This window comes from Astatotilapia calliptera, chromosome 13 (assembly GCF_900246225.1).
Source record: "Astatotilapia calliptera chromosome 13, fAstCal1.2, whole genome shotgun sequence".
NCBI lineage: Eukaryota > Metazoa > Chordata > Actinopteri > Cichliformes > Cichlidae > Astatotilapia > Astatotilapia calliptera.
In genome coordinates, this window is record NC_039314.1 from 18,641,498 (window position 1) to 18,784,400 (window position 142,903).

At 40.4% G+C, this 142,903-nt stretch overlaps 7 protein-coding genes, 2 long non-coding RNA genes and 1 pseudogene across 16 annotated transcripts; 5 read left to right on the forward strand and 5 right to left on the reverse strand.

Annotated features, from left to right (window-relative positions):
• Positions 1-4,683: 4,683 nt before the first annotated feature.
• Positions 4,684-9,067, reverse strand: LOC113035537 (uncharacterized protein K02A2.6-like; annotated as a pseudogene).
• Positions 9,068-28,342: 19,275 nt separating this feature from the next.
• On the reverse strand, positions 28,343-37,120 carry klf5a (Kruppel like factor 5a). 2 transcript variants are annotated; one of them, XM_026190704.1, is made up of 4 exons: positions 36,669-37,120; positions 34,457-35,582; positions 33,215-33,274; positions 28,343-30,580 (listed from the first exon to the last, which is right to left on the reverse strand). In XM_026190704.1, exons 1-4 carry the CDS (start codon positions 36,831-36,833, stop codon positions 30,402-30,404), a joined length of 1,530 nt encoding a protein of 509 aa, XP_026046489.1. In that variant the 5' UTR covers positions 36,834-37,120; the 3' UTR covers positions 28,343-30,401. The 2 variants fall into 2 exon arrangements, with proteins under 2 accessions (XP_026046489.1, XP_026046490.1); XM_026190705.1 differs by lacking the exon at positions 36,669-37,120 and adding an exon at positions 36,034-36,146.
• A 1,891-nt stretch (positions 37,121-39,011) lies between these two features.
• Positions 39,012-58,961, reverse strand: pibf1 (progesterone immunomodulatory binding factor 1). Its single transcript, XM_026189737.1, has 18 exons — positions 58,415-58,961; positions 58,163-58,263; positions 57,243-57,441; positions 57,028-57,147; positions 55,598-55,731; positions 54,878-54,986; positions 54,649-54,768; positions 54,497-54,558; positions 54,125-54,250; positions 53,323-53,421; positions 49,555-49,720; positions 45,819-45,969; positions 45,402-45,492; positions 44,765-44,867; positions 42,306-42,436; positions 41,367-41,451; positions 39,452-39,634; positions 39,012-39,193 (listed from the first exon to the last, which is right to left on the reverse strand). The coding sequence occupies exons 1-18, from the start codon at positions 58,679-58,681 to the stop codon at positions 39,140-39,142; spliced, it is 2,301 nt and encodes a 766-aa protein (XP_026045522.1). The 5' UTR covers positions 58,682-58,961; the 3' UTR covers positions 39,012-39,139.
• Positions 58,962-59,085: 124 nt separating this feature from the next.
• Positions 59,086-66,625, forward strand: dis3 (DIS3 exosome endoribonuclease and 3'-5' exoribonuclease). The gene is made up of 21 exons (XM_026189736.1): positions 59,086-59,594; positions 60,413-60,570; positions 60,777-60,973; positions 61,097-61,170; positions 61,305-61,472; positions 61,625-61,786; positions 61,970-62,083; positions 62,236-62,373; positions 62,552-62,698; positions 62,833-62,949; positions 63,039-63,140; positions 63,934-63,998; positions 64,105-64,189; positions 64,347-64,474; positions 64,573-64,659; positions 64,793-64,949; positions 65,220-65,434; positions 65,579-65,747; positions 65,823-65,981; positions 66,080-66,202; positions 66,344-66,625. The coding sequence occupies exons 1-21, from the start codon at positions 59,376-59,378 to the stop codon at positions 66,410-66,412; spliced, it is 2,853 nt and encodes a 950-aa protein (XP_026045521.1). The 5' UTR covers positions 59,086-59,375; the 3' UTR covers positions 66,413-66,625.
• A 275-nt stretch (positions 66,626-66,900) lies between these two features.
• On the reverse strand, positions 66,901-71,282 carry bora (bora aurora kinase A activator). Of its 3 annotated transcripts, XM_026189740.1 has the most exons (13): positions 71,198-71,282; positions 70,772-70,926; positions 70,569-70,675; positions 70,370-70,415; positions 70,193-70,271; positions 70,020-70,064; positions 69,869-69,925; positions 69,494-69,762; positions 69,020-69,182; positions 68,135-68,572; positions 68,010-68,044; positions 67,782-67,913; positions 66,918-67,475 (listed from the first exon to the last, which is right to left on the reverse strand). In XM_026189740.1, exons 2-13 carry the CDS (start codon positions 70,919-70,921, stop codon positions 67,455-67,457), a joined length of 1,542 nt encoding a protein of 513 aa, XP_026045525.1. In that variant the 5' UTR covers positions 70,922-70,926; positions 71,198-71,282; the 3' UTR covers positions 66,918-67,454. The 3 variants fall into 3 exon arrangements, with proteins under 3 accessions (XP_026045524.1, XP_026045525.1, XP_026045523.1); XM_026189739.1 differs by lacking the exon at positions 71,198-71,282 and adding an exon at positions 71,026-71,179 and having other exon boundaries at positions 66,901-67,475; positions 68,010-68,572; XM_026189738.1 differs by having other exon boundaries at positions 68,010-68,572.
• An 85-nt stretch (positions 71,283-71,367) lies between these two features.
• On the forward strand, positions 71,368-76,328 carry mzt1 (mitotic spindle organizing protein 1). Its single transcript, XM_026189741.1, has 3 exons — positions 71,368-71,640; positions 71,898-72,043; positions 75,871-76,328. The coding sequence occupies exons 1-3, from the start codon at positions 71,589-71,591 to the stop codon at positions 75,892-75,894; spliced, it is 222 nt and encodes a 73-aa protein (XP_026045526.1). The 5' UTR covers positions 71,368-71,588; the 3' UTR covers positions 75,895-76,328.
• A 7,116-nt stretch (positions 76,329-83,444) lies between these two features.
• On the forward strand, positions 83,445-106,853 carry dachc (dachshund c). 3 transcript variants are annotated; one of them, XM_026190558.1, is made up of 11 exons: positions 83,445-84,497; positions 91,599-91,708; positions 94,697-94,807; positions 97,863-98,041; positions 98,703-98,823; positions 98,977-99,111; positions 102,215-102,411; positions 104,370-104,520; positions 105,279-105,407; positions 105,600-105,671; positions 106,768-106,853. In XM_026190558.1, exons 1-11 carry the CDS (start codon positions 83,914-83,916, stop codon positions 106,803-106,805), a joined length of 1,827 nt encoding a protein of 608 aa, XP_026046343.1. In that variant the 5' UTR covers positions 83,445-83,913; the 3' UTR covers positions 106,806-106,853. The 3 variants fall into 3 exon arrangements, with proteins under 3 accessions (XP_026046343.1, XP_026046341.1, XP_026046342.1); XM_026190556.1 differs by having other exon boundaries at positions 83,448-84,497; positions 105,561-105,671; XM_026190557.1 differs by having other exon boundaries at positions 83,449-84,497; positions 104,373-104,520; positions 105,561-105,671.
• On the reverse strand, positions 98,050-102,378 carry LOC113035199 (uncharacterized). 2 transcript variants are annotated; one of them, XR_003274321.1, is made up of 5 exons: positions 102,316-102,378; positions 99,481-99,530; positions 98,949-99,027; positions 98,836-98,867; positions 98,050-98,110 (listed from the first exon to the last, which is right to left on the reverse strand). It is a non-coding gene; the product is annotated as an uncharacterized LOC113035199 (long non-coding RNA). The 2 variants fall into 2 exon arrangements; XR_003274322.1 differs by lacking the exon at positions 98,836-98,867.
• Positions 106,854-110,487: 3,634 nt separating the features above from the next.
• On the forward strand, positions 110,488-120,693 carry ubac2 (UBA domain containing 2). 2 transcript variants are annotated; one of them, XM_026190757.1, is made up of 10 exons: positions 110,488-110,745; positions 111,135-111,259; positions 112,275-112,394; positions 113,155-113,261; positions 114,503-114,626; positions 114,719-114,766; positions 117,329-117,437; positions 118,197-118,339; positions 118,813-118,959; positions 119,039-120,693. In XM_026190757.1, exons 1-10 carry the CDS (start codon positions 110,715-110,717, stop codon positions 119,144-119,146), a joined length of 1,062 nt encoding a protein of 353 aa, XP_026046542.1. In that variant the 5' UTR covers positions 110,488-110,714; the 3' UTR covers positions 119,147-120,693. The 2 variants fall into 2 exon arrangements, with proteins under 2 accessions (XP_026046542.1, XP_026046543.1); XM_026190758.1 differs by lacking the exon at positions 110,488-110,745 and adding an exon at positions 110,771-111,045.
• A 15,128-nt stretch (positions 120,694-135,821) lies between these two features.
• LOC113035123 (uncharacterized) lies at positions 135,822-137,973 on the forward strand. Its single transcript, XR_003274289.1, has 3 exons — positions 135,822-136,437; positions 136,979-137,050; positions 137,726-137,973. It is a non-coding gene; the product is annotated as an uncharacterized LOC113035123 (long non-coding RNA).
• The last annotated feature ends 4,930 nt before the right edge of the window (positions 137,974-142,903 follow it).

Below are 142,903 nucleotides of genomic sequence, written 5' to 3' on the forward strand. Positions count from 1 at the left end.
AGCTCCACACGAAATATGTAATAAATGTTTCTGGTTTGGCAAACATGTCCTGTCAGGAGACTTGTTTTTATGGAAGGTATGTGATGGGAACTGTTTTTACATAATTACATACAACATGGGAATAACTAATGGGTCTCATATGTCATAGAAATGGTTTCGTATCTGCTGTGATTTAGTAGTATTTAGTTATTGAAATTAAATGCCATGACAATGTAATAAGATTTTGAAAGAAGAGCCATGGTAAAGAGGATTACTTAAAGGCAAACTGTGATAATCTCATCCGGTCTTACTCAGTCGTGTAAAAAATGAAATATTCCTGTTTTCCCTCCAAAAATAATGATTTTGTTAAGTCATTTGAAACACAATAAATTCACCTTCAGCCCTCAGGCTTTCAAAAACATTTGAGCAGACTCAGACTCATTTCCCATTCCTGCTTTTCTCTGCAGATTAGGTGGCAAAACCTGACACGAATTCTTCCATAAAGTACTCAGAGGAGGTTTGCAGAGTGCTAAAGCCCCCACAGCAACATTTCACATATTAAGTGCTGATTGGATTGACAAGGCGAAAGTGAAGAAACTGGGAGGGAAGAGTGTATGGAAAAACTGCCCTTGCACCAGATTTAAATGCAAGACTTCCATCCCTACATCAATCTGAGGCACTTTTAAGAGTTTGGCCATGATGTCAATAAAAAAGAATTTTCATTGTGCAGAGCATGACATGAAGAATACGAAAGCAAAGGGTTGATGTCTGAAAAGAGGTTTGAGTGCACTGCAGTTCCACAATACCAGCAAAACAGAACTCGGTGTGACAAAAGAGCAGCTACATCAATCAAAAAGAAACTAAATTCAATTCAATTTTATATTCTGTTTTATGCATTTAGCACCAATTCACAACAACAGATGACACAAAGTGCTTTAGAATTGCAAGGTTAAAGAGCCTAAAAGTAGTTGAGGGATGAGAGGAACGAGAAGGGGACCAAACATTCACTATAGGAGAGTGGATAAGAAGTGCTCAGTGTATCATGGGTTGTCCCCCTGCACCCTGAGCCTATAAGTAGCATAACTAACACAGGGTTCAGGGTCACCTGATTCATCCCTACTTATAAGCTCAAGGGAGGCTGATTACTTAAGATTTTGGGACCCAGTGAAGAGAAGCTTGCATGGGAGAAATATGATCTGTCTTTCTAATTGCTGTTAGTACTCTAATTGCAGCCTTTTTTGGATCAACTGAAAGCTTTTCAGGGAGTCTTGAGAATAGCCTGATAATAAAGAATTGCAATATTTCAGCATTAACATAATGCATGGTTGGATTAGCTGTGGCTCAGGTGGTAGAGCAGGTGTACCAGTCTGAAGGTTGGGGGATTGATGTCAGAGTATGCTTGGGCAAAGTACTGAAACCTCAGTTGGCTGCATTGTCACTGTCGGAGTTTGAATGTGAGTGTAAATGTCTTCATCTGAGTAGAAAAGTACTACCGGTATGTAAGTACCAGTTTATTTACCATTTTTACTTAATGTGCACATTGAAGGATATATCCTTGTCAGAAATGTTTTCTCACAGTTTTACTGGAGGTCAGGGCAATGCCATCGAGAGTACATCACATTTATAACATTTTTAGGACCAAGTACAATAACCTCAGTGTTGCTGGAATTAAGGAGAGGAAAATAGGACATGCCTGACAAGCAGCATTAATATTATAGACACTGTGGTTTGAATTGTAAGACATTTTATAATAGAAGCTTTTCTTTTCTTTTAACAAGATATAAACGTAAAGTTTATGAATTTTACTTTTCAAACTTTTCAAAGTTGCCAGAAAATAATGGTCCTTGTAAATATATATTCATCTTCATCTTTTCACATCGTTGTTGAGACCACATAAAATAATATGAGTTAGGAAAGTCACTACTAGAGGCCAGGCCGATTTGAAGGTTCAAATGCAAAGCTGAATACCCTGCACGAGAACTGTGCTGTTACAGTTTTTCACAGTTCCTTTGGTGCTTTTCTCAGATCAGAATGAAAATTCTCAAAACCATTAGTGCAACCTCCGCAACATTTAGTCATTTGTGCACATCATAGTAGCAATTTCTCCTTCCTCTGAACAAATTGCAAATGCTCCTGGACATGTATCAGTTGCTTTCATACAATTCTCTGCCATTTTATAACATTATCATTTGCTTATGTCATGTCAGTCAAAATGAACTATACTTTTGGATGCTGAATAGTCGTTCCTAATCAAACTAATAGTCTTCATTTGATTGCTTGAGTCATTACATACAAAATTGTTGAATTAGTTATCAAATTCTGTCAAGCAAATTTTATACCTTTTGTTATTATTTTTTCCTGGAAATGTCTCCTAAATTGAACAATTTCTCTCAGGTGAACTTCAGCTTTCACTGACGAGGAGGTGTGTGAAGTATTAGTTGTAACCAATGACAAGCCACTTGCTCACAGTCACTCATGGATCAATCCCATGAACCCTCAACACAGAAATGGAAGGTCATCGTGGAAGAGGGGTGAGGATGCGGTGGGGACAAAACAGGGGAAGAAGGAAAAGACGCCAAATACACAGGCAGATTCCTAATGAACTTAGGGCAACACTTGTTGGCCATGTTGTCAATCACGGCCTCACAATGGATGAGGCTGGTCGGAGGGTGCAACCAAATGTTGGAAGAACCACTGTGAATTCAATCATTCAAACATTTCGTAGGGAGAACAGGTATCTATAGTATTGGACAGTAATCCAACATCTCATAATATCTTATGTTTAGTGTACATCACTGTAATTTTTACTGTAATCTGCACCACAAAGGATTGAAAGACAACCTCGCAGAGGTGGAAGAGGGCCCCTTTTTACCCCGCAGCAAGAGGAAGCCATTTGTGCAATGGTGATTGCAAAGAATGCAATAAAGTTGAAAGATATCCAAAGTGCTGTCTTAGAGGATAACGGTGACAATAATGGATCTGCGTCAATTGCAACAATTGACAGAGTGCTCCAGAGGAAAGAAATGTGCATGAAACAATTGTACAAAGTGCCATTTGAACGGTACAGTGAAAGAGTGGAGGAGATCCATCACCAGTATGTACAGGTAAAACATGTCTTCTATGTATACTTTAATGTACAGCACTGTAAACTGTTTTACTTTGTGTAGTTTTATGTAGTAGACTAGCAATTCTGTATATATATTCACAGAACATACAGAACGCATTATGCTACACATCTCTCTCTCTCTCTCTCTCTCTCTCTCTCTCTCTAAAGCGTGTACTGGAGCTGGAAGCCAGGGAACCACTGCACACGTTCATATACGTTGATGAGGTGGGTTTCAATCTTGCCAAAGGCAGAAGGCGTGGAAGAAATGGCATTGGACAGAGAGACAATGGCATTCTCACCCATATTCCCCTTCTTGGTCCATACAATACACAACGGCTCCTGACGTTTTTAGACACTCTTTACAGGGACATAGTCCCTGAGAATGAGAGGGGTGGAGGCCAACTCAACAAGTATGTTGTTGTGTGGGACAATGTCCGTTTTCACCGCTCACATCTGGTCAGACATTGGTTTGCAGCACACGACACAATGCTGGTTGAATATCTCCCTCCCTACTTCCCGTTCCTTAATCCAATAGAGGATTTTTTTTCTCTGCCTGGAGGTGGAAGCTTTATGACCGGCATTCACATGCGCAAATGGCCCTGCTAGCAGCCATGGATGCAGCATGTGACGACATCACAGCAGAGTCATGCAGTGATGTCGTCTCCAAGAGATACTTTCCTCACTGCATTGCAAGGGATGTAGATGAAAATATGTGGCAAGACAGACAGGAACGTCTGGATGTGCCAGAATGATTTACGTATATTCAGTTACAATATGTACTGTTATATTGTTCACATTTGTGCACAGCTCCACCAAAAGAGTGTTTCTTATGTTTATTCTAAATAAGTGGCTGTAGGGTATTTTTCTTTTACACAATGTTGTAGAATTACAAACAGCCTAAACAGTAAAAATATGAAACATACGTATTCAGTGTCTTGTACTCCCTTACTTGCCTAACTACAGGAATGTCCAACTTTACTGTAGATTTTACTGTAAATGGCTGTACAAAAAGTGTATAGTGCTGCCTTGAGCATTTTCAGGTAGTGTCGAGTTCTGACCTTTTTTTTGCATTGGGAAACACTGAGAGAATACTGTAAACTGTAATAATGAAAACATGACTGTTGCATCTTCAAAAAATAAAAATACAATAACTGAGCCTTACACCGGGGTATCGTTGCACTGGTTTACTGAACCTTACTTTCAGGGCATGTACAGAACATGAGCATCCATTTTCTACTGCCTCCTACAGGACACACTCTTCTTCCACTTCCTTACACATTAATGTAACACAGAACTAATACTGCCTCTCCTGGCATTACCATTGTAACAACACATTCATTCTGTTTCTTTCAGAAGATTAACAGGAACTTAGGATGTAGGTATCTATGAATAATAACTATTATGTATACTCATATATTTATATAACCACTTATTTCTTGCGATACCACATCTCCTCCCCCCTTAAGTCAACAACTCCCTTGACTTACAAAATAACTGTTTATCTAAAGAATGCTTAACAAACAATCAACATGTAATTAAGGTAACCATACAACCATACAACTGTACATAGGTTTCCATGTTTCTCTTTTTTTTTTTTTTCTAACTAGGAAGGTACGTCCTTCCTGTGAGATCAGAGCGCATTGTTGCTCTATTTCTGGAAGATCTCACACTACCTAACAAAGTCCTTTAAAGTCTCTGGTGGACGTCTCTCTCTCTGGGAACGTCGCAACACGGGTGTCCCTGAGGAGTCTCCGGGAGCTGGAGTCTCCGGAGCATAAGGCAACTCCATTGCCGGAGGTTGTGGCGATGTGTCCAACTCTGATGGCAAGCAGCACTCAGGCACTGATTCTTTGTCAAGCAATGGCTCCACCTCCCTGTCTAGTGTACTGGGAACAGTGTCAGCCACTCTTGCTCTCACCTGATCCACATGCCGCTTCACAGTTTGACCTGATCCAATGGTAACAATGTAAGACACTGGACCCGATGCTCTCACAATGACTGCGGGAATCCACTTCGGGCCATAGGAGTAGTTTCTGATGAAGACCTTGTCTCCTGGTGTGAAACTTCTCAGTCTTTTCTTGGTGTCATGATTTTCTTTCTGTTTCGATTGTTTGTGCTGCACTTTTGTTTTCACATCAGGCATGAGCAAGTCCAAAACTGATCTGAGTCTCCGTGACATCATCAACTCTGCAGGTGATAAACCAGTAGTGGCATGCGGTGTGATGCGATAACTGAACAGAAATCGGGACAGTCTGGTTTGCAAGGTATCACCTTTGACTTTCTTCATCCCCTCCTTAAAGGTCTGGACCGCCCTCTCAGCCAGCCCATTTGAAGAAGGGTGGAAAGGTGCTGATCTTACATGGTCAATTCCATTCTGCTTCATGAATGACTCAAATTCAGCACTTGTGAAACATGTTCCGTTGTCTGAAACTAACATTTTAGGTAGTCCAAACACACTGAAACTCTGGCGCAGTTTCTCTATAGTTACCTGTGATGTAGAGGATTTCACAGGGTAAATGTCCATCCACTTGGAATGAGCATCCACAATGATTAGAAACATCTCCCCGAGGAAAGGCCCTGCATAGTCCACATGGATTCTGGACCATGGTGACTCCGGCCACTCCCAAGGGTGTAATGGTGCAGTAGGTGGTGACTTGGAGTGTTTCTGACACTCCTCACATGCCTGCACTTCTCTTTCAATGTTCTCATCCATCCCTGGCCACCATACATACGACCTTGCCAAGCCTTTCATCTTCGACATGCCTGTATGAGTCTGGTGCAGGAGTTTCAATATTTTGTCTCGGCCTTTGGTGGGAATAATTACTCGGGCTCCCCAGAGCACGCAACCATCCCTCACACTCAGTTCCAGCTTTCTCTGTCGATACGGCTTTAAACAGGTGTCGGTCTCAGTTGGCCAGCCTTTTAAGGTGTACTCGTGGACTTGCGACAACAAGACATCCTTAGCTGTCCATCGTTTGATCTGTGCAGTGTCCACTAATGTGTCATCCAGTACATCCATCATCAAAACCTGCTCAGCCATCTCTCGCTCAGGTGCTGAGTCTGGTACCGGCAACCGGCTGAGCGCATCCGCGTTTTCATGATGTTTTCCTGGCTTGTACCTGATGTTGTACTCGTAAGCACTCAATGTCACGGCCCATCTTTGCACTCTTGGTGAGCCCATCTGAGGTATAGGCTTCTTTTCATTGAACAGTGAGATTAGGGGTTTATGATCTGTGTAAATCGTGAAAACTCGGCCATACAAGTATTTGTGAAATTTCTTGATGCCAAATATAACAGCTAGACCTTCTTTGTCAAGCTGAGAATACTTTTTCTCAGCAGGAGAGAGTGTGCGTGACATGAACCCCAAAGGTCTCTCGCTTCCATCCTCCATCTTATGTGACAATACGGCGCCTACGCCATATGGGGATGCATCACATGAGAGAACCAACTCACGGTCAGCAGAATAATGAACTAACACCTCTGCTGAGTTCAACAGGTTCTTAGATTTCTGGAATGCTTCCTCTTGTCTCTTTTGCCATGTCCACCGTACCTCGTGTCTCAAAAGTTCATGTAAGGGTGCCAACCGGGTTGCCAGGTTTGGAAGGAATTTGTTTTAGTAATTTAGCAAACCTAAGTATGCTTTCAGTTTAGTGACATTTGTGGGGGTAGGTGCGTCCATGATTGCTTTAACTTTCTTTTCCACTGGGTGGAGCCCCTGGGCGTCCACTATGTGCCCCAAGTACTCCACTTTCTCTTGCATGAAGGCACACTTGCACCTCTTTAACCTCAACCCAGCTTCCTCCAACCGACCCCCTCATCCAGGTTCTGTAGATGGCTTACTTCATCCACTCCAGTCACTAAGATGTCATCTAAATACACTGCTACATGAGGTATCCCCTTCAAAAGACTTTCCATGGTCCTCTGGAATATTGCTGGAGCAGAGGCCACTCCAAAAGGCAATCTGTTATACGTGAACAGCCCCCGAGATGTGTTTACTGTCACGTACTTTTTCGATTCGTCATCCAAGAGGATTTGCTGGTAAGCGTGGCTCATGTCTAATTTTGAGAACTGCTTACCCCCGGACAGTGTGGCAAACAAGTCCTCCATTCTGGGTATGGGGTACTGCTCCAGTGAAGCCACGGTATTTACAGTAAGCTTGTAATCCCCACACAGTCTTATTGTCCCTGTGGGCTTCAGGAGTGGCACTACTGGTGCCGCCCATTCAGCATATTTCACTGGCGAGATGATGCCTTCTTTCAACAGTCGGTCTATTTCCTCGTCGACTTTTGCTCGCATAGCAAAGGGGACAGAACGCGGACGGAAGAAGCGTGGGGTGGCATCACTTTTCACATGAATAGCAGCTTTCATTCCTTTCAGGGTGCCCAACTCCTCTTTGAACACATTTTCATGTTTACTTAACACTTGCTGAAGTGTTTTCTCTGTTGTTTTGACTTGGTGCAGCTTTCTGTTGTTAGGACTGTTTTTCACTTCACCCCAGTCCAATTTAATTTCCTCGAGCCAAGCTCGACCTAGCAAGCTGGGGCCGTCGCCTTCGACCACCACCAGGGGCAGATGTTTTTTCTGCTGCTTGTATTTGACGCTGACTCGTGTTGCACCAATCACCTTAACAGGATCCCCTGTATAAGTTTCGAGCTTGATTTTGATGGGCTGCAGGCTGGGGGGCTTGCTGTCTTTCCCTGTTTCTCTGAATGTTGCTTCGTTCATGACTGTTAGGCAACATCCAGTGTCTATTTCAAAGTTCACCTTTTTTCCATCAATTTGCATATCCACAGTGTAGGGGTCTACTCTTCTTAAGTGTACCGCACTGCCACGCCCTAACTTGAACAGTTTTCTTTTGTGCCCTTGACTGCACTTGACACAGTTCAACATAAAAGAGTCATCTTCAGAGCTATCAGTTTTGTTGTTATCTGCTTTCTCGCCCACATTGTGAGTACTGTAGTGTGAACTCTGCTTTTTTTCTTTCTTTACATATGTCGATCCATACTTTTTCTGGTTCAGTTTAGTCTTGCTTTTACAAGCTCTAGCTATGTGTCCCATTTTACCACAAGCATGACATTTTTCTTGTTTGTACTTACAGTCTGCTGCTGTGTGCTTGGTTCCTTTGCAACGATAACACTCTTTATTTTCTGCTTTAAAGGTACGACTCTCCTGTTGTCCTCTAGCGAGACTGAAACATTTTGCTGACGCCCCTGAGGTCTGCAGATCCTGTGCATTTTTATTTGCAGTCTCCATGGCTACTGCAATTGACAGAGCCTTGTCAAAAGTGAGATCTATTTCTGACAAGAGACGTCTCTGAATTCGGTCATCCTTAATTCCGCAGACGATCCTATCTCTCAACATCTGTTGTAACGTGTTGCCATAGTTACAATCCTGTGCCAGGCGACGCAGCTCCGCTACATATTCCATGACGGTTTCATTCGGCTTGCGGGAGCGAGAGTCGAACTTATACCTTTGCACAATTTCACTGGGCTTCGGATCGAAGTGATTTTTCATCAGAAGCACCAGCTCTTGGAAGGTTTTGTCTTTGGGCTTGGCCGGGCTGAGAAGGTTTCGCATCAAGCTGTACGTCGCTGCTCCGACGACACTTATTAATATCGCTCTTTGTTTCTCTGCATCGTCGATCCCGTTAGCTGCGAAAAACTGCTCGAGTATTTCCGTGTACTTATCCCAAGTCTGATTCTTTGGATCGAACGCTACTAGCGTACCAATTGTAGCCATTTCCGCTTCGAGGTCACTGCCTTCTATTTCCAGCCGAAAACTTTTGCATTCTTTGAAAAGCTAGCCAAACCTGTAGCCAACTCCATCACTTTATTTTCTTCTCTTTTCTTTCAGTCCGATCGCCCAAACTCCTTCCCCCTAAACGTCCTCGTCGCCAAAAAGATGTTGCATCTTCAAAAAATAAAAATACAATAACTGAGCCTTACACCGGGGTATCGTTGCACTGGTTTACTGAACCTTACTTTCAGGTAGAGCTGGGCGATATGAGATTTTTTCATATCACGATATGTTTTTTTCATTTCAGGCAATAACGATATCTATCACGATATAAGCCAAATAACTATATTTGTAAGATTTAAATGTGCCGTTGCTCACAAGTAAAATGTGAAATAATCAGCAGCTTGTTTTTATTTAAATATTTATTTCCCATAATAAGTTCAACAGGGTAGATGTACTTAAGGAACATGAGACTTTTTCAGATAAATAAAGGCAAATATTGCAAACTACACAAAAGGCAGCCGCTAAAGCGTTTAAGTTTCAAAATAGAACAAACGAAACAGACTAAATTGTCAATTCCACTTAGAAACAAAATATTAATTCTAAAAATAAATCTTAGTTTGTTTTACAGAAGAACAGACAAAACTGACTAACCTTTGTCAATATCAAATAAACTGAGAACTAAAAGGAAATTCTCAATCTCTCCTTGTTGTATAGCTGAGCTTTTCAAACAGTTTTAACAGTTACTTTAGTCTGACAAAAGCCGAATGACGAATTAGCGCTTCCAGTCAGAGACTGAGGCTACGTACACGGGTATTTTTGAAAACGGAGATTTTCCGTTTTCGTTTTAAAAAATAATCCCGTCCACACATAAAGGCAGAAATGAAGGAAAACGCTGCTATGAACATGCCAAAGCAGCAGGTGGCGCTAGATTCCTAACCGTGCAGAAATGTTGGCCAATCAGAAGTCTAGAAGCCTCGGTGGGAAAAAGTAAACAAAGCTGGGGCATAGAAGCAGAACAGAGTCGTATGTGTGGAGGGACAGTAACTGTGTGTATATGTAAGCATTTAACCACTGCAGAGAGTAGAATTAACAGTAACAGTATTGTAGAAATTCATTTCACCGAAACAATAACGTGGCGCACAGTGTGACGCATGCACCAGTTTATTGTATTTCCAGACTTGCTTTCGGCACAATTTGCAGTGCACGCTACTCTGTTTTTGTCAGACTTGAAATAGCCGAAATACCTTCACACTACGGAACTTCTATGGCTCTTCCGTTCGACAATCTCTCCGGCATTGGAACCATCATCTGTTTTCTCTTCGGTCACGCTCGGTTGATTTTTCTAGTCGGCACACTCATTTCCTCCATTACGCGCTGGCTCCATTACCCGCTGGCTGTTTCCCAAACAAACACACGTGCGGCTTGGCACTTGTGCTGTACGTAACAAGTCACGCGACGTGACGCTGCGGCTGTGATTGGTTCGGCTCTGCGCTGCTTAATTTGGATTGGCTGACCTTTTTTTTTTTTTTAAGAGGACAAGAGCGGCGAGGTCTATCGCGATAGCTTAATTTCTCTATCGAGTAAAAGTTATATCGCGATACATATCGTTATCGTTCTATCGCCCAGCTCTACTTTCAGGGCATGTACAGAACATGAGCATCCATTTTCTACTGCCTCCTACAGGACACACTCTTCTTCCACTTCCTTACACATTAATGTAACACAGAACTAATACTGCCTCTCCTGGCATTACCATTGTAACAACACATTCATTCTGTTTCTTTCAGAAGATTAACAGGAACTTAGGATGTAGGTATCTATGAATAATAACTATTATGTATACTCATATATTTATATAACCACTTATTTCTTGCGATACCACAATGACAAAGCCATTTGACTATCCTGTTCATAAAGATGGTGTCAGGACTTCTCATTTTGATGACATTAGCAGTTTCATTGACATGAATACTTGCTTTTGAGGACTGGATTATCGATTTTGAGCGAGTGACCTCCTTTTGCAGGTTATCCACTAGGTTTTGCAGTTTGCGCCAATTGTTTTGAGAAATACTCTAACTGCTGTGCAAATGTTAATAGTGATGTGAGGAAAGCACCAAAGCGACTGAGAAAAACGGGAACAACAAAATATATAAATGACGGTGTGATGTGAGACAAATCCAGTAGAGGGCAGCAGATCTCAATTTCCATAGCGACTCTCACCATCGGCCTATTGATCAGCACTGAAGTTAAATGCATTATAACTGGACTGAGAACCAAAGTGAGACTATATAATTGAATTATTTTTGCGCCTTATTGATGACATGCTCAATAACAGACTGTCTGGCTGACCTCCTGAGGCTGGAGGTAACTTAACCTTCAGGAAGAAACAGTTTGGCAAAAATAGTGTAATGTTTTCTCATCTGCTGAGATCAAGAAGTTTTCAAGAAAAATATTATTTCTACCCCTTACTGTGAGTATGAGTGTGTATGAGGGGAAACAGAGAGAGAGAAAGTGGAAATAACATACAGTTTGGTGGAGAATGAATCAGGCATGACTTTCTCCCATGCCTGAAGGAATGAATCATAATAATTTATACAGACTGAGAAGCCTGTGGGGAAGCAGTTACACAATAGGGAGATCAATTGAGTTGAGCGCTGAGCAGCAGCTTGTCTCTGGGGGTTCACACAACCGCGAACAGCTCCCAGGGGTGGACAAACACAGGAGAGAGCTGTGAAGACGCAAACAGATAAAGGGTCACACAATGGGGAAAAATAGCAGCAATGCCTGCTAAATCTTTATCTCCATACTGTTAGCAGAATTTAGAGTTTGCTTAAAGTCTATAATTCTTTTCCAGAAAACAGTCGGTAATGATGTCTCTTATTAACAATGGCAATAAATAGCAGTGGAAGTCTTTTATTACAGTAAATGTACCAAAACCATAATTTAGAAGAACTGGATATAAATTAAAGTCCTGAATTCATGTTTTAGTTACTATAGATTACAAAATACATCAATAAAACCAAAAGTACACATTCTCACTATTCAGAATCACACATTTGGAACTGTATCTGTTTATGATGTGTTAGTTTGTTCTAAATTACTCAAATCTAAGACTAGAGTCAACACTGACATTAAATTTGAAGATATATTTGTTTGCCATTGTTTGTGTGTACTTCTTTTTTTAAATCTTTTTCAAAGCTCCATGAGTTTAAAGCTAATCTTGTAGATTTTACTGTTCTCCGTGTAGCACTACAGTTATTTTCAGTTTTCTTATCCATGTTATTGTTTGCATTCTCGAAATTACTCTGATTATTCCTGTGTATAAAATATCCCAGAGTATCTACATTACTGTGCAAAAGTCGTGACACAGCCTTCATTTCAATTTTTTATTTTGCAAGGAAAATTGGAACGAAAAATGTGGGGATTTACTGAAACATCTGCAAGCATATATGAACAAACAGAATATGAGGCCAAAACTCATTTTTTACAATTCTAACGTGAAAGTTAAAACTTTGACCTCCTTTGTTCTTCAATGCAGCCTGAAATCTCTTAGACAAGCTTTCTTGTAAATTCTTTAGGAAGTCTACAGGAACAGTCCTTAAAGGGACAATCAAAGCTTTTTTTTGGATGCTGGCTAACTTCTTTTTCATTCTCTGTCAAGATGATCTCACACTGCTTCAGTAGTGTGGTGGTCCAGGCTCTGGGGAGACCAATCCATGACTCATACTGTGCATGCTCTTCTGCCCATATATGCTCCAACTGCATCCGCATGTTTGGGATCATTGACGTGCTAAAAAATGAAGCAACTACCAACAGATGTTTTCCACATGGTATTGCATCGTGAAATAAAATGTGACAGTATTTTTCTGTGTTCATGATTCCATCAATTGTGACAAGATCCCCAGCACCACTGGCTGAAATGCGCCAAACCACGATCACACTGACTGTTGCACCTCTCTCGTGACCTCCCGTGACCCTTCAATGGCTTAACCCTAATATTATGTCATATTAATAACAAGAATCTGCAGATTAACCTGTCACTGAAGCTTCAAGATAAATGATGTGGTCTAAATATGCACAATGTTTGCTTTCAAAAAATAGATAACCACAGAGAACCATCTCAAGATGGTCCTTAACACCACTTGAGTGCATGTAATTAGGGTATAGGTGTCATTTTAAATGTTTCTACAGCAAATGTTATAATGTAAATATGAATTATTGGCAGTGATGTCTGGAAAAAATCCCAAAAGAATATTTACTTTGATTTGTAAAGCACAGTTTATGTATAAACACGTGCTTTTCATATTTAATGTGTATTCAAATGGAAGGCAGGCAGATCAATTCAAATATCATTATTTGATATTTGATAATGATAATGATTGATCTCATATGATATGCTGATCTCCCCCATACAAGCAGTCTTTATAGGTTAGTCTATTTAAGTATTGGTAATGCTGGCCCTGTGTTTACCTGGTATCAGATCAAAACTAAATTTGCACAATACTAATAAAAATGTTCTACTAATTTTCATTAAGAAATAAGTGATATATTAATATAAAGGTTGGTATTTTCCAACTACCAAGGTATTAGAAATGAAACTAGGCTCAGTATCCAGAATCAAAATTTCAGCTAACTTGTAAAGAACACTTTCAGTGTCTTATGAGACCAGCTCGTGGCCTCAGTAAAGCTCATCTGTTTAACCTGCACAAAGACAGGAGAAAAATATAACTTAAAAAAAAACTATAAAAATCAGATAAGATATAAAAAAAAGAGGAAAAACACAACACTTCAGGATTAAAAATTTGTTTTAAATGTGTTTTAAATGTATTTTAAATGTTTTGTAGTCTCTTGTGTCCTTGCATAAATATCACCTATAAGAACATCTCTTCCTACACTACAGTGTAAACAGACCTATGGTTTTCAGAAATGTTGTTAAACATTACACAACTAAAATATAAAAGCAGGCACACAATGGAGTTTCACAAGAGACTGCTCTACCAAGTATATAACCTCTGTCTCCACAATGTCTGCAGTCTCCACCCACCCTGTGTGTGCAAAGTTATGACATTCTCAATCCACCCTCTTTTAATCAAGCTCTTAACCCTGCACACACTCACCCACACCTTTAATGTATGTCATTATGTTGTAATCAGTGCTCTAATGGTTATATTTATGGTTTTCAATTCATATCCTGCTTCGTGAGGTCTCACCTGTCGATGGACGCACCATCGTTGTGCAGCTATTTTTGGATAGAGTAACTGCACGCAGAGACACTGTCATCAGAAAGCTTTTTGTTTTTCTTTTGGTCGGTTGGTTATATAGTTATTTGTCAAAGAAAGAAGCTGATTCTGGGTGATACACAATGATTAACCACACTCTTTTTATACTCCAGCTGCTGGCCTATTGCAACACTCTTACATGTGCCTGGAAGAGAACTGTTTGGTAAATGTCATGGTCTTATTTTGACATGAAAAATGATTTCGCACACACAGCCTTTGGGTTTCAAGGAGCCTGGGTAGATAAGGCTGCTGGTGGACTTTTGACACAGGCAGGGATGATGCGAATTAGGAGTACTTCATAATATTGTGTTCTTCTTTGCACAAAGGTGTGGAGAAACTCTCTGCAAGTTGCATGTATTCTTTTTCCAGAAGGGTGGAGGAGTGTGTGAAAGGGGATCTAACACTTATCTGCCATATTTCCTTGTGGTTGCTCCTTCATGAATCACTACTCACTTCGTGAGTTAGGTTTCTACATAACTAGTTTGTTTAGTTAGTTAGTTAGTTAGTTAGATAGATAGATAGATAGATAGATAGATAGATAGATAGATAGATAGATAGATAGATAGATAGATAGATAGATAGATAGATAGATAGATAGATAGATAGATAGATAGATAGATAGATAGATGGATAGAATTCAGACCAACTCTTTTCTCATGGAAACAATGGCTCCCAGCTGTATGTCTCCGAGCTGAGGGAGCCTCTTTTCTCCCACTCAGGTCACAGCTAAACAACAGGACAGGGTCAGGACCATACAGATTAACTGTTACCATTATAATGTTTGTAGTACTCAAGGGTGGAATCATGACCAGCAGTTATGAATACCAGTTTTCATAGAAAATAGTTTAAATGACACACAGCTGCCAAAGAAGAAAGAAGGGAGAAGGGGGGGTTGAGAGGTAGGGGATGTGTGATTCTATGTGTGTGTGTGCCTGAGCCATGTGTTCAGTGACTGTGTGTAGGTGTTTGGGGATATTTTGGCAGCAGCAGGGGGATTCAGGCATGATAGAGGCCTTCATCGTATAATAGGATAATGTTTTATCTCATCGGAAGACAGGGGGAGGAAAGAGGGGTAATGAGAAGCAGTGGAAGGGGTTGATTATTTTCATACAGCAGATGTCATGGTTGTCCTCCTACGAATCTTTATAACCTGCCTGATGCATCCATCGCTCACGTGCACAAACACACACATTAAGAATATGTGCACGGGGTAGTCAGACAAGTTAGGACAGGTTCTAGGAACATCTTTTCATTATGTAACATCTATTCAAACAGAATTATGTGCTTATCCTTTAGATACAAGAGTCTGCATGTTTGTGAGTGTACTTGCTGCCAGTTAGAGAGTTCTTCCCATAGCTTTCTTCCTTTTTAATGGAAACCAGTAAAAATAGCTTGTTTAACTGCCTTTTTAAATCACTTAGTTGAATATCAACTACCAGTGTATATCAATATAACATCTTACTGGTTGAATGACCTCAGTGGTATACTGGACTCTGCCTCCCACTGCAAATACACCTCCAGGTCAGAGCTAAATATAAGCTAAACTTAAAAGTATGAGGTTGGTGTGATGGGAATTTATTCGTTTCTGACCTCTTCGTCTATTCACTGGATGAACGTTTTCCTAACATTTCTGGTCACACTGGACTCCCACACTAGCTGTCAAACCAACACAAGATTACTCACAGATTTTAGTCAGTTTGTGACATGTAATATGTCAGTGCTCCATCTATCCATCCATGTTTTGCCACTTATCCAATTCAGGGTCGGGGAGGCTGGAACAGCTGCCATGGGGTGAGAAGCAGGAAACACCCTGGACAGTCTGCCAGTCTGCCGCAGGGCTAACACAAAGAGACATATAATCATTTGCACTATCATTTACACCTATGGGCAATTTAGATTTACCAGTTAATCTAACACCACCCCACCTAACATCTTACAAAAAGACAAATATGGAAAATATTTTAGTTATGAAAGAAATAATGTGTAATCTTAATTTTGATCATAATTACTGAACATGTGTGGTTTCAGTAAGGTTACCAAACCGCTTTTTATACGGGCTTAAGTATTCTATGTCATAGATAAATGAATGAACAACTGATAATTAGTCTGAAAATGACTTCATTGGAGTATCAGTACAGTTTCATCTGCATACATGTTCAGCAGCAGGCACTATTTTCAGACAGCTTATCCCAGAGCTTATTTAAGCATATAAATGACAGAACCTCCTACAGGTGATGATGTTTCTGTTTCTCATAAACATTCTTCCTGAAACTGGGAGAATGTACTCAAACCTCACATGATTTCTCAGGCTTAACATGATGTCATATTTTCTTTTCAATTCGGTGATTTATGCATTTGCAGTAATGCATGACTGAAAAGAGGTTAAACTTTGAATCATAGACCATAAACCAGAGTAACATGTTAAGTAAACTGAAAAGCAACTCAGGTATGTCGTTTTCTGTTTAATGCAATCAATTTTGTTAGTCAGTGAACAAATCAATCACTTTACTTTTATATATCAGATTTCATGTCGGTTAGTGCAGTTTAAAGAGTTTCAAAGATGACTGACAAACTTAAAATAACACAAAACAAGGAGTAAACAAAAAAAAACCCAAATAAATTAAAGTCTACAAAGTTTCTTTAATATAAAAAATGATTGTAATCATAAATATACATTGTTTACTACATATTACATCTTTCAATAAAGTGATATATCACATAAGCGTAGAATTGATGGATTAAAAATACACAGAAGCATGCACCTGATTGTGGAAGCTGCCATGTTGCCTCACCGGGCATTACCGTTCTGTGTAATCACATTTTATGCATATAGCTAGGGACTGGTCACATATGTAGTACACTAAAGGTGGAGGACCAGGCATTCATGTTCAATGGGGGTAAATTTTAATTCATGCCTGCACCTTCAGAATCAAGATACGAAGAGTCATACCTCATCTGAAGAGTCCCTTCACTAAAGAAGCCTAAACGCAAAAGAAAGAGACAACACAACACCATCCTATTAAATAGCCATCCTCTTCCTCCTCACCTTAAGCCTCATCTCCTGAACTGAGGTCAAGGCTTTAAAAATGTTTATTTATTCCAATTATTGTCGCGATTAATTATTATTAGCAGATTAGATATGCAACCCTCCCATCCTCAGATAGCTGACAAGCCAGTTAATAAACAACAACAGGCTAACAGAGGCTAACAACGAGCCTAACAGCTCACAGAGGCTAACAGCAGCTAACAGAGCCTAACAGTTCACAGAGGCAAACAACTCACAGAGCCTAACAGCTCACAGAGGCTAACAGCAGCTAACAGAGGCTAACAGCTCACAGAGGTTAACAGCAGCTAACAGAGGCTAACAGCTCACAGAGGCTAACAGACGCTAACAACTCACAGAGCCTAACAGCTCACAGAGGCTAACAGCAGCTAACAGAGCCGGCTCGGACGTCGCCCGGATCAACAAGGTCTGCGTCAGGTGTTGAGGAACCAGGGCACCCTGAAGAAAAGTGGGCTACTGGAACAAGAAGGCATCAGTGGGCAAGAGACGAAAACAGGGCGTTGTTGGAATGCTACTACGCAAGTAACCCCGGCGGAAGGGGCTACATGAATAGGATGAGGGACCTATGGATTCTTCGATACCCAACATCCACAATGACGGCGAAACAACTAGTAGCTCAGTGTTCCAACATTCGAAAGAAGGGACTGCTCTCACAGCTAGAGATTGACGAGGTACAACACAAATGCTACGGCAAGGAGGAGTCAGGACGCCAGGTCAGGGGGGAGATATCATCACCCCCACCCGAGATTGGGTACATAGCCCCAAGTGCGATTGGAGAAGGATCGTTGAGTGCGAGAGGAACTGACCTGAAAAATAGGATCATGGCCAAGCTTGAAACCTGGATCCCCCATAGCCGGTTACCAAGATTACGTGAAGTACCCTCAGAAGGTCTGCTAGATGATGTTAATGCAGCATTACGGGCAATACCTACAACCACGATTACCGACACTAACAAGCTGATCTACAATACGGCAGCAGTGATCAGTGAGATGCTTGGCTACAAGTTGAACAGCGACAAGGGGCAGTACCCTCCATGGAGAAGGAGGCTAGAGGGCAAGATCAAAGTAGCACGGAGGGAGGTTAGCCAACTAACGGAGTTGCAGAAAGGTGCGACGAATAAGGTGCCTAAGAAATACAGCAAGCTGTCCATACATGAGGCCTTGGAAACTGCCAAGCAAAGACTCACAGCCTTGGCCAGCCGCTTGAGGAGGTACACCAGAGAGATAGAAGGCAGGAGAATAAACCATCTGTTCTCCACAGAACCAGCAAAGGTGTACTCTCAGTGGCAAGGGAACAATAAGAGAACAGCACCACCAAGGCTGGAGACGGAGCAATACTGGAAGAGCATATGGGAGAAGGACGCAACCCATAACGGCAATGCTCAGTGGCTAGTGGATCTGAGGGCAGACCACAGCGACCTCCCTGAACAGGGTCCAGTAACCATCACAGTGGCAGATATCCAAGAAAGGGTCTCCATTATGAAGAGTTGGACAGCACCAGGGCCCGACATGGTTCACGCCTACTGGCTGAAGAAGCTGACTGCACTCCACGAGCGTCTGGCAGCACAAATGAACCAGCTGCTAGTTAACGAGAGACACCCGGAATGGCTAACCGAAGGCCGGACGGTCCTGATCCCTAAGGACCCCAAGAAGGGACCGGTCCCCTCCAACTACTGACCAATAACCTGCCTCAGTACTACATGGAAGCTCCTGTCAGGCATCATATCGGCTAAGATGAACAGGCACATGGGTCAATACATGAGCGGGACACAGAAAGGAATTGGCAAGAATACCAGAAGCGCAAAACACCAGCTACTGGTAGACAGAACAGTCAGCCGAGACTGCAAGACCAGACTGACCAACCTGTGCACTGCCTGGATTGATTACAAGAAGGCCTATGACTCAATGCCCCACAGCTGGATACTGGAATGCCTAGAATTGTACAAGATCAATGGGACCCTAAGAGCCTTCATCAGGAACTCAATGGGGATGTGGCGTACAACACTAGAGGCCAACTCCAAGCCCATAGCACAAGTCACCATCAAGTGCGGGATCTACCAAGGAGATGCTCTGTCCCCACTGCTGTTCTGCATAGGCCTGAACCCCCTCAGTGAGATCATTAACAAGACTGGCTACGGATACCGACTACAGAACGGAGCAGTTGTCAGCCACCTCCTGTACATGGATGACATCAAGCTGTATGCCAAGAGTGAACGAGACATCGATTCACTGATCCACCGATTCACTGATCCACACTACCAGGCAATACAGCAATGACATTGGAATGTCGTTCGGACTGGAGAAGTGTAGTCGGATGGTAACAAAGAGAGGGAAGGTAGTCAGAACTGAGGGGATTGAACTACCAGAAGGCAACATTGCAGACATAGAGGACAGTTACAAGTACCTGGGGATCCCGCAGGCGAATGGGAACCATGAAGAGGCCGCTAGAAAAGCTGCAACCACCAAGTACCTGCAGAGGGTCAGGCAAGTCCTGAGGAGTCAGCTGAATGGTAAGAACAAGATCCGGGCCATCAACACGTACGCCCTGCCCGTGATCAGGTACCCTGCTGGGGTAATAGGCTGGCCAAAGGAGGAGATAGAAGCCACTGACATAAAGACAAGAAAGCTCCTTACCATGCATGGAGGGTTTCACCACAAGTCCAGCACCCTGAGGCTGTACGCTAAGCGGAAGGAAGGGGGCCGGGGACTGGTGAGTGTCAGCACCACAGTCCAGGATGAGACAACGAACATCCAAGAATACATTGGGAAGATGGCCCCAACTGACCGAGTGCTCAGTGAATACCTCAGGCAGCAGAAACCCAAGAAAGAGGAGGGAGACGAGGAACCATCATGGAAGGACAGGCCCCTGCACGGTATGTACCACCGGCAGATAGAGGAGGTGGCTGATATCCAGAAATCCTACCAGTGGCTGGACAAAGCTGGACTGAAAGACAGCACAGAGGCACTAATCATGGCAGCACAAGAACAAGCTCTGAGCACAAGATCCATAGAGGCTGGGGTCTATCACACCAGGCAAGACCCCAGGTGCAGGCTGTGTAAAGATGCCCCAGAGACAATCCAGCACATAACAGCAGGGTGCAAGATGCTAGCAGGCAAGGCATACATGGAACGCCATAACCAAGTGGCCGGCATAGTGTACAGGAACATCTGTGCCGAGTATAACCTGGAAGTCCCGAGGTCAAAATGGGAGATGCCCCCAAGGGTGGTGGAGAATGACCGAGCTAAGATCCTGTGGGACTTCCAGATACAGACGGACAAAATGGTGGTGGCTAACCAACTGGACATAGTGGTGGTAGACAAACAGAAGAAGACGGCCGTAGTGATCAATGTAGCGGTTCCGAATGACAGCAATATCAGGAAGAAGGAACACGAGAAGCTGGAGAAATACCAAGGGCTCAGAGAAGAGCTCGAGAGGATGTGGAGGGTGAAGGTAACGGTGGTCCCCGTGGTAATCGGAGCACTAGGTGCGGTGACTCCCAAGCTAGGCGAGTGGCTCCAGCAGATCCCGGGAACAACATCGGAGATCTCTGTCCAGAAGAGCGCAGTCCTGGGAACAGCTAAGATACTGCGCAGGACCCTCAAGCTCCCAGGCCTCTGGTAGAGGACCCGAGCTTGAAGGATAAACCGCCCGCAGGGGCGTGCTGGGTGTTGTTATATATAGAATAGAATAGAATAGAATAGAATAGAATAGAATAGAATAGAATAGCTTTTATTGTCATTGTACAGAGTACAACGAAATTGGAGTGCCACTCCCTTGGTGCAAGTTTCAATAATAAATATAAATGTAAAATATAAAAAGTACAAAAAACAATAGTATGTACAATATATACAGGATAGCAGCATTAATATAATGACAGTATGAATAGCAGCACAATATAATGGTAAATGGCCTGCATTTGTATAGCGCTTTTCTAGTCCATAGGACCCCAAAGCGCTTTACACTACATTCAGTCATCCACCCATTCACACACAGGCGATAGCAAGCTACATTGTAGCCACAGCTGCCCTGGGGCGCACTGACAGAGGCGAGGCTGCCGGACACAGGCGCCACCGGGCCCTCTGACCACCACCAGTAGGCAAACACGGGGTTAGTATCTTGCCCAAGGATATTTGGCATGCAGCCAGGATGCAGCCTGGGATCGAACCACCGACCTTCTGATTAGTGGCTGACCTGCTCTGCCACCTGAGCTACAGCCACCCAATGACAGTGACGGTATGGAATAGGTTCAATTGTTTTTGTGCTTATTTACTACGGTGGTAGCTCTGGGAAAGAAGCTATCCCTGAATCTGTTTGTCCTGGTTTTATGTGACCTGTACCGTCGGCCTGACGGTAATAGTTCAAACAGTTGGTTGCTGGGGTGAGAGTGGTCCTTGATGATATTGCCAGCTCTGCTGAGGTACCGAGCAGAGATGGGCAGTAACGCGTTACTTGTAACACGTTACTGTAATCTGATTACTTTTTCCAAGTAACGAGTAAAGTAAGGGATTACTATTGCAAAAACGGTAATTAGATTACCGTTACTTCCCGTAGGAACGCTGCGTTACTGCGTTACTAAAACCATGATTTTTTGCGAGAATGTCTCACGACAGTGACGTAAGCGAGTGCGCCGTTAGTGACAACAGCTGTGTGCAGATCAACAATGGATCACATATCGATTGTGGGAGAGAGTATGAGCGTGCAGCGTTTAAAGCGTGGAAGTACTGACCTTACTTTGAGTTTGATTCCATAAAAAGTGACAAAAACATTAGTGTCCGCTGTGCGTGGGAAGAAAACTTCTTTTTACAGCGAAAAAAAACCCCTAAACTTCCAAGCAAGCACCGAGTGCGCAACGACGTAATGCGCAACTGACTGCGGCACACCTGCACCAAGGTAAACCTCCGCCTACCGCAGTCCTGCTTTACAGGTGAAAATAGAGCAAAAGGACCGCTTAGTCTTTGACTTTATTTATTTTCTGCTGTGTTTTACTTGCATCTATTTGAAAGAGTGAGTGTAAACACAAAAAATATTTTATTTTATGTGCTGGAATGTGTAGAAAATAGGTTTAAATGTTAAACTAATTTATTCAAGTCAGAGAATGTTGCATATAATTAAATTTTTGCTTGATGCATAAAGTTAAAAGATTAAAACTGATAAAACAAGTTTTAAAAAGAGACTTTTCCATTTGATTACATTTTGTATGATGGATTATGCAGAAAAAGTAGAATTGGGCTGAAAGCTCTATCGCTTTATCACCTCTTCAGGTTGTAAATCGTGTTTTTAAAAAGTAACTAAGTAACTAAGTAATTAATTACTTTTGAAAATAAGTAATCAGTAAAGTAACGGGATTACTTTTTGGGGGAAGTAATCAGTAATTAGTTACTGATTACTTTTTTCAAGTAACTTGACCAATACTGGTACCGAGAGTTTGCAGTGACCTCCAGGCTGGGCAGAGAGCAGCCAGTGATCTTCTGGGCTGTGTTGATGACCCTCTGCAGTACTTTCCTGTCCGCAGCTGAGCACCCTGCATACCATGTTGTTATGCCGTACATAACAACATGGTATGCAACATAGGATGCTCTCTATGGTGGCTCTGTAAAATGTCACCAGCAGCCTCTCCTCCAGGTTGTTCCTCCTGAGCACTCTCAGAAAGTGTAGACGCTGCTGGGCCTTTTTAACCACCGCCATAATAACGGTAATATATATATATATATATATATATATATATATATATATATATGTGTGTGTGTAAACAGATGAAATTATGTTAACAAAAAAAATTGAAATAAAAATAAGTTGAGGTTGAAAATACAGGCATGGTATTGTAAAAAAGAAAAGAAGAAGAAGAATTAAATATGCTATAAAATATGTCATGCTAATGGTTCTCAGAATTGTCATACTTTTACACTTTCTAAAAAACATACATTTATTTAATTATAAACCCTTTCAAAAAATTTTTTTATTTCTGTGTACGTTGTATATGAAAATGCATTGGATGATTTCCACATTTATTTTATTTTCTTCTCTTTATTTATTTATTTTTTAATCCCTCCTAGAAATTACCTTGGTTTTCTTACTGGTAGGGCTTTGCTTGTAAATAATCTCATTTGCACTCTTCCTGAGCGTATATTTCAACTAAAACCAGAAGATATGAATGTTAGGTTGTCTCCTGCTTCACTGGGAGGTCACATTTTGCAATGAGTTTGCCTACCAAAGATGAGTGTTTGCCATTCAAAACAAAAGACTCAACAATGGTACTTTTTTCTCTTTTTTAAAGAATCCTGTTTGGTTTTTTTGCGATGACAAGACCTCAGAGTTCCCCAACTGATTCCTCTCAAACAGAATAAATCAGTTCCTCAAACAGAAACAGTAACAACAAAAGCACAAAACATTCTTAAGCCACAGGTTCAAGTCATTGTCTACTGTACACTCATATGAAAGGCCACTGACCAACTGCTGCGTATCATTTCCCTCACGCCCTTCCATTTATGGATATTTGAAGCTTTACACGTGTAATTACACGTTTCTGATTAGTCACATGCTTAAAGCTGAAGTTGGTATTGTGTTTCGCAGCCACTCGTGTCAAAAAGTTGGAGATGAGTTTGGCTTACTAACTGGTAACACAATGCAGTGTGCACAGAAGTGGAGATTAATATGTTAAACAATGACTGTGTCCAACATTTTTTATTTATGAGGGGTAGGATTTTTTTTTTTTAACTCACTATTGTGATTGGGAATAACACATTTTCAAGAAGGCATGCAAGAAAACATTGTTTTAAAATAGAAATACATCATAGCTGTTTTGTTTTGATCAGTTTCACAACAAGAAGGGACATATAAGATACTTTAAAGAATGTTGACTGTGTGGTATTTTTTACAAAATGTTGTAATCCAGTTATTTTAGTCTGTCTGTTGATTGTTTCCATTATAGGAAGAGCCAAAAACAACAAAGTGAAACACATTTACTTCTATTTGTGTCATGTATTGCTTTTGTTTGACTGAGGAGTTCACACAAACACCTCAAAAGTGTCAAGAAAATTACATTAATTACATTTACCGAATTTCCCGGAGGAACCCACCTAAGGGATTTATAAAGTTTCATCTAATCTTTTATCTAATCTAATTTAATGAAGCGTAGGAGCATTACAGTGTAGAAAAACTGGGCATTCCAAATTACAATACAGTAAAATGACAAAAGTATTAAAATATTAGAATCAAGATAAAGGTTAAAGTAGCAATTTTAAAATCTATTTTATATATATTGTATTTTGTTTTATTTTTCATTCTTCATAGTAACTAGGTAAACTCAAAGTAGTAGGATCACTACATAATATTTCCTCTCAAATGTATTGGAGAAGAAGTATAATAAAGCAGCAACTGAAAATACTCAGGTAAAGTGCAGCAAAGTGCATATTTAAGTATTGCACTTGTGTAAATGTCGTTAGGTACATTTCACCTCTGCAGCTGACTGACATGTTGGACTGAACCGTGAGGTTCCAGTTATACGAGTAAGACTGTACAAGTAACCAAATGGTGACCACATGTGCTCATCACCTCTAATCTGAACCTATAAAGCGATAAAGATTGCGAGAAAACGTGGAGAAACGATTAGCTGTTTGGTCAGCGAGGCCTTCAGTCCAATCCAACAGCCTAGGAGTTTTCAGTAAGCAAACAGCTATGATTAAGAGCACGTATGTGGATGATATATAACCTGTGGAGTGTTTCTTTAAAAAAAAAAAACATGATAAGAACCACTCAGAGTCACACCTCAAATGTGAAGGGAAAAGGGTTTTGTTGTATCCCCACTTAAAGTGTGACTCTGAGTGGGCCCTGAGTGTTCAGTAGGTGGAAAGATATTTGTCTGATATGCAGGGAAACGTCACAGGTTTAAACTCTGAGCTTATTTTACATTCAATGGAAGCATGAGAATAAAGTTATTTAACCTAAGATGACTCATAGCTGTTGCAACAGATTTCTGACCATCAATTATTACTAGAAAATGCTCCTTCAACAGGAACTATGACTGTTATTTGGGTTTACAATGTCATGGTTTTCTCATTTATCATTTGTCAAGTCGTGTTGAAACTCCTTGACAACCGATTGTTTGAAACACTGCTATGTTTCAGTGAGGCGGTGACAAAAGCGTGAACTTGAAAAATGAAGTCAATAAAAGACAAAATAACACAAGACTTCAACCTTCAGAACAGCGGCTAAAACTTCATAATAGTATTTTTGTGGTCCACTTATTTCATTCTCAGAACGTAAGGTCACTAAATTTCAACAACTATGTGTGTATTTCAGTCATGCTTCTGTTTGCCAATCTCTTGTATCTGTTGTTTGATTGTCGAAGGGTTAGAAATTCATTGTTGATCATCAGCCATCCAATGGGATAATGAGCTTTTTTCAATTTAAAATTTTAGGGTTGCTATTTTCTCTTAATCAATCAGTAGTTCTGGTGTCAGTCCTAGCAATGACACCATTTGCTCTCAGTTGCGAGTAGCAGTTTGTGAATTTTTCATCCATGCTTGTCACCCAGTTGCGGCTATTTTATTTTTTTTAAACTAGGGACGCAATTGTCACTCAGCATTAGAAGAAACTGAATCCCTGAAACTCCCTCAAGATATGTGAAAGGTTGCAACATAGAGGTCCAGTCCTTTCTCATTTGCTATAATGTGTTTCCAGAGAGCACTGTCTGAAAAAATAACAATGAGAACATTTAGTCCAAAAATGTCTGAAGCCTCAGATAAGGTTCATATCTTCGCTGTGAATTTTGTCCTCCCCCATATTGAAAATTTCTTCACTCTTCATTGCCTTGCTGTGACTGTATGTGCTTTAAGCCCATGACTCAAACTTGAATTTCTGTGCAACTGAATGATCACTTCATTATGTGCAAGATTGGGAACTGTCTTGCACATAAGAAATCTCAAAAAGCATAATCTCATTTCAATTCAAACATTAACCCATTGCCATTTTTTATTACATTTTTTGTTTTTAATCCCAGTAGGTAGTAACCAAAGTTATCAACCAAAAGCAGTTGTAATGACTGATCAGTATGCAATTGTATTTATTTTGAGTAAAATCAGATTTAGACACAAAGGCCCTCTCAAAATTTAGGTAAAAATGTAAGAGACACCTTTGAGGCCTTGTCCTGTTGGTATATTTCAACCATAAGTGCTGTTTGCTTATCAAGATCATGCAAAAACTACCAAAACCAAAAATTCAGGGGAACGGCCAGAGAAAATGCCATTTTCCCCAGTTAATAATTCCTCTTTACTTGAGGCCAATCTTGGCTTAACTTAAATGCTAAAGCTATAATAGTGACACAGAGATAAACACTGATTGTCACACAAAGTGTCATCTAAACTACCAGGAGCAATTTGGGTCTTGACTCAGGATGCACCTGTAGATTGAGAAGTGTTCTGGTACTTTTGGAATTTCTTTTGCCTACAGTGCTCGGCTGCACGGCCCACGAAGTCCCCCGTGGCGGTTGTCATATAGAGAACCATCTATCAGCAGGCATGATGAGGCTCTGGTATCTGATTTCAGCCTTCTAATATTTTCTAACTGCTGAGCGGTTCACCTCAGGCAACATTTTTAAAAATGAACGTAACGTCGTGATATGAAAACCTCCTCAATTTCTGATATTATCTTTAGCTTTGTGTCAGCGTGTCAGTTGTTGCGGTATCTCTTCAATCTTTGATAACAACGTGTTCTATTCTGAGAATATTGGGAAGGGTTGATTTTGGAGGGAGCTGCATATGTGTGTGTGTGTGCGTAGATGTTTGTGTCTAGCTGGGCTCCCTGTGGTCATTCTATTGGTCTTCTGGGTGGGTGGTCTGTTCCAAGAGAGGAGTACTGGAAACATTATACCAGCGTACACACACGCACACTTTTACACATGCACAAAGGGAAACTGGGAATCACACCAACGCAGCACAGCAGAGGGTGGAGCCGGCAGGAGTCTTCTTCCAGATGTGTGATATTAATTTAGTTGATCCAAAACATGAACCGGTAGCTCCCACTCAGTCATCACCGTTTAGCATGTGTGTGTGTGTGTGTGTCTGCTGCTGGTGGTGTCGCAGCACTCGACCTAATTTTTTAATATTTTCAGACCCATAAAACACCTGTAAGTTTTTATTGGGATAAAGTCTATTAATTTGAACCCTAAGTAAGAGATAGAAATCAAGACTGACTCAAATTCATGAGTTTCAGGTGGAGGAAACTACAGAGCAGAGCGGGCTAGAGAGAGGAGAGGTACATGATTAAAAAGGGGGGAAAGATTAGGAGTGGAGCAGGTTATGAGAACAGCCTCCACTCTGACCTGTGGAGCAGCGCCCCTGGACTTTCATACAATACATTCCACCGGGGAGGAGAGGGGGATACGGTGCATGGAAAGACAAAGAGACAGAAAATGAAATTAAATAGGAAGAGCGGAGGAGGAGAAGGAGACAAGATGTAGGAGGACGGAAGTGGTTGATTGGGTTCCCCCAGAGATTCTTTTGTTTAGATTGTTCTGCATTTCACTTCTTTCACTCTCTCCCCTCCACCTCCCACTTTTTGACATCTGAGGTAGATTACAACAGAGACCCTGGGTCACATTTATGACTTAAACCAAGAACATATGGTGTGTATGCGTGTTTGAACATCCATTTCAGTACAGTGGGATTCCCCTACGGTCCTTGAGTGGTGGTCAGATTTATTTTCTTGTCCATTGTCTCTTGCTGGGATATCAAAGGACTATTGTTTGTTGATCAGCAAGGGTTCCTCAGGTTACTTGCAGGTCCTGGACAAAAGTGCTTTGCCTTTCTTCCACATCTTCCCTTCTTATCTCCTTCTATTTTTACTTTTTAAGTATGCTGGCCCTACCGCAGAAAAGCCAAGAAACAAAGGATCAGCACTTCCACAGAAATGTTGTTAAGATTATGAAAGATTAAGCGCGGTTATGTCTTGTTTGTCTTGTTTGGTCAGGCATGTTTATTGTTCCAAAGGTACCTGACTTTCTATTTGTACTGCAACGGATTTGATTTTATACGAAGTTCACAGACAGATTACCAACTCCACCACTGCAGCATGTTGTTAGCAAGAAGAAAGAAGAAATATTCCCATTAACTTCAGCACAACAAGCACATCTGTAAAAGTGTCAGTTGACTTTATTAGCATCAGCTTCACTCAGTTGAAGAAAAACAACTTTTGTCTTTGGAACGTTTAACCATGGAAGAAAAAAAAAAAAAAAGCATCTATAAAATAAGTTGCTGGAAGGACAATATATAAAACAATGGCATCAAAATAGGTTTGACAAGAAGAAAAAAACAAAGAAAAAAGGCTCAAATATTTTTGGATGTGGGGCATTTTTCCTCTGTTTGCCCTGTTGTTTACAAAAAATAACAAAAGAGGAAAACAAACAAAAAAAATGTATTTACAGTGCATATATTTACATTAAGGCATTTTTGCTGGGGGAAAAAAGACGGTTGATCAGATACAACCCCTGCTTCTACACAATCAAATAAATAGTCAGATTTACCATTATACATTACAGTGCTATATTATCGATATGCTACCTGCAGTGAATGAACAAATACAGTTATAAGTGCAGGCTAAATCTCCCCATCAAATGGACATTCAGGCGTACATTAAAGGATAGGTTCACACTTTTTTGTTATGCTTTTTTTGTTTTAAACAATACTCCATATCCATATGTACATTAAAAGAGTTGGTGATTGACGAGATCCGTTTGGGGAGCGATTTCAATGCAAGCAATTGGGCAAATTCAATATTCTGTGGGGGGGGGGGGGGGGGGCAAACTAATCTTCAACTTTAGAAGCTGAACCAAAGTTTCAACAAGTTAATAATAAATTTTAAAAAACAAAAAAACAAAGTGAACCCGTCCTTTAACAAAACGTGTCCAGGAGTAGTTAGAGCCAAGATAGCTCCGTAGAGCCAGAGCATCCCAGGATGTCCGCGAAGTGGCCAGAGCTGTGCTGTTACATTACCACAAGGGTGGCTACCTTATAATTCAAGAGATTTACCTTTTCAAAGCTAAACCTAGAGATTTAACAGATTTAGTTTTTCTTTTCTTAAAAAGCACCATGTTTTTAAAACGATTGACTACACTCGTCACAGCTCTGCTACTAGAGAACAAAAACACATAAATGAGAGAAAGAGGCACTTAATAAGGTGTTGGCGATGTGTTGAACATGATGCTTTGGTTAAAACAATTAACAGAAGTAAAACGCTGGGTGAGACTGATCTACACTAATAGCATGCTGCATTTTGAAGACACTTCAGTGCACATTCAAGTTTGTGCATCAAATACTGTCGATTCTGTATTAACTGAATGAGTCCTAGAACACGTCTATGGGTTCTGCTTACATTTCTCTGGATGGAAATCCATCAAAAGACGACCTGAATAATTCATCATCTAATTGCTGCTCTTTAGCATCCATCCACCTCCCTCTGTTTCTCAATCGTCTTCCAATCTCCTCTCTCTAAAATCAAAAATTTCTCCCTCTCGGTCTTTCTCTCCATCTCCATCTCCACCCCCACACTCTCACTTTTTCCCTGCTCTCTCTTCCCTCTCTCCAGAGTACAAATGCCTTCAATTTTTAATATCTGAACAGCAATGATTTGTGTGGTGCACACAGAGATGTAGTCCAGTAGTGATAATGATCGTTCCAGTGGTGAATGAGATACTTGGGCCAAAAAGGCTGAGGCTTAGATTACCAATTCTAGTGCAAATCTAAGGATTTGGTAAAGAATAAAAACCTGGACATTCCAGTTCTAGAGAGAAACTAACAAATCAATGAGTAAACAAAGATTTGGCTTGACTAGTTTTGCAAACAAAAGCTTCTCTTTTATAAAAGAAAATTAAGCCAGTTCTATGTTACAATAAAGACAAAAAAGATGCTGTTTTAATTCAATCCAGTCACACCCCATCTCATCTTTTCATTTGCCCAAACACATCTATAATATGTGTATCTGGTGGTTAAGGGACCAGAAGATCATCTGGCCACCATCTTCCTACTTTAAAACCTCCAAATTGTTCCACTTGGCGTTAAGAGCAACATGTTTGTTAGGCTATCGAAGTGTTTTAGCCCACGACAGCAGCACCAGGAAGAGCTGTGATGTCACTGAAAGTCACTCTGCATCAGGCAGCTCGTGTAGCTGCGGGACACGGAGTGAATGCTTTATGTTTTGTCAAGATAGTGCTTGTATTTTTGAGCATGTGTGCAAAACGTTGCTAGTTCTGGTGTCTCTTCATGTGCAGGGCAAGGTGATCCGATCGGGAGAAGGAGCGTGAGCAGACGCCACACTGGAAGGGTTTGGCGCCCGTGTGTTTCCTGTAGTGACGCGTCAGCTCATCCGAACGAGCAAAACGCCAGTCGCAGCTGTCCCACGTACACCTGTACGGCTTCTCGCCTGCAGGACAGGAGAAAGAGTTTGAGTGAGTGCAAACCGCCGTGCCGTCTGGTGATCTATTCTGAGCTATCGCTTGATCACACGATACGAACCAGAGCAGGACTGTCAATATTCAGGTACTAAGAACAACAATTATTGTGACACAAACCAATTCTCTAACTAAAGCGATTCATACAGTTGGGTGGAGGAACTGGGAAAACAGGTTTCACCGAAAACGCCAGTTGTCTAACTAGATATACAGTCATAACACTGTCACTCAAAAGCATTCATCAAGCATTCACACGCCAATGCAGCAACCAGTGCTTCATAATTTTCCCACAGTGCCTGGTCTGTATTGTCAACTTTTCCCTCCAGGTATTTTTCTTTAATGACTGCAGCACATATGTCTTTCTGTCAGTCATTCCAGCAAAATTCACCTGCAGCTTCAGGCACTTTCTGAAAAACCAGTCTGCTCTGCTCGTTGTCCCTCTGGGAGAGTTTTGTCTTAGGCCCACAAGTTGACCAGTGTATACTCAGGTCTACTAAATGTAAAGCACTTGCTAAATATTTAGTATGCAAGTATAATTCATTTTTCTGCAACTTAAATTCAACCTGACAAACCTACAGTAACTACAGTACATGCAAAAGACCAGAACAGAAAAACTTAGAATTATAACTTGTACATGTTGACGCATCTACTGCTTCTTTGTATTTAGCGTGTGTCTGATAACAGTGGATGCTTAAAAAATATGAAAGGATTGGAAGGAACTTGATTTTTGCTGAGCTATATTCCTCCCTTTTCCTTCTTTTTGTACCCTTTCATCCAGATTTTGAAGGTTAAGTGGAATAGCATCTCATTTCAGCAAACACATTTTTTGGCTTTTTAAGATTCATGAATATGAGCCACTGTGGTGCAAAATCAAATGGAATAAATCAAGCTGTGTGGTTGTTTTCCTTCTTCCACTCCTCATCGCTTTTAACCTCTATTTACATATCAAAAACAGAGTCCAGAATCAGTGTCCCCATTACTCTAAATACCCCCCATTCCATTGTAATGAGAAAACAGCGAAAATGTTTTGAGCCTTTTCTGTGGCTTATTCAGGCCACCAAGGCTAAAGTTAATAATAATAATAATGATGATAGTGGAAAAAACAACTATTTGAGAATCATTTTTCAAAGCTCTTTGCACTATAAACATAATCCCATTAAACTGAAGTGGCAGCATAAATCACAGAGATGGCTTGTTTTATAATCTGGACAAATAAAAACAGAACTATTTCCGCATGATAAACGCCGCTGGGGACATCCAAGAATTTTTTTCCCCCCTTTTGTCATTTAGGTGACCAACTCTTCAAACAAGCACATCAAGCTCTGCAGCATTGCTTTTTTAAAAAAAAAAAAAAAACCCAGAGTAAACCTGTTAGAACCACAGTGTCACCAAACTTAAAGACACACACCTTAAACCGAACACAAGGAAGAGAGACCATGAGAAGGCGCTGTTTAAGGGGGAAAAATCAGAAATGATTTCCAATACAGAAAGAGGATATTTCTCACAATACACCCACCCACACATGCACACACACAGACACACTAACAATCAGGGTAATGGATGTTGATGGAGATTAGAGTGGGAACTCCCAGTGGGACCCAAACGCATTAGGAATCATCTCATAGAGATTACTGACAGGTGTGTGTGGAAGTGTCCGTGTGTGGGTGTGCACGTGTGTGTACGAGTACATAAGTGTGCATTCGAGCAGCTAAATAAGAGACGGAGAACGAGTTATAGACGAAGATAGAAGTAAAGGAGGAGGGCAGGGTTGAAGATGAAAGTATGAGAGCACAAAAACAGAGGAGAACAGGATTGGAGAGGGGGAAAAAAAAGGGGGGGGAGAAAATAACTAAGCGAGGCCGACAGAGGCATAAAGGACATGTAGTTGCTGCTAGATAACATTTACGTGTCTAGTTCTCATCTTGCGGTCTGTAATAAGTGCAATCACCACAATCAGCCTGCAGCATGAGTGACGCCATATATAATTGTCGCGTCATGTTCCTGATACGAAAATGCAAAGCACGCGCACCCGCAACGATGTTCCGAACAAGTAGTTTAGATCCATAATTAGGACACATTCTGGCTTTTGTGTGTGTATCCAGATGAGCGAGGAATGTGTAGATATCAACAGAAGCTTTGTTTTGTTAGCTGGAGTGAGGTGGGGCCCAACACCTAAGCATTTGTTTATTGACTTTGCTTGTCCAAATCCAAGCTCAAATCTAAACCTGACAGGAAGAAAGGGAATAAAATGAAATGCAGAGAGAACGGAATCAAAGTGGAAAAGTGCATTAAAGCATTTGAACAATTCCTGAACGGGCGATGGGATTCAAAAAAAAAACATGGCACCACACGTTTAGCACTGACCACATAGTCTGAGAGTCATCCCCTGGCAGAAGTGTGTCACTTCCACCTGTTTTGATGGAATAGTATATTGGGCAGAGGATGGGGAATGGGCTAGGATACATTTACACACACATGCCAAGAACACAACACTCTGCCTAGCAACATAGTGCCAGTGCAGATACTGAAATACGAGTCCTGTGGTCAGCGTCATTTTTTTTGATGGGTCTTTTTAAAAAGCTGCATTAATTAGAGGAATCTCTTACCAGTGTGAGTCCTGAGGTGTGCTTTCAAATGGGACGACTTGGTGTAGACCTTCTTGCAGCCTGACGACAGACATGGAGATAAACACAAACAGACGGCTTAATCCAAGTAATTCACACGTGGCAAATATGCATTTACCCAATAAACTGAGCTGTGGAATTCAAAAAATCCAAACTAATGAAGAACAGAAGCCGTTTTGGAATCAAATATAGTAAAGTGTGTTTCGTAGAGCCTCAAATCCTGCTCCATCTCATCTGCTGCTTTCCAAAATGAACAAAACAGGCTCTGTTAAAAGCAGCCCTCATAGCCTCATTTGGTATTAAAAGGCATTTGATTACAAGCCTCGAATCACCAACAATGCGACCTGAAAACCTCTGTTTTCTCCTTCTGCGCACGCTACAGTTTGTTTCTACAATGTCAGAAAGGTCATTAAGGATTTTGAACGATTTAGAAAGATATTCGTCAGATATCTTATGACTTTAAGTTAGGAAACGATAGAATTTCGTGTATTGCTATGATTAAACTGTGAGCAGCTGCAACAGTGTGACTAATATACATACACTTGGATGAAGTGTGGCTCTGTGAATATGATGGATCTGCTTCATCTGGCTTTTTAAGAAGTAAGACGTGTGCTAACGTGCTGCGGTAGGCTCTGCTTAAGCCTATTTTACATGCCGCCACAGGCTAGCTGACATTACATGTCCTACAAGTAGCTACATATCATACAGTCTGTATGTGTGTGTGTGTATGTGTCTGTGCGCCAGCTAAAGAAAATAAATACTTTAATCTCAGCATGCAATCTCAAGTGTAACAGTATGAAGATATGTGTGTGGGAAAAAAGATCAAATGATTCAAGGAGAACATCTTTTTAATTAACACAGCCCCTGCATACAAAAACGTGCACTCTCTCTCACACACACAAAAACAGGTTCATTCCACAATCATACCAGTGATTACTCTAAAGCCACCACACTGTTTGAGAGCTCATAGCTGAAAGTGCCACAGTCATTTGAGGTGTGCTAATATATGCAAAGCAGTGTTTGAACCAGATAGTTGACTGAAAGGTAGTAACAGTCTGGCTGGCAGGACAGAGTGTACTCTGCCTCCACGACCCAAAGGCATAGGCAAATCATTCAAAACATGAACAGAAACATTCACTACAATGCAGTGATAAACTAAACACACAACGGTGATTACATTCACAGTGCACATTCAGTGGTGTGTGTGTGTGTCGTTCTTCTAACCTGGGTAATCACAGTGGTGGATCCGTCGCTTCTCTAAGTCGGGGTTGTTCCTTCGGTTGTAGCGGACAGCCACTGCGTTCTGTGCTGGATTTGGGGTTGGTGCTGTCGTGTGGGCTTGAGGAAGGACTGTGGCTGGGCCTGGGACTGGTGTGGGGCCTGTAGGGTGGGGCAGAGCTAAGCCACCTGGTCCCGGGCCAGGTCCAAGTCCAGGTGTGCTACCTGCAAGCTTGGAGGCAATGGTGGCAGCATACGACGGAGGTGGTGACATGTTGTGGAGCAGCTCCTTCTGCCTGTCAGGGCTGCCGGGCTCTGAGTTTGGCGGAGAGGGTGGCAGGTAGGGCACCTGCTGCTGGAGGAATTGGGGATGTGCCTGAGAATGAGGATGTGTGTATACCCCACCACCTAGACAGCGGTAGGCAGGCTTGACAGTTTGCTCTTGTTGAGAAGCAGAAGTAGCTACTGGCAAATCATGAAAAGGTGTGTGCATCGTGGTAGTGTGTTGGATCGGTTGCTGCTGCTGATGGTGATGATGATGCTGAGCCTCCATCCCATTGCTATGGCGATGATCCAAGCCAGAGTTTAGGAGCTGAAACAGCGAGCCGCTGTTGTCATGGTGGTGGTGGAGAGCGTGCTGCTCAAACTGTGGTGACATTTCCTGTTTGACATACACTTCTGGCAGTGAATCACCACCGCGGCTGCCTCCCAGCTGATTGAAAACACTGGTGAATTCTGGTAACCCAGTTAATGTCATGTTTGTGGCGGAGTTTTCCATGGCCATACTGCCAGGGCCGTGGCCGGATGTGCTGCAGCTACTTGTGGGCGTAGTGCCGGGGCAGTGGGGCTGCAGGTTAGAGGAAAAACACGAGGAGGGAGATTCTGTTTTAATGTGAGTGAGACTCGGGTGGTTCTGGTGTTGAGGGGACCGCACCTGCTGGCACAAGCCCATCCTCAGGTAGCCGACGTCAGGGAGATAAAGATTCATGTTGAGGGTATAGGGAGCCCCAGCGTCAGTGAAGAACTGATCCACTGCTGACGAGCTGTCTCTGAGTGACTTCTGCTGGTTGTCTGCAGGGTTTGGAAGTGGAAGAGGCTGAGGGGAGAGATATCTGTCCATCTCACACTTTGCCTGAGGATTAAAAGGGAAAACACACATTAAAAAGAAAAATTTAAGAAAAAAAACAAACAAAAAACAAGCAGTTAACATAAAAATAAACTTTCTGTTGAATGAAAAGTACCAAAGCCTGACTTCACTAAGTCCTTCTCAGTGCTTCTATTCTGAACCACTATTATGAGAAGACAAAAGGTTTGATAGGACAGTCACTGCTAAAGCATTTATCAAGTAGTCATCAAAAGGCAGTTGCCACATTCCCTCGCGGCCTGCAAGGCTGAACTCAGAAACCTGACGGTGGTGAGGCCCACATTTGAGGATTAAACGATGTTATGTCAATAAAGAACCTGATCTAACGCCTCTTATTTGAACATGTGCAGCTATTACAAGCATAACAGAGCAGCCAATCGCCGGTCAAACTGCACACCACAGGTGAACAACTTGGCATAAAAAAATGCTTCATTCGTACTGCTCTTTTTGGTCCAGCTCCTGTGGCTCTGGGGGGATCTAATCGGTATAAAAGTTAAAGAAGCAGAGCACCAGAGGATGAAACAGTAACATGAAAGGGAATAGGGAAACACCCATGTCTCCCTGCAGCAGCAGCAGCAGCAGCAGAAACAGCAGCAGCAGTAGTAGTCTGGGGATGGGCTGCTATTTGAGGGTCCTGATCCTACCAGCTGTTATAGATCTCCCTGCTATGTTGCACAAGTTTCTTTCTAACTGGGGACAGAGTTGCCGGGACGTTTCTGTCCGAAGCTGGAGTCAGTTGCTGTCAGCGTGGTATGATGGTGAGAAGGGACGCCAAGGAGAGACCAACAACTGGTGACCAACTGGCTGGCTGGCATAGAAAACATGCGGTGAATGCGTTTTGCAGGCGGAGGTGCTCGACTACGCGTCCAGCTGGTCGCTTATTACCGAAAATAGAGCTGAATAAAGTGACGGTTACGATCGCGCAGAGGGGGACGACTGAAATTTAGACTCAAATAAATAAACAAATAAACAAGCAAACAGAAAAACAAGCTGGATTTAAAGCCAGACTGCCACGCCCATTCAGTGAAATGCATCACTAATGTATAAAGTCGGTTTGATTTCCAACCGGTTTACCTGTGCGTAATCATTTTGTCCAGCCTTGTCTGCTTCGGTGATCTTGCAATCCAAGCCGAACAACGCCGAGTCCTCCAAGGGGAACCCAGCGGGCAGAGTCGCCTTCTGCAGCGGGTAGAAGGGATCCTCCTGCACGCCGCCGCTCATCGTGAGTGTTGCGGCCATGAAGCTCCGACGCAGCGCCGCAAAAACGATCGCTTGCCGTGTGTTATTATGCAAAGCGGAGGATGCTACAGCGTACAGAGAAACGAGTGGAGCCGACGAGGTGTAGTGCGTGCGTTAGAGTAATTAATGTGTGCCTGTCGGCTACATCTCCTTCCACTTGTTTCATCCCTCTGCTCCGGCCCACAGACAGTTTTCTATCTGGCGTTCGCAGGGCGGAGCGGCCCCAGTGTAAATACAGACCGCGCACCGCCCACCAAACCTTTAAAAACGCTTTGATCATTCATTCACCGGCCACCGCCCTACGTTTGCCATCCATACACACCGACAACAGCGCCGTAAAAAAGTCCACGAGACCGGTCAAACCGCATTAAAGTGGTGAAAGTTAAACTCATCGCAGCCACGTTAACCGACAGAGTTTTTGTAAAGTGTTTTGAGATGATAAAAACAGATAAAACGTGGAAAGGCACCGCGAAATTGGTCAAATAGTGGGTATGATGCACATGACTGCATATGACACACGCGTGTTACTTAATATAGTTACAGCAGGTACAGGTGTGGTTACAGGTGTGGACTCTTGTGTAATGCTGTGTCTATAATCTATAAACTGTTTCGATGTTGCATTAATGGTTAGTCTAGTAAGGAATCAAGGAAACTATTGGACAGAGCAGAAGAATAAAGTGGAATTCGATGGAAATACTTGAAAGTATTTTAAAACTGTACTTGAGTAAAATGAGACCATCTGTTACAGGAAATATTTGTGTTGTCATCAAACTATTATTAAAATATTGTGGGGGGGGGGGGGGTTTGACTCCAAATTAGTAAATTACCAAACAATTACAATAACAATAATAGATTACAATATAAAGCGCCTTGATGCGACTGTTGTTGCGATTTGGCGCTATATAAATAAAATTGAATTGAACACAACGTTTATATTTTTGCCTTTTGCTTCCACCTCAGTAGATTTGAAGTTAAACAATCAAGAATCAGGTGAAGCCCAGGCTCATCTGTAATCCAGAGGGCTGAACGCAAAAAATATATGAGCCATCTTTATCTACCCAAGTGTAATTGGACAAATAGAGGAATAATTATAGAGTATAATGTTCAGTTGTAGTACTTTGTTAAGAAACCTTTGCCAAAACAATGACAGTCTGAAATCCATGGATTTAACCAAATGCAGTAAAGCAAATGCTTCACTGCAGCTGCCATCAATTATGGTTTGCTCTTGAGTCTTTCTGCCTTTCGCCTTCAAAACTTGATGCTCAATCAGGGTGAGATTAGAAGATTTACACGGCCACTACTGAATATCCTATTTCTTTACACTTTATTCAGAATCACCTGGGCCTTGTGCAACATGCTTTGGCTCCCTCAACATCTGTGCTGTGTAGCAGCTTCCAATCAACAGCTGCATTTAGCTGAATATGAGCAAAAATCATACACTTCACGATTAATCCAGCTGTTTCTGTTGCATTATCAATGATCACTACTACCTTAGTGAATTGAGAAGCTATGCCTACCCATGCCATCACTCGTCTCCACTGTGTTTTGAGGAGAATGTATTCGCCGGGTTAACATCCAGTCCAAACCTTCTCCTTTCATTTTTTCCTCACCCTACCTCACACCCATCAAGATTAATCTCAAGTTCATCTGGCTGACATTTTCTCTTCCAAAACTGATTTTCTGATATTTTCTTAGTTGAGTGTATTGTAGCCTTTCTACTCTTGAGGTTTATGAAACCTTTTCCACAGATCTACTACTACTACTTATGCGAGTTTTAACATCACATGTAGGATAACAAAACTCCTGAAAAGGGACAAACCAGTTTCGCATTAGCCGCCCGCCCAAATTTAATATGACACCGATAAGAACATGGTCAGAAATAATAAAGGTATGCCTACTATGTCTCTATTTAAGGAACCTCAGCTTGTGCAAATCAAAGGCTAAGGTTCCTGCAGTGTTGTTTGTAGCGAGCAGTATCTGCAAACTTGGAAAAGATGAGAAAATAATGATAGACAGACCTAATAAAACAGGCCACTGCCAAAAAAGAGGAATTTTTGGGCCTTCAGTTAGCTTGGAATGTGTACCCTGTGGAAGGTAATATCTCTGGACCAGCACACAGATAATTTATCCCATGAACAATATTTAACAAAGGATGAGAAAAACAAAACACTTAGACAGTTCAAACTGTTTGTGCCTTTGTATTTGAAAAGCAATCAAGCAATGAAATGAACTGTAACTTACAAAGGTCTAGACAAAACCTAAAATTTAAAAACAAAGGTCCTGAGCTCCAGTCATGACACAAACGGTCACTTGGATTTCCGCTTCTGCTTTTGGTACCAATCGGGAACTTCTTTATTTGTCTGTAAATGAAAATAAGAGAAAGAAATAATATGAAAAGTGAAAGAGATTTGTTAATATACTCTCATCTATTTGACTTTCTCATGACTCATGGCTACATACTAGAACATATGCTCAGTTAGTGAAAAACTTCTATTTCACTAAATGATTTTTTAAAAAACTGTTCATCCTTTTATTTCTATTGCTTTGTCCTAACATGTGTCTAAGCACGTTCACATGGTGTGACTCATAAAAAGGGTGGTGCTACAACAGTCACTTACAAACACAGTGGGTTTGGGTTTGTTTGGTGATTCTTCTTCTGCTGTCCTGTTGATACGTTTGGACTGCTGTTTTTTCCCCAATCCAGAAGTCCTGATACCAGTTTTATCTGTTTCCAACAGGTTTAGAGCGTCTGCCTGTCTGGACCGCATGCTGATCAGGACCTGCTTCATCATGGCTAACTCCTGGAAAACCGCACAGTTCATAAAAGAAAAAAGAGGAAACAAGAGTAAAACAATAAATGAAGGAGTGTATGAGAAATTACTGGGAGTGTAGAGTCCAAAAGGCCACAGATTTCAACTATATAATCGTTTGATTTAACAAAAAAAAAAAAAAGTAATTCTTCTCTTTTATCTTTATTAATGTTTTGTGAAACATTTGCTTTCAAGAATTCAGGTCGAAGAAACCAAACACAGTCCAGCGATGGGACGACTTGCACTAAGGGTCTGCAGGGATGGCAGCAGCGGCAACAGCAGCAGGGCAGAGAGGGGGACTCTCGGCCATTTCACGGTTCTATTTATCACCTCTGAGGACATGAGCCCTGGCATCTCGCACACACGCACGAGCACACACGCACACACTAGAGCACACACACACGCTAGTGGCATCCCAAATAGCCAAGCTGAGGAACAGCTGTCTATGACAGGGCACATACTTCATACAGCAAACGGCCTGCTTGGGAACATACTCCTGCGTGTACGCGCACGCGTGCCTACGATCATTAAGACGCTGCACTAAATTCTCCGGTGTAAAGATCAACATTAAATTAATCAGCAGCTATTACTTATAATTGATTAATACCGTTAAATTTCAGACAAAAATACCAAACGTTTTGTTTTTAAAAAAATAAAATTGTGTGAATTATCTGATTAAATTATAATTAGGTTTGTGTTCATTTATTTATTTATTTAAAGAAGACTTGAGCTCTAGGATATTATAAAGGAAAATTCCTAAATATTTACCAAAGACTGTTGGGGCCATAATTAAAGAGAGATATTAAATCTTTATATGTGTTGTTCCACTGAAGCATGGATTAACAGGTACGGTACCCACCTGGAGCAAGATACACTCAGACAATACAGTGGATGTCGCAGGTAACAGCTGCAAAACCTCATCACCGAAAACTAGATCTGCAATCATTAGTCATTAAATTCATGCAAACTGGGGAGTACTATAACAAAAAATAAATGTAATCTCTTTAGGTTTTAAACTCATACATTGCCAAAAAAACAATAAAAAACTCTGAGGTTTAAGTCATGAGCTTGTAGGAGAAAGAAAAAAAGAAATTGTGTCTCATCCCTGCAGCGGATGATGTGATCAAATTACAGCTTGCTTTACAATCTGGTTTAGCTACAAGTAAACTCTTGTGATTTGAGCTCAGAATTGCCACATTTCTGTCTGCACTTCAGAAGAAAACAACATGCTGAGCTGGAAGAGGTGACTGCTGTTTGGGGGTTTTACTGTTTACGTCAGTTGTGTGATGAAGTTGATCCAACACTTTGAAACTAAGAAACCAACCAACCAACCAACCAACCAACCAACCAACCAACCAGTCTGTCTTTCTTTCTTTTTTCCAGGTTTCTCACTTTTCATTTTGTGACGTTACTTTCAGAGAATACTCTGGCTTTTTTATGTTTACAGTGATGTGCTATTGAAATATCACTGCAGCTTATAATTAAGCCCCCTGGAGTCTATTTGTGTGGGGTTTGAAAAAAAAAAAAAGCTCCAACAAAAACTCCATACAACCACTGATAATATAAATAGCAATGTAGCTTTTCGAATAAATGTACCACCCACTCAGTTTACGAATATTTTATATCTTGATATCATCAGAAAGCATTCAGCAAATTGATTGCTAACAATCACATAAACACTAAACAAAACACAACCAGTAACCAACACTGTCCCTTTGTGTACCTCTTGATGGTTGAGAAGTCGCTCCAGATCAGCGGCCATGTTATTTTTCACCTGTTCCAGAGCGGTCCGCTCTTTCCTCAGAGAACTGAGGTCATAATCAAACACAGACAGAGAGATCAGATCTCTAGTTAATACAAAAAGTACACTTAATATTTATTCAGTAAGTATATGTAGTAAAATATTAACATGTCTTGAACAAAAATATTTAAAGACTGCAGAAACGGTAATATTAATGTCCTTCATGAAGCAGATTTAGTGGGTTTTAGTTTTTTTTATTGCTCTTTAGCGTCAGGTCAGGAGATGGGACACACAGGATCAGATGTGAAGGTGTGGTATGCATCGTAATTTGAATGTTCATTCATTTGTGTATGCAAAAATAAACAAAAACGTTCATAATAATAAAAGCAACAGGACTTCAGTGCATCACGTAAAATTCTCCTGAGCTGTGCATCTGCAGCCAAACAGGTTAACCTTGCAGACCCACAGAGAAAACTTAAATGTTTCCGACAGGGAACGTCTGACAGCATTTTTCTTAACCTTTTTCTTTTTTTTTAACCCTTCTTGTTCCTGCACCTGGTGAGCGCTCCGTGGTAGCACACAGCAAGAGAAAACCTGCAGTCTGTCAATTTGCATTTTTGACAGGCTAAAATAGAGAGGGCACAACAGCAATTTAGGTCATTGCCAAGAACCTGTAAATGCACTCATGTGGGGACTTACATGCACGCATGCAGGTTTGCACAGACATAATGGGCTAGGTGTGAAAGGGACAAAAGATGAGACTATTGTATCAAGTGATTTACAAGATACAAAGTTTAACCAAACAAATTAGCAAAGGACGCTTTCCAAGAAGGAGAGAAGGCTGAACAACCTTCAGATGAAAAGGTCGTGAATGAATGTTTTTTTTTTTTTTTTTTTAAATGTAGTATGCAGCATTTGTACCTGACATTGCCCTCAAGTGAGGTGACACGCTCCTTCAGTATGCTGATCTGTGCATCCCTTTGTCTCACCGTCTCAATCAAGTAACTATAAGGTTGCTGCGTCTGCTGTAACAGCTGGTTGGCGGCCAACAACTGTGGAAAAAACAAAGTATGTGTTAACCTGAGCAGTTAGAGAGCAATTACTTCACATATGTAATGTGTCGTTTGACTTGTGTAAATTTTTCATGGGTCTGTCAAACTGTTATCTCCGGCATTTTTCAAAGATTCAACTAAAGAAATTAGAAAAAAATGTGTTTTTCACAACACACGGCTAGTAACAAAGTGCTCAAAGATGCAATTTAAAACAGGTTCTTTGCAAAGTTGTCTGCTATGTGTAGACACAACACTACCTCATTCCTTAAGTTAGGTGCCTTTATTATGCTTGAATGATTCATAGGTCAGTGTTAAGTGGCTTAAACAAAAACATTCCCCTGGAAATGGTCAGGTACGATAACTTGATGGAAAAAGAGTGAAAAAGCAGCCAATTTCCACAAAAATGAGAAAAAAAACCTTTAAAAGACCTTTAGAAAACTAGTAGTGAAAATCAATTTATAAAAAAACCCAAAATATATTACAAGAACGTCTGACAGCTTAGAAGCAAAATATAAAGAAATCAGCGGTGGCTCAGCACAGTGCACAGTAATTGATAAACTAATGTCACACCAGTTAAGTAATTCTCTTTAGAAACTGGTTTTAGTTCATATTATAAAATTATATCAACTAAAATATTAGCAAATATTTCTGAATGATGCAAGATCTACAGTCATGGCATCTCTGATCTCATCAGGAGAAACTTGCATAAAAGTGAGTTTTTATGAAGGCATATCTAAACTTCAAGCTTTTTATGAAAAAAACAAAACAAAACATATCCATCAGTTGGTATTGTTCTTAAAATCTGCTGAACACTAGATAAAGTATGGGTGTTAAACATTAAACGGCTTTTACAACTGGCCGATAGTGAGTAGAACTGGGTGGAGGCTAAGGACAATCGTTAGTTAGTCAGGGCATTCGTGTGGGTGGTTTAGCAGTTAACACCCTGAGCCTTTCTAGTGAAAAGGAAGTATAATTTTTTCTTCTTCTTTTCTTGTATAGTCAGTGAATCATGAGTTATTCCAGATGAATGCCAGTTGATCACAGCTGACAGTTGAATGGTTGGCTTATTTAAATCCTGCCCATTCTGGCTTGCACAACCTCTCCTCTCATTGAGTTTATAATAATGAGTGAGGAGAAAGAAGAAGAAAAGAAAGGAAAACACAAGCACATTTGGCTGACAGAGCTATCAGGCTTATAATTCCAAGTCTTCCTGGATAAAATTTCCCATTAGTGCACGAGTGGCAGACACGTGACTTTACATACACATTTGTATACAGAGAGAATTCACACACCCAAACTTTAAGCTTCAGTGTTGCACACTCATACACAAACGCAACATACTGCCAAACGCAACAAAAGCTCAATGGCTGTCATGGTTTTTGGCAATACTTCCCACTGTATCAACAACGTTTGACAGGTATTATGACTAACTTCACATTCTTCTCATACAAAGTCTGCAATGCATGCTGTTTGTTTTTAAACAACCTGCCATTTTCGTCATTTGACTTCAAACGTGGAATCTGACAGTTTCATTGTTAAATGTTGACAGAAGATTCAGAAAAAAAGCAGGGGACCATCACAATGTGTCCCTAAGTGGGTTGGATGATACTCACTACTGTGCAAAAGTTTGGCCCTGAGGATGATATGAAAGAAATAATACCACAAATAAAGTCTTACACAACTACGCAGTAGTTAAGAAGAAAATAAAAATAAAAATCCTCCTAAGCTCACTTGCGCATAATTTTTAAAGACACCTGGCACGTCTTCCAGGAGAACTCGCCATGCCACTTCTGAGGACTTAACCTGTGGCAGGTGCTTCTTTCTCTTTACGCAAATTCAGCGCCGTTGAGATCAGGATTCACCGTTATGGATATATTTGTGGTCACTGTCATGCTTACCCTTGTGAAGTACCTAAAACTTTGGCTTAGTACAGCACACACGCACACTCTGCCAAAATCATTTTTTCCATTCTTCAAGATGTGACCTAATGTCACGGCTCCAATGGCAGCCTTTCAAAGAGAAGTGATTATACCACAGTCGTGACAATGTGAGGAGGTAAATAGAGATGAGAGAGGAGCCATCAAGGTTGGGCTTTGTAATGACTTTCTTTTGTTACAAGAGGGAATACGTAAATCATTGTGACTTTGACAGAAAAAGTGGAATAAATTTAAGCAGAGTCGCTGTAGGAGTTTTGTCACGGCAGGAAAACAAGTGTTTGCAGGTACTGACTTGAAATGCTTTCAAGTTTGTTTTCCTTAGAAATTAACAAGTACCACTCTCATATTAATGATGTTCTCCAGGGAACTTGATATTGTTTCAGGTGTTTACCTGTTCAGATATCTGCCCCGTCTGCGACTTGTGACTTTCCAACTCTCTCCTCAGTGATGTATTCTGCCTCTCGAGCTGCAGCACCCTGCGGGCCAAGTGAACGCTGCACAACAGCCACATAAAAGTTATGGGAATTTCAATCAACAAGACAAAAATCAACAAGATTACACTAGTGTGTATTTACACAATGCATCTTCTAGAGTCTGCTGCTAGGCAATGAGATTAATTTAGCCTTTTGGCTGCACATGCTGGAGATAAAAATCAAATAAAAGACTAAGTGGAAACATGTCCAGATGTTCTAGTTTGGTATTTCTAAGGAATTACTGTTAAACAACTGTTTAGTTCACAAGGCAAAAGACACCGTGTGGGTGACCGCCAAAGAAGAAAGCCACAAAGATGCACGATATGTGTCACATTTAAAGCATAAACAGCAAATTGTTTACCAGTATTGCAACATAAAGGGCAAAATTCAAAATCAAATACAAAGGAAAAGAATATATGACAATATAAATGATGCATTTCTTTAAACACTCAAAATATGTTTTGCAAATCTTATGCAGGATGCAAAACCTTAAAAGACCAACATTTGTGTTGCATCCTTTGCTTGAAATGCAGTGAAGTGCTTCATGTACTATACCTCTGTTTTAGTCTTCTTTTGGCCGTTGTAGGAACATTTGCCCCATAGCCATATGAGAACAAAACCCTCTCTGCCTCTTCTTCATTCTCAACTGGTAAGAGATAATGGTACAACTGGAATTAGAGTATGTCTGCGGGGCTATTAAGATAAACAGGTACAAACATGTGGTTTGTTTTCTTTTCCTGCAAAGCTCAGGCATTTAAAAAGATCAAAAGATAAAACTGTATTAAGATTTTGTTGCCATCTTTCTATGTCAATCTCCCATCTTACCCAAATAAGATTATTATGTAATTTGTATTACACACATTTTTCCAATGTTAGGTTCCAGTTGAGTGCACTTGTTTGCTTTTGTCTGTCTGATTTCACAGATATGTGTTTAAAGTGGCTGTTTCCACAGAGATAATGCAATACTCTTACTTTCGGCGGCTTGCATGGTGACCTGGTCCAGCTCTTGCTCGAGCTTTTCATACGTTTCCAGGCGAGACGCCTGCTCAGCGTTCTGAGTCTGCAGCTCTGCTACCCGCCTCTCTGAGGAAGTTTGTAGCCTGTAAAACTCCTGAGTGAGGAGCTTAGCAGCAGGAGGAGAGACAGAGAGACAGACAATAATGTTCAAAACTATTGTTCTTAGTTGCACTTTAACACCTTTGTTTCCAAATTATGTCCGCAGAGTTATAGTTTATCAAGATCAGCTTTTTCCAAAATGATAAAAGTTATCTCACTTCAGTTATGTTTTGCTGTAAAATGAGGTTGTCAAACATGCCAACGCTATCAGTAAATCCTGTCATAAACCTGCCGCGTATGACCTGTGCAACTGCCACAAGAGTTGACTTGAGTCCCCATGAGTTGTGCTTACTGACAGAGAGTCATTTGCACTGATGGCAACATTGCCATGTCAAGCTATCCCAGTGTGGGATGGTTTGTTGATGGAGGCGATTTAATATAAATTCTAATCTCTGCATTAAAACTCATGATATGAGCCCTCTTGCTTCTAGAATTCCCAGAGTATTTAAAATATTTTAATATAATATTGATATTTGGTCTCTCTGTATAGCTACAAAAATCACCATGCAAAATATCCCAATACTTTTTATTGATTGATTTATTTTTCCCCACCACCCCAAACTAACATAGTAGCAAAAAACCTTTCGCTATACAAAGATAAAATGGTTAATAAATGTTAAGGTAACCCTGGACACACACAAGGCTTTGAAATCTTTTGATACTGCCAAGTTTATAGAGACTGAAAGAAAATGTAAAATGCTGTGCCTCAGCCTGCTAGTAAAGACACCTATCGTATAAATTTGAGGCGATTTTCCAAAAGGTTGACCTCTGATCTTGACCCTGAGTTCAAGTTCATTGAGATGAGAAGTCACCTCGTTTCTAAGTTAACTTGAGTGTCTAAACCGCCCGCCCAGCCAGCAAGGTTACGACAATACCCCATCAAACTTTTACAGCTGAGGGGCAAGAATTTCCTGGATTGGATGAGTGCTTTTTTGCTTTTGCTTATTTTGCTTCTTGCCTATGCTGTTTTGCCAAACTCAGTTTGATGCTCATACTACCACACAGTTTGCTGCACAATCGAGCCTATATTTTACTTGTAGGTTTCATATATGGTTGCAGGCAGAAATTCATCGTAACAACAGGCTTGTAGGGAACAAGTACATTTACATATTTGACACACTTACATGTTTCAGACTATGAAACAAATTTTAGTATTTGAAAAAGACAGCCAGGTTTTAAATGACAATGTCATTTGTTACAGAAAAACAGCTATCTAAACCTAACCTAATAACTGGCTGTGCCTTCCTTGGAAGCAAGAATTGCAGTAACTTGGAAATAGTCTTACACATTGCTGTGCAGGAATTTTGGCCCGCACTTTCAGAAATTTTAATTCAGCCAAACAGGTGGGTTTTCATGCATGAATGGCCTGCTTAAGGTCATTCCAAGGCATCTTAATTGGATTTAAATGTGGGCTTTTGACTAGGTCACTCCAAAAACCTTCATTTTTCTTTGTTTTGTAGCCATTCAGAGGTGGTAGAGAGCTTCACGGTTCCACCAGTTGGCCATCACACTACACCACCACCGCACCACGTTTGACGGTTTGTATGATGTTCCTTTTATGAAATGCTGTGTTGCTTGTGTTATGAGACACAAATCTTCCAGAAAGTTTTCCCTCATAAGTCCATAGAATTTTCCTAAAAGTCTTCATCAACAGATCATCAAGATGTTTTTAGGCAAATATGAAATGAGCCTTTGTGTTCTTTTTGGTCGACAGTAGTTTTCTCCTCGGAAGTCTCCCATGGCCATTTTTCCCAGTCTCTTTCTTACTGTTGAATCACGAACGCTGACCCTAACTGAAACACATGAGGTCTGCAGTTCTTTTGTGTCCTCCTGGATGAGTCATTGATGCACTCTTAGAGTATTTGGTAGGACGGCCACTCCTGGGAAGGTTCTCTGTTTGTAATTAATAGATCTCACGATGGTTCACTGAAGTTCCAAAGCCTTACCTTGGAAATTGCTTTTTAATCTTTTCCAGACTAAGTGACAATGACATTGTTTCTCATCTCTTCTTGAGCTTTTTTAGATGGTGGCATGTGATTTCTTGATTCAAGAGGTCTGGCAGGAATCAGGCCTGGGTGTGGTTAGTGAAATTAAACTTAGCTTTCCAAAATAAATGTGGTTAATTTTCTCACAGTTAATTAACAACTTAAAAAGGCAGGACAATAATTTTTTCAGACAGGGCCAGGTGGGTTTAACTCTTTTTCCCCCGACTAAATGAAATCACAATTTAAAAACTACATTTTGTATTTACTTGGGTTATCTTTGTTTAAAAGAAAATTTATTTGAGGATCTGAAACATGTAAGTGTAACAAAGATGCAATGTCCAATGCAAAAAGAGGAAGCTAGGAACTATTTGACGCTTGTCTTTTTAATCACAGTACACTATACTGGGAAGTTGTGGAGAAGTACCTAAACATTATTTATGTACTAAAGCCACAGGTCAATGTTGTTATCATTCAGATTAAACATAGAGTTCCTTCACTTACATACCCCTCTGAGTGTGTCTCTCCACCATGCCTCAGTTCATGTGCAGATGCATAATGAAACACATGCTCAAATACAGCTTATAAGATAATGACAAGATAAATAAGATAATGGCTAGATAGTAATTAACTAAAAAGAGAAGATGGCGTAATTACAGCACTGATAAATACGTTAAAGGGATAATGAAAATTTTTAACTGATTTTTAACATTTGATTTAATCAACGGTGAACTACAAAGCATTACACGGACTTTTAATCAGAATGAATGTTCCACCATCGTAATCAAATGATGGATAATGGAGTAATATCTTGAGACGTAGGGTATATTTTTGTTCCCATTACATACATGATTACATAAACTTTGTTTTTGGATTAACTTGTTAGAAATTGTTTCCTTTTACCATTTTTCCTTTTCAACATTTACTCGAAAAATAGATCAGGAGAAAAGAAAGATCAGACGGAGACAAAAAGCAAGCCTTGCAATCACAGCGTTAATTTAAAAATAAATAAATAAATAAATAAAGCATTTTTCTCCTTTTAAGAACACGTGATGTGATGAGAGGTGCATCCAGACATCAAGGACTAATTGCACTTAGTGTACTTCTTTCATAAGTACGCTTGATTCATTGGACACAAATAAAAATGAAGCCACTGGAGCGATTTATGAAGACGGATAGCCGTGTTAATTTTTAAGTACTATGGACGGACTTGATTTTAGGCTTCAGTTGTGCATATTCGGTTGTAATAACAACATCGTATGTTTGTGGGCAACGTTTCTCCCGTCTGTGCCAAACAGATCATTTTTGACTGACTGATAATTAGGAGTAGACTAGAAGCACCAACTTTGTTATCAAAGAAGTGTTCAAGGTGACAATCAGACTGAGGTAATCTTGAATTAAATAAGAAGACTGAGAGAATTTTTAAGTTGTGTGCTACTCTCTGTAATGAATGCTCCACAGACCTCAGCAGGATGCACTGAACCTGCTTTTAAAAATTCTAGGAGAAATCCAATTACTAATACGAATAAACAACCTGTAACATTAACTCAAGCAGAAAGTAAAACAAACACACTAGTAATCGGGTATCCCATCATTTTATGTCTGAGTACCTCTAGTTTCTTCTGCTGTTTCTCACACTCCAGCTGACACTGAGCTAGGGCTTTAGCCGTCTCATCCTTGACCATATTAGCACGCTCAGCTTCAAAAGAGTGCAGCTTGGCCTGGTTGGATAGTTCTGCCACCCGGCTGTCTGTACCCAGCTGCAGCTGACGGAACCTAGAGTAAGAAAAGATGGAGATAAAGTCACACACCTCACTAGATATTAAAGATAATTTTTGTATTTTTTTTTTAAATGCTACAACATGTTTTGGTACAAAGAGACTATGTGGACTAGATAATAAAGGAGCACAGTGTGCTTCTCACACAAAAGGTAAACTCAGCTGTAGGCTGGTGGTTGAGCTCAGGCATGCCCGGTGGTTTTAAACAAACGCTGCAACTTCTTCCGTAACAGGGACTCAATTACATTTTGCGGTAAATGTCTTAAAAGCATGCTCCTTTGGAAACTGGCAAAGAAGCTGTCAGTTGGTATACTTTAATTCCCCATTGTACACTATTGTGAAATGAAGTTCAATTTGCGCCTCCACCGCTACACAAAGTCATTTAGCAGGAAGTTTGCTTGTTACCATTTCTTCAGTTGTGCTTGCAGCAGTTTTTGATTTTGTTCCATCTACAGTGATTAAGTTGGCACCAGTAAAAGGTTTTTCCATATAACCTAACCAATTAGACAAGAACAAAGGGACCGAAAGTGCCCTGCAGTTAATGTCGGATATAGAATATAAAGACAGAGGTGCTTTTATTTTCATTTTGATCCAATTTTCTATGCATGTAAATGCAAAGACATAACAAACTGGTTGGTTATTTTAATCTTTCCAGTCATTTATCAGGCTGAAACAGCAAATGGATCCTGATGAATCGAGCAGCATGTGTAAGACTTGAAGATATCACTTCCCGCTCGAGAGAAATTATAAACTCAATTTTTTCGTGACTAATTAAAAAAGGGCAACGATTTTTCTGCAGCCTTTAAAGTACAACACGAGCAGACAACAGTTTCAAGCTCACTTCTCCTCCCTAGGCAGTGTTCGAGCATGCACACACAGACCCCATCAAGTCGTGGAGGTTGGTTGGATAATATTAATAACTCTCGATTACAGCTGACCTGATAAGATTTCATCATCCATAGTGCGCAGGCCTGAGCTATGTGCTCACAGTGATAGACGTGTACACATGGTGGACATTTTATGCCTTCTATTATTCATCGTGGCCGCAATATGGAAGCAAAGAAGTAAAAATTTCTTTGGAAAACAATGCTACCCTTCCGGAAGGCTCATTAGCTGCATTTATTCTTGTGCTTTTAAATGGCAAATTTATGACAGTGGCAAATAAGAGTACGTGACACTCAAGCTACCCAAGGCAGCATTGCTGCAGCAAAGTCTGTCAGGAAGGTGAAAACGGAAAACTGTGCTCAACACTTTGCCTTTGTTTTGGACAATCGGATCGCTAAGGTTCAAGCTGGCCCTTTAGGCTTAAATTAACTGACGCCATTTCAGGCTTCTCACCCTCATTCTTTGCCCCAGAAATAGGGGCATGCGTGGGGTTAGGGGTTAAGGGCTTGAGGCTAGCATCTGTCATTGCTGGCTTGCGATGTGATGTAGAGAGGGAATGTGATCGCTGTAGAGAGAGTCCAAGGGAGAGTGAAGTGACTTTGTGCATGTGTGTGTATGTGTGTGTGTGTGTATGGAAAGACTAACAGCTGGTGGTTTGGATGTAGAGAAATGCATGGCATGTAGTAGTAACCCAGGACTGGGACACTACTACTGCTGCTGCTGCTGCTGCTGTGTAAGTGGCTCTGTTTGTGTGTTGCAGAGACACTTAAAGTGAAAAAAATAAAGATTTATGACATGAGAAATGAGAATTCTTGTTGGTGCAGAAAGAAATTTCTCCACGTAAATAATTGTTAGTTTTAAAATGTGGTTTCAAAAGGGAGTCTTGAGAAATCAGGTGCAAAGACACATACCATGTGACTAATGACACGACTGAAATGCTACCTCCAATAAAAAAGAAATCTTACACCTTAAGTATTTATGTGCTGGCGTGTTCATCAGGGCTCACAATATTTCTATAGCAATTTTCATGCAATTTTTAAAACTTCTTACAAGGCTGTGGCCCAGAGGCATACTGAGGCTATACTGAGATGGCCTCTGTGGCCTGGAGCAGAGATAGAGACTAGCTGGTCAGACACTAATCACTCAGAAGGAGGGTGGAAAAGGAAAAAAATATACTAGAAAAACAACTTCATTTTTTTTTTTTTTAAAACCTACAAAATCTGAAAAAACCCCACATAGTTTAAGCATTAAAAGGCAACAAAACTTGATTACTAAACTCACTTTCTCTTAATAGCAATTTCAAAATCTCATCTTATTTCCTCAGCAAATAATCGGTGCCTCATTTTGCTTTTTACCTGTGCTGTTTCTGCTTTTACAGGCCAAGACACTGGCTGCTTAGGACCTCTTTTTATAAAGTAAACTGACTTCCGAGCAACCTTTTGATCTCTCTGCTACAGCAAAGCCTTCATGTGATCTTTAGTAAGAGATGGTAAACCACAGCCACCAAAGTCCTGCCGCGCCCACAACATTTGCTAATGACAGGCGGCCAGTGGCTCGCATGTCAGCGTCAAAGCAAGTACAAGCTCACAGCTTTAAAAGAAACAGAAGAAACACGGTGAGAACTTAATCTTTATAAAAAGCACAGCAATCAAGCTGACTTTATTAATCAAACTAGTTTGGCTTCTTTGGCTTCTTTGGCTGGCAAACACAAAATACAATGAATTATGCAAATGGGTTCCAAATATTTCATGGTTAACAACGACAACAAAGAGTCGTTCCAGATGCCCTCAGTTACCCTCAGGTAGAGTTTCTTAAGTAGCCAACATTGGAAGGTGTTAACTAACCACGACGCTACCTGTCACATTAACGAATCTTTCTCACGCAGCTGGAAACAAAAATAGATTTTAGTAGTCTAAAGCAGAGGTCCCCAACCATTTTTTGCGCCACGGACCGGTTTATGCCTGACAATATTTTCATGGACCGGCCTTTAAGGTGTCGCGGATAAATACAACAAAATAAAACTAGTACTGAAAAAAAGAAAATTTATTCATAACACACGTGAAAAGACCGAGGAAAACCGAGTAAACGATAAAAACGATAACAAAATAACGCTGAAAAGAGATAAAAACCCTGAAAACTATACATTTCACACCTGAGCCTCAACTCTCGCGGCCCGGTACCAAACGACTCACGGACCGGTACCGGTCCGAGGCCCGGGGGTTGGGGACCGCTGGTCTAAAGTATGTAATCATGTGACCAAGCACTTTTTTCCACTTTCATGTGTGGTATTTTCAATTGTAACTAAGAATTTGTACTCATTATATCGCTGCTTGCACGGATAAAAATGTTGATATTTATTCTAAAACTACCAGTTTTCATGTTATTTAAAACCTCCCATTTTGAACCGCATTAAAAATCTAGTTTATACAAGAAAAAATAAAAGAAGTTACCCCTAACATGCATTTAACAAGGTGCACAGACAGTCCCATTTTCCCACTTACTTTTTTTAGCACTCTCTCTCTTTGTTTTTTAATCAAATTAAGACTGAGAGAATTTTATTAATAATCAATAAAATAACTTCCACTTATCTTCTTGACTACAAAAATGACCTAAAGGGAGACTTCTGACTTCTGTGCATGACATGGAGTGACAGGGGAAAAAAAACAAAACATGTCAGTGTTGCGCTTTAAGCATGTGACAGATGATAAAACTCACTGCTCCAGCAGTTGGTCATATCTGGACTGGGCATCTCTCTCAGCAGCCACTGCTCGGTCTCTCTCCAGCACCGCGCCGTCTCTGGCCTCGCGCAAGTTCCTGATCAAACACACACACACACACACAGTTGAAAGACACTCTCATTCCTGTGGAGAGCAATGATTTTAATCATTCGAAGATATGCTGCTATTTTCTTAGTTTTTGAGGTACTGTTACATTGTAACATTGTAACAGCTCTTTCTTCTCTTAAATATCTGTGTAGGCACAAGTAAATACAGTAACAGACAAATGTTATGTTATTTTACTGACCTTTTTTTGAACATGTATATATAAAGAAAAAAAAAAGAAAAGAAAAGAAACATTAAGTTGACACGAATAAGTATATAATCACACAACTTACACACTCACAAAGGATCAGGGTGAAGTTTACTGCGAAATTTGCTTTACTCTATGTTAGATAAGATGAAAAATAAAAAGACCAAGTGTAGTGTGTGCACAATTATTCTACTTTTTGCTGTTCTCTAATTCACCACAAGTAGCTCTACATATTTTAACAATGAAAATATTTATGTTTGATGTCTTGTTTCTTCTCCTCCTCCCAGGGATCTTTTGCTTTTTAGGTGAATTTGTAAACCACAACATCATTGAGTCACCAGCCTCTTCCCTAATGCAATGCTTCAATTTGTAATTATAAACCACTCACTGACTCTTAATGAGTAATGAATAATGTTTGACTTTACTTGGTTTAAACAGCACCCCTGATATTCAGTTTTTCAGCAGTTATACTAAAAGACGCTGATACCTGTTTTCCCTCTCATACATCTCCCTGGAGGTTCTCTGCAGGTTGTCTATCTCCTGACTTGTTTTCAGCCTGATGTTCTCCAACTCCTCTCTTAATTTGCTCTCATATTCTGACTTGTAGTGGTCTCTGTAGAGAAAAGAAGATTAAAAAAATGTTTTTTTTAAATGAACAGAGCATTATACGCAGAAGCTTTCTTCATGTGGGTGAGGTCATAAGAACTGAGATCAGAATACAGCTGGCAGATACTGCGTATCATCATCTAATTTTTATTGACTATTATAATACTTGCACAGCTTACTTCTTCCATATCAAAGCACTAGAATAGTGGCTTCTTATGAGAAGCATAAAAGAACAAAAACAGCAAAGCCGAACCTGGATGCTACATATTTTTCATAGGCGTCTTCCCTGGCTTTTTTAGTGTCTTCTAATTGTACCTGGTCAAAAAAACAGAAACAAAAGTGAAAGCAAACCACACGGGGACTTCTTGTGTTACTATAAGCATTTTGCCAAAGAACTGTCTGAACCTGCAATCTCTCCAGGCGGTCTTCTTCATGTGCACAGCGAACACTGAGTTCCACATTCTGCCTGTGCAGGTACTCCTTGTCCTTCTGCAGGAGTGTCACTGATTGTTGCAATGTTGCCACCTGGAGGACACGAAGGAAGAATACATTTAAAAAAACAAAAAACTATTAACACAGAACCATGAAAGAAAGATTTAGAGGGTATTACGAGGAAAGCATCTGTGTGATGCACCTCTTTGCTGAGTGTGTCCCTTTCTCTGGTCACTGCAGCGTGAGACAAGTCTACGGCCTCATATCTCCTCTTTAACTCCTTCAGCTCTGCTTCAAAGTTGTCGCGCTCTCTATAAAACACACCATCAGGAGTGGACACAAATTTAAACTTACAAGTTCAAAATTTAAATATAAAGGTAAGTTTAAATTCATCATCTCCTACTTGTTGTTTTCTGAGGGGAAAAGGGGTTTGGAGCTTGTTGTTTCCAGTTTATTAGATAATATCATAGTGAAATGCTGCTCTTTGAAACATTACATAATATTAAAGTAATTAAAATGATAGCAAACAAAAACTGACGGCTGGTTTTCCTTTTTTAAATAAAACACAAAGGCTCCTGGCGTCCTACTTTTCCACCACATCTATTACAGACATGCTGTTACGCCAGACGATCCATTAAGTGTTTCAACGCCAGTATCAAATGTTACAATGCACTGTTTTCAAAGGATCTGACTCACAGTAGTCAAATTTATAATGTGTTCTTTCATTACTGTTATAGAAGAAAAAGCAGCGGGCTGCTCTTAAATCTACAATACAGTTCTGCATTTTTTCCCCATGTACTGTTTAAAAATTGTGTTTCTGGGACAAGGACAGAGCCTAAAATATGTACTGTGGCCTTCGTGGGAAATATAGAAAGCTCATAAGCTGACCTCTGATTAGCAAATGTCACATAAGCAAACACACCGTTTGATGTTTGGGTAGTTTTCTCTGCGGTAGTCACCATCTTGGATCTGCTGTTTGGTGTCAGCCAGTTCTAAGGTCAATCTCTGACTCCTCATCTCCAGCTCTGTACGCAACCGCCGCTCTTCCTCGTAGCTCTTTGAGGACACATGCACAGAAAAGACAATACTGATAATACAAGAAGCACCTTATCTACTACGACTATTATTATTATTAGCATTATCATCATCATTATTAGCATTAGCATTATTATTATTAGATGTGATAAGACACATTCCCGCATTCAGCACGAGGTGATGCGCAATTTTACAGCCAGACGTCTCCAAATCACAAACCGAAACCTTGCCAAGAAAATAAGGCATCCGAAAGAAATACTAGGAATTCTGCTACTAGTATTCCTTGGACACTGGAAGGAATAATAACGAAAAACTGAAAGATTAGGATTTCAGGAAGAATCCAGTCCAGGCACTCAATGTAGGAGCAACTGATAAAAAGGCCTTTGTTTTTAGTGAGCTAGAGGAATTAGAATATGTACACTAGCATGTATTGGCTTGTGTGTTCTTCAGGGTGCGGGACGTCTACGTTTAAAAAAAAAATAAATAAAAAAAAAGTAAAATCACCTGTCACACAGCAATGTTTAGATGCCCTGTGGCATTTTCATCTTAAAGCATCTCTTGCCAAGAAGAGAATTAGGACAGGATATTTTCCACAGTTTTCCCCATTCTCAGATGTTCCGAACACAAGGAAATAGTCTGCTTTTAAGACATCCACACTACTGTGTGGGTAATACAAGCATGCTGTTTGGATAGTGCACATGTGGAAGCACACATGATATCCACTCAGTAATGCAGTACAGGAATATTACCTGTGCTATTTACTATCTGTAACAAAGCAACAGCATGCCTACTTTTTACTATGGAACCGTCAAGTTAAATACCAGCATGTCTGGTCCGACTGTGTCAGACATTTGCGTTCTCACATTCACCTCCTTAGGGTGAAAACTGCTTAGCCAACATCCCTCCAGCAGCCCGAGTCTGAATTCATGACATTTTTTTGGCATATTATAACCCTGCTGTCAGCATGAAACAGCATTTTCTCATCATTGTGTCATGCATGCCTACGGGGTGTCTGGTAGTTGTATTGACTGTACTGTTTTTGTTTAACTCACACCAATATCATTCTCAACACTGCAGTTTTTAACATGACCATTGAAAAGTCGCTACGATTGACGCTTTTAGCACACCTTGACCATCTGGGATCTTTGTTTTTACATTTCCTAAACAAGTGACTCAAAGTCTGAGTGTTTCAAGTATGTTGCTTTAAACATAACAAAAGAAAATAAAGACAAAAAAGAACAAGTGTTTGATATGCTACGTAAACAATTATGTGAACACTTTGCACAAGTGCTGCTAGGTTGGGTTTGTGTGTTTTACCTCAATCAGTGTCTTCATCTTGGTTCTGTGCATACCCAGCTCTTCTGTTACACTGCTGTCCTTCAGACTAAGCTCAACCAGCTGGGCCCGCAGAGGAGTCACTACCTCATAGAAACGCATCTAGGGACACAGCACAAAGAAAACGTCACCTTGTTTCTTGATTTCTTTATATGTTGTCCTTTCTAATGACCAATAGAAGACCACCTCATACTCACAGCTACATATTCCTGTATAGATATTTTGTCCTCAGGAAGACCACGAAGCTCCTGGTATCTGTCCTGGGAGAGGTCCAGATCCCTGAGAGATCTCCTCAGTTCTCCAGCCTTCTCACACAGCTGTCGGTTAGTCTCCTCCAGCTGCTGCTGCCTGAGCAGGATGGCCTCCATCTCCTGCTTACGCAGAGCCTGCTGCTTCCTGGTGATGACAGCCTTTTTTAACAAAGTTGACATTTGACCTCAGCAGCTAAATGATGGGACGGAGGGTATATGTAGTTGTATTAGTTAGAAATTACATTACAATGCACTATAGAAGCTCTGCTTATGCACGTTAAAGCACACATAATTGTGTACTTTAACATGCATAACACGCAGGTCCTCTTTCACTGCATCCATCAATCTTCTCTGTGGTATTCCTGTTTTCCTCCTGCCTGGCATCGCCATAAGACCTTGACCTCCAATCCCAGATCCAACAGGATTAGAAATGGTTCAGATTAAGCAGTTTGTATACAAAGTTAGAAAGGCAAGGTTGACATGGTTTAGACACGTGCAGTGCACGGATAACTGATATATCTGATATAATTGTCCGATATATAAATTATCAATCACTGGACATACTGTATCAATTATTCACGCACTGTACGTGTCAAAACCATGTCAACCTTGCCTTGTTGGAAATACTGCTCAATAGCCTGAGCTGTATATGCATTTCTTGCTCCCAAACATGACACTGATGCTACAAAGGGCACAGGGCAGACACAACATCCTTGTGTGATGTAATACAATGAGATATGGGGGCAGGGGCCACGTCTATAAGAGTGCTGCTTTATATGCACACATAAAGACTTCAATTTAAGTCTTTATGTCTCGGAAAATATAACTAGTCATGAAACCCCTGCTCTGGTTGTGTCCTTTCTCACCTGTTCTCCTCCTGAGTAAGTTTCAGCTGGTTATCCAGTCTTAGGACCAACACTTGTTTCTGATGCAGGGCGTCATTCAGCCTCTCCTCCAACTCCTCAATCTGAAACACCAGATATTTTATTATAGACGCTTTAATTCAATCACAAAACTATTACTGCAACAATGATGCTGCAGTACCAGGTCGTTTTTCTCCTAACCAGGGGAAAAGTTATCTGCAGAAACACTGTCTCCATTTCCCACCCCAAGTCTACCTTTGACATATGATCGGCCTTCATGTTGTCTATGATGAGATTCTTCTGAGATAGCTCGATTTTAAGCAGCTGGATGTTGTGCAGCAGCTCCTTCCTCTCGATCAGCTGGCGGGTCACCTTCTGGGAGCCGTTCCGCTGCTCGTCGGACGAGGAGACATCCTCGGTGGTGGGCACGGTAGTCTCCAAGCTGATGTCCTCAGACTCTAGGTCCAAAGAGCTGGAGACGTTGGCTGCAGTCGGCTTGAGATGCTGCTTCTTCGGAGGCATTTTGTATCGTTTTGAATCCTGATTCTGACTCCTCGGTACCTCTCTGGCTAAACAACTAAACACTGGCAACCAGCGTTAAACAAAGAGGACATGAACTTCATGCTGAATTGCAGTGACACCCCGGACTCAAAAAGAGAAGCCACAGAATTGTTTTTGTTTTCAAGGGTCCCGCTCTGAGCTGCCTGCTAGCCGCCACCGGCTCGACTTCTATGTGGGTTCAGCTACAGCGCCCTCTGTAGTAATAACCGTGAAGTGCAATCGCCATAGAGTTCTCTGTACGTGATAACGATATACCGTCGTGCAGTACCCCCTCCTAACACGGGGGTCGCTATAATAACAACAGCGACAAATAATTCAACTGTTTCCTTTAAGAATTTGTTTTCAACAAACAATTAGATGGCCAGCCAAAACTAACTTTTAACATGTATAATATTTTACACAATGCTGAAAAATACTTTTGTGTTTTTCGACATAACATGCTTCTTATTCGACATGATTTCTAAATGCAGAAGATTATAAATGGGAATATAAACGATCAAAAACGCGTAAAGTTAGACGCAGCGTTTTTCTCAAAACCTTTGGAAAGTTTTGTCGGGCCAAAGAGGTAGTTTACACATGGGGAGCTGAAGGCTTACCATCAGTTGGTAGCAGAAAACATCTGAATTTTATCTGTTTTCGGTTTATTATCGTCATTATGTTGAAGTCTAAAACCTTCGTTAAGAAGACCCGGTCGGGTGGGGTGATGAAGGTAGTGCGTGAGCATTATCTGAGGGATGATATTTGGTGCGGGAGTGAAGTTTGCACTGAATGCAAACAGGAGTCCACGGTGCTGCAGAAAGACGCGTGTATGGAGAGCAGTCTCTGCTCCTATCCACATTATCTGGTCCCTGACACCAATGTGGTGCTTCATCAGGTAGTAAAAAGTGACATCAAATTTCTTCAAACAATTGAATATGGTATTCTAAACGTGTAAGCTTTGACTTCTCTTCCCTAGGCACATAGTGCAAGTTTGTGACTCAAGTACTGCGATGATGCCCCTAAAAGTACAGTATACTATAGAAGAAGCACAAATCATGGCTGTGCTCGAGGTAGTAGATAGTAGAAGATGCGAGTGACCAGAATGGACAGGATTAGAAACGAGTACATTAGTAGGACAGTTCAGGTTAAGCAGTTTGCATACAAAGTTAGAGAGGCGAGGCAGCAACAAAAGAGAATATGCCAGAGCAGTTTCATGGATTGAATTAAGGAAGACTTGCAAAGGATGTAACAGACAGTTCTAGGATAGGGTGAGATGATCTGCTTTGGGGGGCCCTAAAGGGGAGTAGTCACAAGAAGAAGACACAAAAAGCACAAACTGGGGCCATTAAACTTATGTTATTGACAAATAACACTTTTTCTGGCCAATGTCAATATTTTCCTTTTTACACACCTATATATCTTTTTCAAAAGTGACCTAACAGAGAGATCAGCAGATATAGTAACAATTACAGATTCAATACAAATTTAATAAAAGTTGGGGTTTTTTGTTTTTGTTTTTACTGACTTGAGTAGTGATCAGTAGTGACTGTTTGCCTATTATTCAAGAAAAAAGACTGACCATATTCAGAAAGTGTTTTTTGGCCAGTTCTTATTAACCAGTTGGAACAGATATCTGACATCAATTTAGGTGAAAGATTCCTTTTAAGCATTGCACCTGATTCCCTAACACTTTGTGTACACTTTGTCCTGCAGATCGATATACTGGAAGATCCTGTGATTTGCAATGTGATTATCCTTCAAACTGTACTGCAGGAGGTGCGCCACCGCAGTGCACCCGTCTACAAACGCCTGAAGGACATTATACACGAGAAAGAAAAACGCTTCTACACTTTTACCAATGAACACCACAGGTAGAGAAACACTGTTGGCATTTTTAACATCATAATGACATCCAAATTTCACAGTATTGTCAAAAATAAACACACACAAAAGTAATAAGTAGAAAGATCTTTTTCTTCTTCATGGTATCAGATCACTTTAAAAAGGCATGAAACTGTATTTTACTTTGAAGCTCGATACCTTATTTTATCCATCCTTATAATTCCTGCTCTTCCAGAGATACATTCATTGAACGTGAACCAGGGGAGAGTGCCAATGACCGAAATGACCGGGCAATTCGTGTAGCAGTCAAATGGTACAGCCAGCACCTGAAGACATTTGAGTCTGACACAGATGGTCTCAAGGTGGTCCTCCTCACCAATGATCAAGGGAACAAGCAGAAAGCACAGGACAACGGCCTGCTGGTGTACAAATGTAATGTATCACATTTTCAGCAAGAAAAGACCTTCTAACTATGTTCTTTTAAATTTAATCTAATTTTAAATGACATCAGCTTTAACAGTTTGTAATAAGAATACTTTTTTAATTTTTTTATAGGTGAAGAATATGTCAAGAGTCTGATAGCAAACCCTGAGCTTGTGGATCGCCTGGCCTTGTCCAGTGATGACAAGGTAAGCTAAAATTGTTACATACAAAAGTCAGGTGTCTGTACCTGAACTTGAATCTGTTTCTCCTGTTTACATATCTCATTTTCTTTTTAACCTAACCTCTTTTTTTTTGGTATTCTTTGTCTCTCCTCCATCAGAATGAAATTACTAGCAGTAAAGTGTTATTTCCAGAGCACCTTCCCCTATCCAGAATCCAAACAGGAATTAAAAGTAGCTCCTTCCTCCAAGGCACCTTTAGGGCCAGCAGAGACAACTATTTGGAGGCAACTGTGTTTGTCCAGGGAGAGGGAGAAGACAGCACAGAGGTGTGTGTGTGTGTGTGTTTGTGTGCATGTACATCTGTCTGTGAATATATAGTTCTGCTGATCATGTCGAACAGTCTAAGTTTGTAATTTTCTGTGCAAATAATCGTGAAAGCATGCTGAAAGCTCTCTACGGTCCTTTTATTTGTTCACAGGTTCTCATCCAGGGTCTTCAGAACCTCAACAGAGCAGTGCATCAGGATGTGGTTGCTGTGCAGCTTTTGCCGCGCAGTGAGTGGGTGGCACCGTCCTCAGTTGTCCTTCAGGATGAAGGCACCGCAAAGGATGATGAGGATGCTGAAGAAGAGGAGGGGAAAGTAAGTTTTATGGAAGAAGATGGTATTAGATAAATCTGTATATTTGCTTATAGTTGAGTTGTTTGCTTTTTTTATTTCTTATAATTTAGTTGGAATATAATTTAAAATAAGTATTGGTGTAGATGTTTGAATGTATAAAGGTGTCTTAGAGTGTTATTAATAATCTCCTTGTTGTTTGAGCAGTTGAGAACAGCTGCAGTCGAGGCAGCGAGGAAGCCCACTGGCAAGGTGGTGGGGATCATCAAAAGAAACTGGAGGCCATTCTGTGGCATGCTGAATGTTTCCCAAATCAAAGAGGTACGTTAAAGCTGCTCAATAATATATGGAACATTCCTCAAAATTGATATGCGTCTTTGACGTAAATTAATACAACTTAGTAGTTACAGATAGTTTTGTGCTTCCTCTTATTGTCAGCACTGACAATCCCTATTCTTTTCCTGTTCTTTCAGTCCACTCGGCATCTTTTCACCCCAGCAGACCGCCGTATCCCACGCATCCGCATTGAAACGCGGCAGGCATCCACACTGTCAGGCCAGAGGATCATGGTGGCCATTGATGGCTGGCCCAAAGACTCCAGATATCCAAATGTGAGTTGGAATCTCTTCAGACTGTCAAATAATTGGAACCTGCATATCTACTTACCATTTCTATGTTAAGTTTAATATAAAAAATTAGCACAACATTTACAGGAAAATATAAAATTCAAGGAATACCAATTTGTCCATGGAAACATTCTATTTTATTATTGTTATTTTTGTTATTTAGGGTCATTTTGTACGCAGTTTGGGAGGTGCAGGGGAGAAGGACACAGAAGAGGAGGTGCTGCTACTGGAGCATGATGTCCCTCATCAGGCTTTCTCCCAGGCAGTACTCAGTTTCCTCCCTAAGATGCCGTGGGCCATCACACCAGAGGTAACATTTTTTTTCCTTAAGATAAATGGAGCACAGGTATATTATTTAAGTCATCAGTTGGTCCATCAACCTATAATTTGACAGCATGCACATATACAATTGTGCATAAATGAATGTAAATGTATGTGGTGCAGGACATGATGAAAAGGGAGGACCTGAGGCCTCTGACAGTTTGCAGTGTGGACCCTCCAGGATGCACAGATATAGACGATGCTCTGCACTGTAGAGAGCTGGAAAATGGAAACCTCGAGGTACAAATACACTATTAGTAAAAGTACTTGTGTCTGTAAAACTGTATATGCGAGTCTTTTGATGTACTATCCATGTTCGTTTGCAACAGGTGGGCGTCCACATTGCTGATGTCAGCCACTTCATCAGACCTGGCAACGCTCTAGACAAAGAGGCAGCCAACCGTGGCACCACAGTGTACCTGTGTGGCAAAGTAAGAAAGTCCACCTCGCATGTTCGCATCCTTCATTGATGCGTTTTAAACCATGATATCAACAGCAGTACCACAGAAGAGAAAAAGGAAGCACTCTGCTGACAACTATTTTAATTAGTCAGGTGAAACAATTTAGGACTGAAGTTAAACTCTTTTACTTTGGGAGGAAGTAGAAGTGAAATATACTTTCTCTGTAGCACCTTAACCTCTTCGATCTCAATGTTTTGTCACAAAAGTCAGCTAATGCGATGCAGTTTTATCAGTGCAGGAGAAATCTTAGAGTGCGTTGATCTCAAAGGGACTGGGCTGGCTTTTGTCAGTATTTTATAACATTTAGTAGTGCAACTGGAACTTCTCACAGAACATGCCATAATACATCACCTTTTTCATCCATAAAATCCAGTCCAAATCCCTGCAGACCTCCATTCATCCGTTCCATGTGCACAGATTTTGTTTTACCAAGTCGAATGTAGCTCCTGCTCCCTGTCACTCTGCATTTTTGGTCTATTTTTATTGGTCACATAAATATGTGTCACACCGAATGTACGTAATACCGTGCTGATTTCAAAGTTTGATTGTGCGATTGCTCTCCGGTCTTCATGCTTGCATTGCACTGTGCTGTGTTTTTCTCAACACTGCAGGAAACTGTGAAAACAAGCTTATTAGGGCCCTTTCACTTAGAAATGGCTCTAATAGTAGAAGCAAATGAGCAAATTTCTTCTTATTTGTATTTTATTGATATCATCTGATCATGTTTGATTTTTAACAGTGTGTTTAATTTTTTATCTCGCAGAGGATAGACATGGTTCCTGAACTGCTCAGCTCCAATCTTTGTTCTCTGCGGTCCAATGTGGACAGGTAGTGACACAAACACATACACGCGGCCTTTTCCCATTAAATGAATAAAATGAATGTACTTAGACTGTTTGTGTCTAATTCTGGTTCTTTTATTTGCTTTCACCAGACTCGCCTTTTCGTGTATCTGGGAAATAAACCACAAGGCTGAAATTCTAAAGACTCGATTCACAAAAAGTGTTATTAACTCCAAGGTATCGTGCCAACACACACGGACAGTTAGCATTTTGTTTTTTAAATTTATACCTTTTTTTTAATGTTACCATTTTGTGTTAGATTTTATGCAATAATTTTGTTTCTGAGTAAGGTTTATTATTACTATTATTGATGATTTTCTTTGTTTTGGTCCAGGCATCTTTGACCTATGCTGAGGCCCAGATGAGGATTGATGACACCAACAAGAATGACGATATAACAAAAAGCCTACGGGGTCTGAACAAACTAGCTAAAATCCTCAAGAGGCAGAGGATAGAGAAAGGGTAAAGACCAAAGTGAAAGAATAGTAAAAAACAAAGGCAAAAAGCTGGATATTTAGACTTGTTGTAATTCACATGAATCTCATTTTGATATCATTTAGGGCACTGACACTGTCCTCTTTAGAGGTCCGTTTTCACATGGACAGTGAAACTCACGACCCCATTGATCTTCAGACCAAAGAACTCATGTAGGTAACTTTGAAAAGGAGCACTCTGCAGAATCCATTTCTCTGCAGAAGCCTCTTTGTCTTCATATTTTTCAGCGTATGAGTCATGCTGTGTTTTTAATGAGTGTAAATAAAATCATCTCCTGTTCATTAGGGAGACAAACTCAATGGTCGAAGAGTTCATGTTGCTGGCCAATATTTCAGTTGCTCAGAAGATTTACGATGAATTCTCAGAGTGCGCTCTGCTGAGGAAACACCCAGCACCACCTCCGTCTAACTATGACATCCTAATCAAAGCTGCAAAGTCTAAGGTGAGCAAAGGAAAACAGTCATGTGAGTTCCTGCTATGAAAGAAGAACATTGTGTCAGTAAAGCAGCTTTAATTCAAGATCCTGACTAAGAGCATTTTTAATTTGAAATAGTTTTGTGGGTTTCTCTCACATTGGAAAGCAACTGCATAAGTCTCTGCTTCTAGTTGAATCACAGCAGTACATTAAGTAGAAAAACTAGTAAATATGGTTACGTTTTTAATAGGAAAAATATTTTAATGTGTCAACATTTTTGTTTCCAACTCCCATCAGGAGGTCAAGATCCACACAGATTCAGCAAAGGCACTGGCTGACTCGCTTGATGCAGCCAAAGTGGATGGATTCCCATACTTTAACACGCTGCTGCGCATCCTGGCCACTCGCTGCATGATGCAAGCCGTCTATTTTTGTTCTGGCATGGACAGCGATTTCCATCATTATGGTCTCGCCTCGCCCATTTATACGCACTTCACGTCCCCTATCAGGAGGTATGAAAACAGATGTTCTACACATCTTGGCAAAATATGTGTACGTCAGGCTTTTCTAACAAAGAGATGTTCACAATTGATTATGGATCAGTTGTTAATATACTCTTTTGTCATCCGGTTTCATGGTTTTTATCTTGTGCTCAGGTACGCTGATATCATCGTGCACCGACTGCTGGCAGTGGCTATAGGTGCAGACACCACCTACCCGGATTTAATGGACAAGCATAAACAGTCAGCTCTCTGCAATAACCTCAACTACAGACACAAAATGTCTCAGTATGCACAGCGGGCTTCTGTGGCCTTCCACACACAGGTAAACGCATATCAGCATCTGAACTGTGTGAACTGGCTGTCTTTGCTTCATATTAAAACCCCTTTTTTCCTGCAGTTGTTTTTTAAGAGCCGAGGAATACTTAATGAAGAAGGATTCGTTCTGTTTGTGAGGAAGAACGCAATCATCGTACTCATCCCAAAGTTTGGCTTGGAGGGAACTGTGTTCTTTGACTCAAAAGACAAGGTTTCCCCAAACATTGTGTTTGAGGAAGAGGTATAAACACCTTTCTCTTTTTAAATTTAAAAGCAGTCAGCTATGCATAGAAAGTCAGTAAGGTTTAACATGGTTTTTGTTTTTTTGCACGTGTGTAGGGTCCCACTCTGTCTGTAGAACAGCACAAGTTCCACATATTCGACAAGGTGAAGGTCACCATCAGCCTAGATGACTCCAATATTCAGCACCAGAAGATCCGCATGGCTTTGATTGAACCAGTGGTAAGAAAGACCAAAACTGAACTTTTAACAGTTAAAAGTATTCAGAATAAATTGAATACTATTAAGATACAGATTTCAGTCAACCATGATAAGAAAATGTGCTCGTTTTTTCCCTAGAAATAAAAGTTTGTTTTATTTTAGATCCCTGGTGTGAGTGTCCCAGCCCCAGATACTGAAAGACCAGCCAAGAAACAAAAATTGGACCACTGACCCAGGAAGGAGCTCTCGGTTTTCACGTAAACCACATGATGTTCCAGCTTGGACTGTTTGATATATTGATAAAGTTTAGTTGTTTTATTTTGCTTTAAAAAAAAAAAAAAAAAAAATCTCTTTTCTAATGAGTAAAATTTTGCTCTTATGATTTAAAACATTTGTTGGAAGAGTAAGCTGTCTTATATATTAAAGGTATTTTAATGATAGTCATTAAAAAAAATTTTTTTTTTATTAAAATAATTGTTTTTGATGTACTTCTCAGAATTATTTTCAAACATGATTTGAATGGAGTCATAAGCCAAAATATTGGAAGATTTCACCGTTTACAGTTTTGTTTTACTTTTATTCCTTGGGTTGATTTAAATTATTAGCAAATAAACACCCTGTGCAGAGGTCCGTAAAACAACCTGTCCTGAAGCCAGTCAAAAAAAACCAAACTTGAACGCAACTTAATGTGACAATAATCCAGAAACTGAATTTAACTATTAGAAACAGAGCGAAGAAATGGCTCAGTCAGCTTTTAATTCATTAGTGACATTATTCAGTGCATCAGACTGTGATATAAAACAACTCAGTATCAAAACAACATGATAAAAAAAGTTTTATAAAAATCATAAATACAGCTCAGATCTGATGTCGCCAGAAAGTCAACGTACATCCAACACCAAATGAAAAGAAAACAAACCTCCCCAAACAACAAAAATGGTGCTAGGATCAATACAGCTTTCAGGAAGGTTATCGTTGTGCAAGTTGAATGCAGACTTGATAGTTTTATGCTGGTTTCAAAAGTACACCTGTCTGTGGATTAGACTTCCCTTTGATAACCTGTGATTAAAGAAACTGCTTCCAGTCAGGTAACTTGTGAAACCCCATGGTTGTATTCATACCTCATTTAACAGTTAACACAATTCAGTCTAACCAAACATATTTACCATAAATGCTTTAGACATAGTGTAAACCTTGTTATATTTGATTGCAACATATTAAGCACATGCTTTCACTAGAAGAAGAATCCCTTTCAATCCATCTATCAGTTGCCTCAGTGGTGCGGAAAAAACACCTGAAAGAGAAGAAACTTAGTTTTAATGAAAGAAAAAGAAAGTAAGGATATACAATGTACACACTAGAGCACACTTCAGGGTTTTCTGTTACACGAACATGTGGTCATTGTTTAAAGTGTCTAATCTTGAGTTTTTCTTAGTGAAGAGTTGCTTAAATTTTATTAAACAATGGATGAAAGAAGCAATTTTTTTTTTTAAAGCATCAAAACTTAATGCGGATAATAACTAATAGTTTTAGGAACAATTAGATCTAAAGGCACAAACTCGAATATCCACATTCTTGTGATTGTGTGTAAAGTCAGTACCTTTACTTTAGTGTGTCGAGTGACTTGGAAGGCGTCTTCTGCCATGTGTGAACTGAAGAATTCTTTGTCACAGTCTTTGTTGGTGCCATCAATAAGACTGACTGCTGAGGTAGTGTTATAACCGCTGTCCACCTGAACACGTGCAAAAAGCAGTCAATCAGAAATATTCTGTTACCCAAAACATCAATATGAAATTATCCTTGCTGGGATTAAGCTCTTTTTACAAACCTGCATGCTAGAATCGTAGCGTATGCTGCTTCCCTCTGCCAGGAGAGACACAAACATATGAGAGTTTTCTGTTGCTGATGCATTAACCATGCGAGAGCTGGTCAGCTGCTCGGAAGGCCCCACACCTTCGTCCTCCTCATACTCGAGCCTCGGTTCAATTTCTGTCTCCTTGCCTTCCTCCATTTTCACAGGTTCCATTGGGTCCACGCCAACCCTCTCAGTGTTGGTGGGGTGAGAGTCTTGTGTCAGGGGTGATGATGAATCTAATTCCATAGAGGGGAAAGAAGAGCGAGTGGCAGAGGGGAGGTGTTCTTCAGCCACCTCATTGTCTGGGAGCTTAGGGTTGAGGATCGATGAGATGAGGGGAGGGGAAGCCCAGCAGCGGACTCTAGGTCTGGGCCTGGGTCGAGAAATGCGCTGGGGTTCATTGTGGCAATGGAGCTGGTGTGGGGAGCAGCTACGAATGGGAGAGCAACCCTCAACAAATGGACTCTCACTGCAGGAAGCGACTATATCCAAGGGGGCACCACGTGGGGTCAAACAGCTAGGCTGGTTTCTCTCAGCTAAAGAAAGAACACAGTAACAATTACTTGCCTTTTTACCAACATTTTGTCTTCTCAGTCACATATTCTTTATTGGATCATAACATTCCTGAAGCACGACCCCATTCAGAAGATAAAGACACATCTGCCTCGATTACCAGTTGCTAATTTAATGTAAAGACCAAATTATAGGTGTTCTTCTTGCTGCAATGCAACTTATTCTGCATTTTATAATATCACCAACTAAACACATGGAGGCATCACCACCATACTCAAAGGATTATGTATTATAGAGGAAGATTTAAAACTACTAGCTGGATGAAAACTGATGACACACACAGACACACTAAATACAAAACCGTGTCAGTGTGGATGTAGCCTTAGCCAATATTTCTCCAATTTTGATTTGTTTGGATATTAAAATTTTAGTTACAAAGTGTAACTAGTGTTTTAGTTACAACTGTGTACCTGAGCCAACAGGTGTGCGTTCTGCATGTGCAACAATAGGAGAAATTGTGGGGGAGATGAGGCCAGCAGGAGAGGACCTATCACGGAAGAGAGGACTGTCGATGCTGCCAAGGCTACAATCCCGGAAGCGTCCGTGCTGGATGGGACTCGAAGAGAACTGACCCTAAAATAGCAATAGAAATTTTATTTATATAGCACATTTCATTACGTGTAAACTGCTTAACAAAGAAGATAAAAACCTGTGTAGGCTCACAATCCTTTAAGGCAGCAAAAACACAAAAACAAATCAACAGCAACTATTTAATGTAAGCCTGGGTGAAGGCTAACAGTGTCAATGTTCATTTTCCTGTTATTAAAATTATTCGTTGAGCAAAATATGATCTCTAGATGCATTTTTTCTCTTGAATTTTATGCCTAAAATAAATCGTTTGGGTAACGGTTGTGTATATGAAATCTCTACACTCCTCTACTCACTGTAGAAGGCGTCGGAGCTGACACACCACAGGCCGAAGGGGAGGAAAAGATAGCAGATACAGCTTCTCCCTCAGAACCTTCAATGCAGTCTCCTCTCTTGGGAGATGGCTTTTCCTGACCGGCATTGCCTCTCTCTGGACTTGGAGGGCTCGAGCTGTCTGAGCCACTATAACTATTTTGGCCATCAAGGAATAGTTTTCGTCGCAAGGAGGAGCTGCTCAGACTCTCCTGCACTGGATCACACACCTCTTCATAACAGTAATATTCCCCTGTGAGGAAAAAACAAAAACAAAAAACAGAAACAGTGACTTGACAGCAGATTGTTTGATTTTCTTTTTCTCACTATGATCCTGTTGGTGTTTAGTCAAGGTTTACCTAGAACTTTCTCCAAATCAAAAGCCAAAGGCAATGTAAGGGTTGTCTGACATCCAACTGTAGATCAAAACACACAAAGTTATGTATATATATAAAAAGTAGGTAAAAGAAAAAAAAAGGCAAAACACGTTAAAAAAAAAAAGTAACCGACCTGAAATTTTTTCTGGCTCCTCTGCAATCATTGCAGACATTGAACCTTCAACATTAAAAATAAAAGTTTTTACAAAACCAGAGTTTAACAGAAATCTATGGATAAAAACAGAATAAATACAAATACAAAACCTACAAGAATTAAGAAGTAACATAAACGATAAGACAACTTACTATTCTTAGAAATCTGAGGGACTTTACGGGTCTCTGGTGCAGCCCAGGGGGAAGGGACAATTATTCCTTTGGTGAAAAACTTTATTGGAGACAGGATAATGACATCAGTACAAAGGGAATCTATAAATTCTGGGTACACTAAAGTCTGTATCATTAGCAAAGATGACATTTGGTTACCTGCTCAATAGCATTCTGACGTTTTTCCTCAATGTCCGAATCCGTCCTAAAAGAAAGACCACTCACTTTGATAGAGTCTTTAATAAGCTCCCCAGGTTTAATACATAGAGGAGGTATTAAAATCACAAGATAAAACAATACAGATCTTCCTCAAAGAATTTCACATTTGTCACAGTGTCAGCCGTATTACATCACTTACCTTGTCTGACTGAGGTAAAAAGATTGCCGCTGAATTTCCTCTGGGTCTATGTGCACTGGTAGGAGACTGGCCATTTCATCAATAGACCAGTTAAACTTAGGTGGAGTCTGGGTAAATTAAACAAGTCTAAAATTATTAAGAGACTACATCCACTCATGAGTAAATGAGTTGAGTAGATGATATGAAGTAAATTTAAAACTTACAGCTTTACAAGGTAGGGACTTAAATACAGATGGACTTGGCACCAGCGGTTCGCGAAGATGGTGATAGTCGTTTGGACTTTCAAAGGGGTTTCTAATGGAGGGCCTGCCTGGAGTCTCTGGAGTGATCTGGATCTGCGCATGGTCCCCCATTTTAGCTGACAAGAAATATCCAAATCGGGATGACGATAAATGACAATCCAAATACAAAAAGACACTAAAATTATTTCGTTGTAAGATTTTCCGTTTTGTTCTACCTCTAGTACGTTGGCTACATTACTTCCTCTGTTTCTATAGCGTTAACAAACCTTCGAAGGAAGCAGCTTTTAAAAAGAGGATTTAGCTTCACACATTTCACTTCACCCCTAAGTTATTTATACATTTACACAAGAACTAGATAACGTTTGCCTTACAACTGTTGGTACTTACAATTGTGAACGAGCCGGAACTCTAACAGCAATATTCATTGAAAAGCCAGCAGCAAACAATCAGCAGAGAGACCAGTTCAAACGTTTTTTTAATTTCGCCCACAAGGCAGGCTAGCCAATAGAATCGTCGCAGGAAGCTCGCGTAACCAATGAAGAATTTCATGTCGTCACTTCCTTCAGCACACTTTCGCGAGTAGCGGCAATGAGCGCTGTCAGCTAGCTAGGATCTTATGTTGACCTTTACGTGATTGTGCTAGCCTGGTTTTTGCTGATTCAATCTAAATGTATACGAAACGCCTGAAATCTGGCTGATTTTTTTGCGTTGTGTCTCTAAATCTTAATTTGTCAGCCACTTGCTAGCAAGCGTTGGCTAGCTATAATCATCCATCACTATGGCCAGTGCAGCAAACGCAAATCTAAACGCAGTACGGGAGACGATGGACGGTAAATATGAAATTTCTGCGTGTAGTGTTTTGTGTATTTGTGTAATAGTTGAAAATTCATCTTTATATATATATATATATATATATATATATATATATATATATATATATATATATATATATATATATATATATAATAATAATAATAATAATAATAATAATATTATTATTATTATTATTATTATTATTATTATTATTATTAGTACGTTTTAGCATGTGTGTCATAGCTGTGTCTCTTTTTACTTCCTCCCCCAACAGTGTTGCTGGAGATCTCCAGGTTGCTCAACACTGGCTTGGATATGGAGTCTCTGTCCATATGCGTGAGACTGTGTGAGCAGGGAATCAACCCAGAAGCCCTTTCTGCAGTCATCAAAGAACTGCGGAAAGCTTCCGAGTCCCTCAAGGTACAGACACAGCCTCCCTTAAAGCTAATCAGCTCACATTGTATATACATGTAGATAATTTACTGAGCCAACAAGGAAATTATTGTTAAAGCGGCAGAAGGATAAAAATGGTATAATCTACAGCATTATTAAAGGTACCACAGGCTTATACTTGATTCCTTGTTAGGAAAGGTAGTGCAACATGAATCCAGTCTGGGTCCTTTCTGTATGACGTTTTGCATATTGTCTCCAGGTACTCGCAGTCCACCCACAGTCCAGAGACATGCATGGGGTTAGGTTAATTTTGATTCCAATTTGAACACAGGTCTGTCTGCATTAATTTTGCAGTGGCAAAAGAACATGTACACTATAAATCTGAGAAATCACAGGAAGAAGGTTTGATACAGAAATATCTCTGCCATCTTGTTTCACCTTTTTTCACCAGTTATGTAAAGGAGACTTGTAGAGTTTTATAGAGAACAGTAGGAATGCTTTTTTTTTATGTACGCAGAGTCAGTCCTCTGTAGTTTGGAATGGAGTGAGTTGGCCATAATGGTAAGCAGTTTGTTCAGTGACCTCCTGTCCCTCACTGACTTAAATGACTCCAGATTCCAGCCAATGATGGTTCCAAACTTGTGGATTAGTTTGTTGATCCTGCTGGCATCTCTGGCACTGATGCTGCCTCCCACTGCTAACTGAATTTGAGCTTAGAAAGTCCGGTCTGCTCTTACCCTTCTTGTACATAGCATCACTATTTATCCTCCAGACCAGTCTTTCATTCAAGTGAACACTCAAGTACCTGTCCACCGTTTTACCATCCTTGCCTATAACGTTAATGGGCTTCGGTGCATTATTTTTATTTTATTTTTTTTAAATTTCCTCTAAAAGTCAAACATCTCTTTTTGACATCGAGGAAGAGGTGATTTCTGCGAGACCATTTGTTTGAAATATGTTAAATATGCTTGAAACTATGTGTTTAGAAAAATACTAATACTTTTCACAGTGGCAGTCACTTGTCTGTGTGAATCGGTCCAAGTAGTTAAATTCTTTGGAATTGTTAGCCTGCCTGCCTATCAGATTTGCTTATCAGTTCTCATGGCGCTGGAGGAGGAAAATAGTGACACAGTCTACAGCATGGATCTAAACAATACTTTAGTTTTAAAAGCCAGTGCGATGGTAAATTGCAAACTGTGTCCAGGACAAAAACAACTGAATTTTGCTGCTAACCTAACTACAGATCTTTACAAGCACCTGCACAGACGATATGCTAACGCTAATCTAGCCAAGAACCCAGAGTGATGTTAAAGCTGAGCGAATGCTGACCCCAGCCCAGCATACTTTGTGTTCATGCCTAAATACTAAAGAAAAATACTAGAGCAAAGATCATATGCGTGTCTTCAGTAGGATAGGGATTTGTTTCTGTGTGTGGGACTGTATAGGTTTATGCTGTTATATAATATGAGACAAAATTCTATAATTATGAAACAATGAGTTTCAGGTCATTTTATGGAGAAAACTTTCTCCTGGGAATAATTAAGCAACTTAATCCATTATGTTTAAGAAAAGTGTTGTGTGTAATCCCTCAAATATGTAATACCTGTTCTTTTTATCATCACACCAGCCAACCGAGTCTTTCCAGACTTATTCAGATGTTTAATTGATGTCAATACTAAAGCGAACACCAGCAATGGCAGTGTGACAGGCTGAAAGGTGAACTGCCTGCAGCAGGTGTGTGTGTGAAGATAACATCTGAAATTTAAGAATGTTTATAAAGATGCGGCCTGGTGTAGGGTGACAGAACCTCTTTTTCCATTGCAGTTTTACTGAGATATGCCGACACAAAGTAAGCAAAACACCTGATTTTAAAGCATTATGGGCATATTATTAGATTTGCATAGATATAAGAATCAATATAACCAAATCTTAAACACATACTTCCAACGAAGATTATTTTGCTCATTGAAAGAGGCTTAACATGTCGTCCAGAAAATAAACTCTGGTCATTTAATGCATATCAGGATATGAAGTACCAGATTCACAGAAGGGGTTTTTATATAAAGTTCTCTCCTAACCTGCTGCTATTGGCCCCTTTCAGATATCCTCTGCTGCATCTATAATCTGTTGGCTTCCTGTCTAAAAGACCACCCCAGTCAACTTGCAAAAAAAGTCATTACTATAAGTGAGCCTTTGTAACATTTTTTTTTTTCATATCTCTCAACAGAAGTCTTACTGCATGCAGTTTCCTTAACAAATAGAAAATGCCATAAACAGTCATAGCACATGCAAAAAGCGTTTTGTCCCATTCACTCATTTCTAATTTTTGGCGTTTCTTGTGTATGTTGCATTTTCTCTATTCCCCAATTCCAAAGAGAGATCTCTTTTTCTCTCAAGCTGTGTATGAAAGGATACATACAGCGTTCTTAGAATTACCATCCAGTACTCAAAATCTCTCTCTCACACACACACACACACACACACACACACACACACACACACACACACACACACACACACACACACACACAACACACACACCTTGCTTGGAGAACAAAAATAAAAAGCATGAAGAGCAAATGTGGTCAGTGCTCAAGCCCACAAGCAAACTAATCTTTGGTATTGATGATAAATATTCTACACGTGTCCTTCGGTGTCATCAGGCTACTGTGAGTATGACGCTGGCAGGAACATTGATCTAAAAGCGACCTACTGTACACTTACTTTATTAGGTACAACTGCTCAAGTCCTCAATACAGCAAACATCTTAACCCATCACATGTGAGCGTCTTGATGTATTTAGGCAGACATGTAGAGATGGTCAAAACAACCTGCTGAACCTGAAACCAATTATCAGAAAGGTGATTTAGTTGACTTTGAACACAGGATAGTTGTTGGTGTCAGACAGGCTGGTCAGAGTATTTTAGAAACTGCTGATCTACTGGGATTTTCCTGCCATGAATCCCCAGACTGCTTTGAGCTGATAGGAAGGCAACAGCAACTAAAAAGAACCACTTGTTGCAACAAATGTATGTAGAAGACCATCTTTGAACGTATAATGTGCTGAACATTGAAGCAGATTGCCCACAGCAGCAGAATACCACACTGGGTGGCATTATTGTCAGCTAAGAACAGGAAACTGAGGCTACGGTTTGCAAAGGCGCCCTTTTATCAAGAATTCAGGACACTGATGGTGGTGTAATCGGGTTGGATGTTTTCTTGGCACTCTTTGGGCCCCTTAGTGGAAACCGGACAGTATTGTTGATGAGCTTATCCATCCCTTTAATGACCAAAGTGTGTTATCTTCATTTAACAGAGCTCAAATAATCCAAAACTGGTTATTTCACTGTATTCAGATGGCACCCAGATTTACCAGATCCCAGTAGAGCATCATAGGTGTGCAGCTGACAAATCCACAGCAACTGTGTGATGCTGTGATGTTAGTATGGACTGAAATCTCTGTCTGTGCCTTGAAGAGTTATTTCAGTGCTGAAGGCCAAAGGTGGTCCATCCCGGTTCTATCAAGGTGTGAGTGTATGTCAGAATGACAGACAGTACAGACTGAGAGGTTTAGTTCTGGTTGGTCTGTTAATTGTGTTGATTTCGCTTACAGTTTTCTGTTTGTGCTAAATTTAAAAAAAAAACAAAAAAAAAACTCTTTGGTTCTCATCGCAGAGACTGAAAAACCACATCAAAGGTAATGTGTGATATTAATTTTGAGGCAGCCTTTGTGTTTTCCTCATCTTTTCCCACCCATTCATTTTTTGTTTGGCAAAGATGTCCTATGCTTTTTACTGGTAAAAATATGAGTCGTGATGATGACTAACTAGCATTTTATTTATTTTCTCTTTCAGGCTTCCGAGAACTGTACAAACTGAAGATAAAAACAGATCACTTAAGTTTTTGGACCTTTTAATGGGATCGTGCCTCCTACCTGCAAGTGTACATACATGGGATCGCCAGCCAATCAGATTTGTCTCCGTTTTGGCACTGTGTGTCTAATTGGTGACTAATGTGCTTCTCTTTTGTGTTTTTAATGTAGTCTTCTCCTGAAATGAGCTCATACGCAACCATTCTGTCTCAAATATAGACATACTCCATGTGTTTCCTGTTACTTCAGGCTATAATTGACTTCCTGCCTTAATTTGAGTGCAGACTCGATTTCTGATCATTAATTTGTTTTGTTTTTTTAAGATCTATAATATATTGTGAATTGTTTTAGTTTTGCATTTCTGTTTTTTCTCAACATTTGCCATTTTTGTTTTACATGTAGCAGATGAAGTGTAAATTAAAGTGTTACAGTGAGCGGCCACCAGGTGGTGTTGTCTTTCTTATTACAGTCAGGGGTCTTTATCGCTGTTGGGAAGCTTGCACAGTTGTAATTTATTCCACCAAGTTTTTCCTACTGACTCACCATTTCTGTGATTTTAATCAGGTACTTTTTAAAATCACATTTTTTTTCACATTTTATTTCTTTATTTTTGTTTTATGTTGAGCCAGTTTTCCAAATCCATCCCGATGAATTCATAGTTGCACCCCTTCACCTTTTATTGGGAGGTTATCTTTGTGCAGGATTTTACAAAGGAAATTATTTTTCCTGTCAGACTGGGTGAAAAGGAAAAGATACTGGCGGAACATTGCACAGTGTAATACAAAAACAGACCGTGCAGGACGCACTTCAAAAACGAAGACTTGAACAAGGGTCATTCTTTACAGCAGGATGCACTGTTGCTCTGAAATCTTTCCTCCTTTACGTCTGTGCTCTATTCTCAAAAATCATTGGAGAATACTGCAAACTTGCCCCCCCCCCCCCCCCCCCCCCCAAAAAAAAGAAAACACATCTTTGATCAACAAGGAATAAAACTCCTAAATCACGTACAAGCACATGCATTGTTTTGTTTTTGTCCTGTCTTTAAAATAGATCTATTCATCTTCGAGACGAGAGAAAATGCTGAGAGCAGGGAACATTCCTCCACAGGCCATATATAGGCTAGAGGAGACCTCTTATTCACACAGGCTTTTATCAGTAGCTTGTCTGTGTCCCCTTATGTGTGAGAGCTTAGGTGTTCATGCGGTGCTGTAGATGTCTACAAATGAGTAGCCCCTAAGCCATCTGACAGTAACACCTCACCGCTCACAGGCACGCCACAGAGAAAGCCAGCGATTGAGCAGGAGAGCACGTGTGTGTGTGTGTGTGTAAGCATTTCTGTCTTCTTCTGCTTTGTCTCGCCATCTTGACTGACAGGCTCCGAGTCTAAATCTCTGTACTGCTGCTTTGATCTCCTAACACAGTATCTCTCTGTTCTTCTTTACCAACACCGTGTTTAACCAAGAATGAGAGACATACAGACTCGATACGGTGGCTCTGCTTGATAGTCCGTAAGCCAAAACAACCCCAGGTCTCGGTGGGGGGTGAGCCACAGGAGATGCTGATGAAGGAAGACCAAAACCTGGAATCTTTTTCTTTTACAAAAGGAAAATTGTTATGCACGGCTTGATTGGCTACTATGGGCATGGGATTCGGGATGTATTGCCCTCTGTTTGATGTGTTTGAAGGTTTCTCCTCATCCTAGCAGCTACTTTGATCTCTGTTAAACAAAATATTCCCAAATCCCACAGTCCTAACAGAGATTAGCGTCCATATATGCATGAACATCTAAGAGGTGTTCAACTAGGGCACTGGTCAGGTCACATGACTGTATCAACTTAAGAGGTGAGCGGGTCCTCACGTAAAAACTTCTAAAGGTGTTTATATTTGTATGTCTGATAATTATCCAGGGCGAGGATTATTTTTTCTGATAAATGAGGCCAGTCTCATTTAAAAGTGAAAGATCTATGTGCAGCAATTACAGTTCAGGTGTGTGCAGTGGATATTAGGAAAATAATTAGACTGGACTGATTAGAAGGTCTCTAAGTAAAGGGAGAGATGGTCTGTTGATGTTTTTCCAAACCTAAATTACAGCAATATTGGCGTATGAAAACAACTACAGTGGAGAGACTAATTTAAAGCAGAGTTTAAACAAAAGTCAAAAATCTCTGTGTGTTCAGGTCACTAATTACCTTCAGCAATAAATAGGCTGGGGTGAGGCGTTCCCTACAGAGACGTGGCTTTGTTTGTCCATGAAGGCTAGAATTTTTGGTTTAAAAGAAAACATCATTTTTGACAAGTTATTAAAATTGTGTGGTAGTGGTAAGAATTAAAAAAAATTTAATTGAGTTATAAAAGAAGAGACAAAGTTCACTATTTGAAATATTCTATGTCTAACAAATGTTTTACCACCACTAAGATACTTGCATTTGCACAATCCACACAGTGATGGGAAGTAATAGAGAAGTATTCAGTCCTTTTTTTCAGTAATTTAAATGCGACTTTATACTTCTGCTACAATATTTCAAGGATTAGGTTTAAAACCTATAATATCCACATAGCTTGCGTTAAAATGTGTGTTACATGAACGCATAAGCAACTGGGATCCACTTAACGTACAGTAATTTTGGCTCCTTTTTTCTGTATGGGAATATTTTTAGGTTTCAAGTTAATTTTGCTAGTAAGTATTATCTTTTGCTGTGCAGTGGGCACTATGGTCTCTAGTACAGGATAATGGCACTTAAATTTTTTAAAGATTCTCTCGAGACTATTGCTTTAATGGCATCAACTTGTTTTAGAGCAAGTGCCATGGGACCATAAGCAGAAAGCAACAGTTTTTTGTGGGGTTTTTTTTTTTTACACGGTGGTGGGTTTGGTTATTGTTTTAAAAATGTTTATCCATTCCATCTCACAGCTATCACAAACTATTGATCATAACAGTACAGATTGTGCAGTAGTACATTAGCCTCAATAGCAGCACTCCAGTATTGTTTGAAGTAATATTTGTAGAGCAGATCCTTTACTGGTAATTGGTGTACCTACTTAAGTAAGGATAACTTAAGCAGGAAATTAAAACGGTTCTTCTAACACTGATTAAAAAAAATGTCATTACTAAGCAGTGGAGCATATCCTGGAGGTCTGTATTGAAATGATTGATTAATATTTCTGTAACGGTTTGAGCCTGTTTGGCCCTCATCCTTCCGCAAGGTGAAGCTCCACTGACTGTATTTGCCCCAAGAGGAGTTCTGTGACCTTGTTAGTGATTTCGCCAATGCTCCACCGCTGATTAAATACTGGGCACATTTTTAAACCTTAAGATTATACTGTTTAGGTTCCAATTCAATTACATAGCAAGGAAATTGGATCATAAACTCTTTAAAGGATCGTTAACAATCATTAGACAAGATAATAGCATGGCAATCAAAATATGTTTAAAAAAAAAAAAGCAAAAAACTTCCAAAGTCTTTTAGTGACTTTGTTGTTTTTGGACATTTTCCAAGATGATTAATTTGGAAATGATTGATTTACAGTTGTAATTAGCTGTGCTCTGCATAGATGCATAATAATCGTATATCTCCCTGCTTGTTTTAAAGTATTAATTGGTTTCATTAACAAAAGCAGTTAATTGAATAACAATTAACAAAGTTGATGATGGTATCGGCAGCGCATGCAAACTCCCTTGTGTTTTCCCTGTGATGATAATGAAACCACCTTTTTATCAGATTGAAATTTTGTGTGTTGGACTATGTAATGACTAATATGATATTGAGCTTATTAGTTTATTCGAGTGACTCACTGAGGCGTTAAGCTGGTACTGAACACTTTGTGTTTAACAGGTAGGCACCATATGCTGCCTTAATCAGACATTGGAATCACATTTGGTTGTTAAATTGTCTTCTAATAAAAGCAGGTAGTAAAACAACTTGTGCTAATTCAATTTCAGGAGAGTTTTTCTGGAGTGAACAGCTGTTTCTGTTTGCTGGATTGCTTTAACAATCTCCCTCTCCTCTTTCTTATTTGTAAGGTTTAACTCCAACAGCTTGTTTGTTCTTCAACTTTTCTTGTAGAAAATAGAGATGGAGGGTGGACGAGCTGTCCACTCTCCTTAAAAGAAGACAATGCCAGGCATATTGTAGTGACAGCTTGCATTGTGTGTGCGCTTGTGTGTGTGTAAGAGAGAGGGAGAGAAAGGAGAAGGGAGATGGAGAGTATGCGTGTGTGTGTGTATATTAGAAAAACAGAAAAATTTAGAGAATGTGTGCACGCGCGCGTGTGTGTGTGTTTGCATGTGTGTTACAGTGACAGCTTGTATTCTGCGTGATTAATGATGTGCTGTGTGACTTGATAAGTGCTTCGGAGGACCAACGCTTGTTTCAATTAGACCTTGTGAAGGTCGCGACGCCGCGCCGGCCTCTCATTATCATATCCATAATCAATCCACATTATCATAGGGGAATGTGGAATGGATGTGTGATATCTTGGTCATGCACACGCACACGCTCACAGGCACCTAATGACATACCAAAACACAATAACATACTCTCTCACTCACAAGAGCACACGCACACTCTTCACTCCAAGTTGATTTGAATCATGACAGTGGCTGTCGGAACGGATTGTCTGTTCAGATTAAGTGTATGTTTCTGAGAATTAAGCAGCATTGATGGTGGTGGCATTTCAGATCCCCACTGCAGACACAAATGCCAAAACATCATTCTGTCATTACCCCCCTCCTTCTCTTTCACACAAGCACATATATGACCACACACACACACACACACACACACACACACACACACACACACACACACACACACACACACACACACACACACTTAACTAGGACCCTGGGGCATTTTTAATAGAGGCGAAGTGATTCGTATGTTTTTACTCCTCTAATGAGAACAGATTGAGTGGTATTTACACTTCATCGGCTGATCTAACCACCTACACATTTCCCTCATGCTTCTGCTGCTCACTGGCCAAAACAGACATGTGGAAAGGACCAGAGCTTGGCTTTCAAACAGCGACACAACATGAACATTATCTTTGTCTCTTTGGCTCATGGTGGCAGCGTGGCAAGATAAATATGAACTGTTAAAAGAAGAAAACTGCAGCCAGAATTGGGATCTTAAAGGAAGCTGCGTGTATTTGATTCAGGCAATGAAACGGCAAGGAAAAAGCATCTTAAACTGGATTTAAATCTCTGGCGAGCTCGTTGTTCTGGCGGGGGCAACTCACTTGGGATCTGACTGTTATTTCCTAGGAAATCTTTAATATAATCAATAAGTCCGCCGAACATAACAAACATTTAAACAAACTAATAAGGATTATATAATACAATAAAAATAAAGTGAGGGAAATGTTGGAGGTTAAAACTTAAATTATAATACTACTGGTACAATTAGAGGTCCTGAAGAAGATATTAAACATTAATTAACTCAGTAGGCTAATATTCAGTGAAGGGAAAATCTTCCCAGGCGGTCAAGATAGATAGGCTGAGGAAGAGGAACTTAAAGCACTTCAAAGACTAAGGATACCACTGATTTGGCATTTCACTGCTATGATATTGTCAGATTTACAATTAAAAAATGTAAGTATTTTATTCCATGCATTTTATTCTAGTGAGTTTAAAAACTATGCTGCTCGCATAACCCAAAAAGATAATTACGTTGGAGAATCAGGTGTGTTGTGCTCATAATGGATAATTTAGACTTCAAAATAAATGAGGACCACGCTGTACTTCTCAAGATCTGCGAGCAAGCTTTGATTAACGTTAGAGTGAAGTATGAATTAGTTTTCCTGTGTGTGCCACACTGTGTTTTTATACTTGAGTGACTTGAGTATTGGGCTACTTCATTGTTTTCTTTTCAGGGGAATTTAAGCACAATAGCTGCTGTATGAATTAAACCCATGACCTTCCTGTTGCGAGACAAAGTCACTTCCCACCAGTTCATCCTGCAGTGGTATTCTCTGGTAAAATGAAAAATGTAATTAAACTGTAACCTAGCGGTGCAGTTTATAGGTGCGAAGCTTTCCTCTAGGCTGGCATATTACTCATCAGGTCCTTGTTTATACCGTTGTGCAAAGTTGACTGAGTTCATCATAGATCAACGAATCTATAAGCCTATCAGATGATGGCTAAAAACGTGCAAAGCCCTGCCCTGGGAGGTTAGAACCGAACATTTTACTACCTATTAAACACTTAAAGGTGGGAATTTACAACATGAATCAGCTCTTCTCAACACTAATGGCTTTATCGGTGTATTTTCTACAGATGGAGAAAGAGAGTCGTGACATTTCTTTTTGCCAAGGAAAAGGCCATACTCAGCAGGAGTTATCAAAGGCAAAAAGTAAAAAGTTCGAGTTAGCTATCTCTCTCTCTCTTTCTCTCTCTCTCTCTCCCCCTGGAGATACTCATGTTAAGCATAATTAAGCAGATTTGATTAGCATCAAGCCTGGCTTCCTCTCTTGACTTTTAATGAATGTAAATCTACCATCTACATCCTAAAGATTAATTTCTGCCAATTAAAAAACACAAGAGGGCTTATTCGAGAGAGGTGGGGGGGTTGGGAGGGAAAGAAGTGTTAAAGTCCTTTGAGTTGGAGTACAGTCAGAGTTTTATCCTCTTCCCCCTTGTCTTATGGTGAGATGGTCTCTGGAGATCTGTGTCTCTCTCTCCCTCTCGACCGAGATCATTATCAACACAATGTTCCGTGAAAGCCACTTTGAAAGGACTGCAAGCTCCATATGTAAATGATGGAAGTGTGTGTGTGTGTGTGTGTGTGTGTGTGTGTGTGTGTGTGTGTGTGTGTGTGTGTGTGTGTGTGTGTGTGTGTATAAGGAATCAGTTTGGGGTAAAGGGGTCAATTTGTCAAGCCAAGGTTACTGTCCCCTGTACGAGCTCTTGTACAGCCGCTTTGCATTTATAAGAGAGAGGAGGTGCAGCACAAATTACCTTTAAAAAAAAGTTATGCCTTTTTTTTTAACGGCTACCCTGAGGTACCCCTGAGCAAGGTACCGTCCCTACACACTGCTCCCCGGGCGCCTGCTTAGTGGGCTGCCCACTGCTTCACTGAGTGAATGGGTCAAATGCAGAGAAAAACAAGTAATTTCCCCATGGGGATCAATAAAGTATCCATTATTATTATTATTATTATTATTATTATTATTAATAATTGATTTTTAAAACATTTTATGAATTTTTTTAATCCACCTGTGATAACACTATCAGATTCTACACCGGCGGGGTGGTATTTTTCCAAATATTTAATTTCATTGACAGATCTGCATAAATCTAAAATATGTATTTTTTCATCAGCGCAATTAGAAAAATAGACTGCCCACAAAAGTCAAATACTACCACTTCTACATATCTAATATTTGATATATTAGAATAAGGCGTTCAATACTTTATTTAAAGCACTCTGCTTGTCATAATCAGATTTTTAAAAGTCCCTCTGATATCCATAAAGACTAGTATTTGGGGATAACACAAACATTTTCTCTCAGAAAAAGAACTGCAGTCATTTACTTCTTTCCCCCCCGAGGATAAAATAATTATACCCAAATATGTTATAGGAAGATTACCCTAATATGGAGATTTAAATGTTATAAAGCTGGAGATTGCATTGCTACAGACATCAGAGGCGTTAATATTTAGGTGTCGTTTCGTTAGGCGTTCATAAATAGGCTTATCCAAAGTTTATGTGGGCTAATCTTTGCTCTCTCTCCCTCTCCTCTCTCTGATCGCGTCTCTCACTCTCTAAGAATAAGCCCAGGCTCCTCCTCTTTATGTTAATGTGACAGTAGCATCTCCAGCTCTGAGACAAGCCTCCGCTCATTCTGATTCAAGTATGTGATCTGTTTTTCCACACACGGACCCCGTCTACTCTTCTTTCATCCCCCTCTCTCCTCTTCGGCACGCTCCATGCGCAGTTCACACTCTCCAAAGTGTATGCGTGTGTTCGGCCAAGTTACTTTCTTAAATAGTTGACTTTGAAGTTTACTTATTCTCCAGTTCTTGGTCATGACCACTATGGCAACTCCTGCGCCTCCGGCTCTGCTGCCCGCAGCTCCACTCGGGCACCACCCGGCGCCAAGTTCCGTGTCTCCGGCCACAAACTCTCCGCCACCTGCGGCCACCTCCGCCGCTTCCTCCCCGGCTCCTCCGGTGGCGCACCCGGCGCTGCTTCACCAGTTCAGGGCGGACCTCTTACTGCCGAACGGGACCCCGTTAAAGAGCGGAGGAGCTCCGGTGTCCAGCAGCGCTAAGCCCGTGTACGCCACTGCGTCGCCCGTAGAGAGCACGCCGCAGAACAACGAGTGCAAACTGGTGGAGGTGAAAGGTGCCAAACTGGCGTCGTTCACGGTGAAAGACAAGGAGCTCATCTGTTTGCCTCAGGCTTTCGACGTGTTTCTCAAACACCTGGTCGGCGGGCTACACACCGTTTACACCAAGCTGAAACGGCTGGACATTACCCCGGTGGTGTGCAACGTGGAGCAGGTCCGGGTTCTTCGGGGGCTCGGGGCCATCCAGCCCGGGGTGAACCGGTGCAAACTTATCTCCAGGCAGGACTTTGAGACGCTTTACAACGACTGTACCAATGCAAGGTGAGGCAGGGGTCCGGGGAGAGGAGAGCGAAGGGAAGGTGGGGAGGGTGGCAGTGTGATGGAGGGTTACCCAGCTCATTATTGAGGGAGGGGGAGTGCAGCAGGTGGGGTTAGCAGATAGCTACAAATATATCAAATTTGGGGATCAAACAGTCAGCAGGTCATGAAAAGGATCACAAAAATCTACATAATAATATAAACTCCATTATTACTAATAACCTTGTGTTATTTTATATCTAATAGGGTATCTCTACACAGTGTGTCTGTTATGTTTCAGAACTTGCCTACAAATGATTCCACTAATTTAAAAGCAAACTCAGTTTCCTTAAAGCTGCTGCATGAGGAAAAATACATTTTCCATATGTTTATTTATTTATTTTAGCTTTTATTGGAGTTCGTGTTTGATTTGATAATAACTGACTTGGGTCCAGTTAACCCCTTCTCATTTGCCACAGCACTGCTGCTGCTGGGGCTGTTACTAATTACCATTTTTATGGATGATAAACACTGTGATGGTGATTATGGTGTTGGCGATAATGAATTTTAGTAATCCTTATGAGAAAAACACTCTTAAAAGTTTCTCATGTTATCTGGGAGTCTGATCTCTGGCGCTGACATGCACGCACGCACTACTTCCCTTTCTCTCTGACACACTCACACTTGCACACATTGAATGTGACACTGTCATTCTGAGAAATTGATTCTTCACAGAAATTAATTAATTTTCATTTGGCCCCAAGCGGCAGCTTAAATCAGAACAAGCTCACTCACTCACTCACTGATCCCTTTACTCTCTCCCTCCTTCTCTTTGCCTCCCTCGCTCCATCCCTCTCTCTCTCTCTCCCTTCTTAATAACTTGCTGTCTTATCATATCAACACTCTTTAGCCCTGAGCATCAGAACAGAGGAGATGATTAAATGAATTCTCGGTATTTATGATGCGATTATGTAAATTAGCCTGTTTTGCAGAACTCTGATGGTGACCAGCTACATGGGTCATCAATCCAGTGTGCAGCAGATATGTTTGGATAAAGGGGCTAAATTGGCTGGGATTTGTGGTTTCCTGGTGCCTCAGTCTGCTGTTGTGCAGACCACATGCTCATAACAGCATGAGTTTGAATCCAGAACAGTGTGGATTAGTCTTAGTTTGGGGAATTTATATTGTTTGATGGTTAATCCTAGCTCCTTGGAGCATGAATGATCCAATTTACACCTGCCATTAAATGGAGATGGAGAATGCATCTAGATGTGCGCTGATAAATGCCAAAATACCGATTCTGCAATGTTTAAATTACTTTTTTTTCCCCCAGTTCTTTAGATTTACTGTTTGTAGGTAAGATCATTCCAGTGTTTTGATATGCCCTCATTTTATTTCATCTTTAAGCCGTTTTTGGTTTTTAAGTCAAAGTGTGGGATTTAAGACAAGCTTTGACTTGTTGAGCAAGCCCAGAAAAAAAACTCCAAAAAGAAACATACTATTGTGAGAATCAGCTTCCAGCTTTACATGCGTGGATTAACACCTGCACTTAAGCATTTGCGGCCCTCCAACCAAGACAAAATCCAGATGCATCTTCTGGCTGCTTGGGGATTTCTTCTATGTCTGGTGTTAATGGGAACGATGTTATACAACCCCCGAAAAATACACATCCTCTGCCGTCTCTAATTATCCACACAACACTCAAACAGCCTTTACTTAATGAGATCTTAAAACATCACTCGTCTGAAATCTTCAAACGACTTCTGTGATTCTTTGTCTGAAGGCTTCAAGTGTGCTGCGGTAGCCATTAGTATCAGCTCCACCTGCATTAGAAGTTTCTAAGTAATCCCCAGCGTGGACGGATCGACATACAATAGCAGGTAAAAAGTGAAACTCACGATGGCTTTTGTTTAAAGATTTCTGACCAAAGCGAAAAGTTTCAAGAACATCTCAGAGATTTTGATGATGCAGCTTTCCGACCACGTCAAGGCTGACTGAGGTTCCTGTTACTGATTAAGACAGCCATCACTTATTATTTTCCAGTTCACTACAGTGAGACAGGCTTGAAAAAAATAGCAGCCTTGTCTGATAGTTTAACATGACTAACAGAATGCTTTACATGGCTTTCATCCTGCTAGTTATTCTTTGGGCCGTTTGTTTATTCATTGGTCCTTTTTTTTTTTTAGATTAAAATGAAGTGGTTTTTTGAAGCAGTGTCCTCTGTTTACTGTTGTCTTTCCTTCTCCTCTTTGTCTCACTGTTAACTCCTGCTGTGCACACACACACACACACACACACTGACCACTGACTCATCAAACCATGAAGAAGGGCCGACTTCACCCTCACTCAAAGCCTAGTTATAATTCATGCATAGGTGACACACAAACACACTCTCTGTTAACACGCACACACAGAACTCACATGGTCACGCCTGTGTGTTTGCTGGCTTTGCTGCTAAATGACATTAGTTCCACAGTGAGAACATGGCGTGTAGGAGGCAACCTGATCCTCCATCCTTTTCTTTCTCCCTGACAAAGGAACAGTTTCATTCTCTGTTAGTAACACACATCAAATAGCTCGCTCAGGTCAAAGTGTGTGTGTGCATATAGTTTACAGATGCCCTATAAGTATTCATTATGCAGTGTCCATATATGCCTACCCTCCTGAATGTTACATAAAAGTAGTGTAACATGGCAAACTGATTACGTTAATAACAACACACTTGAATAGTAACACAGGATATATATTTATAAGTAATTGTATTTAAGGTTTGCAACTTATAATGCATTTTTATATTATTTCTATATATGCATTTTTTTTTAACTTGGCACCTGATTTGGACCATGCAGATAGGTTTGTTTGCCCTCATATTTGCATTAAGATTCTTGCCTCCAACCCTGTAAAATGAGGTAAAAGTAATTGTGCAAAGCATTGGAAAATGACATTTAAAAACAAAACAAAACTTAATGGCAATTTTTCCAGAAAAAAAGTCCATGTTACAGATAACAACTGGACAGATAGCAGTTTTCAGAGGACCTAATTTCTTCCAAAGAAATTGTCCCTATTAAAACTGCTGATAGTGTGTTATTTTTGATGAACCACAGTACCAAGGTCACATTTTCTTGGGAGATACTGCTGAAAGAGGCCCCTTTTTTTTCTAATAGCGTGAGCAAAATTCCATTTACCACAAATATATTTGGGTGGAAACAGAAATCCTTTTTTTGGGTAATTTTCAGCTGGCATTCACACGCTTTTCTTTGCAGCTCATGCAGCAGGGGCGTCAACAAAAGCAGAGTCAAATATATGAAGCAGGTGTTAATGTTACTCGAACTTAAATCAAACGACGAATGATGAATGAGACACAGTGGTATGTAGAGTACAACAAAAGCACCCTCTTTGTGTTTCTCGACTTGGCAGTGTCGAGCCAGTGTTTTTGTGTGTGTGTGTGTGTGTGCGCATGGGAAGGTGGACTTCTCAGAGCTGAGCCCCACTGCCATGCCATAACTCACTGTCAAAGTCAGCAGTGTTAGGATGAAGGGGCGGAGGGCTGTGTGTATGCCCATGTGTGTTCGAGTGTCTGTGTTAGGCTGGGGCGGTTAGCTCAACTTTAACCTCATCGCTCTTTTGATGTTTTATAGAGACGAGCACGATGAGATAGAGAGGGCCTCCATGTCTTCCACTGTGACAGGTTTTAATGGAGTACACATACTTTTCAAACGCACAGACACACTCAGTCTTGACACAGCTTTGACCCTGGAATGCGGGACAGGAATGTGAAGCGGTATCAGTTTAGGAGATCAGATTTTTTTGCCATGATCAAACGTCCTCAAAGTCGAGCCCCACTGTGTGTGTGCGTGCGCACGTCTGTCTGTGTGTGTGTGTGTTGTCCTGCCTGCTTCTTTCATGACATCATCACGCAGGCTTTCCTAATAACAATGGCGCAGAAAGCTTTTTCAGCCCTCGATTTGAGAGGAAGATCACAACATCAATCTTTCCCTGCCTTCTGTAACCACCAACATAAGTCTTCCTGCGTACAGCAGCGACATTATGATTTATCAAACCGGACCGTGACGGCGAATACAAACCCATGTGATAAACACAGATTGAAAGGATGGGAGCATGGGAGCTGTAAAGCGCCTCTAATATATTCAAAACAAAATCTTGTTTGAGCAAGTTCTCTTATTTTTTTTTCCCTCGCTCTCTCTCCCCACACATTCATATAAACACACACACACACACACAGCTGCTACCTATCACCACCTCAGTCCCTCCAAGCTAGTAGCTGTTCCACTGTTCCACTGTTTTGACTGTAACACTTCCTCTTCTTTCATTACTTTTCTCTTTCCCCTGTGTGTGTGTGTGTGTGTGTGTGTGTGTGTGCGTGTGTGTGTGTGTGTGTTAGCAAGGATAGAGATCTGTCATCTTTGTTGTGTTTTGTTTCTGTTCCACCTGCACTAAGCTCCAGCTGCCATGTTTGGCGTTTCATGTTTCAGGTAACACACACACACTAAGCTTGGAGGGCAGAACTCAATGTACAGAGCACCTTTATTTAAAAAAAACTGTGTGTGTGTGTGTGTGTGTGTGTGTGTGTGTGTGTGTGTGTGTGTGTGTGTGTGTGTGTGTGTGTGTGTGTGTGTGTGTGTGTGTGTGTGCGCATGTGTGGCCAGAGCGTTGGCATGAGGGAGGACGTCTGGGTGAGATTTTAATTAAAGTTTGAGACAAAGAGGTCATAAGCCATACACCCCCTCCTCTGCACACACACACACACACACACACCTTACACACACACACACACACACACACACACACACACACACACACACACACACACACACACACACAATGAACTGTTTTCTCTCTCCCCCCTCCTCTCTCTCATTCCATCCCCTCAGCTTGATGACTTTTCCATGAAAGGCTTTTTCATTAATCCTACCTCAGGGAACCGGTGCTCTCCAACCACACACACACACACACACACACACACACACACACACACACACACACACACACACCATGTACACACACACAAACACACTTGCATGCACAACACACACATAGACCTCCCTCCATGGGTCACTTTGATGTATCAACGCACTTGCAGACTAAACACAAAATTAGGTTTGAGTTCTTTATGCCCCCTAAAATGCAACATATACAAAGGCGCACACACACACACACACACACACACACATACAAAACACACCCACCCATCAGCGCAGACACGCAGAGGCCATTAATTAGTGTGTGCAAATAAACAGTAGTAAGGGAAAGGGAAGCGGCTGCAGTAAAAACCAACCATGGTCTTTTGGTCTCTGTGTATTTTATTTCCCCCCACTGATGTTCACTACTGCGTTTGTGTGTGTTTGCGTGCATCTGTTTGTGTGTGTGTCTGTGTGCATGTGTGTCTGTGTGTGTATTCATTTAAGGTGTTTCAACATCAGTTGCGGTGGAACTGTTACTTTACCTTCAAACCTGAGACCTAAAAATACATTTCCTGCTTTTGTTAAGCCCAGTATGCTGCTCTATAAGGACTGCAAAAGAATATTGTTTGTAATTTGAATGCGCCCCCCACCTTCACAAAAACTGCACATACTCCCACACAAACACACGTGCATGCGCACACGCACACAAAACACATACTTACAACTTTATCCCACTCACACATCCCTGCTGTATGTCTTTCATGTCGTGTGCGTGGGTATGCGAATCTACCTGAGTGTGTCTGCATGCTTGTGTGCGTCTCACTGTCTGCGTGTGTGTCTGTGATAGTGTGAGATATCTGATGTCAGCTGTCACATCCCAGTCGGTCTGGGCCCATAATAAGAGACAATAATAACAACTCATTAAAACCGAGGGCAGGAACTGTGGAGCTCATCGGCTCATCAAATTAACCTTTGAACACTTCATACACACGCGCGCGCACTCACACAAACCCATACACGACCCCGCTCATGCACACACTCACATTCCGATGTGCACGCACACGCACGCCCACACACACACTCACAATCTACCTGTTTTTCTCCCACAGTTAGTGACTACACAATCTTTCTCTCTGTCTTTTTGTCTCTCTCCGTCTCCCCCCTTCTCAGCCAGTGGGTGTGTCAACAGGGGATTGGTCCTTTCTGCTGTGTAATTGATGAATTATATGCAATATGCAAATGAGGCGCCATTAATCTCCTGACTGACAGCTTCGTTTATGGGGCCTTAATGACGGCTGGATTAGATTCTAATTAAAATCTGCTCAAAGACACCCCACGCTAGGAAGCTGCTGCTGCTAGTCTATCTCCCTCCCCCCCCCCTTTTTTTTTTTTTTACTCTTTCCCACCTTTTCTTACAATTTCAAACTCTCCCTTTTATTCACCTTTTCCTCTCGCTTTACACTCCTTGTCTTGCATCAACTTTTCAACTGTTCTCTCTGTTTCTTCAGCGCTCGGTCACTCCGTCTTCATCTCCTCTTGTTCCCCTCGCTCTGTCTCGCACTTGCCCACAGACTCATGTTATGTCAGGTTGCTATGAAAGGAGATGAGGTACGCTGGTTGTCATTAAGCCTGATGTGGCCCGTGTCATTTCCCCTGTCAGGACATTCACACCGTTTAGTCAGAGCCAAAGTGATGCCTGACAGCTTTTCACATACTTCCTCTAAGATTGATTGAGCATGCCCGGCTCAATCAAACCGCACACCCGCGCACACAAGACAAGAATCCATGTGAATCTGCTTGTAGTCAGTGTTTATTGAGGAAAAATTGTGGCACGGCGGGGAAAGAGGACTGAATGAAGGAAGGATTGAAGGAAAGAGGAGGCGAGCAAACACATTTAATAAGCAAACAAATGAATGAGTAAGCTGAACAGTAATGAGGTGCTTTATTGATGCCATAGGGAAACTCGTTTTTTGCTTGCTCGTATCCACAGGGAGGTCAGATTTGCTGTACAGCAGCCTTCCTGGAACCGGTCGGGTTTCAGTGTTTTGCTTGTTGACACTTCAGCAGGATCAGAGGTTTACAGGCTGAAGGACACTTTCTTTAACCGGGCCACCCATCTCAGTCTCGGCATGAAAAAGTGACTAAGTGGGTAAAGTATTAAACTGCCTAATTATTAATGCATGCTTGTGTTTTCCGCCTGCAGTTCAAGGCCTGGACGACCGCCCAAGAGGCTGCAGAGTGCGACAGAGGGCGGGACTCACCACATGCTGTCTCACAGTGGTCTGATGCATGCTGGGATTATACCTCCTGCAGGTGACCACCCAGACCTACACACACACACAAACACATAAATCGAGCATATTTTCTGAAGAAACAATATCACAACAGTGCATGAGCACAGTAAACTATTATGACAGTGTGTGTCTTAAATTACCAGTATGGCATCATGTGTAGTGCAGGGCATGTTCTTAAAAGAGTATAGGAAAGAAGCAAGTTTTGTTTTACACATATCACAATAAATTTCTTATTAAATTTTGACTTTCACCTTGTTTAACTGGCTGTGATAGTTTAATAATCAATATTTTCAGGTTCTGGTATTTTGTGTTTTCTCAATAATTTTTTGTCTACAGTAAGCGACTCACAAACGATCCCGATGTGTGCCCTTAGTCGGCATATTGATGTAAAAAAGCTGCTGCACGTAGAAAAAAGATGATTTGTTTAAGCAGGACAATCAGAGGAGGAGTACATATGTAGTGCAGTCAAATAATCGTCAATAAAGACGAATGAACAGTTGGTCCAACCACCTGGTCTTTCAGGAACAGAAATAGAAGAGAAATAGAAAGGAAGGCACATTTATTAATTTAAAAAAGTAAAAAAAATGTAATTACTGACACGTATGAAGTTGCAGTGCAATGTTTAAATGTGGGGAAAAAATTTGAATAAATGAAAATGCACTTATCAAAATAATATTTTATTTAATGTATATATATTAATTTGATTTTAATGCAAATAATATCTATAATCAGCTTTTTTAAGGTTTGTTCACATAGTTTCATGTATTTCAAGATTAACTATTTAATATGGTGAGAAAATTACTTTAGTATAGCTGTTACTTATAAAGACATTAACATTTAAGTAAACAAAACTAATATTAAAGTTTAATAATGGAAACATCTGTGATTGTATTCCATATTCAAGAAGTAAAGGAGAAAGCCTGTGTAATCACCCCTTTACACAATTTTTTCTGATGTCAGGGTTCACCAGACAAATCCCTCCTAGTGACACGTTGTTGCTTCAGACAAGAGTAGCGGTTAGCAAAGTTCAAAAACTGTTCTTGCTTCAGCTTTCAGAGTGAAAGCAGTGATCTGGCAGCCAGCTGAGTTACCCCATCAGTTTAAAAAGAAAAAAAAAGAACAGGTTGCTTATGCAGAATGGGGCGGGTTTCACCGCTTTTCCAAGCAGACCCCCGTGATGGCACATTTTACCCCTCATCAATAGTATGAGGAGGTGGGGTTCGGGGAGGTGACCGCTGTGTTGATTAATAAAATTAGCATACGCACTGCTGACATATGAGAAACAACTCATAACTTGCAAGCTTGGTCTTTTTTTCTTGAATTATAAGTACAGCGTTCCCTGTTAAGCCCTCTGTTGAACTGGGTTAGAATCATAATCTCTAAAAGCTCTGAAACCTCTTTGAAATTCATTTTATAATTGAAGTGAGGATGTGTTTAGCTTGGTACTGTAAACCTTTAAGTTCTTATTGTGTAAAGGAGACTTTAAATCGTTATTTGTGCTTTTCAGTATGAGTTAGAATTTATGATCAATTTGAAGTGTTTGCACATCTGGCACTTAAACTTTTACAATCTGAAGCTGCATGTTACATTTATATTCTGACTTTCGATGAGCAGTCTGCTAAAGGCCATGGCGCTGCTTGTTTTAGTCACGGTTTTGTGTTTGAGTCCCTTTTGTAGTCTGTGTGTGTTTGTGTGTGTGTGTGTGTGTTGCAAAGAGAAAGGGAGAAAAGTAATTGTTGGCACCTCACCGCTCTCAAAGTTGCCCTTGGCTTTGTGCTCTTCACTGCAACCTGATCTTTTCATTCCCCGCCTCAAAAGAAGCCATTTTCTATTAGCCTCCGCTTCCTCTCACTGTTCAAAGGTGCTTGAGTGTGTATGTGTATTTGCGCGCGTGTGTGTGTGCGTTGTGTCTGCGCGAGCGTTCAAGAGCATCTTTCTCAGTGGGAAAAAAGAGTCTTTTTCCACCAAAGGAGAGGGCACGGCGGCAATGTCAGTGCTACTGATTAGAACTGGCCACATGAGAGGGGAGAAGGAGACAGAGAGAGGGAGGACATTTGAGCGTAAAAGGCAGGGGAAAATCTTTGATGTGATCCTCCTTAGTCTCTTTTTCTCGCCCTCGTGTACTCGCGCACACACACATGCAGCACAGTGGCTTATGTCCCGCTGTGATGCTGACATTTGAAAAGGTAACGTAAGGAGAGGGGATGGGAGGAGAGAAGGGGAGAGGGCAGGAGAGAGAAGAAGAGGAGACGAGAAGAAAAAGGAACGATTTTGTTGTGGCTGTCGACGTCTTCAGCTGTTCACCTCAGACACCACGTCTGATGGGAGCGTAGAAAACCACTCAGCAGTTCAGTTTGTTGCAAATGTTTAGACGTATTGAAGACCAGGAAATTAAGACTTACGGTCTGTTTGTGTTTCCTCTGCCGTGTTTGCACAGTTGTGTGGTTTGTCTGAACTTTAATAATTCAACGTGTTTGACTGTGTTAGCACAAGACATATTTAATTTTCTATTTTACAGGGTGATCTGAGGGTCAAACTACCTTCTGGGGTTCAACGCACAAATTAAAACATGGCTCGCATTTTTTCACTCTCTATTACACATTATCCAAAAGTGCACAACCCCCATTAGAAAGTATCTTCACTTTTTGCCTTGTGCGTCTAATTCGTACCGATAACGAAGTTCTCTCTGGATGAAAGGTGGAGCTGCTGCTGCCGCTGCTGAGTGTTATCCTGTGCTCTGTGCTGTGGGATGTGATATCCCTGTGTGGGAGAGATGAATGTCTTGGCTTGTTCCTATCACTGCTGATTCCCTGGCAGACTAAATGGCCAGTGCAGCGGTGCAGTCAGAATGAATGTCTGGCCCCTGTCCTCCTATGACAACCTCCTGCCTACCTACTGCTCTAATCCTCCACCGGGGGCCATTGATCTGGCTCTTATTGATTCTTTTTCTTTCTTTCTTTCCCTCTTTTTCTTCATCTCTGCATCTGTCTCTGTCTCTCTCTCTTAGATCTCTCTGCCCTGGCCAAAAAGATCAAACTGGAGGCGATGGCCGGTTACCACAGCAACCAACAACATGGCGGGCGAAACGGAGAAAACGGCGACCACAACCCCGGACTGGGTGAGTCTCATCCTTTTTTTTTGGTACGTGCATATGTGAGTGTGTGAGTGTTATGTTAATCACGACCCGCATAACACTGTTGAACACATCTGTGATGCCAAGTCAATACAACTTGAGCAGCTGTGTTTATGAACCAGGCTGATTAAAACCAGGATGTGACATCACCTCTGCAGCCTGTATGTTTCCTTTGAGAGACAGTTAGTAGAAAAACAAACAACAGCAGCAAGATCTTGAGATGAAATGCAACAAAGGATATCTGGGTGAGGTAATCCAAACAAATATATAAACACATCTATATAAATTACTGCTTCTGTGGTGTTTTTTCCCAGCTTGTAATAATTGACTATAAGGCTGAATTTTCTCCAGCTTGGATTAGTTTGCATATTTGTGGTACTCAATAAGATTCAGGAATCATTTCCTGAAAAACGCAGTTGGTCATCTGCTCTGTGGCCTCAAAACATTGCCGGCAAGTCATTAGTACTTATTAGTCATCCCAATGAGAGAGTGTCGACTCAGACCAGCTTTGTTAGTCACACTTGTTTGCCATAAGGAGAGAAATTAAATCAGGATTTTTCTGGAAAAAGTCTTGCCTTTCAGAGCTGACAAAGGAGTGTGCTCTCATTTACAGTTTGCCCCTGGAAAGCAAAGAATCACCTTCTCATTTTTTTTTAATCGAATCCCTGTTGGCTGCTCATTACATGTTCAGATATTCTCCTATTTTAGTCATATGTTAGAAAAACCCGCTCCCTTCACAGTGCCCATCCCTGGCTTTGCAGCGAGGGAGAGCAGCCAGCAGATCTGGAGCATCGGTGCACGGTAGTAAGCACACGGGGATGATAGAGAGATGAATAAGATGAGAGGCTGAAGCCAAATCAATAGTCTTCTCTCTAATTCACTATCCTGAATGCAAACGACAAACGCTGGACAATCGATGGCGGGACGGGCACAAGCACGCGCCCCCCACCCGCACACACACACACACTCACACACTGTTATCGACAGGTTAAAGCGACATCAGTGTGTTTAGACAGATGACTGGGCTTATGGAGGTCTGTGTGGAATATGCTATCAGCCAGACACACAAACACACACACACTTAACATGTGGAGCACAGCACAAGGCTTTAGGACAGAAATGTCCTAAAAAATGTCCTTACAGTTAAATCACTGTATGTTTAAACCCATTATTACCTTTTTCTTTTTTTTTTTGCTTTGTGTGTACGGTGCTTGTGTCTGTAAACAATCCCAACATTAAGCATTGTTTACCATTGCATACACTCACTTACAACTGCCTGCATCTGTGCACAGTTAGATGGCATGGTTACCACCAGCCATTATAAACCTGTAAAGCTTAATCACTGTTAATGATAGAGTCAAGTGGAAACACACACACTCTCTCACACACACACACACACAAACAGCACAGGCATACATACACACATAAGCACAATGTGTTTTTTCCATACCGCCACCCACTGCCTTATGGGAAGGATAGGCCCCTACCAGAGCTTTAACCACTACAAAGGCAATCTCAGATTACACACACGCACACACTCACAAATGCTGAGTGTGACACCTTATGGGCTGGGGAAGAGCAGGGAGCAGCCATTTCTGCATTTAACAAGATCTTCTGGGAAATTTACAGTAACTGTGTGTTTACAGTAATGGTTTGTTTGGATAAACATAAGAGAGGCACTTTGACTTTTGATGTTTTTAATGAAACATAAGAGAAAGTGATGGGAGGGCAGAGAGAGTGGAGAGGGGGGGATAAAACAGAGTTAGGATGAGGGATAGAAAAATGAAATTTATGGAGGCAGGTGGGATTGGAGTTGGGGTTGAGGGGGGTGACAAAAGTGGAGCGCTGGTTTCAAACCAAGGCTTAATATTTAGAGTTGGCTCATAGTTGATTGTTGGAGCATCTGGTTATTCAGCTCCATTCAGACAGATCTTTTGTTTGGATTGGTTTCTGCTTTGGGCAAGTGAGAGACTAATCTGCCAAATGCACAAAGCACTGCACATATGTCCAGCGAGCCCAACTCATAAAGTCAACGCCTCGCCCTTTATTTCTTAGTTTGCCTTTTCCCCTTCTTTCATTCTCTCCCTTTTTCTTTCTTCCCTTTTCTCTCTTTATTTGTTCTATTTCATCTCTCTTCTTTGGATAGCCTTTTTTTTGTTTCCATGCACTCGTTCTATTATTTGTGACAATTGTGCGGAATAGAGTCCAAGATTTTTTCCTTTGTGTTTATAATTACCCAGCGTGCATTGCTGGCCCAGCACCAGGACTGCCATCAGCTTCTTTTGTTCCACTTCCTCCCTGTGTTTCTTTTGTTTTTGTTTTTCCTTTTATTAAATGATAAATATTTATGTCATTTTCTACCCCTCCCCCCCAACAGGATTGTTTGCTTCATGAATAGAAGGACTGCAACAACCCACTAGGGTGCTGTGGAGAGGAAGGATTTTCTTTAAAGATAGTGGATGCTTGTCTTAAAGAGAAGAGCGCGAACGACAGATTGGCCGAGATAATAGGAGTTTAGTTTCAACTGCTGAAAACGTGTTAATTTATGGTAAAGAACACCGGGGTGCTAACAGAAAAGTTATGTGTTTTTCCCTTGACTCCAGCAGGGCTGAATTTGTAGGTTTCTTAGCGCTCAGAAAAAATCTCGAGGCCATCAAAGCCTTTGAGAAACAGCCGTGTCTTCCTCTACTCTGTTGCCTTTTCTTCCTTTCGACATTTTTTTCACGCACATTTTCAAGTTGTGATTTAGAAGCAGAGCAGTCATCCAGGTAATACAACAAAGAGGAATGACGCTGGTTTTCAGATTTATTTCTTGTCATGAGAGATGCTGTGCATTTTCAGTTCAGTAAATGACATTGGGCCGAACAGAGGAAAGCCTTTTAAGATGTGATGGGTAAAAAAAATAAAACAAACACAGCTGAAGGTAAAACGAAAGAAGCCCCACATTTATGACGAGCCAGCCTGGTCTGACTTATGAAAACCAACTGACTGTCTTACTCCATCTTGTTCTCCTTCTTTTTTTTATTCTTTTCTACTCCAGTTCTTGAGCAGTTGCCCTTCATGATGATGTCACATCCTCTGATCCCTGCCAGCCTGGCGCCAGCCTCCGTTTCCATGGCGATGGGCCAGATGAACCGACAGAGCATGCTGGCCAGCATGGCCAACGTGGCGCATCTCCACGCCAACCCCCCTGCCAGGGCTCCCACCTCCGTCATTAAGGTGAACTCAGAGGCCCATCAGCCCGGTGGATCTGACCACGAGCCAGTAATCGCCTGAGTCCGCGTGATGCTCAGGGAAGAAATCAGAGTTTAAGATTTACATCGAAATGTTGTTTCAAAACAAAACATTTGCTAAAACAAATTTCTCCCAACGTTTAACATCCAAAGAACTAGTTCTCATCTCTACATCTTCTAAATGATTCAATCTCTCTATCCTTTACGTGCAAAATTAGGAATCAAGTTATGGATCGCTACCAGAATATAATTAGTCGTTTCTTGGCTTCAGGTCAATCCAATATCTATTTATGCATTTTTCAGATGTGCTGCATACCAACAGAAAATGCAATCCTCTTCGCCAAGTTGATGACTTTGCTTAAAAATAAACCGCTATGTATAATTAAAGAAATTGAACCTGTTAAAATAAATTAGTTTGAAGAGACACATAAAACACATCAAATTAACAAATCACTCACAGTTTTCCCAGTGTCTCATCTCATAATGTTATTAAGTATGGTTTTGATGATTGGTTAGGATGGCTTAAAAGACCTGAAAGTAGATTTCTGGATTCTCGTTTTTGTAAAGTTTGATTTTTGTGAGCTTTGTGTGTCTTTTTATTATCCATAATTTCAGTTGAAATTGTGTGCCACTTTGGTGCTTCTTAGGAGCGAATGCGTGACAGCCCCTCCCCGTCTCCCTCACTGGAGGAAGCTCAGCTGTCGTCCAATCACAGCAGCAGTGTGTCAAGTTCACCATCTCACACAGAACGCACTGCAGAAACTACACGTATGTACTCACTTGTGTACGCATAGTATTGTGGCAGGTTCAATCTGTTCAAAAATACATACATATATATATTATTTATATTTTATTTTCTTAGCTATAACAGGAGCTATAAGTCCGTTAATAACCTTTTTGCGTTGTATGTTTTCTCTCCAGATCCGCTCCATGACGGCCTGTCGTCAAGTCACAGTGTGTTGGGTCATTCTCCTGGTTCGGTGCAGGGGGGCAGAGATACAGATGGGACTTCAGTGGAATACAACAAGGAGAACAAGAGGAGCCACTCTGACAGAGGTAAGACAGTCAGCGCTTGAAGTTCCAAAATCTTAAAGAGTGTGTGTTGACCTCACTGCAAAGGTCAATTTATAACTGCTTTCTGAGAATATATTGTATAGTTAGTCATTAGTCATTTAATAATGCTTACTGATTATTTCTCAGACAGATGAATTGCCTTTGAAACAGGTCTGTCAATGCAGAACAGCAAGCATTCAGTTTCCTTGCAGTTCACCTTCATCCACAGCACATTGTTATTTAAAGGCAATTTAAACACCTCCGTCACCTATCTGAGAGTTTCTCATTAATTATTTATTTTTAAAGAAAGAGGGTTCAACAAGAAAGAAATCAGTATATCAGTAACAGGTCAATGAGCATTCACCGTCTTACCCTTTCTCTCCACTTTCTCTCCTTCTTGCTGTCAGTGGCCCCCAGGCTCCCTGCGGGGAGCAAAGACAAATAATTCTGCAAAACAGGACTCCATTAGACCAGGAAGCGGTGTTACATTAGCGAGCCATTTGCTAGGCCGCGGTCTAACGAGCCAGGCGGCCTCCCGCGCTCTCAGCTGGACCTCATCTGCATAACGACTGCCTCCCTGTCGTTAGGGCCTGCGTTGCCACGGCGCTGCAACGTCAGTTGTTTGGTTCTCTCTGTCAGGGAGGTTTGCATTAGCTTAATGAGGACTGCTCAAGGACAAACAGTCAGCAGAAATCTACTGCGAGAGAAAAAGAGAGAGAGACTGTTTGTATGCGAGTTTGTACGTGTGTGCGTGCATGTAAATGTATTCTAATACGGAATCGCATTATTCAGTAATTGAATCTAAAAATCACAAAGGCCTCCCAGGTACGGTTTCTGATGCTGTCAGGTGTCTGACAGTATTGACAAAGCAGCGAGGGCACCAACAACGTGAGCGCCATGCATCACACGTTGCATTTATGTGATTGATTTTCAATTGATTTTCCTGCATGCAAATGAAACGCATGTGCATTTACTGGATTGCAAACTTTTGTGCTTGACCTAGAACATCACAGGATAGGCTTTATCGTGGATTGAGCAGAGTTTCAAAGAGCACTTCAGCGCTGTCATTCTGTCAATCCATTGTATGATAATCTGCGAGTGTGTGTATGCGAGTCCGTTTTTGGCTGTGTGTGCTGTTTTACTGGTCTTTGAACAACGTATCCATGCAGCAAAGATCAGAGGCCATCCCTGACACCTCACTCCCATTAACCAAACATCAGCAAAATTTTATTCTCTCACTGTCTCTCTCTTTCGCTCCCCCCACTCCCCCTTTTTTCCCTCTTCCGCTGACTGGCAGTCTTCACGTGGTGAAGTTCATTAGCCCTGGGGACGGGTGGGAGAAGAGTAAGCGAGACGGGGTGGGGGGGGGGAAGAAGTTGGGAGAAAAGAGAAAAACAGACAGTGACCTTGGTTAGAGAGATGGGTAAATGATCAAACAAGCTGGCAGCTGTGTCTGTGTGTGTATGTGTATGCCAGACCTGTGTGCGAGTGTGAGGTAAAGTAGGCGTAAAACTGTAACTCAATAAAGGATCAGTCACATCCAAGGAGCCTGGGGAGCCCACGCTGCTGACTGCGCACTTCAGCAGCTTCGAATATGTGTGTGTGTGCGTCTGTATGAGAGCCACAGGAGTGTAGTTGGATGCCCTCCGCTGAGCTCGCCAGCACCTGCTAATTACCTTTCTCTACAGAGCAATGCTTTTAGCAAGAAAGAGGGAGAAAGGGGAGGGGGGGGGGTATTGCTTCTCATCTGTGAAACACCTTGAATGTGACAGTTGCCAAGACGTGAGGCCGAGGCAGTGTGGGGAAGGTGGGTGGATTTGGAGCAGAAGATGCTGTGGTCAGCTAAGTGGAGAAAACACTGTCATTTGTCACAGACAGAGAAAACTGCCAGATATCACATCGCACGTTCACACTCGTCTCTGCTCCAATAACTGCCGAACTCCCAGGACGTCTTCGTCCTCGGCGGCTCTGAAGACAGTAGACGCATAAACTGAGCAACTGCCTGATGCAAGGGGGAAAAAAAACATGCAGGAAATGGCTAATCTTCATCTCCCTCTCTGTCACGAATAGGGTACACGCAGTTCTCAGGTTTACAAACAGATGGTCATCCATAATGCAGGTTCTTAGCTGGTTTTATGGGAGATGTCAAGCTGTGGTGCATTATCAATAGGCAGACTGCCATCTAATAAAGGGTAACCACATTTTTAAAACCCCAAACCAGGACGTTTGTGCATGTGTGCACGAACTTGCACGCAGTAATTAGTGTAAACACCTATTTGCTGTTGGGCTTGATGTGTTTACAAGAAATTAAGTAAATTATATTAGTAAGCTAGAAATTTCTGTGCTTTGATTACATATTGTCGCAAGAATGAAGATCTTTTTTGCTGATTTTAAACAAACATTAACCAAGATATACTATACTAATAGGATTGAAGCACACACTTGATAAAAGAGACAGTTGTAAGACAAATTACTAACACAGTAAGTATTGTCAAATATGCATGCCACTTTTCAAAGGTTTGCTCTTTTGGAAGGAGAATAGATGTTAAAAAAACAAAAAAACAAACAGTGCCTAGACCACAAAATACATTTGGAAGCTCAAGAAAATCGAATCGATTTTTATACGTGTACATTATTTAAATCACTCCTTCTTTGCAGGAGGCTTTCAGCTGAAGTGTTTTGCTTTTATAATCTATATGAAATACGCTTTGTCAACTTGTATTTAAAATTATCAACTATCAAGATCCACTTTCTAGCTTTTTCCAGAGCTCTCTATTGTCTCTTAGTGGATGAAGAATATATTAGAGTAAATGACGTACCAGTTATCATGATAAATATAAATGTGTAAATTGAAAGTCTCATACACTTATAGCCTTATCTTTGTTTTCTCAAAGTGGTATTTACCACGGTCAGTAATTTACTTTTCTTGCTCTAATAATTTTGTTATTGATCCTTACTTCACATAATGAAGTGATGGCACCCCTGTGTGTGATTCCTTAAGAGTCTGTGTGAAGGTGAAAGCCATGGGCTCACTGTGGTAAACTGATTCAGTCAGATGTGCATCAGCCTTACAGACTAGACATCAAACTGTCTCTCTTGCCTCCAGATAACACCTCCTTGGCCGCTCAGACGACCAGGGAGAGCTGTGATAGACAAGTCTACCAGAAACCCCCATCAAGCAGGGAGGGCTGTGAGAGGGTTTCTTACCCGGCAGGACAGAAGCTCCCAGCAGGTCTTCACCACACTCCCTTCATCTTCCCGGAAGGCTTGTCCTCCATAGAGACCCTGCTCACGAACATCCAGGTGAGGCTCTGCCGGGCTTTATTGTTATTATTATACCCCAAGATGAATAGGAAGAGAGATGAGCCACTCTTTGGGATTTCCTGAAATGGTAAATAGTAGACATTTAGGATATGCAGTAATTCAGATGGGCGTGTGCTGACCTGCTTCTCAGATTATACATCTTTGTTATAGTATAGTCACAATGAAAGCCCTCTCTGGTTGGGTTTTCACAGGGAGAAAATAAATAACCCATCTGACCCTGAAGTGGTGATGGCAGTTAAAAGACCAGCATTTTTTCCCACTCGGTAATCCTAACCGAATGTGATGACAGACAAAGATTTGCCTAAATTTGCCTAAAAAAGATTAATTGTGATTGTTATACTTTTACAATTAGGAGACTTTTTATGTTAACATGAAATGTTCAGAAACACCGTCTTTTTCAATTTGTATTAGTAAGGTTCAGCTGGTAAAGGGTTTACTTTTTTAATGTTGGTGTTAGAGCAGGGCGATATGGCCAAAAATATTTATCACGATATATATTTGAAAATTTGCGATAACGATATAACCGACGATATAATTGATGCGAGACAAAATACAACTCCACAACATTACTAGCGCAAAAAGACAACCTTCCATTTATTTTCACTTAAACAAGAAGCTGGTTTTTATGTACATTAAAGCTTTATAAAAATGTAACAGTGCAAATGCAAATTCCTTGCTGAAAGTTTAACCAAAAGGCATTTCCAGTAGAAATGGGCTGACATATCCTGAGCATAACCATGTATAATATCCACTGAAGTTAAAAAGAGGTGCTTTGCAACATTAAACTGCATTGTGCAGTACGTATTTTTCGCACCATAAGGTGCACGGGATTATAAGGCACATTAAGCGAAACAAAGCAGTCAGATAAATCAAACTTTATTAAACTCATTCTTCTTGCTTCCTCCACTTCTGTACCATTGATTCATTAATGTTGAATTCTCTGGCAGCTGCTCTATTCCCATGTTGTTGCAGTATATTAATGACTAACCTCGTATTGTGGATGGATTATCTCAGTTGTTCTCCTGACTGAAGTTTGGTCTGTTTACAGCATCCTGCCATGCGATTGCATTTGTCTCTAACCATGAAGAACCTTCACGTTAACTTTTATAAGTGGAAAAGTGTTAGTGTTCGTCCTCCAGCTTCACTGTTTATGTTATGCTAACATAGCTGTGTCGCTAGCGATCACATAGCACATCATTATATACCAGCTAGCCCAACTTCAGTAACCCTACAAACGTCACTGCTGTTTAGTTTCCTGTCTTCATTTATGTTGGAAGTGATAGCAGAGCTGTACGTTTGATTTTTTTCAGAAATCTCTCCGTCAGAACATGCTATATCATGCTTAGGTAACTAGCGAAACTAGCGAGCTAACTTCCGCTAGCTTCCTGCTAACTTCTAACTCCGTTAAATGTAATAACTTTTGTTTTCATGGATGCCTGGAAGTTAAACTTTATAGTTACACCTGGTAAAGCAGCAATGCTGATCGTTTTATTAAAGATGAAAGAATTTAGACAGTTTTTAACTCTAAGTGATGCTGCAGTGTTGTCTGACCTGAAGTATACGGAGTTTAGGACCCAGATTACTCCCAGATTTAAGAGCATCTTAGTCCGACAAATATGACAATAACAACGGCCACTTGCATGTTCTGCAAAAAAATGTGCTTTGTTGTGTATCTGACGGACAAACACCAAACCAGTTCCACATCACTGAAGTTGCACCATTTTTACAAACCAATTCTGGTTCATCTGTTTCACTCAACAATCGGCCATGTGCGTATGAAAACAAAGGCACTGCGCATGCGCGTTTTACTCCCATTCTATCGCGATATTTCATTTTCCTATCGTTGCCTAACATTATACCGGTATTACCGTGAACGGTATAATATGGCCCAGCCCTAGTTGGTGTAACCTGTTGCTGTGTGTCTGTGTGTCTCCAAGCAGGGTCTACTGAGAGTTGCCATAGAGAATGCCAGGGCGCAGGAGAAACAGGACCAGCTGGAGAGGACAGAGTTGAAGATGGAGCTGGTCCGAGAGCGGGAGCTCAGAGAGACCTTGGAGAGACAGCTTAGCATGGAACAGAAAAACAGAGGTAGGCTGCTCCACATACAGATGAGTTAGAAACAAATGTCAGTGCTAACTCGAGATTTTGTCTCTGGAAATTATTCTAGTTGGCAAGTGTTGATTGGAGTGTTACATTTGGCCCTCGTGAATTTATTAACTCTGGCACGGTGTGGATTTTACTGTCGAAACACTGACAAAATCGGCCGTGCAGCTAAACAAGAGTGGTCTAATCCACTTGTAAAGCTGACAGGACGTCCATTATCGGGAAAATCAGATAAGGAAGTGAGGACACCTACTGTATATTACCCCTCAAGGCATCTGCAGAGGTGAATTAGACTAAAGTTGGCAGTCTGCTACAAACTAAATCAAGTTTGGCAAGTTTACAAAAGCTGTCGTATACGGCACGGTCAGACAAAATTCCAATCAAGGACAGTTTGGTTGATGAGGACACACCAGGTGGGGAAGCATGCAACTTGTGGTGGAAAATGACCACAAAACACAAAAACTGAAAGAGCCGCGTGATGTTGCTTACCTGTTGCAGGGGTTTTTGAGCAAATGCAGAGTTTGCTATACTTTAATAGCATGTTGACCTCACTTACTAAGGTCAAAGTGCCATCAGAGCTTTTGTTGCAAATATCCACCAAGGTCAGAAAGCATCCAACACTGCATGCAAGTCAAGCATTAAAAAAAGCACCTTAATATTTTGATTGCAAAGTTTGAACTTTTCTGACATCCTTTCACACTCTTGGCCGTCTGCTTGTTCCTTTCTTCCTCTTCTTTTTTAAGTTCTTATCCAGAAGCGCCTGAAGAAGGAAAAGAGGAGTAAAAGGAGACTACAGGAGGCCCTGGAGGAGGAGGTGAAACTCCGTGATCAGGCAGAGCACAGTCTCCTGCACACTGCCAACACACACACAGGTACAGAAATGGTTTTGACTCAGAATTTATTTAAGTGACTAAATCCTTCGTAATTCTTCTTTTCATATCTAATATTGCCCAAGCCTTCACTACAGTGTAGCCTTGACTGTTCATTAGCCTCTAATTAAGTGTCCTTATTAATTAATGGCCAAGCTACAGGCCATCAATCATCAGCAGCCCCTCCCCACACAGAGCCTGTGACCCAGGACTCGGATGGGAACAACCACGATGACAGCAGGGTGGACACTAAGGCAACAGTACAAGGTACAAGTGTCCAGATAACGAAGGCAGCTTTCTCAGTATGTAGAGGTGAAAACAGGCGTCACATTGTGATTAAAAAAATTGTGGAAAAAATCCTGCACAAAAGCTGTCACTGCTGTAATGTTCTGCCACCAAAAGACAACTTAAATGTGATTAATACAGGAAATGCAAACAGAAATGCACTAAACTTAAAATTTTAAACAAGTGGGGACTAATTGATTTAATATTAATGGCTAAAAACTGACGTAATGTTCCCAAAAAATACATATACGTAGTGGCAGGAATTTATTTAGCAGCTATCGACCAAGCTGGGGAAGGAGATTTCTTTATTTCACCTACTCACTGCTTTTGATGCTTAACTGACCGGTCTACTGGAAGAGTTTTCAAAGATTTCACAGGGAGACCACTCCTGAGAAATTGAACAAAATGAAATGAAGCATGAGACAGTTTTCTGAGGTTGCCGGTTTAATGGAGACAGGCATTTAATATATTTATTTTGCCACCTTTATTGTCTTCATAGATTAATGAGAAAATCCCACATGTAACATCTTAAACAGACAGAAAAAGAAATGGCCATGATCTCTAGCTCGGCCTCATCAAAAGAGTGCATGGTTTCAGCCCACCTCTGCTCCGCGCTGTGCCAAGACCGCCATACCAAACAGCGTGCTTGTTCAAAAGCAATTTTTAATTGAATGTCAGTGAAGCAAGAAGAGAACTGGCCACTAATTAATGGCTGTCTTAATTGTCCTCATGACGAGTTTGTTTGGACATCATTTGCATAATTAACACCCAGTAATAAATCATTTAAAGGGGAATTGTCTGTCAGACAGCAGGGCAGGATGTGCTTCCTTTGTGCCAGGAAGTTTTATCGCCAAAAATGGAGATCAGCGGCAGAAAAACACTTTCAACTGAGCCTTAATAATGTTCTTTTGTTAATGATCTTTGCTTGTGGCTCTATAGGACCTTCTCGATATTGAAATTAGTGAATGAATTGGATCCAGCACCGTGCCTTTTACTGTTAGAATAATGCTTGTCTCCCCTGAAATTGACAAATGTTATTGTGCTGAAATTTTATTCATTATCGTTTTTATTGTTTCAGAGGGGAGAGTGTTTCTGCAAACCACTGGGATGTACTGAAGAGGATGGATGGATGGATGGATGGATGGATGGATGGATGGATGGATGGATGGATGGATGGATGGATGGACGGACGGATGGATGGATGGATGGACAGAGTAATGAAATTTCTTCATTCATGGGAAATACAATCGACAGGCATGCTCAGTCGCGCAGTGGCATCTCCACATCCCCAAGAGGACCCCTTCCTACATTTTCAAGAGTGACATTTGAACTTTCTCATTGTTCTCTTGTTTAATTTATTGCATTTATCACCAAATTCTAGTGGGAAAAGTACTGATGTTGTGTTTGACTGTGTTTCTTTCAATCAAGGTTTTTAGATCCTAGACGAAAATGACCATAGTTGTTTTTTTGTCAGTGCTGTTTATCTCGACACAAGTGATCGATATAACTTGTAACAGAGTTGTGTACATATATATAGTCATCATTTTTGTTATCGCTATCAGGAAGAAAAAAAAAACTCATAATGGCATGTTGTACAGTCAGGAAATGACTTGTATTGTGTATGTTATGCAGTAGTGCAGTTTGACAATACAAACAATACAAATCCTTTTTATTAAATTGTGTCACTGTTTCTTTCTTTATTTTACTAGTGTAGTCTCTGATGACATTTTTCATTTTGTTTGTCTTCATTTCTAATTTATGGATTTATATTAAACTTTTTGTAAAAAGTTGCCTGAGTGGAGGAAGAGATGGTCCATGTGTATTATGCATTGTGAGGGTATGGAGAGGGACGTGGCATTGATTCTTGCTCCATCCTTAAAACCTTCCACGCAAGTATTGATGGCAAAGAGCAGGGTCATAACTGACAGGCTGATTAATGACACATGTTGAAAAGACACAATAGTTCTCATTAAGAATGGATCATTTTGAGTCAACAATTAGTAGTTGGCACCTTTTTTTTGTTAAGAACTTGACAACAACTTGTGGAAGAAAATAGTACACTTGTGGCTATTTATGGTCTTAGTATTTATGCAGGAGACAGAACCCTGCAAAATCAAACTAATCAATAGGATTTTTTTTAATTGAACTCCTGTAAAGTCTTATAAGATAAATCCAGTGTAGCTTTCAAAAAAAGTGTGTGCCTACTTACAGGTATAAGATATATTTGGCTTATAAAATGAGGTCAGAGCAGTGAAACCAAAGTGTGTGTGTGTGGTTTAAGAAGTGTTGTTTTACTGATGCAGATGTTAAAAGCATGGATATATAATATATTAAGAGGCATTACAGATCAAAAGTGCTGGCAGTTTAGAGACTTTAGCAGCAGTTGCCTTGAAGACATACTCAGGAACTCGGCTCAGGAGGAATATTAAGTTTTCTAAAATCCCAAACAATACATTTCTCATTGCTCTGAAACCATTTGTTGTGCCAAAAAGAAAAGGAATCTTTGCACTCAGCCAGGCTTTGCTCATGTAACCTTGTCTAAATGTGCAGTGTGCCATTTCCTGGACACAGGCAGATAAGCTGTGATGCAGGACGAAAACAATACCTCTGTTATAAGCAATTCTTCCTGAATACAGAATGGCTGACAAGTGAATAGCAATGATTCACATAAATGAATGTATGAATGAGTCATCAGCTTTTCAGATGACCACCTCAGAGGCTGTCTTGACTAAAAAGGTTTGTGACTTCATTCAGCAGCGCACTACTCTTTCACACTCCCTTGTATCTCTCTCTGTCTCTCTGACACACACATACACCCACACACACACACACACACACACATCCCTCACAATTCACCGAGTGGCATTGTCCTGCCGAGGGATGTGTAATGGAAAAGATAAATGGAGGATAAAGCTAAGGTGACAGGACCGAGCATGCATGTGTATATGTGTATTTGCATGTGCGTGCGTGTGTGTGTGTATGTGTGCCTGCATGTGTGCACTGCACAACAGACCAGCAAACCATCTGCTCATCTCCTCTTAATGAACAAAGCAAACAGCAGGAGTCAAGGCTGTCTCCAAATCTGGAGTCTCTTTATTGGTAAGCACACACAAACATATACATACACACATCTCTGTGCTGTTTAATCTGATTATCTTTGATTGAGAACAGGGGCAAAGCAACCTTTTTAGACCTCACTCCTACATCAGTGACAGAGAAGGTCTGAAACACAATTAGCAAGCTGTTACTGAGCTCTGCTTTGCAGTCACATCTGACCACAGGCAGCCAAATAGACCTAATGGGTGGGAACTAACCAATGGGAACTAACACAACTGCATCTGTTGATGATGGGGAAAGTGCAACACTATTAGACAGCTGTTCGCCATATCTTTTCAAATGCACTACGCTTTGGATCGACTGGTTCTGGAGCTATCACACCCAGGCAAGAAGCAATACATACATTTTGATGTCACTAAAACTGGCAGCAATTTGACAATAAGACAAAGCAGGGCCTCTGCAAAGGAAGTCTGGACCTTGACAAGATATGACACTGTGTGCATGACGCCAGATGACCATAAGAAAAAGTCATTAAGCTAGACTTGTGTAGTTACATCCTGCTCAAAGGCCACAGAAGAATTTACATGGGTAGCAGATGTTTATAAGCTGAAGTTATAAACATCTGCTGTGCTGCATAAATGCTTATTACATACCTAGGTGACAAGGTTAAAGATCAGACTTCAGGCCTTGATAATCCCCTTGGATTAGTTTATAAGATAACAGCAAGGGGGCACTGTGTAGAAAATACTGCCTTTCTGAGGGTCATCCAGCTGCAGCATCTGTACTGTTGAAATGCCTGATATTTCATCATGGATACAAAAACCCAGTTGTTATTGGAGTAGCTTTTAACCTGAGGATACAGACCTAATGGTTGTCGCTGGCTGATGGAGGTGACCCGGCTCTCAGAGATGGTGTGATATGGGTATTTGAGTATCAATATAGTATATGAGTGCCTTAAAATAAAATTGCTCTTTTGAGCAACATACAGCATTTTCTTATCATAGTAGATGCAAATAAAATTTAATTTAAAACTTTTTAATCTACGAAGCACTTGAAGCAACAGAAAACAGTGAGCTGTGGCATGTCTTCAGGAACTGATGGCAAAACGAATCAGAAAACGCTCACAGAAACGAATGAGTGTGAAGCTGCACTTATAAAAAGGGCATCAGCGACTGCCGTGCATGAGAAGGTTTTCCTGTTTCCAGATTGATAAAACCATGATGGTATTATTTTACTGTGCTTTTACTGAATCTGTTTTATCCCTTTCCTTGGTCTCATAGTAATTGATATATATATGTAAAGAACACAAACTCACTTAATGAAATTGTTAAATGGTTTGACAGACTGAACCCAGCATACACCAGATGGTTACACCAGTTGGTTTGATTTTACTTGATGATTTGCACCGTTTGCATAGTAGGTTTCAATTTCTTCCTACTGGTTGAAGGCTTTTGGTCTCAAAGTGCACAACATCAAATATTAAAAACAGCTTTCTTCCATCAGCTATCAGTCAGATAGACATATTGTAGCTTTCCTACACGATGCTATGTGGATTCTCTAAGCATGTGTTTATCTGTGATCTGTGTATGTATTGAAAATGCACACGTAAGGATGAATGACTCACTACAACAGACCAAACCTGCCTGTGGGTACAAATAAAGTAACCTGAAGCTGAACCTGAATCTGAAGTTCATCCATAAAAATGTCTGAGCAGCGAGACTTCTCCCGGGCTCAACACAGAACAACAGCGACCCCCACAGGACGAATTTCTTTTAACATTTGGGGCTTCTGCGAGAGAAACCTTTTAGCTGTTGTCGGGCTTCCGTAGCGGAGTCCTTTGCCCTGCCTTTCCTTCCACGGTTACAGCATGGATCCTGTCTCCAACTTTATTTCGGTGTTTTAGTGTCACTTTGGCGCTATATTTGGATCGACAGCCGTCGCCTGGACACCGTAACATACCTGGACGTTATGTTCACAACCACCGGTTCTCGTGGCCTTTGTAAGTATCGTGAATTTGCCGTTAAAACCACAGCGAGTCTCAACGGACTACTAGCTTAGCTACCTGACGTTAGCATTGCGCTGTCATTCATTTACTCTGAACGGTATCTATCAGTTAACGCTTCGGTTTGTTAATTAGAACCTTATGTTACACGTTTCCAAGTATTCAGTTTGTTCAGCTAAGGCCTCAAAGTTCAAATAAAGTGAATATTATGCTAACTTCGCAGTACTGAGGTGGCTGTGTGTCTATGTGTGCCCCGCCTCTGTATACAAATAAGCCCTTCCATCTTCACGACTCTTGGTAATATTTAAAGAATATTAGATAAATCGATGAACAAAGCGACGCTGTACATTGCTGTTAATTATACTGTGTGTGTGTGTCTTTGACAGACAAGGCTCCTCTGTCGAAAAGCCTTCTTCTGGTTCTAAATGGGCTAACTGTGATGCTCACCCTGCTGCCACAGTACCAAGACCTGTTTGTTTACCACCTCCAGGCTATCACACAGGAGCATCAGGTACGGCCCGGCATCTACAAGTGTGTTTGGGGGTGAAACATAGAGGGAACGCTAAAACCAACACCTAGTGCTATCTGATAGTTTACACCAGTGAAACAATAAGGATCCAGGACTAAAGACCCTGAACAAACACACCTTGTCTCGGAGGACAGACACCAGCTTTGTTGGTCTTTCTGAAGTTTTGCTTATAGACTGTCTGCTGAAGAAATCCATTTTGCCTGTTGAACTGCAGAATAAAGCGTGTGGAGTAAATTTCCTGTTCCAAGAATTTGCATGTATCCTGGCGATGCAGAAAATACATAAATGTTGTTTATGCTTGTCCTAATTTGTCACCATATTTGTTTTACACAGCTAATAGAACACAGGTTAAAACAGATTAAGTTTGTAGGTTATTTATCACAAAGAATAATCAGTCAACAAAGTTACTTTCTTACTTTTACTTTCTTAACTGAAAGTTAACAAAGAGATGTCCATGCTTCCTGCTTCAGGGGGTGGGACAGTGTTAAACCTGAATATACTGAGTAGCATGTAAGATCCCGAAGCAGAAAGCATGGGTTGACAAAGAAAGGTGATATACACTGTTGTCAAGCCTGCTTACACAAACCCTGGTTATGTTGCTCAGTAGTACACCATCAACCATGCAGAAGTGTGTGGTGTGACAGGAATTATCTTATCGTCATATGTAATGACCTGTTATCACGAAACTAAAATTCCCCATTTAGGTCACATGATTACATCTGAGTCTGAGCTTGGGGAGATGTTATTTGTGCTAAGAGAAGTTGCTAAATGGATTTTGAGTTTGTTTTTTGTTTTTAATAAAACCTTTGTTGGAATTTATGGTAAAATGTACTAGTATTTGGTTCAGAAATGTGAGATAGTATGCCAAATTTGGGACACATATGTATAATATGTGTAATATATACATAAAAGGCATTATTATACAGGGGTTTATTTGTTCTTCGTATGTTTTGGATGCAAGTGTCTGTGTATGACTCTTCCGTCCCTTCTGTTTTAGGTGTGGAGATTATTGTGTGCCAGGCTGGTGTGTCTCGATATCAAGGACTCATTCTGCAGCAGTTTGCTCATTTACAACTTTAGAATCTTTGAAAGGAGGTTTGGCACCAGGAAGTTTGCTGTAAGTATAAAAACTATTGATAGATAAAAACATTTAAGGAAGGAGTGTAACCAGAGATTTAGCTGAACCAGAGTGAAGAGTGGATGGTGCTGTATAAAGCGATTAAAAATTATTCCCCAAATTGGCTCAGGCAATTAGAGGATCATCAGGGGGTCCTTTTGTCCCTCTGTGGGGGGATATGCCCACTAGGTTTAAATCTGGGACTCCCCACCATTTGACCTTAGAACTGAAGAAGCTTCTCGGATGAGAGGTGAAACGTCTTCAAGCAACTTAAAGAAGTCCAGACGCTTTTCTTTGCAAGCTCCTTTGACTCTCCAAATTAGAATTATTTCATAGGTGTGATCATCAGTCAGAATCAGTATGAGTTTCATCTCAGTTTTGAATTCACCTTTTAGGGAAGAAAATGCATAACTTCCTCATTTAGGTGGCTTTGTGTTTGTGCAAATGTTTTTAGACTCATGGGCTGCATATAAAAGAGTGATTTAACATCTCTGTATGAACAGTAAAGATAAATTAGAAGTGCCTTAAACCTCTAGTCTTTGTAATGGCCACCAATAAAAAGAAGCCTGATTGTAGAAGTCTGTGGAAAAGTGAAACTCCCCAGCTGTGACTTTAGATAGAGACCAGGTTTATGGTCTCAGTCACTTTTAACTCATCTTATGTAATACAGTGTGAAGGGTTTTTTTTTTCTTCTTCTTTTTTTTTATAGGTATGTACTGCTCTGATAATCTTATATGGTGCTCTTTTCTCCCTTTACCAGTCGTTTCTTTTTGGTACTTGGTGTCTTTCTGCATTGATGGATTTCTTGCTGGCAGAGGCTTTCCAGTTTCTGTTTTACTATGAGGTGGAAGAACTGCCTTCGGGACTGTAAGTAGACTTTATTATAACGCACGTGCAGCATCACTAAAATAAAAGTACCGTATTTCCCGGACTACAAAGCGCACCTGAATATTAGCCGCACAAGCTAAAATCAGGGGAAAATCCTGTTTTGTACATACATTAGCCGCACCTGACTAAAAGCCGCAGGTGTTTCAATGTTGACTTATCATATGTAAGAGAATATGCACAAAGGGAATTGTCAGGAAAGAGATGGCTGTTTGGAGACACACCCCTTTTATTAATATTTTGAAAAACAAGTTATGGGTACATATTTGCACATGTAGTACATAACAGTAACCTACAGCACACCAGAAAAATAGATTCGGACTACCTTTTAGGCTCAGGTGCAGTGACACGGCTGTAACAAGAAGAAAAGTCAGTCATTCACCACCATCTTCCTGCGCTCTAAAACCACCAAAGTCCTCTTCTCCAATGTCGGATACAAACAGGCTCAGGATGGCTTCGTCATCCACTCTCCGCTTCTCTCCTTCGTTGTCACTTTCAAAACCAAAGAAATCCTCATTGTCAGTGTCGGAGTCGAACACCCTCAGAAGGGCCGTGGCGGTGTCCTCCTCTTCATCATGCAGCAGTCCAGCCCTTCAAAATCCGTTGGTGATCGTGGATGTTTTCGCACTTTTCCACGCTGTCAGAATCCACCGGTGGAGTTGGGCATAACTTGCTTTTCGCAAGTTTATCGCCGCTCGTCATCCACGCCTCCCGCTGAATGCGTAGCGCTACTTTGAAGTTTGTTTTTCGCGCTACTTCGTACGGCACTACGTTGCCTGGCGGACGGACATGTGACTAACATACCACTCTTGAACCCCGATCCTTCCGCCAGGCAACGTAGTGCCGTACAACAGCGGAACAAACAAAACAAATCGTCTTACGATATCACAAAAATCATGGAAAATCCATAGAAAAGCCGCACCTGACTAAAAGCCGCAGGGTTCAAAGCTTGTGCAAAAAGTAGCGGCTTATAGCCCGACAATTACGGTAGACTTTTTCAGTTTTATGGCCTGCGACAACAGTTTTCATGACATATTTTGTTTCATCATTCATGATGTATTAGATAATCAGTTTACAATCCACCTCCACAAAAGAGACAATGGCAGTTTTATTTACATACATGTAAACTTAACATAAAAGATCAAAATGCATAAAAATCAATATAAGTTCACAAGGGAGCCCAAACCTCAATCCTCTTGATTTTTCCCTCTCGCCTCCCACAGGCTTGCACCAGTCTTCTCTCTGTTTGTGCCTTTCTACCTGTCGATCCCCAGGATGCCAGTCACACAGGTACTGGGTCGCATCCACATCACCAACAAGTCCCTGGTCTACATAGTAGGCTTACAGGTAAATCCCTATGGACACGTGGAAGTCTGTTTCACTTTTAAGTTTGAATTCTTACTAATCTCTGTTTTATCATCCTGTTCTTTGTGATACAGCTGCTGACTTCCAGCCCTTTTATGTGGCTCCTTGCACTCAGTGGATTGGTGAGTAAATAAATTCTTCTTGTCTTTTGAATGTATATCTAGCATGTGTACCAGCATTTAAAACATAATAAGCTATTCATGACCAGGAGGGATAAATAATGGTGATCATCAAGGACTCTGTGTGCAGTATGAATCAAGGAAATCAAAATCAAAGGATATAAGCATTTCAGTATTAATCAAACAGTTGATTGATTGATTGATTGATTGATTAAAAAATATATATAGTCGTGTGAGAAAAAAAGTCTGCCTACATTCAGTTCCAAGGTTTTAATGTAAGTCTATAATTTATAAGTAGTAACAGATGCTAATCTAAGTGTGAGCACCTCTATAAAGGCAGAAGGTTTGTCAGTGGAGCATTCAGGTGTCTGTTAATACAATGCCATGGAAGAATGACATCAGCAATGATCTTAGAATAGAGAATGTTGCTGCACATCAATATGGGAAGGCAAATGCAAAACGATTTGAAGTCCATCATTCTCTAATGAAAGATTATTCACAAGTGGAAAAAATTTCATACAACAAATTCACCCAAGGTCACATGATACAATGCTCAGAAAAATGACAAAACACCCGAGAGCTAGATCTCAGGGCTTAATAACCATATTAAATGTTAAAGTTTATAACTGTACAGTTTAAAAAACTCAGAAAATATGGCTTCTTTGGAAGAGTTTGCTAACACATCTTTAAAAAAAAAAAGGCACGGACTACTACAATTTAAGGTCCTGCATAGGCTCCATCTGTCTAAATTGAAGGTTTCAAGGATGTTTCCAGGGGCTGACTCAAGATGTGATCGATGTGGCCAGAATTCTGCCTCATTGTCACATATGTTTTGGACATGTCCTAATATCGCTACCTACTGGTCTAAAATATTTAAAACTCTGTCTGATATTTTTAAAAAACAACTCCCCCCAGACCCAGTAATGGCACTATTTGGTGTAGCTACAGTTAAAAACTTAAATAATAAACAAATTCGTGCTCTGAGTTTTATAACATTGCTTGCAAGACGCCTTATACTTCTAAATTGGAAAAATAAAGCCCCCCCCAACTCATTCTGCTTTATTAAGAGACACAATGTATCATTTACAGTTGGAAAAATTAAATTTTCATTAAGAGATAATGTTAAATAGTTCTACCTAATTTGGCAACCCTTTATAGATTACTTTAATAAGTAAAACTGGGAGGTATGGCCTCCTCCCATATCTGCTCCAAGATTATATATATGGGTCTACGCAGGTGTTGTTTTTTTTCTTTTTTTTTTTTCTTTTTTTTGGGGGGGGGTTCGTTTGTTTTGGGTTTTTTTTTTTTTTTTTTTCCCTCTCTCCCTCCTTTGAATATACTTATTTAGGATAATAAATGTGTGTGTATAGACATAGATATGATTGTTTATATAATGGTAGTTATATTTTATGTAAAAAGGATGGGGAGAGGAAGGAAGGGAAGGGGGAAAAGAGGGGAGGGGAAGGGAAAAGGGGAAAATAGAAAAAAAGAAAAAAAAACTATGTCAATGTAAATGAGATATATACTTTGTTGCCTGATTTGAATAAAGAAAAAAAAAAGACATGTTAGCAGAGCTTGTGTTTGCAAAGTTGCATCTAAAACAAAGACTGCTGGAGCAATGTTCTGTGGACAGACAAGAGCAAAGTGGAGATGTTTGGCCATAATGCACAGTTCCACATTAAGCAAGTATCAAACACAGCATACACGTCTCATTCCAACTCTCAAATACAGTGGTAGAGGGGTGATGATTTGTTTTGTTGACCATCAAGTCTTCTGTATACCAAAGTATTCTAGAGTCAAGTGTGAAGCTATCTGTCCAACTGCTAAAACTTAGCTTAGCTAACTGTGTCAGGCAACAAGAGCGTGTTCCCAAAGTACAGCAATCACCAACAAATTGGCTGAAAAAGAAAAAAATCAAGGGGTCGCAATGGTCCAGTTAAAATCCAGACCTCAACTTAACTGAAATGCTGTGGCAGGATCTTGGAGAGAATACTCACAAACCTCGATGGACTGAAGAATCATTGTAAAGAAGAGCTTCCCAGAAATCCTCTGCAAGGAAGTGAGAGCCTGAGCTATTGAATCATGATATGGGATTTTTTTTTTTTTCAGACACTGGTTCTCCATTTTGGCTTAAGTTTTGTTAAATAAATAATGATTAGGTGTAATATGACACACGTTCTTCATCTCAGGCTGTATTATTATGATTTTCTTTATGCCTAAATCCTTGGAATAAAAAAAAGGGGAGGTGACTGTCTTTTTCACATTACAGGGTTTTAAGATTTGGAAAGCTGATTAGACCAAGCAAAGCTTTTGAAGACATGATCATAGACTTTGACATCTTATCACTAAAGCAACTGAGGAAAATAAACAAAGGATTTATTGGAGAGGCACTTTTTTTTTTATTTTTTTTTAACTCGAGCTTTACTTACTGCCCTATACTAGTTTATATCTGTGGAAGCACTTAATATTGTTCCTTACTTTCTACTGTGTAATTTAATCTTTATTCAGTAAAGATTGCTATTTCTGTATTATGTCCACATGTGCTTTTATAAATATGCCTTTCAGATCTCAGGTGGACTATACCACTCCAGTGTCCTACGGTTACAGAAGATCCTGTTTGTCCCCATCTGGGTGTCTCGTATTGGACAATATATTCTGGAGCCAGTCTTTTCAAGTGAGTCCATCCTTTCGTAATAACAACAAACACAAATCCTGTCTAAATCCCTTTTACAAGGATGAGAGTTGCAGAGCCTGACGTGGGGTTGTTGTCTCTTTCTGCCTGACTTAATGATAATAATAATATACATACCTTTTAGGCATTTGACTAGTGCTGTGACACAGAGTGACTTAAAATGATAAGATGTACCGCTGTCACTGTTGGCTAATCTTTTTAACTGCTGGTTAAAAAGATTTTTACCTCTCAGCTATAAAAGGCTGATGGGATATTGTCGTCAGCTGACGACAATATCCCATCTATGAACTCATAGATTAAGTTTTATTAAATAATGTGTGAACAGATGGAGTTAAACCAAAAATGAGCTTTTTATGTTAATGTGCAGATTACTTTTACCTCTTAAAACATTTCCTCGATAGATTACTTACCTTTTTAATGTTCTGTTTTAAGTAGCTCTTCCTCTCTAATCCCTAATGTCCCGCTCACTGATTTTTAAGCCTTTTAGAGTGCTTATCAGCCTCAAAATAGTCAGTGCTTAACAATGTCAAATTCCCTAACTGAACTATTGTTCCCTGACTGAAGTGAAACATGATAATAGTAATCTAGTTTGTTCACCACTATATAGGATATGAGGTCCTGAAACCTCTTAGAAAAACTGAATTTGTGCTAAATGATCCTTCATAGCACTTATCCACTCGTGTACAGATATGTTATGATATTTTTAAGACGAATCTGTTGTTTATATCTGTGTTTGTCAAGGCTCCCAACCTACCAGCGAGACACCTCTGGGGATGGGTGCCACTCTTGACGTTCAGAGGCAGCAGAGGATGGAGCTGCTCGACCAACAGCTGCTACTGGCCGAGTACAACGAGGCCAGGACGAATGCCAGACAACAGCCACAGGTAGATGCACACAAAGACTTAAAACTGAACCTATGCATAGACCACCCAGTTTCTCAGATATTGATTTTGCTTCTAAGGCCACATGACAGTATGCGATACAGCAATGAAAGAAAGAGGGAAGCATGCTTACAGTTACGGTTGTAGTCAGACATTTAACCATGATCATTTAGGTAGGTAGTTGCACAAATTTGAAGTTATTAAAGTTCCTGTGTAGCGTCTGTAGGGTCCAGATATCAACTCATGCTACCAGTAGTGACACTGAACTTAGCCAAATGCAGAGCTAGTGAAAAAGAGTCAGAAAACATGAGAAGAGGAACATTTTTTAAGTCATTAAGGATGTATGCTATACAATCACTGAGCTATCAGAGTATCTGACAGATATCTGATATTGGTATTCAATTGGTTCTTGTCTAGATGGAAGTGATTAGTATTACAAAGTATTAGATACTGCTTTTGTCTGTGTATTTGTGCAGAGCGGGTTGCTACAGTGGACAAGGTTATTCCCTTCACTGAGACACAGAGGACAGAACCGCGTCCCGGTGCAGCCCCGTCCTCAGCCTCAAGCCCACCAATCCACACAGCCACCTTTTCTGGACAACTCCCCTGTAGCAGAAGAACAGGTAGACGTTTACTTCAGTGTTCCTGTATGTGTGTGTTTCTGTGCTTAAGTTTGAGCTGGTTTTATCTTGTGTCCTACAGGTTGCACGTTTAGTGGAAATGGGCTTTTCCAGGATCGATGCCCTCGAGGCGCTCAGAGCTTCAAATAATGACATTAATATGGCAACAAACTTCCTCTTGCAACACTGAGGGAAGCAGCTCAGTGAGGGGAAAGAGGTGACAGAAAGAGAAAGCAGGAACCAAAGCAGACGAGCGAAAAGCTAAGCAGAAAGCAAATAATTCAGAGTCGAAGAGAATAAATAAAGGAAAGGAGACGACAAAGAAAATTTGTACAGATTATATGAAGGCAGTGTCACTGCTCCCCTGAAGCAGTGTTAGGCTGCCCCAACAGGAGCTGAGCCTGATAGCAGGCTGATGAATGAAGTGTGAAGCACAGAGTGGATGTCATTTGCGTCATCGCTTTCTGATGGCTGTTGTAGTGTGAAACAGACGTCATTGCTCAAGGAAGGTGAGTCAGGCCTCTAACTTAACAAGATGCCTGAAAAAAAACTAAACAAAACACAAAAATCAAACAAGTCAAGAGCTTTTCTAAGAGTACATCTTAAAAATAACATTCTCCAGTCCATTGGTGGAAATAAAAGGTAGACTACTTCTTTCAAACAGAGTTGACAAATCAGCTGCCATCTCACAGGCCAACATATACAGTAGCTATGTAAAATACAGTTTATATCCCAATGTTTTGTCCGGTGTATCCAGAGTTCTAGATGTTGATAATTGGTTAGAAGTGAAAAGGGAAAAAAGTGCAAGATTTTTGTGCACTAAATGATCAGCTGTGCTGCTGTCATTTTATTTTATTTTCATGCTGGCAAAATTAAAATAAATTAGTGGGGACTCTGGAGAAAAAACTACATGAACAATATAACCTACTAAACAATGATTTAACTACACAGGTTTTACTTTTTTACTTTGGCAGTGTTTCATGGAAGTAACAGATTGCAACCCTTTCCTGCTTGAGATGTTTTAACAAAGCAGTTAGCCTGACTGAGAGATACTTAAAGAGCCAAACTCTTGTGGGGTTGGCTGGTTTCGCCCATTTTAACTCTACAAGTACTGTACAGTGTTGTGGACAGACGGGCTGTTTGCTGGCTACATGGGCTATCTCAGGGTCCCTGAGGAGACTTTTCTGTTAATGACATAATCTCAATCACATGCGAGTGCACCTACACAGACACACAGAAGGCCTTCAAGGAGGTCATGTTTCATGCCCTTGACCATTTTTGTTTCTTTATTTCATGCTCTTGTATGCACAAACACATTGAAGGGTTATTTATTGTGTCTTAACTGAGTCTTCTTTTTTTTCTCTCGCTGCCAGCACATCTGTCTAATTCAAACTAAGTCTTAGAAGTCGGTTCATATTTATTATGCAATATCATGGCGAGAGGTCTAAGGCGACTATGTGTTGCATAGTCACTAATTTTGTGTATATAAATATACATGCAAGAGAAGTAATACTGCATCAGCAGTATATCGATTTCAAAGATGGATGCTAGTTTTATATTTTGTGCATAATAATATTGATAATATATGACCACTGAGAAGAGTCATTTGTGTTTGTATTTTTGGAGAGTGATTTAAAAATATATGGATGTGATGACAGAATTGTTGCATGGTCAACTTTTTGATGGACTGTAATGAATCATGTTTGGTCTGTCAAATAAATCAACTTGATGATGGAATTATGTGTTATGGTGATGAGTATTTACCTTTAAAAAATAAAAATAAAACAAGCCTGTGTTTAAAACGAGTCATAAGTTGACGAAACATTAATCCTAAAATGACATTTAAGTGTTTAGTTTGGTTTGTTGGAGTCATTAAACCATTTTTAACCCATATAACCCACATTATAACAATTTAATCTATGTAACAATTGTCGCACCATTCTCTGTAATCCCTAGACATGATTGTGTGGAATGATCCCAGTGGCTCAGTTGTTTCTAAAATAGAGTGAAATTGAAACTGAAACTGTATGCCACATTCATCAGGCTTTTCTGAACATGTCTATGTCCCTAAAAGGCCGATTACATATTTCCATCAATGAGTAGCTGAACAGGTGGACAAAGTGGCCAGAAAGCATACATTATGCATTTATTGTGGGCTTAACAGTGGATTGCTATTAGGTAATAATGCTACTTTTTAACACATGATGGCAGCCTTTTGCCAAGATGATACATGGGCTCAGTTATCTGCTAAAAAAAAACAAAACCTCGTATTTATTTTCACTGTTTTGAGTTTGTAATTTCACTTCCTCTTGAGGTATCAGTTTATTTTTTTTAGTAGCACAAAAAGCAAAAGGAACAAAAGAGAATTAAGGGAGGCATGCATGAGTGGTTTGCAAAATATAAGCCATTATACATTACAAGCTAAAGCAGAAATAATGTGATTTATAAAGATCAAAATTCAGGGTTAAGATTTCTATCCTTTTGTGCATATTAGAGCAACTGTGCTGTAACTGTACATAGCTTTTATTTTTTTTTAATGAAGATCAATATATATCACTTAGCTAGATGCTCAATAGGAAACCCCCAAAGTGACTGCAGCAGATATTACTTAAAATCATTCAACTGCAATCTAACAATACGCAATTCAAAAACGTTTATTCTTTTTTAAAGGTGGTCATAATTGCTGTTATTGATTTTTTTTTTTTAATGTACCTCCCCATGATAAGCTTCATTTGATCACTAGATGGAGACATCGAGTCAGACCCGTGGTGTTGTTATTGCCAGTTAGTTCTCTGCCACACCCACCCGCTCCCATTAAGTAGACAGCTCCAGCAGACAGGCTCGCTCCAGGGTGACTGAATATCAATGCAGAGAAAATATGCACGTCTTCACACCAAAGAGTTTTAAAATCACACAGTTCATCAACTAATAACTAAAATAAATAAATAAAAATAAAGGACAGATTATACTTTGGGCCACCTAAATTTCTCACCACACGTTTATTGGACTTGAAATCCCATCAGAAATATTGTAGAGATGCCATTTAAAAAAACCACAAAACAAAAAACCCGAAAGACCTCCTGAGCTCACAGTGACACAGTTTTATTCAGCCTCAGCTGATATATAAACCAGTCAAGCGGTGCGACTTTTAATGGCTCCTGAATTGAAAAGCTGCTTAAACCTCAGTGATTGAGATCTCTTTGTGCTACTGAGGTTTAATTAAAGACAATGATTAATAAGAAACAAAACTTCATGGACAACCAGCCTCATTATGGAGATCCTTTTGTGAAATGCCCATTTAATGCACAACATTAATCACACATTGTTTATAATCTGGAGTTTTGGGAGATTTTTTATTTTTTTTGCTTTGATCTCATATGTTTATATTAAAAACCCCGCTTTTAGCCAGGAAGATCAGCAGCAATAGTAACAGAAAGATGACGTAGATCATAGCTACATTCAGGGGGTTTCTCCTTGTCTGGCAGGAAAACCACTACCATTTATAGTACAGCTGACTGTGACCTTGAAGCATCAGCAGTTGTGTGGGGATATTTGTCATTTCAGTTAAGCTGCCTGTGACTCTGTTAAACAATGCCTACTCTATTGTACATCATGATATACTTTAACTTTATGATAGGCTGTAATAGGAGCAGAGTCAGCTGTGTCCTTGTGTTACTGCAACTGCAGCTGCAAGTTTTAGTTGGTTATTGGTGCAGATTAGCTTTTCAGGTAAATTGCAATAAGCATTGGGATACAGACATAGAGTTAAATGCATTGATTGCCTTGTTAGAGTTGAATGAGAACATTGATACCACTCTTTACTCTGTTGGTTTAGTAGCTAAAACAAAGAAAGACTGAAAGTGCTGCCACCTCCACTGAGTAAATAAAAACAATGATGTTTGAAGATGACATTGTGACTTAAAATGAGAGTATGGAGCAGGTGGAAGAGACCCTGGAAATGTGGAGGTATGCTCTGGAGAGAAAAGGAATGAAAGTCTGTTGAAGCAAAACAGAATACAGTTTTATGTGTGAATGAGAGGGAATGGTAAAATGGTAAATGGCCTGTATTTATATAGCGCCTTACTAGTCCCTAAGGACCCCAAAGCGCTTTACATATCCAGTCATCCACCCATTCACACACACATTCACACACTGGCGATAGCAAGCTACATTGTAGCCACAGCCACCCTGGGGCGCACTGACAGAGGCGAGGCTGCCGGACACTGGCGCCACCGGGCCCTCTGACCACCACCAGTAGGCAACGGGTGAAGTGTCTTGCCCAAGGACACAACGACCGAGACTGTCCAAGCCGGGGCTCGAACCAGCAACCTTCCGATTACAAGGCGAACTCCCAACTCTTGAGCCACGATCGCCCGACACAGGGAGAAAGGTGTATCATTGAAACTGCAAGGGGTAGAGGTAGTGAAGTTAGATGAGTTTAAATACCGGGGGCAAACCATTTAAAGCAATGGACAGTGTTAGAGAGAGGTGAAAGGCAGGGTGGAGTGGGTGGAGATGAGTGCCAGGGGTGATTTGTGACAGAAGGATGGCAGCAAGAATTAAAGCAAAGGTTCACAAGATGGTAGTGAGACCTGCTAGGATGTATGATTTGGAGACGATGGCATTAACAAAGAAACAGGAGGCCATGCTGGAGGTGGCAGAGTTGATTTTCAGTGTGATCAACCAGAATGGACGGGATTAGAAATAAGTATAGAGGGATGGCCAGGTTAAGTTGTTCAAAAATGAAGTTAGTAAGATTGTTTGTTTTGCAGAGGAAGGATAGTAGATATACTGGGGAAAGGATTTTGACTATGGAGCTGCCAGACAGGAAGAGGAAGACCACAGACAATATTCATGGGTGTAGTGAACAGTATTGGTCAAGTTACTTGAAAAAAGTAATCAGTAACTAATTACTGATTACTTCCCCCAAAAAGTAATCCCGTTACTTTACTGATTACTTATTTTCAAAAGTAATTAATTACTTAGTTACTTAGTTACTTTTTAAAAACACGATTTACAACCTGAAGAGGTGATAAAGCGATAGAGCTTTCAGCCCAATTCTACTTTTTCTGCATAATCCATCATACAAAATGTAATCAAATGGAAAAGTCTCTTTTTAAAACTTGTTTTATCAGTTTTAATCTTTTAACTTTATGCATCAAGCAAAAATTTAATTATATGCAACATTCTCTGACTTGAATAAATTAGTTTAACATTTAAACCTATTTTCTGCACATTCCAGCACATAAAATAAAATATTTTTTGTGTTTACACTCACTCTTTCAAATAGATGCAAGTAAAACACAGCAGAAAATAAATAAAGTCAAAGACTAAGTGGTCCTTTTGCTCTATTTTCACCTGTAAAGCAGGACTGCGGTAGGCGGAGGTTTACCTTGGTGCAGGTGTGCCGCGGTCAGTTGCGTATTACGTCGTTGCGCACTCGGTGCTTGCTTGGAAGTTTAGGGGTTTTTTTTCGCTGTAAAAAGAAGTTTTCTTCCCACGCACAGCGGACACTAATGTTTTTGTCACTTTTTATGGAATCAAACTCAAAGTAAGGTCAGTACTTCCACGCTTTAAACGCTGCACGCTCATACTCTCTCCCACAATCGATATGTGATCCATTGTTGATCTGCACACAGCTGTTGTCACTAACGGCGCACTCGCTTACGTCACTGTCGTGAGACGTTCTCGCAAAAAAATCATGGTTTTAGTAACGCAGTAACGCAGCGTTCCTACGGGAAGTAACGGTAATCTAATTACCGTTTTTGCAATAGTAATCCCTTACTTTACTCGTTACTTAAAAAAGTAATCAGATTACAGTAACGTGTTACAAGTAACGCGTTACTGCCCATCTCTGTTAGTGAATGAGGAGAGAGAGGAGGACACTAGGGATGGGGTGAGATGGAGGCAGCAGATCTGGTGTGGTGACTCCTAAAGGGAGTCATTGAAAGAAGAGTGATCCAATTTGTGTCACTACATAGCTTTGGAAACTGTAAAAAGCAAAGATAGAGGGTCTATTTTTTCTACATTTTTACATCAGAAAGCATTATGTGGTTACAAGAGATATAAATGGTTGTTCGAACTGATAATATAATTCAATTCAATTTAGGGTCTTCATGACAAAGACATTACCCAAAGCCTGCCATACCACACTGAAGCAGGTTGCTTCGGCAAAGCTGTGCTGATGTGTTTCTTTGATTTAGGACAGCAGCATAGTTCTGTAATGACAGACAGATTGAATGTGTAAAACTGAAACTGAGACATACTTTACTATTTCTTTTTCCTCAAGACACCTCAGGCATTTTGTCACGTTGTCTAAATTAATTCAGAATACACTTGTTCTCATTCACACTTGAACAATGAACAATTCAGAGCTACTTAATAATCCAGCAGTTTCACAGGTCAGCCCCACTGGAGATCAGGTTATGTTATATGTGATCCATGACCTAAAATGGGTCTGACAGTAATGTAAAAGTAATGCCTAGTTTTAGACCTAATAAATCCTATTTTTGTTAAAAAATAAAAACAACAACAAACAAACAGTGACCAGGCTTCTGCAGGAAAATAGCTAACGTCACCTTGTAGAAGTGAAAAATTAATATAAAACACACACACACACACACACACACACACACACACACACACACACACACACACACACACACAAAATAAAGCTGTGTAGGAGAGCAACCTGACCCATTTTTTTAATTACTGGATTCATCCAGTTCAAATTAATTTATTTATGGGGAGAAAGGGCATTGTTTACCCACTAACGTAATGTGTTAGCGTTTATGTTTCGGCGTGACTGAATTGGTTGCTGATGGCCCGCGTGTATCACTTCAAACACCCAGAGGCCAACACCAGCTCTACCGATGTCTCCGTTCTGTTGCCATGGTGAGTGCATGCCGTTTTGTGTGGTTGCCATGGGGACCCCGTATTACAGCCCGCTGCCTGCTCTCTTCATGTTTCTGCACGATCATTTGTATGCCTCCTGTAGGCTAATGCTTTAACAGACATGCACAGGGAAGTGCCCTGAGGGAGCGCCTTCTGCAGAAACACGCCCAGGTATCCCTGACGTTGTTTAAGATGAAGCTAAAAAAAAAGGGAGGTTGGGGGGATGGAAGTGTCTCACTGTGACTTTGCATGTCTCATAACTAAAATATGAAATATCAGCTGTATGAGTGTAATGTTATACAGAACAATGCTGTCTCTTTTTCTTTCCCACTTGCCAGTCCATCATTATGGAAGGCAAGAATGCCAAATGTCTCCCACTAATATGGTAATAATATTCAAGCTTATGCGCTTTGAGATAATGACATCATTTATTTGCTTGTTTCCCTCTAACAAAAAACACTGACCATGTCTTGTGCACTTGCTGCTTGATGTGTCTTTGCAGCAGTACTGCACGTACTCGTGTATGTCTGCCTGCATGTACGCACTTGAGTGCTCCGCGCACCACATGTGAGATTGTTCTCATCTCATTCCTAGGGCAGAGAGTGAGCGGCAAAGGCCACTGATGTTCTGCTCTAGTCTTTTTTTTTTTTTTTGGAAACTTCATAGTTAATGGGGCACAACTGTGTACCTGCCTGCAGGCTATTCAGAGGTTTGGCATTTCACTTTCATTGTGTGCTTGGTCCTGTGTGCCACTTATGGTCTGTTTAGTCTGTGCTTGTTTTGGTTACGTCAAAAGAAAAGCAATCTTCTTTAATCATTAGGGCTCGGCTAGGTTCACATTGGAATCTGTGGTTTTGTTCGACCTGTTTTTCATCTTCTAGCCATGATGACAGCTTGTTGTTGTGCAACTTTTTCCCCCCCTTTTTTCTTTTGCTTTGGTTTGTTGACATCGCTCAGTACAGCTGCACCTGGACCTGACCAAGCCCAATTATAAGAAACCCCACAAAATCCAGTAATTTGCAACCATGGGATACAAAAAACCAGTAAAAAACACCATTTACACCATTTACTCTGTCTTCAGTCACATGTGACTAGCAGCTTTCACTGAATCGAGCTTATTCTTATTCATGTCTACAAGTTTCGTCCTTCCTCTGGGGCAGATGAACAGCATTTGTGTTTCACTGAAGGCATGATCATCTCCCCTTTTTATAGTGTGACAGGGAGGAGATTAATTTGAGGTGACACCTAGATAAACATGTGCAGGAAAATTCATATTACAACCATGCGTGTTTTTAAACTGGTGGAGAAAAATACATGCAGGCACAGGGAGAACATGCAAACCTTGATTACACCACCATTTGGTTAAGTGGTGATTGTATATTGGCCATAGCTGTGAATATAAGTGGTTGTCTGTCTTTATGTTGGCCCTATGATAGACTGGCAGCCTATGCAAGGTGTAAACCATCTCTCATCCAGTGATTGCTGGGATTCACTCCCCATTACAATAAATTGGATGAGTGGCTACGAGAATAAATGGATGCATCAGAATTAGCTTTTAGGTTTTTTCCCCCCCACCACCTGAAAATGCAACTGTCCTACACAGTGTCGTCTAAAAATTCGGAGCTTTTTCTGTTATTTCTTTTCACTATATTTTACCTAGAGCTGGGCGATAGAACGATAACGATATGTATCGCGATATAACTTTTACTCGATAGAGAAATTAAGCTATCGCGATAGACCTCGCTGCTCTTGTCCTCAAAAAAAAAAAAAAAAAGGTCAGCCAATCCAAATTAAGTAGCGCAGAGCCGAACCAATCACAGCCGCAGCGTCACGTCGCGTGACTTGTTACCGTATAGAACAAGTGCCAAGCCGCACGTGTGTTTGTTTGGGAAGCAGCCAGCGGGTAATGGAGCCAGCGCGTAATGGAGGAAATGAGTGTGCCGACTAGAAAAATCAACCGAGCGTGACCGAAGAGAAAACAGATGATGGTTCCAATGCCGGAGAGATTGTTGAACGGAAGAGCCAAAGAAGTTCCGTAGTGTGAAGGTATTTCGGCTATTTCAAGTCTGACAAAAACAGAGTAGCGTGTACTGTAAATTGTGCCGAAAGCAAGTCTGGAAATACAATAAACTGGTGCATGCGTCACACTGTGCGCCGCGTTATTGTTTCGGTGAAATGAATTTCTACAATACTGTTAATTCTACTCTCTGCAGTGTTTAAATGCTTACATATACACACAGTTACTGTCCCTCCACACACACGACTCGGTTCTGCTTCTATGCCCCAGCTTTGTTTACTTTTTCCCACCGAGGCTTCTAGACTTCTGATTGGCCAGCATTTCGGCACGGTTAGGAATCTAGCGCCACCTGCTGCTTTGGCATGTTCATAGCAGCGTTTTCCTTCATTTCTGCCTTTATGTGTGGACGGGATTATTTTTTAAAACGAAAACGGAAAATCTCCGTTTTCAAAAATACCCGTGTACGTAGCCTCAGTCTCTGGAAGCGCTAATTCGTCATTCGGCTTTTGTCAGACTAAAGTAACTGTTAAAACTGTTTGAAAAGCTCAGCTATACAACAAGGAGAGATTGAGAATTTCCTTTTAGTTCTCAGTTTATTTGATATTGACAAAAGTTAGTCAGTTTTGTCTGTTCTTCTGTAAAACAAACTAAGATTTATTTTTAGAATTAATATTTTGTTTCTAAGTGGAATTGACAATTTAGTCTGTTTCGTTTGTTCTATTTTGAAACTTAAACGCTTTAGCGGCTGCCTTTTGTGTAGTTTGCAATATTTGCCTTTATTTATCTGAAAAAGTCTCATGTTCCTTAAGTACATCTACCCTGTTGAACTTATTATGGGGAATAAATATTTAAATAAAAACAAGCTGCTGATTATTTCACATTTTACTTGTGAGCAACGGCACATTTAAATCTTACAAATATAGTTATTTGGCTTATATCGTGATAGATATCGTTATCGCCTGAAATGAAAAAAACATATCGTGATATGAAAAAATCTCATATCGCCCAGCTCTAATTTTACCCACAATGAATTTCTAATACACCACAGACACGCTCAATAAATCTAACATTTGCTGGATGTTGACCAGCATGGAAACACTGTGTGGTACTCTCTTGCTAATTTATAAACTATACCTTGCTCTTTCAGTGCCCCTGCACAGCACTGAATACACTCCCAGGAATCTCTTGGTGTCCTCTGACCTTTAGTTAGGTTCACTTCCTCTGTAATTGTACACACACAAGGTATGGCATGAAGGCATGCTTCCTGCGTGAGTGCATTTATTTTTATGCATCTGTGCATGAGTGCATGCTTGTGTGTACGTGTGCGTGTGTGTCTATAAATATGATGAACACAAAGTTCCCATTCATGCTTGTAGTTAAGGTGAAGGTGTTAAGCTGATGAAAGCTTTCTTTTCCGCTGCTTCTCTCAGTAAACTCATACACAAACACAGCAGATCCATTACATCCGGTCTAAAACCAACTTCACTAAACAGTTCCAACATTGTCCTGACTGTGGAAACGTTCAGCTGTCAGTTCATTTATCATGGAAGCTTAGAGCTGATCCTGGTTTCTTTCTGCACAACTAATAAACAGCAGGAAGATGTTCTCTTGACTGAACAGCAATCAGTGAGGCCATCTCAGCAAACCTCTCTCCTTCTACTCTCTCATGTGTTTTCTGCCTACTCATTACTTAAACCTACCTGTGTTTGTGCTCCATCAGTCTTTCTAAGTAGTGCTAATTGGAAATTCATGCTGCCACCATCATGCTTAAGTCAGTGCAGCCTGCAGCAGCTCTACCTTCAGGGCATAAAAATATTGTTGACCTATGTTACAGGAAATCAGATGATAGAAGTAAAATTTTCAAGCAAAACATGGAAGAGGGTCTGAAATCTCTTGATCAAACTAATTTTAGTCATGTAATTCACATGAAACCTTATACATCACATTTCAGGATAAAGTGCAGGTGATAACGAAAGTACGCCCTCAGGTCCTTACAAGATCTTAAAATTAGGTCATTCCAACCACAGATGGACAGCAACACATGGCATAGCAGTGTGTGGAAAACTGAGTACATCCTCAATGCTTTCACAGTAATTACAAGGGTAAGTAGCAGCCAGGTGCTGCTAATCAAATCCACTTGATTAGGTGATCATCACAAATGTAAGCACCTCTATAAAGGTACAAGTTTTGGCAGTTTGCTGGCCTGGACCATTCAGGTGTGTGTTGATACTGTATCAAGAAGGAAAGACATTAGCAGTAATCTTACAGAAGACATTTTTGCTGCCCATCAGTGTGCGAGTTTGCAAACAATTTAAAGTCAGTCATTCTAGGATGGCAAAGATTACATAGAGGTGGAACATTCAAGACATTTACCAATCTTTTCAGGAGTGGATGTCCCAGAAAAGGTCAGATCAGGTAATGCTCATAGAAACTGAAACTACCACAGAAACAACTGAAAGAGAATCTGGGTTTTGCATTGTCATAGTCAGTCCAGACCTCAATCAGTGCTATGGTGGGACCTTAAGAGAGCTGTGCATGAATGCCCATAAACCTCAGTGAACCGAAGCAACTGTATTTTGGCCTAGTTTTTTGTTTAATAATGTAATATGTGGTTTTAGAGCCTGATGAGGACCAGATAATATTTTTATTAAGTGTAGGAAGTAGAGATGGCACGATACCACTTTTTTATGTCCGATACCGATACCGATATCATAAATTTGGATATCTGCCGATACCGATATGAATCCGATAGTGTTTTTTAATCAACAAAACTGTTTTTTAAATATCTTGCTGCATTTTGTATAAGTTCATACTCAAGTTTAAAACAACAACTACACTAAAGCTATTCTGTTATACCTGTATGCAAAAAAAAATATTTCATAGTTCAGCAATACTGATCAATCTAATAAACTTAGACCTACACCATCCTCCCTATTCTGGTATTTTAAAGAGTACTTAGCATAAATATTAAGCAACCTAACTAATAGGGTTCCAACTCCCAGCAACAACAAAAATAAAAAAATAAAAAATAGGGAACCACCCCTCACGCTCCACCTCATGATGCTTAATCGACGTAATCAACCTTAATTTGATGCAGTGTGAAAAAAAATGCACAGAAATCAATTATTTTTCAAGAAATATTAAATAGATTCAACATCTTTCTTCAACAAAATTGCAGACCGCACAGATGGTACCTTCCCAAAGGGAAAAAGTACTATAGCTTACTAGGGTATATATATTAGACTTAATAGTTACTATATACAGTAATTGACTTCTATTCATTTTACATCAAATTAAAACTTTGGGTGTCAGATAATTATTTATTAAAAGCTCGACATTTTAAATGAGAATAAGAAAGAAAAGTATGTCTTTGTGCCCCCTTTTCCCTGTTCATGCCCTATCGGCCCCCCTGGCTAAACTTTGCTAGATCCGCCCCTGCACAGTTACCAGCGTCAGCTACATAGAAAAAGATCCTGGAGTAGAAAGTAATATTAAATACATTCTAACAATAGCTGATCAAGCTTAAACGTGCTGCTGTTGTTCAGCCGCTGGTTTACTCTTTCTGGTGCAAAGTGGGCCAAAAACAAACTAGAGAGACGGACTCGCGACAGAAAAGCCGATCAGCTGATCGTTAAGCAGTTTCATGATTGAAGTAGCAGCAGGAGAGGCAGTCGCTCCATATATCGCTTGTTAAGCTTAACGCAGGAATGCTTTATATTCAGAGATGGACTTACACACTTGCTTTACTTCTCTCGGGATAACTTTGTCGGAGATGAAATGCTGGGTTGCTAGCGAAGCTCCAAATGCTATCCAGACCACCGACAGGTCCCGCATGCCACAGCCGCTCTATCACGTGATGCATACTGCTCTGACGTGCTAATGTTCTGAGGTGAGTTACGGCGTGTTGCAAGTTTTGTGAGGTGCTTTCGTGATATTTAATGGATCGGATTACATTTTTTATTTTTCTCCGATATCCGATCCAGTAATTTAGGTCAGTATCGGACCGATACCGATACGTAATATCGGATCGGTCCATCTCTAGTAGGAAGCTTAAAATTGAGAGACGGCGTACTCTATTTTTCACACGACTGTTTGCTGAGCGTCTTGATGCTCTTGTCACAATGAACAAGCACAGTGTGTGCAAAGACTGGACTGTGCTGAACGTGTAAACTCAGACCCTCCAGGTGGTGCTGGAAAAATGTGAAACTTATGAAATAGATTGACAAGTACATCACAAAACAAAACAAAAAACATGAAATACACAAATATTCACATAGATGTGTAGCTGAAGTGCAATGAGTTTCATTACTAACTTCAGTTTTCGCTCCTTCAGCAACATATGCAGGGTATTTTGCATATGCATATGCAGTTTGACCAACCCACAGGATGACAATGCAGTTGCTGGAGCCATGCCACTAGCATAACTGAAAAACAAAGTACAGTATAGACTAAATTTTCTTTAATGGGATGCCCATAGTTGTCCCACTTCTTATTACCATTGCAAATTTTAAAATCCAGTCACTGCTTTTATGAGATCTGATCTTTTTGGGCGAGTGAAATAAAGGGATTATTATTTTTAATGTAAAACTGAAATAAACCAAAATGTAAATAGTAATAATATTGTCAAGTCATGGCTGAATGAAACGTAGCTTTAAATTTTTTTAATATTTAATACACTACAAGCATGAAATCTCAAAATTAGACATTTTTTTCAGAGTATTGCTGGTCCCTTTTTCACATCTGTCTGCAGGAGTACTCGGACACTGTGATCACGTCACTGTTGGGACTACGATAACACAGAGCTCACAGTGTTCTTTCAGTCATGTTTAAACACAAAGAGACCCCCTCCCCATCTTCCGTTTTTAGTCTGTGCTGATTCACAACGGTCTGGAGCCAGCCAGCTCTGGAAGCTTGTCTCCATGGAGACAAGGGTAGGAAGGAGAGTGATGATGTTGCTGGCAGAACAGCAGTACCGAATCAACCATGTGTTACAATGTGTGTTTGTGTGTGGATGTGTGGTATACAGGAGACAAACAGACAGATTAGATTTTTTTTTCTTTTCAAAAGAAGGGTAATTTTATTGTCTAGCACTACGTGCCAAGGTGGCTTTTTTTCTGTAGCATTTAGAGGATCATGATGCTTCAAATCCGAGGTAAAAGACAAGCAGCTTGTATTGATAAGCAGTGCCATGCTCAGATGTGATTGACAGTACAGGTTATGACAAGCAGAGAGTGCAACCAACTTCATCTGACACAGATATTCTCACATTTTCAGATTATAGATAGCAACGCGTAAAAAAGACACACTTACAGAATGGCTCTCAAATGAAATGCCAAGAAAAGAAAAGGTTTGGCCTCATCTTTCATCTCCTTTAAATTGAATATTGGTAGACACACTGATTAAGTTGGGACAGTTAATAATAGTGTTCAGACCAGCCTATAGAAAAGGTGGAATCAAGACTTTGCATGTGGCTAAAGTAATTTCTCATCTGAACTCTAAACCACTAATTATGTAAATATCACATGCCATAAGTTCGCCATTGAACTCAGAGTTGGAGTGATGACAGTGATGATGATGTAGTTGCACAACGTAGCTGGTGAGTCAACATTAAAAGCGGCACAGGCTTTGACACTGAAAACACTGTTTTGGTGACCTACTGTGAACCCATCTAACTAAAATTAAGCTCAAAGCTTAATATGCCATTGTTATAGAGAGATGTTAATGGAAATTTTGTGTGGAGCGGAGGAGGACAGTGAGGGGAAGAGTGGTTAGTCATTGTTTGGTGCATGTTTATGGGACACAAGTGAATGGCTTTCATTTGCAAATGAAAATGGAGAAACTGGTTAATAGCACGAATATCTGTAACATAAATGTTACTTCTGCGTTCCATCGTTTTTGCATTTCACATCTTGAGTTATATATGCACGAAATGTTACATTATGGTGAAGCGCCTTCAGATTTGCAGCTTTATTGTTAAAATATGTAAATCTGTTTGCTTTCTGAAAGCAAAAGAGAACACTCAGAGCATGCAACTCTCACGGAAGGGCAAGGGCTATGCTAACTTTGATGTTTTTTGATGTTTTTATTACAATATGATGACATCTGTTTGTTAAGGCATCATTGTGACGTTGTAACGGTGGTTTTCCGAAGTTTTTTTTTTTTAAGGACACCTTGGTAACCCTCCTGAGACCTAATATATTGTTGTGTGGTTTGAAGACAATCCATTAAAAATTGTGGGTAAGATAAAGTTAAGATAGAGTTTCACATTTGGATGTGCAGTGCAGGGGGAAAGAGGTCCACCAAAGCAAGTGAGATGGCAGGTAAAAAAACAAAAAACAAAACAAGAGACCACTTGGTTCCATGTATAGTGTTTTGACCTGTATGGATGCATGTTCGTATTTGCTAATATTATCACTTCTACAAAGTCCATAAAGACCAACTTAACCCAAGTTAATAAAAGCAGATGCTGGCCTGCAGGTAGAAGGGGGATTCTGCACATTTGTAACTCAGATGCAGTGTTTTTATTTTCAATAAATCAGTGTGATAGTGCCAAGATGGATAACACATTTTTACAACGTCCCCTGTGGTCATGAGGTATATGCACTGTCAAGACTGTGTATTAATGGACTCAAGACAAATGAAAAGTACAAGTTTAACAGAGAAAACTGTGCTTAACAGAGAAATAGAAAGTACCATGCAGGCTGGAGAAAATATACAAGCCCACCAGGTAACAGACTGAGCATGACACTTGAAAGGAGTGTTGCATTGTAAGTAGGATATATCTATTTAATTTTTTACATCTTTTTTTAAAAAAAACTTTAACGTCTTTTTTTGAGTTTTTCAGTTTTATTTGACAAAAGTGATGCCAAATATGTTCAAAGAGAGGCTGAATGACACATGGGAAATTGCCAGGATGAGCTATAAGTAAGCCTTATAATAATTAGCATTAGTCAGAAGTGCAGGATAGTTTGTGGTCACAGTGTTGGCAGATAATAGGCTAGTCCTGTGAATGCTAGTGTTTTGTTTCGCTGTTGTTAATCTATTGAGAAACAAAAGCCTTAGTGCTGTAAATTGCAGCAGTGTCTCAGTTGTAAATCTATGCTAATGCTAACTCTAGATAATTTTGTATTCACTACATTTTCAAAATGCCTACAGATAGAATAACTGCTAGTAGCATAAAGTAAATAGTAGACATTTAACTACTACTTTAACAGACTTGAATATTGTATGTGTGTGTGTGATTAACAAAAAAAGGGGGAGAAAAGGTTTAATTAGCTCAAAGGCATTACAATCTTTGGGCATTCAAATAGTTGCAGGCATGCAAGAACAGCCCAGTTTCCATATATTTAGGTTTCTCAATACTAATACTTATCTAGGTTTCTGAAATTAAGATATAATGTTTGCATGATAAATAAACCATTTCATATACATGGGATACTCATATCCCACGTATGAAATGGGATATGAAGTCACACATCATTAAACACAATAATGATGTTAGACTGCTTAATTTACTCACCTTCAAATTAATTTTGTTCTAACTCAAAAACAATATCATTTTTCAGTTAGTTTAGGATATACACTGTGAGTACTTCTATTAATGAAGCCACTGAGATGCCAAGTTGGGCACTTTACTGAGATTCTGAAATCAACCTTCCTTTGTGAATGCTGATTTTATTAAAGCAAACAGGAATGACAGTAGTCATGAAGCAAGAGTGATGAGATAGTAAACAGAAAATATTTGAGCCCTACTCACCCTCTCCCCTGCATGCCAGGGAGTGACCAGGTAGGTAATGTGAAACCACACTCATTGTGCCCACTACTGCAGACTGATATCACCATAGTGACAAATGAAGCTCAAAACAATAAAAGGAAAAAAACCTAATACAATACAATCCGTATTTTGATATTGATTTAAATGGTCCTGTTTGTGATGCGAAACGTATGTAGTTGCACCAGTGTTTTTAAAACTAAAATCATGTTTAAAGATTCTTACCACATACTATAAGTGAGTTGTTATTACAGAAGCAGTTACTTTGACTCTGTTGAGCCTCTAACTCCCTGTTTGCCAAAGTGAGCATGTGTAGAGTTCTTAGCACAGCAACACAACTTGCCAAAGGGCCGCTGAGCGAGGGAACACAGCAGAATAAATTATGATGATACTAACCAAGGAAACAATGACTGACGTTTCCAGCTGGAGGGGTAACAGACTTCTAGTATAAACAGATTTCTGAACAGCCCAGTTCAATGTGGAACATACTGCTGTAGTGGCCTCAGGGGGAAACAGATTATACTTTAATGTACATTAAAATTCGTGTCTCATGTTTATAACACCTAAACAGCAGTCATTAGCAAAGATATGAGTTACAAGTTGTACTTTGGTCTTTATTTCAACCTAGGAGTGACATCTTTTTGTGCGAGGGCTAGCTCACTTTTATCCTCTCATCACCTCACTATAAGTGCTACATTTGTTTTCACTCTCTGTGCCCTCCTTGGAAATGAGAGCACTTTCCATCCAGTTGTCCATCTCCTGGGAAGGCCATCCAGACATTAATGGACCATTTAAGCAGGTAAATGTAATTTCATGCTGATTCAAACAAAGTTACACTGTCTAAAGCTGTAATGGCATGTAATGCCGCTGCGTGCTGAGTCATAGAGATAAGCGTACAATGCTCCGATCCTAATGTAGTTTGAGCTTGCCATGACTCAGCTGTTATTATGGTCGAGTAAAACGAACCACAGAGCAGCACTGATTATCAGCTTTGTTTTGAACCACAACTGATCATTCATGTGACAGCAGATTAAAGCTATAAATCAGCAGATACATCCATCTAATAACAATAAATCTAATAACTATAATTAAGTTGTGCCAATTTTGGCCTTGTGGGTTTCTTTTTCATTGCATAGCGATTTTCTGTGAGCTATGGGGTAATTTATTTTTGACAAGAACGTAAGAAATACAAACAAAAATAATGTTATTAAAGATTTACTGGTGGTTTTCAGATAAATGTTTAGTCTCAACACTGTAAATCCTCCATTTAATGAGGTGTTTTTGTAGTTTAGTCAGAACTCCAAGCACAGCTTGATCTAACCTTTTGTTTCACTACATAGACAACAAAGATGAACAGCTGAGAAACTGGGTCAAAGAAGAAAGGTCATCTGGAACAATGGGAACTTGGCAAAGTAAATCCCTCATCACAACTACGGCACCTTAATTACTTGATTATTTTTTATTTTCAAGGTACAAAGTGTTACTTTTGGTATTTTTGTGAAACTGAGTAGAGCTGACGTGGAAGATAAACACAATTACAGGCCAAAGAAGGAGAGCGATGACAGTTTGAATTATAGATACTTTCCACGCTAACCTTAATTACATGAATGCAAGACAAAAACATATCAACACTTGAAGTTTAAAGTAAACCTGACTTCCATATCAGCCTGAGTAGTTTTTCTTTTGAGAGACATCATCAGTCATACTTGAGCACAGACACGCTATCGCGATCACAGAGGCACTTGTTTTTTTTGTCAAAGCCCTCTGGCAGTAGTTAACATTTCAGTGCTCCGTGGCTGTTTTAAGGGGATTCCTGACCTAGAGTACAAGTTTCTTCAGGTTTCATCATACGTCAGAAAGAGCTGAAATGAAAGGAATTTGATTTTTTTTGCAGTCAAAAACAAAACACAGACAAAAAATACATGTTGAACCTCACCTGTAATAATTGCACTGTTATTGCTTTGCTCTGGGAATGGCCACTTTATCACGATTATAGTTCCTGTCATGGCAGAAGAATAGAAGAATTCTACCGTCTGCCTGTTTTTGTACTTTAAGTAACTCCCTTCTTTTGCTCTGCTCCTCCATAGCAACCTCAGCACACTGAGACTGGATTGACTGGAGAGATCGGGCAACCTCTGGACATTGCAGTGTCAGCAACAGCGAGGCAAGTGTAGACTCTCAGCATATCTACCATTCACACTGTGCTTGCTAGATATAGGCCAAGATGGATACACAATTTTCTCATAAGCCTTCTCTCTCACTGATACACATAGAGAAAGGGAAGATGAATACAGATATTTTCATTTGCATATGTGGCATATAAATGTATGCAGAGACACGGGGAAAGCCTGTCTCTGCAGCCCGGCTATAAAAGTGCAAGACACCTCAAGAGGAAAATCAAAATGCTAAAATCAATAGCGGCCTCTTTGTCATGTTTGCATTGCAGGCAGCATTAATTTTCACAGAAGGCAGCCACCTGTGATGGGAGTGTTTGGCATGAAAAACACTATAATGAAAAATACAATACAACATCATTGATGGTTTTTCCTTGAATACGGCAAGCTGAAAGCACAATGAGTCTCTGCCAATTAAAAGACGTCATATTTATTTACTCTACAATCATAGGTTTCTATGAGCTCTGCGGTGTTTGCAGACTGGATTAAATGACTATGAGAAGGCAGTTCATTTGAATACACCTCCAACAAGAGAAACTTTTCCAAAATGTTAGAAATAATTACGCCGAATGTGAATTTCTTCTAAAAACATATGCATATTTCCAGGTGATAAATATCACTATAAACTAAAATAATTATAGGCATCATTCGTCCCGCGTGTCTATTTGGGGAGCTCAATCACATAAACCAAACTGAGGATTTTTAGATAGTTTCCGATGTGGACTACTGTCTGTTGGGTGCTACATGTTAAGTAAAATCAACTCTGGACAATGTCTTGACCTGATTCCTCCCACAATGTCTGCGATTGAATTGTGACAACAGCAAAATGCGAAAAGCAAAAATGATAATGAAACAGTATGTTGCCTAAATTTGGTGAAAAAAGTGACCAAATTGTTCCCCTTTCCTCTGCTCCCTTCTCATTCTCTTCTCAAATCACAATAAATCCTTATAAATTATAAATAAATGAAAGGTTCACTAAGTTGTAGCTCTGCTAAAGACAATCCAGTTGCTTGCTCTGCTCACTTGTTTATTTACATTATTTAGTAATGCAATTCACACCACAAACATTATAACCACCAGTAAAAGAGGAGCCCTCAATCCCCACACCTCTTTATCAGTCAGGGTGCACCTGTCTGGACCTGACCTGATTACTGAGGAAAGTAGGTCTGAATTTAACACTCATTGTTGTCAGACTACCCGAAAGGACAAAAGTAAAAACGAGCCCCTCACTCTTCTGTCTACAGCTTGGATACAGTTTCTGGCACCTATATTCTTGTCTTTGAAAGAGACGACATGTGGACAGTTTTGTAGATAGGTTGGATATTTGCTTTGTTTAAACCGTAGAACTTGACTGGAGTTATTGTAGGGTGCTTATTCGTTGAAGTAGATGCATGTGTATGTACACCTAGGTGCCCATTAAACACTTTATCCATGTTGGTGTGTGTGAGATGTGTTGATGTTTGACAAGTTTGTTATAGACCACAACTAGCTTGCTGGTATTGATTTAGATCATTTATATCTAATTGACTGACTAATTTAAAAATGCAATATCTGGGCTGCTCCTTTCTAGTTCTTAGAACAGTCCTCTGTTAGTTTTTTGAGGTAGTTCCCACAAGCACCAGACAAGGAACTAGCTGCCAGAAAGGAAACATAGCCCAGATAATAACATAATAACAATATGCTTCTATGGTGATTAACTGACAAAACAGATTTAAAAATTAGCTTTTAAGGTCTTGGTATAGGTGTTGTTAAGGTCTTGAAAAAGATTTTTTGTGCTGCAGGCACAGTTTGCTGCAAAAGGACAAGAGCTTAAAAGTTATTGTCATAATGTTAACCTTAATTCAAGATATTGGTTTCTCATACTGAAATGTGAGTTGAGATGATATAGACGGGGTCATAAATGAATGGATACTAAACATGACGCTATACATTGGAGGCTTGTTTTCATGGAAGGAGCAGCAACCAGCAGCAAACGTAATGATTGATTTTTTGCGAAGCATTGCTTAATTTGTATGGAGCTCTTCTCTTTGTGAGCCTGGGATAGGAACCCCCTGTAGAGCTGTCTGTCAGGCCCTATCTGGCCTCTGCATACAGCACATCGATCAGTGACGTTCAATTCAAAGCATGATGGATTTGAGAAGACACTTAAATGCAGTTGCTTGCAGCGTAGTTACATTTCAGTAGCTTACATGTCTGAATTACTGCTGTGGTCAAGCTTATGCCTGAGAGATGCATGGTCAATAACAGAGCCTAAGCCATGTCAGTGGCTCAAGCAATGGTTGGGTAAATGCTGCAATGTTAGCCTGTCGTCCATTCAGCCCCTCTGTTCCAACTGAAATATCCCTATAGCTTTTGGGTAGATTGCTATAAATTGTTCGTAAGCATTCATGGTCCCCGGAGGATGAATTATGTTCACTGTGATGAACACCTGACACTACTTGCCACCATTAATTTTCTGTTTTTAAATTTATATGAAATGTCTTAAAAGCTATTTGATGGAAAGCCAATGCTTCTGGTCAATCATGATGTCTCCAGAGATCTCCATGGATTTATCGCTGTGTACTAAAATTGATGGGATTCCCAAGAGTCTCCAGTATCCACTTTTTGTTTAAATAAAGTGGCTAAGGGCAATATTTGCGTAGAATCCTGGTCTACTTGTCTTTTTGCAATCACACAGGAAAATTAATTGCAGTAATGTGGTGACGTAGAAACTCAATAATCTTTTCTCAACTTCAAGGCAAGTGACTAAAGGAACTACCATTGACAGCTCAGGACATGACTGATTGATTGACACATGACAGCATAGTAAGTATATTCTGTTATTACCTTGGCAACTGTAGCCTGGAATTTTAGGTAACAATCAAGCATGAACATAGACAGCTGCCGAAGCGATACAAGACATTTGTTTTGTGTGTGGATGCAGTTTTAGTGTTTAGATTCTTAAACTTTCCCACAGGGCCACTAGCATAGCTGTAAACTCTATAGATACTAAAGGGACTTCACACACAGCCATACACTCAGACAAAAACTGGTTCATCCCAAGGACAAAACTCCCAAACACGAACTGAACATCGTAGTGTATGCTGTACAGTGCAGTGACGAATGCTCAGACCTCTGCATTGGAGAGATCAAACAGTCACTTCATAAACGCATGGCACAACATAGAAGAGCCACATCGATGGGACTCGGCTGTCCATCTGCATCTAAAGGACAATGGTCACTCTTTTGAGGATGGCAATGTTCACATTTTGGACAGAAAAGACAGATGGTTTGAATGAGGAGTGAAAGAAGCCATCTATGTCCACTGTGAACGACCATCTTTGAACAGAGGCGGTGGCTTACGACCAGAGATGGGCAGTAATGCGTTACAAGTAACACGTTACTGTATTCCGATTACTTTTTTAAGTAACGAGTAAAGTAAGGGATTACTATTTCAAAAAAGGTAATTAGATTACTGTTACTTTCCCGTAAGCACGCTGCATTACTGCGTTACTAAAACCATGAATTTTTTGCAAGAGTGTCTCATGACAATGACGTAAGCGAGTGCGACGTCCGTGGCAACAGCTGTGTGCAGATCAAGAATGGATAATATATCGAGTGCGGGAGAGAGTATGAGCGTGCAGCGTTTAAAGCGTGGAAGTACTGACCTTACTTTGAGTTTGATTCCGTAAAAAGTGACAAAAACATTAGCGTCCGCTGTTCACTGCGTGGGAAGAAAACTTATTTTTACAGCGAAAAAACCCCTTAACTTCCGAGCAAGGACCGAGTGCGCTGCCACGGAATGGGAAATTCACAGACAAACTTGCGGATTCTTCCAATGACCGCCGCAGCACACCTGCACCAGGGCAAACCTCCGCCTGCTATACAGGTGAAAATAGAGCAACAGGACCTCTGAGTCTTTGATTTTATTTATTTTCTGCTGTATTTCACTTTCAAAGTAACTCTTAGTAGCTCTTTCCAGGAACAGTTTAATAACTGCGCGGTCACTGGGTGCCACGTTGCTGGGAATCGCTCCCTTTACACCAAGATACAGTTCCCAAAGCTATATGTGTTTATATTTTCATAACTGTTTTGTAGCTTTTGTTTCAGTTTCTCCGCATTGCCATGATGTTGAAACATCCTAGTATTTCTGCATCTCTCACTTCGGATGTCTCAAAGCAATAAGAGCAAAATTAGATTTCCTGGCATCACTTCATGTGTTCACTGTATGTGTAAGATCAAAGTCACAGTAATGACAAATCTAACTGCAGCCAAAAGATCACAGTCTGTGACATTGTCTGCACTTTGCCTCAAGGACAGGACACAGATGTGATCGGTAGATTGTTAATTGCCCAGTAAATATTGTTAGAGCCATATTTATTTTTTTAAAAAGGCTGAAGCATATTGTCTTATAATGCATAAACAAACACTTTTTTTCTCCAAATAACTGTCACATAATCCTTTTTTATTAGTGCAGATTATGATATTAGTATGGAATAGTGAAATCTGCTACACCAGTCTCATAGCAAAATATGTATTATTGCTCCACAGGGAAGATATAGTCGTACCAGTATTATTAACATTTTTTTAGACTTAGTTTTGTATTCAGTGTTGCATTTACTGTTTAGGTTTTTGCAGTTGCTGTGTGGTAATCGTTGCCTCTTTGTACCATTTTCACACTGTTTTCTGTTTAGTAGATTTAGGCATCAAAACATCTTGTTCTGGTTTATGCATGACATATTTATGCATATATTAATGCAAGACATATATCTGGCTTAGTTTGAAATAAACTCTTTGACAGGATTAATTATATATTGCAAAACTCCAACAAATTTCCATTTGTCTGCATTGCAAGGGTGAAGATCCATACCCCAAAAATGCAAAAACTAAATTAAAAAAAAAAGTTGCTGAATATTATACTGCACAGTCCTCCATTCCCTAAATATTACTAGTATTATTTTCTATATACTCACTGTTTTCTTCACTTTCTAGTTGCTAGCAGCTCATTAGGGTTTTACAACAACATGGTGACTATAAACAGTTTAATATGGATTGGTAATCAAGATGACTGTGATTGATAGCCCTAGAGATAACCTACTTACTATAGTAGAG

What these genes read in the sequence shown, in the direction of transcription:
- klf5a (XM_026190704.1), bottom strand. Translation starts at nt 36,833, where the DNA reads ATGGCCGCAACACTCACGATGAGCGGCGGCGTGCAGGAGGATCCCTTC. An exon ending in CCACCACTGTGATTACCCAG is followed by an intron (nt 33,275 to 34,456) that starts GTTAGAAGAACG and finishes GTCTGTCGTCAG; the next exon opens with GCTGCAAGAAGGTCTACACC. An exon ending in ACACCTCAGGACTCACACTG is followed by an intron (nt 30,581 to 33,214) that starts GTAAGAGATTCC and finishes CCTGTCCTGCAG; the next exon opens with GCGAGAAGCCGTACAGGTGT.
- dis3 (XM_026189736.1), top strand. Translation starts at nt 59,376, where the DNA reads ATGTTGAAGTCTAAAACCTTCGTTAAGAAGACCCGGTCGGGTGGGGTG. An exon ending in CCTTGTCCAGTGATGACAAG is followed by an intron (nt 61,171 to 61,304) that starts GTAAGCTAAAAT and finishes CTCCTCCATCAG; the next exon opens with AATGAAATTACTAGCAGTAA. An exon ending in TCAAAGCTGCAAAGTCTAAG is followed by an intron (nt 64,950 to 65,219) that starts GTGAGCAAAGGA and finishes AACTCCCATCAG; the next exon opens with GAGGTCAAGATCCACACAGA.
- ubac2 (XM_026190757.1), top strand. Translation starts at nt 110,715, where the DNA reads ATGTTCACAACCACCGGTTCTCGTGGCCTTT. An exon ending in CACCGGTTCTCGTGGCCTTT is followed by an intron (nt 110,746 to 111,134) that starts GTAAGTATCGTG and finishes TGTCTTTGACAG; the next exon opens with ACAAGGCTCCTCTGTCGAAA. An exon ending in TCTACATAGTAGGCTTACAG is followed by an intron (nt 114,627 to 114,718) that starts GTAAATCCCTAT and finishes TTTGTGATACAG; the next exon opens with CTGCTGACTTCCAGCCCTTT.
- dachc (XM_026190556.1), top strand. Translation starts at nt 83,914, where the DNA reads ATGACCACTATGGCAACTCCTGCGCCTCCGGCTCTGCTGCCCGCAGCT. An exon ending in CTCCCACCTCCGTCATTAAG is followed by an intron (nt 98,042 to 98,702) that starts GTGAACTCAGAG and finishes GGTGCTTCTTAG; the next exon opens with GAGCGAATGCGTGACAGCCC. An exon ending in GAGGAGCCACTCTGACAGAG is followed by an intron (nt 99,112 to 102,214) that starts GTAAGACAGTCA and finishes TCTTGCCTCCAG; the next exon opens with ATAACACCTCCTTGGCCGCT.
- pibf1 (XM_026189737.1), bottom strand. Translation starts at nt 58,681, where the DNA reads ATGCCTCCGAAGAAGCAGCATCTCAAGCCGACTGCAGCCAACGTCTCC. An exon ending in GGGACACACTCAGCAAAGAG is followed by an intron (nt 54,769 to 54,877) that starts GTGCATCACACA and finishes CGTGTCCTCCAG; the next exon opens with GTGGCAACATTGCAACAATC. An exon ending in GAAAAATATGTAGCATCCAG is followed by an intron (nt 54,251 to 54,496) that starts GTTCGGCTTTGC and finishes TTTTCTCTACAG; the next exon opens with AGACCACTACAAGTCAGAAT.
- bora (XM_026189739.1), bottom strand. Translation starts at nt 70,921, where the DNA reads ATGGGGGACCATGCGCAGATCCAGATCACTCCAGAGACTCCAGGCAGG. An exon ending in TGATTTGGAGAAAGTTCTAG is followed by an intron (nt 69,763 to 69,868) that starts GTAAACCTTGAC and finishes TTTTCCTCACAG; the next exon opens with GGGAATATTACTGTTATGAA. An exon ending in GCTACGATTCTAGCATGCAG is followed by an intron (nt 67,914 to 68,009) that starts GTTTGTAAAAAG and finishes GCACGTGTTCAG; the next exon opens with GTGGACAGCGGTTATAACAC.
- mzt1 (XM_026189741.1), top strand. Translation starts at nt 71,589, where the DNA reads ATGGCCAGTGCAGCAAACGCAAATCTAAACGCAGTACGGGAGACGATG. An exon ending in AGTACGGGAGACGATGGACG is followed by an intron (nt 71,641 to 71,897) that starts GTAAATATGAAA and finishes CTCCCCCAACAG; the next exon opens with TGTTGCTGGAGATCTCCAGG. An exon ending in AAGCTTCCGAGTCCCTCAAG is followed by an intron (nt 72,044 to 75,870) that starts GTACAGACACAG and finishes TTTCTCTTTCAG; the next exon opens with GCTTCCGAGAACTGTACAAA.